This window comes from Anabrus simplex, chromosome 2 (genome assembly GCF_040414725.1).
Source record: "Anabrus simplex isolate iqAnaSimp1 chromosome 2, ASM4041472v1, whole genome shotgun sequence".
In the NCBI taxonomy this organism is placed as follows: Eukaryota; Metazoa; Arthropoda; class Insecta; order Orthoptera; family Tettigoniidae; genus Anabrus; species Anabrus simplex.
Window position 1 is genome coordinate 372293073 of NC_090266.1, and position 144179 is coordinate 372437251.

The following is a 144179-nucleotide window of genomic DNA, read 5'->3' on the forward strand; positions in this document are numbered from 1 at the left end:
CCTGATGACGACACATATCCCAATCCCTTAAAGGGCATAACAGCAAATGAACCAGTATTAACGCTGAGAATTCGGTACATCTCCAGGGTCCGAAACCGATGACCAGGGTTGTCTGAAGCCCCTAAGACGGAAACTGAATACTGACAACTACGAAACCAGTCTGGCGAGAATGTAACGTAACAAGGCATACGCTACTGTAGTAGCCACCTTCAGCTGTTATCGTAGCTCAGTTGCTCTTAAACATAAAACCAGTTTGACAAGTATGTTACGTAACATCTCGTGCATTGCATAGGTAGCGTTCAGCTGTTGCGCGTAAACATAAACAGAAACCAGTTTGGCACGTATGGCGCGTGACTCGCCTATTCTCAAAGGGAAGCTATTCATTCACAAGAACAAGGCATACTACCTATTCTAAAAACATCGTATCTCTTTCCTCTCGAAAATAACTTCCGAGAATTACTAAAAGTTTGATATATAGTGGTTCGTCACATCGTTCTCTATTGCTAGAAGAAATATCTGCAGGTATACACCTAACATCCTGTATATAAGAAAACATAAAGGTCCGATAACACTGCCCTGAGGAACTCCCCTCTCAACTATTACAGGGTCAGACAAAGCTTCACCTACTCTAACTCTCTGAGATCTATTTTCTAGAAATATAGCAACCCATTCAGTCACTCTTTTGTCTAGTCCAATTGCACTCATTTTTGCCAGTAGTCTCCCATGATCCACCCTATCAAATGCTTTAGACATGTCAATCGCGATACAGTCCATTTGACCTCGTGAATCCAAGATATCTGCTATATCTTGCTGGAATCCTACAAGTTGAGCTTCAGTGGAATAACCTTTCCTAAAACCGAATTGCCTTCTATCGAACCAGTTATTAATTTCACAAACATGTCTAATATAATCAGAAAGAATGCCTTCCCAAAGCTTACATACAATGCATGTCAAACTTACTGGCCTGTAATTTTCAGCTTTATGTCTATCACCCTTTCCTTTATACACAGGGGCTACTATAGCAACTCTCCATTCATCTGGTATAGCTCCTTCGGCCAAACAATAATCAAATAAGTACTTCAGATATGGTACTATATCCCAACCCATTGTCTTTAGTATATCCCCAGAAATCTGATCAATTCCAGTCACTTTTCTAGTTTTCAACTTTTGTATCTTATTGTAAATGTCATTGTTATCATACGTAAATTTTATTACTTCTTTGGCCTTAGTCTCTTCCTCTATCTCGACATTATCCTTGTAACCAACAATCTTTACATACTGCTGACTGAATACTTCTGCCTTTTGAAGATCCTCACATACACACTCCCCTTGTTCATTAATTGTTCCTGGAATGTCCTTCTTGGAACCTGTTTCTGCCTTAAAATACCTATACATACCCTTCCATTTTTCACTAAAATTTGTATGACTGCCAATTATGCTTGCCATCATGTTATCCTTAGCTGCCTTCTTTGCTAGATTCAATTTTCTAGTAAGTTCCTTCAATTTCTCCTTACTTCCACAGCCATTTCTAACTCTATTTCTTTCCAGTCTGCACCTCCTTCTTAGTCTCTTTATTTCTCTATTATAATAAGGTGGGTCTTTACCATTCCTTACCACCCTTAATGGTACAAACCTGTTTTCGCATTCCTCAACAATTTCTTTAAACCCATCCCAGAGTCTGTTTACATTTTTATTTTCCACCGATCATAGTTACTTTTTAGAAACTGCCTCATGCCTGCTTTATCAGCCATATGGTACTGCCTAACAGTCCTACTTTTAAGACCTTCCTTTCTATCACATTTATTTTTAACTACCACAAAAACAGCTTCATGATCACTAATGCCATCTATTACTTCAGTTTCCCTATAGAGCTCATCTGGTTTTATCAGCACCACATCCAAAATATTTTTCCCTCTGGCTGGTTCCATCACTTTCTGAATCAGCTGTCCTTCCCATATTAACTTATTTGCCATTTGTTGGTCATGCTTCCTGTCGTTCGCATTTCCTTCCCAATTGACATCTGGCAAATTCAGATCTCCCGCTACAATCACATTTCTTTCCATGTCGTTTCCCACATAGCTGACTATCCTATCAAATAATTCCGAATCCGCATCAGTGCTACCCTTTCCCGATCTGTACACTCCAAATATATCAAGTTGCCTATTATCTTTAGAAATGAGCCTTACACCTAGAATTTCATGTGTCTCATCTTTAACTTTTTCGTAGCTTACAAATTCTTCTTTCACCAGAATGAAAACTCCCCCTCCCACCTTTCGTATCCTATCTCTACGATACACACTCCAGTGCCGTGAGAAAATTTCTGCATCCATTATATCATTTCTCAGCCATGATTCAACTCCCATTACAATATCTGGTAAATATATATCTATTAAATTACTTAATTCTATTCCTTTCTTTACAATACTTCTACAGTTCAACACTAACAATTTTATGTCATCCCTACTTGATTTCCAGTTCCCTGTTCCCTTATCACCGCTCCCTAGGCCATCCCGTTTCCCTCAATGTACCTCCCTATTACCCTTCCAAACAAATTTCCTAACTTATACGTACCACTGCGGTTTAAATGAAGGCCATCCGAGCGCAGATCCCTTTCTCCTACCCACCCATTAGGATCTAGAAATTTCACTCCCAGTTTCCCACATACCCACTCCATAGTCTCATTTAAATCCCCAATCACCCTCCAGTCAGTATCCCTCCTACACAGTATTCCACTAATAACAATCTCCGCTTTCTTAAACTTCACCCGTGCTGCATTTACCAGATCCCACACATCTCCAACTATGTTGGTACTTATATCAGCTTGCCTTACGTTGTTGGTACCAACGTGAAACACTACCACCTTCTCCTTCCCCTCCTCCCTCTCTTCTACTTTCCTCAACATCTGCCTCAACATAATTCCTGGATAACATTCTACCCTGGTTCCCTTTCCTCCACACACTTTCCCCACGTGTCTAACGATGGAATCCCCCATGACCAGAGCCTCAACCCTACCCACCTCATTTGATCCCCTCCCCTCCTGGTCAGCCCTATCTTTCCTGATAGCTGCAGAAGCTACTTCCTCCTCCCTTTTCTCCTTCCCATGAGCCTGTTCCACCTGTCTTTTCCTATCCTCTACTCTACATTTCCCTTTCCTACCTTTTCCCTTCCTCCTACTTCCACGCATCTCAGCAACAGTTCCCTGTCCCTCATCTTCCCTCTGTTGTTCTACCTGGAGTGACTCGTACCGATTTCGCACAGACACCCGTCCTGAATTCTGATCCTGAATAGACCCCTTGGCCTGCAATCTCCTTCCCCTTAGAACATTAGACCACCTGTCTTCTACAACTCCTCCCTCTCCTTCCCCTCCCTCTTGTACACCTACTGTAACCTGTACACTTTTCTGCATATGTTAATACAATACAGCACATGCAAACTATAGCACGATGTCGAGACATCTGGCGGCGGTACTGTGAACCTGATTAGGGACGGTTTTTATGCTCAGAACTAGCGCACACTTCCCGGCCTTGTATATCTCGTAGGCAACGCTTCCATACAGTCACAGATAAGCCAAATACAGTAGAGACGATACGCGACACTGAGCGAGATATCGAGGGACAGCTATTGGAGCTCTCTCTAGCGAGTAGACCTGAAAACTACTGGTTTTGTCATAAGAACACGTGTATTTGTGTGTGAAGTTTTTGGTGTTATTCATACGTTTTCAGTGAGTTGACATAATTAAATGGTAGCGTGTGTCATTCCTTGATATCTCCTCTCAACATGAGGGGAAAGGTATGTGCTGTGTTTGGCTGGAGTAACTATGGAGTAGAGAAGAATGCGCTGTCTTTCTTTCGCTACCCTCGTGACAAGAAAATGTAAGTAATATTGTGTTTGTATATATATATTCTTCCGGTGACAAAGAGATTTTTAGTACTTCATAATCTTCTGACCTGCTCGACCCATATTTTAACTGGCTTAAAATATAATACGCATATTTTGTTGTAAAGTGCAGCAGTTAACCTTCAATACCGATGTGTTGTTGTAGGTGTGATCTGTGGGTTTTGAAATGTCACAGAAGTGATTTGGATAAGGTGTACGAGAAAGAAGGGACTTTACACTTATATAAGAATTATAAGATCTGTTCAGATCATTTCCAGGCCAGCGACTTTAAAAATCCTTGACTATACAGCCAAGAGTATGTTACATTTTTACTCTAATTGTACATAAATATTTCTCAAAGCATCACTAACGACAACATTTTCATACTTTTCTTTCTTTCTTTTATCCCTCTTCTCAGATTAAAGCCGGGATTTTATAGATTTTCTTTCTGTTAGTAGGCTTTATGTTAAGAGGAAAATTGTCCAGCTTTTAAATGTTAATTCATTGCATCATGTGTGTAAGGAATGACCCGATATTTTTATTGACAAGTGTCTTAATATGATGATACAATGTTTCTTAAATGAGAAAAAAGACAAATCTAACCGTAAATGATCAGGCAGGAATGCTAAAGCAAAAAAGTAATGCATGAATGAAAGATCAACCCATTTCACAGCAGTCCATTTCACATGTTGTTTATATGTCTAATTTCAGTCTTTAAATAATAACCTTTTAAATAATTCTTCATTCATTTATCCAGAATTGCTTTAGCAACTTCGAAGTTTCTTTCTTTCTAGACGTAATTTTTATCCATTTTCGTATATGCATTTCCATTGATATTTGAATTTAGCGCAACTTTTCAGGTCAAGTCACTGGGAGCGCCACCGTCGAATTGTATCCCATTTTATCAAGGCTAAATCCGTAAGTGTCGCGTATTGTCTCTACTGTATTTGGATAGGCCTAACGTACATCACCACTAACCACAGTTACTACACAACGAGAAATGACAAAGAAGCGCGCGGCAGATGAGTGTAATTTTATGCCCTGAACTGTCCTTGTAGCAGGAACTTTGTTAGGAGGAGATGCGCTACGCTGGATCGTCCAAAGTGCGCATGCGCGACCAGACGTCTTCCTAGCTGACCTGATCTCTATATATCCATGTGAATCAATATTTGTGTGTAGTGACTGGGCGAAAGTTATCCCCTCCCCCTCTCTCTCTTAATAAGAAGAATAAGAAGAATAACGGGGGTTACATACTGTAACCACCTGATACTTATTTGTTCTTCTTCACGGGCAGACGGTGACATTTGAAACCACCTTCCACATAGTTTGAAATAGAATGCAGAGATGGCAGCAGCAATCAGGTGCACTCTGTATAGCCACTGCCTTCGTAATATACAGGCCGTACTGTAAAAAGCGCGCCAAGCCCATCAGCTGATCGATTGAGGCGAGCTAAGCGAATGTTACAAATTGTACCTGTGAATGTAATTCATAAGGCTTGGGGGGATTCTTTGGATAACTGTGCCTGTTGAAAGACAGAAATGTACATATAAGTATATTGCATGTTTGTTCTTTAAAGTCATCACATGAGGATTTACGTAAACAGCTTTATTTAAGATAATGAGACCTCACAGTTTAGGTTAGGTGTGGTATCTTCACGTGGTGAGTAATATAAATTCAAGGGACGTAATACTTCTTGTGGAATTTATTCATTTAATTGTTACAGTATAACAGGTTTCTGTAGAAATATAATGTGTTGCAAATTTAAATGCAGTGCGTGGAAGTTCGCAGTTGCCACAATGCTAAGAACTTATGAATACCACGGCGAAAATATAACTATACAAATAAATGGTACATTACCGGTACCTTTATGAAAAACGAAAATCCTGACCATAAAACATACCTGTTACGAAGAATAAACGAGTGTGTTTCACTCATTTTCCACAGCTGATGATGAGTTGTGGTTTTGACTTTCTTGTTACACAGATTTACAGCAGGGCGTTTTATTCTTGATACAGAACAAGCATAAAAGTGGACAGTAACCAGTAGAACCTATACATGGTTATATCTTGGGTTAGTAATGTTGAGTACGCGCTGCCTTTTCTCCCCAAAAATAATGCGTGTAAAAACAATTCCTTGGCAGTTTCCGTGAATGTGGAAAGTAACTACAGTAACAGATTTTGCTGGTCACTGCATTAATATTTGGGAAAACATGGGCTATTCCTAAACAAAAATGATACAAATGTTTGTGGGGAGGAAAGGGTCTCGATAAAGTCTTCGAAGGATAGTGCCAGAAGTGTCAAGAAGAAAAATCAAGAAAGCTACTATATTTATGTTCATCTAAAGGTATGGAGGTAAAGTCTATTATTATTATTATTATTATTATTATTATTATTATTATTGTCATCGTACGTTTGTTGTCTACATATTGGAAATGAAAACCTACAACCTGTTTTCCAGTCATTGACCGGGTCAGGGATGTAATGAATGAAGCCGATATAGGCTGTTAGTACGATGGGGTCGCCACTCCCAAAGTGATTTATTAATGAATGATAAGATGCTATGAAATGAGAATGGAGAGTGTTGCTGGAATGAAAGATGACAGGGAAAACCGGAGTACCCGGAGAAAAACCTGTCCCGCCTCCGCTTTGTCCAGCACAAATCTCACATGGAGGGACCGGGATTTGAACCACGGTACCCAGCGGTGAGAGGCCGACGCGCTGCCGTCTGAGCCACGGAGGCTTTGTCTACATATTAATGCATAATAATTATTTGTAGGGTACCGTACATTGATGAGTAAAACACTCAAGCTTTGACCGCGTAGATCCCACCTAAAACCTACTTCTCCTAAAATTATATAGACCTGACTTACGAGTTACGATGCGATTACAGGTGTTAGTGATCTTGCCTGTAATATTAATACAATATTTGTGAATATTTCAAACTTGCAAGGTATAGACGTATCATGTCCTTGCATTACACTGATAGGACGTAGGAAACAGTTCGCCTCTTCGCGTCACGTCATCTGAGCTACAGTACGGGCTGTACATCACGAAGGCAGTGGTATAGCTCAATGCTTTTCAAACCACTTGTGAAAGACAACAACAACTATGCTCAAGCTGGTGGTAGGCCTACTTCCGTCTTACTTTTATATAACAAAAGCGAACTGTAGCTAAATTTATCAGTTTTAATAATAATAAGTGAAATGCGCACAAATGTGCAAAGAGTTTGTCTTTACTGTATTCGTTGATTGACTTTGGTCTTTTTTTGCACTAAAGTATATTGTAGCAATCACACACTTCCTCACATAGAGAGCACACACACCGAATAGCACCCAGGCCTTTGGTTCAGAGTAGCCGGGTTCAAATCCTGGGCCTGGGATTTTAGCTCTGTTTAGTTTAATTGTCCGTAGAAAACTGTAAAGGTGACTTTAAAAAATATCAGTTTTAGAACATCAATAGTAAGTATATACATGATATAAAGTGAATTTTAATTCTAACGTTCTCGTTAATAATACGGCTTCTCTGCTTGGTGGTTACAGTGTTGTGGATCATTTGAAATTGAGTAGAGACTCATGTTGTGTACGATCGTCAACTGTTAACATCTTGGATTCCAATTGCAACATAACCTCAACTAGATCAGGTTTAGCTTGTATTGTACGCGCAACTTGTAGCGATAGCCGGTGTTACGGGGTTGAGTAATAAGGAAGAAGCATTCCCGGTTCCGGTAATACTGCCAACTGAATGGAAGTGAAATATGAATTTAATCGATAGTATGATCGATCGATATGATTTTTCTAAACCTTCATTATTTTCAGCCAGCAACTGTGTCATACACACATTATATAACATTATATAACATTATATAATATTTCCGATGCGAACCTTGTTCCTGGCATGAATTCTATAGTTTAGCTTTGCTGTGTAAACAACAACAGTACTAGTACTTAAAGTGTACGCCAGTTGTCTCACGGCGATGCATAAACGATTCATAGTTTATGTTTCAAAGGTTGCCGATACGAATCTCGAAGATAACCGAGGTCCACCGATTCAGCACTAGGATGTCCATGCATCACTAAAAGTTGCGCGTACTGTAGTTTGTAATGATCGTTCACGTCAATATGGAATGTATTCCTCCGTTAACATTTGCAAATATTTTGCGGGAACATGCGGTACCTTTTAGTAATTTCCAACTGCCGGCGGATCGGGTGGGGAAAATCCGAATCGTTGGAAGCAATTCAAACAAAATTGCAAGCAATGGGTGGCAAGAAAGTTGAGACCTGCACTGTTACAAAAAAAAAAAAAAAAAAAAAAAAAAAAAAAAAAAAAAAAAAAAAAAAAAAAAAAAAAGAGAGCCAAACAAAAGTGCGATGTAAACCAAACGAGGAATAAAAGGATAGTGCTGAAGGACACTGGGAGAGCATTATCCACTAGCTGTTGGATGGGAATAGTAATCAACATTGACACGAATTCCAGGTACGTCTACGTCCCTAAAGTATATTCACGATTTATTTTCTTGAACAGGTTTATAGAGGTTGTAGAAAATATTTTGTGTGCCAATACTACAAACTTTAAGGATACGATATTTCTATTTATTGCTTTATAAGAACCGAATAGCACCCAGGCCTTTGGTTCAGAGTAACCGGGTTCAAATCCTTGGCCTGTGATTTTAGCTCCCATTAATTTTATTGTCCGTTGAAAACTATAAAGGTGACTTAAAATGTGTTTTAGTTTTTTCGTAGGAGCAACTGCGGTTGGAGTAGGTCTTCCTGAAGTTCAGCCAGAACACATTCCTCCACCTGTAGTGGAATTTGTAATATTGAAAGAGGGAGAAGGAGGGAGTCCTACAAAAATCACAAATTCACCAACTGTAGCCACCACTAAGCGAAAAAGAATTGCTTTTGATGACTACGAAAATGATGAAACTAGAACTCTGTACAATACAGAAATGCAGCTCTTGGTGCTGTTAAAGCAGTTAAGAGTTTTGGAACTCACAGAAAAAAAAATTAAAATCCGAGATTAAAGAATGATAGTCAAGTATATATTTTTAAAAGTAAATTGTTTTGCATACATTTTTTACCTTTTTAGTGGACATTGAACAGAGTGACATTGGTACTTGCTCCAACTCAAACACTTCCATTTTGCCTAGCTTCACCATTCCACCTGATATTTGCAGCAGCTGCCATGTCATCCTCAAATCCATCTTCTAATCTCAGGTGGTTCAGGTCCTCATCTTGTAAGTACTTAGCAATATTGTGCAACACACAGCAAGAAATGATAAGTTTGGCACTTTATTTAAAGATAGGCATATGTTGTGCTGAAGAATTGGGAAACATTATTTTCGGTGCCCAAAACAACGTTCTATCACAACTCGTTCTTTGGTAATGCAGCTATTAGAAGCAGTTTCTTAAGGTGTTTGTGGATTTCTAAACAGTATCATAAGCTATGGTGCAATACCATAACCACTATCCGCTAACAGCAATGCATTTACCCTATTTAGACTTAATCTTGTCTGGACAGCTGAATTTCTCCAGACTCTTGAATCGTGCACAGATCCAGGCCATGATGCATCGACACTGGTGAAAACTTCCTTGGCATTGCATGTTGCCTGTACAGTAATACTTGCATACCCTTTCTTGTTTAAATATTCATCACCATAATTTGGAGGTTTATTAATTCTAACATGAGTGCAGTCAAGAGCACCTATTACTGCTGGAAAATATTACTTTTTCTGCCACTCTTGTTTTGCAACACCAAATTCCATTTCTGTTTCAGCAAATTTTATCCACACTGCAGCTTTAGCCATGATGTGGTCCATAACCTCCACAAGATTTTGGACATATTTGTTTGATGAATGCCTACTCCGATGCCACACTGAAATCCAGGGTCACCTACCAATCTTAAAAATGCTTTTATGTGTTCTTAATAGCACCTCCCTTTGTTTCCATTTTTCCTGGTCCAAATATGTAGGCTATTGATTTAACCAGTCCACATTCACTTTTGAAACACGATACAGATTTTAAAAGTAATTGCAGTTCACATGTTCACTTCTCTCCTGTCCGCCTCCGTAGCGTAACGGTTAGTGTTATTAGCTGCCGTCCTCGGGGGCCCGGGTTCGATTCCTGGTACTGCCAGAAATTTAAGAATGGCAGGAGGGCTGGTATGTGGTTGAAATGGTACATGCAGCTCACCTCCAATGGGGGTGTGCATGAAAAGAGCTGCACTACCTCACGATGAGGACACGAGTTTACTACTTCTCTCCTTGTAAAATTTTCCACGAGGCACCACATTATTGATAAACTCAGCCATGTTCTTGACATCTCTCCATCGCAAAAAAAAAAAAAAAAAAAAAAAAAAAAAAAAAAAAAACCACTATATACTCAAGTTCGAGGCAACTACCAGCCATACTCAAAACAAAGTCTGAGAAAGTACACAAGAACCTCGTTTATCCGGATTAGGTGGGACCGGAACTGATCCGGATGATCGAAAATACGGAAAATCTGGAAAAACATAAAATTCCAATACAGTACATGAGGAGCATCGTTTCAAATCGTATTAAGTGCACAGATTATACTTTTACAGGAAGTTAAAAAAAAACTTTTTACTTCCTAACCAAATAAGACATGTCAAAATTCTAAACGGCAAAATCTAGGTATTGAGGTTATGTTCCTGAATCATTCATGATTCAAATCATTTCCCAGTACATGAAGGCGTCATTTTAATTATACAATTTTACTTAATACGTTTTGAACCAATTCACTGAACAAAATACGTTTTGATACAACCTTTTATTCACATAATACGATTTGAACCGTTCATTTGATTCCAAAGATTTTTATTGACTTTATTGTTAGCTACGGCGCATCATGTACAGTAAATTAAGTTATTATTAACACATTGTTAATGCTATATAGATGTTTACAGTCGTTCAAGTAATTCTCAATAATAATAATAATAATAATAATAATAATAATAATAATAATAATAATAATAATAATAATAATAATAATAAAGACTCCGTGGCTCAGACGGCAGCGCGTCGGCCTCTCACCGCTGGATACCGTGGTTCAAATCCTGGTCACTCCAAGTGAGATTTGTGCTGGACAAAGCGGAGGCAGGACAGGTTTTTCTCCGGGTACTCTGGTTTTCCCTGTCATCTCTCATTCCAGCAACACTCTCCATTATCATTTCATAGCATGTATCACTCATTAATAAATCACCTTGGGAGTGGCGACCCCATTGTAATAACAGCCTATATATGTTTCATTCATTACAACCCTGACCCGGTCACTGACTGGAAAACAGGTTGTAGGATTTCATTTTCATTTTCAATAATAATAATAATAATAATAATAATAATAATAATGTTATTTGCTTTACGTCGCACTAACTACTCTTTTATGGATTTCGGAGACCCGAGGTGCCAGAATTTAGTCCCTCAGGAGTTCTTTTACGTGCCAGTAAATCTACCGACATGAGGCTGACGTATTTGAGCACCTTCAAATACCACCGGACTGAGCCAGGATCGAACCTGCCAAGTTGGGGTCAGAAGGCCAGCGCCTCAACCATCTGAGCCACTCAGACCGGCAAGTAATTCTCCTTCCTCATGCAAACAGTCACAGTCGTCATCATGAGTCAGACTAGCAGTATCTGATATTGAACCGATGTTTAGTGCTTAAACATAAAACTGTAAACTGTGGAACTCCTTCCAGTTGTCTCCAAATGTGGCTCTCAGCAGGTTCTCATCATCCAGTTTTTTAGCGTCAGGTAATGCTCTCGGTTTATCGATTACGGGAGGTTCATGTACCTGACCCAGCCTTATGCCTCGTTTCAGAAGGGTTACGAATTGCTTTGAGGGGTCATCAAACCTGTACATCGGTTCCAACTTTACTGTAACGTGGTACTGACCACTTTTCTTGCTTTTCTTCAGAATCACCGTCTTCATTTCTTTAATCCCATCCAATTTCTTAAAATGCTTGGCGAGGATCGTGTAGTCCCTTATAACCCATTCTTTTCCTAGATGTTTTACAGTCCCCACAGACTGATAGATCTCTCGGTATTCCTCGGGAGTAACGATGTCAGAGCACTTACGAAGAAACTTTTCTACAACACCAAAAACCTTTTTCTGCAGGTAAAAGTGAATGTCCTCTGACAGGAAAGATGACAACAATCATGGAAATGTTAGTGAGTGCTTTGGTTTGTAGCCAGTAAACTAGAGCATGGATAATGTGCATGTTCTTGTTTTGGCCTCCACATACGTCTGCGAACAGCCTGATACAGGTGACCGATTTATCGAAATGTACCTCATCTAAAAACGAAGTAACGGCTGATGACACATCGTTGGGCCCACTTCCAGCCTCGGTCTCAGTCCATACATAAAATTTTGGATTCTGAATACTGACATAGCTAACGCACAGTGCGTAAAATGACATCTGGTGCGAATAGAACGCTTCGCCAATTGATAATTTAGAAAGCGGTTGTGCTTGTTGCAAATCAAAGCAGAAGGACATTGTGTCAGCAGGTCATTCCCTAATAAGTTTGTGAAAATCCTGTGAGTGAATTTTATCTGCTCCCATATCAGGTAGTAAACTGTTCTTTTTATCACTATCTTTTTCAGATTTAATCTGAAAGAGCATTCAAGCGCAGTATCTACAAGCATCCGTGGATGGTGTCCCAAACCCAATGTTGAACTGTGTACAGAAAATATTCTGGAAGAACTACTTTTTCACATTCAGGTCTGCGGAAACACTCTCCTACGGGTAAGTAGCCCTCCATGGTGATGGAAAGTGAACGGGCATGCAAGCAATACCACATTGTCAAGTACGATTATAAAAATAGCGGGAACAGCCAACAAAAGAGCGGGATAAATGCAGGCTGGGAAACATTATTGTGAACAGAATACGTTCTGAACCGTTCGCCGTGGTGCACATAATACGATTTGTTCCGAATCATGTTTTCCAGCACTGAATTCCTATGGGGAAAGAATACGAAATGACCCAATCTAAATCAACAGCGTTAAAGAGAATGTCCTAATTGGCGGGAAACCGCATCAAAACATATTCTGACCTCGACTGCATTTAATACGTTTTGAAACGATGCTCCTCACATGTTATATTATATATTAACGTAAGTAGTACAGTATTACCTTTTTTAATTGTACAAAAAAATATAAGAACTTAGGTTTTCGTGGCTCATTGTATTAACATAAAGAAATAAAGGAACTGGATTAAAGGCACTATATATATATATATATATTTAATAATAAAGCCAAGCTTTCAGCCAAATTGCATTGGCCTTCATCAGGGCATGTGAAGTTTTGCCTCCGACAGTGAACAAAGAAATTCTCTGAAGGAACGTGGAAGTCATGCCCGTACTATCCACGGCCTACCCCACTAACTGGACTCAAGGATCGTGGCGCTGTTCTGTGGTGGTTAGGAGGGAAGTTACTGATTCACCGCCCTCTGTCGACAGTTAGAGTGCGTCCCGCTGTGCCATGGTGGGGTTATGCATGTATTTCTGCAGTACAGGTCTCCATGTATTTGATAACTTGAAGCCGTCTTCCCTGTTGATGTTATTTGGGTGCAGCTCTATCTCTGTTTTACCAACTATTACCCACATTTTTACGTACTGCCTTAAAAACGGAACCTTTCCTTCACTATGGAAACTAGCTAATGTTATCCCTGTGCCTAAGAAACCTGACCCCTCCCTACCATCCAACTACAGACTAATTTCTATCTTACCAGCGATTTCCAAAGCACTTGAGCGTCTGGTTCATGAGCAGGTGTTGGAATACTTAAACAACCATTCTCTCCTAGACCCATTGCAATCTGGCTTCAAGAAGGGACACAGCACAGCAACTGCCCTGCTCAAAGTGACTGATGACATACGGCACGCAATGGACCAAAGACTGGTGACAATACTTACTCTCCTCGATTTCAGTAGCGCATTTGACACTATAAACATCCAGACTCTATTAAACAAGATGTAATCTTACTACTTTGATCAACGAACTATTAATTTGTTTTCATCGTATCTCAAAAATTGAGCGCAACGAATTATAACCCTTGATCAAACCTCTCACTGGCTAACCAGGAAGGAAGGCACACCGCAGGGTAGTGTTTTAGGCCCATTGCTCTTTATCTTTTACATAAACGACATTTCATCTAATTTAAAGAATTGTAGCTACCATCTTTATGCGGACGACTTACAAATTTACTGTCACTGTAAGACCTCTGATTTGCCTTATGCCATAACGGGTATCAACGCTGACCTTCAGCGACTTAATGCTTACTCCATAAAAAATTCCCTCCTTCTTAACCCCTCGAAGATACAAGCAATCATTATTGGCTCTCAAAAATTGTTGGCCACACTAAGATATGAAACTATTCCTCCAGTTATACTGAATGGTAGAGTTATTCCATTCAGCCAAACTGTGAGAAATCTTGCAGTGACAATGAACGAAACTTTAAATTGGTCTGAATATATTAAGAATGTGTGTAGAAAAATATTTTCGAGACTTCATTCGGTTAAAAGAAACAGCAATATTTTACCTTGTAATGTGAGAGTCAAACTCATACAAACGCTAGTGCTTCCCATCCTCGACTACTGTGACGTCATTCTGGTAGACGCAACAAAAGAGCAGACTTCGAAACTTCAGCAAGCGCTTAATTGTTGCCTTAGATTTATATACAGTCTGAGTTATGATACACATGTCACCCCATACTATCACACTATTTCATGGCTGAAACCTGACAAACGACGAAAGCATCACATACTGATACAGATATACAGACTGCTCTCTGAAGACAGACCACTATACATTTCATCCCAGCTTAAGTATTTGTCCTCCTTTCACAGCAGTAATACCCGCTCTGGCTCCTCCCTTTCTATTCCTGTTCACCGATCCTCTATGTACAACAATTCCTTTGTTGTGGCGGGTTCTAGACTTTGGAATTCCCTACCTGTCAGTGTCAGAAGTTCCACCTCATTACTTAAATTTAAGACTGCTTGCCGAGACTACTTGCTGAATGCAGCTGACTAACTTGTATGACTGGAAGATCAAATGAATGTGAGTTAGAAAAGTGTAATGTATTTTTGTGTAGATTATTATTTACTATATAATATTATGTACTCAAACTCTGCTCTCAATGATGTATCACTGCAGTGGTTAAGTGTAAGAGAGGGCCAAGAGCCCTAACTTCACCACCTACAAAGGCATAATAAATAAATAATTGTAGGCCATAATTCTTTGAAGAAACTTTTGTAACCAGTTCTATACATTCAACACAATTGCATGCATGCTGACAATGGTTATGTTTTTAATCAGCAGCGGACAGAACATATGAAGAACTAGCCAGTGTTTTTTTAACGTGTGCATTTTAATGTATCCTTATTTTATAATTTATATACATTGTCTTATGATTATGGCTATAAATGTCCCAATTGAATGAAACATGTTCCATTTTTCTCCTCCAAGGGCTTTGTTTCATATGAGGGATATTTTCCTCTGCAGATTCAATTTCATCATTGTTTACATCCTGGGCTGTAGTGACAGCATGATCTGCAATCATTTCATCAACATTGTGGGTTTCTGACATCATGTCAATTGATACAAAATCCCCTAAATTAACATCTACCAATTTTTTAATGACAGAGGTTCTTTTGAGTGTTAAATTCCTTTCATGGAAAGGAAAATATGAGTACCACTAAGGCATTAAGTACACCCCTTCCCAAATTGTGCTGGCCGGAGGGTTTTTTGGGTTGAGGGTGAAATTTCTTTTATACACTCAAGGTTCAATGACTGCACAGCAACTATTTATTTACCATCCTTACAAGTTTCACAATGTATACAGAATTTTTACTCAGGATTTGGGAGTGTTATAAGAAGGTAATATTATGCAGAATTATATATGAAATGTCCAAGGACAATATAAAAAGAGTGTAATGAATGAGGTGGCCTTAAAAATGGGAGTGCATTAATGAGATTTTCCTATAAATGTAGTATATGTTGGAGTGAAGGTCGGGGTTATATTATACTGAACTTTCCAAACTCAACATGACTATTTAATGACTATTCATCCAACATCACTAAAATTCAACTAAAGTGTGGATTTATATGCATCATGTAAACATTTCAGAGTATGGAACTAATTCTCCAGCAGATTATTTTGTATATTTCACAGCCACACAAGATCCCTCATCCTCAGCATGGTCCTAATTAATATTGAGCAAAATTACAGACTACATTCCTTATTCTTCATCAGCATTAAAATACACTAACTAGTAGCTCTGCTTGGTATTACTTGGTGGTCATATTGGTTGAAGTAAGTGTAGTAATTTTGAACCAGTCATAATGAAGAAGGTACTGTATATCCATTTGAGATAAGAGGTGGTTAGTTTGAGCATTTGTCTGTTAATACTTTTCTCAAAAATGACTATACCAAATAATACGAATACAAGAGTGATCTTTTCTAATGTTTTGTCTCATCACAGAACAATTTCTTACACAAGTAACAACGTCCCAGACTACCAAGTATCCATCAGGGATATTTTAGAATTTTAAATTTTGGTTTATATTCCAATGCTGAATTTATTAATACAAAGAACATTGTTTTTCATCTGACAATAATATAATATACAAATTTTGCAATTGAGCATTGCAGCACGCCATAAACTTTTATTTGCGACTCATGTTGATTGTATTTATTTAAAGTTTTTGATTTGCCATTGAATAGAATTGTGACTTCTTAACAAAGATAATCAATGCTCTTTTTTTAGAGGTTGTTCCTCACTGAATGGTACAAATCATATCTATTAAAGCATATAAATCCACCTTGTAATTACAGTGTTCAAGTGTTATGTATTATCACATCTTACATCTCATTAAAAAACACAGGTTGCAATGTATGACAGAACATTTTTTAAGCCAATAGTCAAACCACAGAAACATATTGTTATCACCGTAATGTTCCTAGACACAGTATCCATCTATGTTCACATTTAAATATACCACTGTTCTATGGGCCAGGAACAAAATCTAGCTGAAAAACAGTAGTTTTTGGAAGTTCATACAAACTGTATTTAGAATTCACTAACCCAGTGTCAACATGACTCTCAGTGAATATGGTGAACTTTATACTGAACTTTAATGAATGTAATATATTTTGAGGAAGAAATATGAGTATACTTTCAACAATAACATTTTGAAAGAAACCTGCTAGGGATGCTGTCTTTCCTACATGCCACATACCAGTAAATGAACTCAAAGTTCTAGCTACATTAACCACTTTTGGGTTTATAGTTTACTCAGAACTGTCTGTATATTAACAAAGGACCCAATTAGTTTTATCCTTGTGTTATACTCTTGTTTATTTTTACTGAGAATATCAGCAGCCTTTTTGACCTATAAAATAAAAGGTACTAACAGAACATAAATATAAATATTCTCAGAGGACATTAAAAAATATTTGCACTATTCTGTCTTTTCCTGGGCTCGTTGTATAGACTATGTCATGTTCTTTTGTGTACGGTGTCAGATATTGTGACTTTTTGGTCAATATATGTTACTTTTTACAAATGCAGCTCTGCAGGTGCTGTATTTTGTTATGGGAAGACAAGAGGTTTCAAGGGAAGTGTTGCATAATAAAAGCATTATATGAATGCGTAGAATGTTAACCAACACACATTTGATCTATTTCCCTTGGAAGCATAAATATGATTTTTATGTGTTGTACATATTGCCAACCATCCTGATGAAAACTTGTAGATACAATAAGGCTTCTATGACGAAGCAGCAGCCAGTGCAAGAATTTTGTTTTCAAGAAGGTCTAATCATCAATCAGATTAACTGTAAAGCAGTAGGCCCTCCATTGATGGTATGCAAGCCAAAGAACCTTTCATGATTAAGTTAGTCTGTTGAAATTACTGGAAACTGGCAGTTCTATTCTTGTGAATTATTTTTATAGATTACTAAGGAAAGTACAAGTTTGTATCTTCAGTTTTTTATGTAGTATATCATTTGTTTACCATTTAGAAGTTTCTTATGAACAAAGGGAAATTTTTTGAATCTGCCATCTTACATAGAAAAGCATCCCAGACACAAAATTGAAGATATATACTATTCTGGTTGATTAATAACTAGTACTCTTTAATTTCTTTAAATAGAAAGGTAGTGTAACAGCTGCTAAAGGCAGAGATATATGTTGAAGATGAGGACCATAACTATGATCAAACCTCTGACAGTAAGAAAGGCATTTAGGTACAGACACTTAAATTGGTCAACATCTGAAGCTCTCTTGCAGTTTGTTAAAAATTTCCATTTATAAAACCAAACCAAAACCAAACCTCATAGCGCAACAGCCCCGAAGGGCCATGGCCTACCAAGCGACCGCTGCTCAGCCCGATGTCCTGCAGATTATGAAGTGTCGTGTGGTCAGCATGATGAATCCTCTCAGCTGTTATTCTTGGCTTTCTAGACCGGGGCCGTTATCTCGCCATCAGATAGCTCCTCATAGGCCGAGTTGACCTCGAACCAGCCCTCAGATCGAGGTAAAAACCCTGGCCTGACCGGGAATCAAACCTGAGGCCTCCGGGTGAGAGGCAGGCACGCTACCCCTACACCACAGAGCCGGCAATTTTCATTTATAAGCCGTCTAAAACTCAGATACTGAACTTTAATGAATGTAATATATTTTGAGGAAGAAATAGGAGTACACTTTCAACAATCAAATTTTGAAAGAAACCTGCTACGGTTGCTGTCTTTCCTACATGCCGCATGCCGGTAAATGAGAGAACAGTCACCATTGCCTGTAGGAAACCCATGTACCTTGATGATTGGATAATCAGATTGAAAAAGCAATAAAACTTACCCTATTACAGTGATGCCGCGTGCACACAGAGCGTGCATCGCATAGCGTGTTGCGTGCAACATGAAGTGCTATACATAGCGCAAGTCGAGCTTCCTGTTCACACCAAATTTTCTATGCCATGCAGTCAGTTTCATTTGGTGCGAGGCATTTTAGGGTGGTCACACACTAAAATATGCCATTAAGTTCGCTAGAAAAATTTTGTTGATGGATTATAGTTAATTAAAATTGAAAATTAGAAAGAAGAATCATAAATGGATTCATGAATTTATTGAAGAACTAAATACTTTCGGGGAATTCTACTATTTGTACAGGGACAAGACTTCATACTGATAAATTTTATGATTACTTAAGAATGACAAAAAATACCTTTGTCATGCTCTTGGGGATGTTGGAAAAAGCATCTTGGAGGACCTGGTACTAACTACAGACAGAAGATATCACCTGAACAGCAGCTAATTTTAACAGTGTGGTACATAAAATAATAATAATAGAAAGTGGAGTCACAGCATAAATTTTTTTAAACAGATTATATTTTTATTGTTATTATTGAAGGTGATACAAAATATACAGAAATAATCCACAGCACTTAACATTTTACTTAAGCAAATAGCAAAGTAGCACAGAAAAAATAAAGCTTTAAGGCAAAGAATCTTGATGAATAAATAATGAGAATGTGGGCTGATTAGCTGCTTCAGGTGATACCATAAAATTCATTTCAACTGAAGTATTCTGTCTTTCATTATCTTCACTCTCACTGACAACTAGTTCATGTATCTTAAGTCTCAAACGACGTTTTCGCCATAGAGGCAGTGTACTGATGTCCGGCAACAAACTCTTAAGGAAGAGCAAATCAGCATCTTCTTCCCGTTCTGCTTCTTTCAATAACAAATCCAATTTTATTTTTTCAACAGCCAATATTTTATCTTCTTGTGTTTTCTTTTTTTTTTTTTTTAACACGTGATGACGAAGAGTTGTTTTGTGGCATGGACTCTTCACTTTGTGGTAATGGTGACTGTATTATTTCATGTTCAGTGGAATCTTTAGGTATTCTTTCCTGGCTTTTGTCAGGTTTAAATCCTTCTTGTAGACTTTATTTGACTTTGTCAGAAGTTGAAACATCTTTAATGAAGAGCATTGCGTCATAATATTGCCACAATGACCCCTTCGGTGCATCATCGGCTCCTGCTCCAGATCTCGAATGATTCAGTTTCTTGCACTCACGTTGGAAGTAATCTCTTAAGATATTCCATTTGGCTTTCACAGTTTTAACTGAAATGTAAACAAAGAATAGACTTGAATGAGAAAATAAGTGGTTTGTACTGACTTTTCAAATTATACAATATTTATGAAAGAATGTGACTTACAGATTTAACTAACTTTCTTATTTATTACAAAGATTCTACACAACTATTTATAATTTGCTATTTCTTTCAGATATCTTGCCACTGGAGAGTAATTTCATTCCTTGGCACTTCTCTTTTGCCACAAACCTACTACGCTGGCGTAGCAGGGGGAGAGGTGATACTCCCACGTGGCGCGTCCCAAGTGGCGGATAGGGGGGTCCTAACCGACTTGCCGGCGTACTTGAGGGAAATAAAATACCTCTCGCGGACCAAACACACTACCTCCTGCGGGTGGGGGACGCACATTTAGAATACACCCACGGTATCCCCTGCCTGTCGTAAGAGGCGACTACAAGGGGCGACCAAGGGATGACTGAATTAGAACCATGAAACTACTCTTGATTCGTACCATCATACGGGGAACACCATGGGTTGCATGTACTTGCGAGTAGTATCACTAAATTGGTACGAAATAGGTTTGTGATTAGTTGCAGTAAAAAGCCTGGCCTGGTGGATTTCAGTACCCGTGCGTTGTACCCATGTGGGCAACACCGCGGGTCTGGGCGTAGCCTGTGAGTTGTACCGCTATATGAGCGGCACCGTGGGTCAGCATTGCCTGTGATTGGTACCCACTATGTGAGGAACACCACGGGAATACCGGGCCCCGTGACTAGTACACCTAGGTGAGGAACCTTACTGGTTTGCATTGGCTATGAGTGGCGCCATTGTGTGAGAAACACCATAGGTCTGCGTTCCCTGTACGAATTGCAATACTTGTGAGTAGTACCATCTTGTGTGGACCACCGTGAGTCTTCGCTACTTTTGATCAGTACCCCAAAATGACAAATACCATGGTTCTACTTTACTCGCGGCATGTACCATTCTGTGGGGCCTTAGACATGAATTTAGCACCCCTTCAGACATCAAGCATCATTGTGCTTTATAAATGGTCCCTTGGTCAATAATACTCTAATTCACTACCTTCTTTTTTAGTCTGATCCACTGTTTTTTTTTTTTTTTTTTTGTGGGGTTCATGTCCATCCATTCTTCATGACATTTCTTATTTTATTTTAGTCAGTGGATGAATTTGAATTTTTTGTTATTTCATTTCGTACCATTAGGGGCCGATGACCTTGATGTTAGGCCCCTTTAAACAACAAGCATCATCATCACACTTCTCTTTTGATTGGGCATGTCAACAATTTCTTAAATTATTAAACGGACTTGTGTAGTAATATGGAATGTTTTACAGGTGACATACCTTCCAACCCCTACAACTGAAATGTGATGACAAGTAGTAGAAAAGTATTGGAAAAAATGGAATTTTTCAAATTGTCTAGGAGCGTTGGACAGCAAACACAATGATATTAAGTGTCCAGCACAGGAACTCCCACAGACTCAGGATATCGCTCCTTTTGTCATTATTGGTGATGAAGCATACCCTGTTTTGCAGTACTTGATGAGGCCATACCCCAAAAGAATTTTAGACAATTGGAAACGTATTTATAATTATCAACTTTCAAGGGCAAGAAGAAGTGTAGAATGTGCCTTTGGTATTATGTGTAGTAAGTGTCGGGTTTTACTGAAAGCAAACTGATGTTTCCAATGCAAGTAATACTGTGAAAGCTATTTGTATCCTTCACAATTTCGTTTTAGTCGACGAACTTTTCCAGACGGAAAATGATGAGTACTGATTGCTCAGCTTGGTAATTCATTATGGACTAACACACCAACCCAGTGTCGTTTCTCGGACAGAGCTAAAAACATCCGTGGTACTTTCTGCGATTTCTTTAATGGCACTGGATCTGTAACATGGCAGAATAATTACATTTAGCATATACATTTTACTACCGTAACGAAAGTGGAATAAATTTATGACAAATATAATCTTTCATAAATACAAATATTTACTTCCAAGCCCACTGCTAGCCTGCAGAGCAGTATAATTCTTCATGTTACCACCTTCCGTTGGTAAAAGTATAAACTGATATAACAGAGCCTGCGACATTCTATGCACTGTTGTCACAAAGTTTCCCATCCTGTCACAATGTTAATCCCAGTTTATAGTGTCAGAATAGAAGTAATATCATTGTATATGTTTACAGTAGGAATGCAATAAAACTTACCATCTTTGCTAAATGTTGTAGATAATTCAGTCCACTTCTTTTGCAAAACAGTTACCTTTTTATAGTTTTTGTGTCTTGGGTTCCATATTTTTTCTCTTTGAAACACTGCATGAATAATTTCTTCTTCCATAGCTTCAGGAAAAGTGACGTAATGCTAAGCAATTAACCAACACTGCTTATTACCTGGCGCTTCGCTTAGCTGGAAGGTAGGTGTACTGCGCAATAGAGCACGCATGGTGTGAACCCCTGGCTTAGGAATAAAGCACTCGTGCTTAGCGTGGCGCTTAACGTTGAGCAACATGCGACACTATGCAAAGCACGCTCGATGTGCACGTGGCCTTAGTGAAGGAAATGCTCTGTAGCATTGGAGCATGTGATGATATTCCAGTTCACTCTCGGCAATTCGTCATGACTCTTCAAATTAAAAATAATTTTGTGTGGCTATTTCTAGTGGAGTGCAGCCCTTGTAAGGCAGACCCTCCAATGAGGGTAGGCGGTATCTGCCACGTGTAAGTAACTGCGTGTTATTGTGGTGGAGGATAGTGTTATGTGTGGTGTGTGAGTTGCAGGGATGTTGGGGACAGCACAGACACCCAGCCCTGAGCCACTGGAATTAACCAATGAAGGTTAAAATCCCCAACCTGGCCAGGAATCAAACCCAGGACCCTGTGAACCGAAGGCCAGTGCGCTGACCATTCAGCCAATGAGTCTGACAAAATGTTGGTGCGAATTGCATTTTTCAGTTCTCCTATGGGACACTGTTGACACGCTTTCTTTCAAACTACCCCATAAATATAATTCACTAATGTATTAAATCGAGAGAGTGAGCTGGCCATAAACCTGCACTAATTATTCTGCCCCCAAAAACATCTGACACTGCATTCTTTGAATTACAAGGTGAAATATCTGAGCTGCCTTTGTTGTTCAGTCAGTTGAGGAAAAACTTGCTCAGTATTAATTTTGTTTTGCAAGTTGCTTTATGTTACACCGACACAGACAGGTCTTATGGCGACGATGGGACAGGAAGAAGTTAGAAGTGGGAAGGAAGTGGTTGTGGCCTTAAATAAGGTACAGCCTCAGCATTTGCCTGGTGTGAAAATGGGAAACCACGGAAACCATCCTCAGGGCTTCCGATAGTGGGGTTCGAACCCACTATCTCCTGAGTACTGGATACTGGCCACAATTAAGCGACTGCAGCTATCAAACTCGGTAGTATTAATTCAATGTATTGGTCAGAATTAATGGTGTCGTTAAAAACAATTGGCCCTACAATTATTTCAGCAATAATATCGCACCAAACTCCTATTTCAAGGTCACGAAGTGGAGTTTCATGAATTATTACTGGATTCTCAGGGACCAGTACCGTTACAAGATATTAGAATCATTCCGTGACGGTTTTCACTTTACAAAGGTGAAAAAATGAGTGTATCCTCCTAATTCAATACATCATATATTCCATCATTAGACGGAGTAAACAAATTCAAACATGTTTTGGCTTGTTTGGGCCATCTTCAGTGAAAAATGAGGGGGAGGTGTTGAAATAATTTATATAATACAAGTTAAAAAATGCCCAAAAAACATAATGAAGGAACAAATGAAAAAACAAAAGACAGCCTAGACGGAAACAAAATTAGCACAATATACAATATTTACATCATTATGTGGAGCAAAAGACAGCTCACTGCAACAAAATTCAGTGAAACAGGTGTTGATACAAAACAATAATTGAAACTGAAAACTGTGTTAACGTAAGAAGAAAAGAAATGAAAACAAATGATACAGATGGAAATGAACAATAAGTGCACATAGTGAGACTGCGGACCTTTCATTTCTTTTCTTCTTAGGTTAACACAGTTTTCAGTTTCAATTATTCTTTTGTATCAACACCTGTTTCACTGAATTTTGTCGCAGTGAGTTGTCTTTTGCTCCACATAATGATGTAAATATTGTATATTGTGCTCATTTTGTTTCCGTCTAGGCTCTCTTTTGTTCCTTCATTATGTTTTTTTGGCATTTTTAACTTGTATTATGTAAATTATTTCAACCCCACCTCCTCATTTTTCACTGAAGATGGCTGAAACGAACCGAAACATGTTTGAATTCGTTTACTCCGTCTAATGATGGAATATATGATGTATTGAATTAGGAGGATACACTCATTTTTTCACCTTTGTAAAGTGACCAGTACTGGTTATTTTGTGAATTTATGCATCCGTGCAAATAAAACCATGCCTCATTAGAAATCAGCACTAATTCATGATTCAATTCATCACTGTTGACAGACTGAAGAAAGCAATTGAAATAATGTTTTCTTGTGACTGGATCTCTTGGGCTTAAACTTTTGACTTCTGTGACTTTGTAAGGCTTAAATTTCTGGTTTCTTGCTGCCTGCTGGGCAGAAGAATATGAAACCTCACTTAGCTCAACCAATTTCCTTTGAAATTTTTGGAGGTATTGCTCAAGTCTTTCACAAATATCCAGAATGTTTTTGTCAGTTAAGACAGTCGCTTGCTTAACTTGCTTGCCGAACCCACAGTTTTGAATTTATTCACAATTTTCTTAATTCTGTAATGCGTTGCATTAATGCTCCAGGAAATTGTCAGTGGAATTCTTTTCTCACTCTCCCAGCAGATTCAAGCTTTAAAAATCTACAGCACATGAAAATACGATGTTCAACACTTCATTCAGAATTCATGAAATGCATTAAACTGATCAACTACTGCTGTATAAGAAACAGTTATGCTGTACAAAACTTACTGCAGACTAGCTGAGATCATGGTATCACTAGGTGAGCTATATGGGTCAGGGAGCTATTGCATTGTCCACTCGCCCAGACATGGCACAGGGGATGGCTGGCAACTCGACTGAGACCTGCACTGTACATTCATTATTTCATTATTTCTCAGTAAATTTGTTTCCTGGTTCATAGTGCACTAAAGTAATCCACAATTTAATTAATGAACAGTTTCCAAACATATTTATATGTTGATATTTAAATATTCTGCTTAAGACTGATATTGTAATGAATTAATGGGCTGTTATGTAACATTGATAACATTTTAATATTCCACTGATGTGACCCATTTTATAATAATGACAGTAATTTCTGCAACATTGTTAACATTTAAATATTTCAATATTATAATATTGACAGTAATTTCTGTAACATTGATAACATTTTAATATTCCACTGATGAGACACATTTTATAATTGGTGGTCTCTTCTGTAACATTATTAACATTTGAATATTCCACTGACAAGACCCATATTGTAATTGGTCTACTCTGTAACATTGTTAACATTTAATGTTCTACTTACAAGACCTACGTCATTATCAGTGAATAGTTCTGTAACATTGATCTGTATTTAAATATTTACATATACTGCTGATGAGACCCATAGAGAGTTGCATAACATTGTACCCATATGTTAGCATTTAAATATTTCAAAGTTGAGAACCACATTATAATCAATGAATAGTTCTGTAATATTGCAGGTATATGTTAACTTTAAGTTCTTTACATGGTAGTTTACATGTCATTTATAAATGCATTTACATACATGGAAGTGCTTCAGATACAATAAACACATAATAGAATACACTGGACTGATTTGCAGAATAATTTGGTGAAGAACTGACACATGATGGAACTAACATACAGAAATGAATAGCAGGTTACAACTAGAAATTTCCTCTCATCCATAATTTAATATAAACAATATACAGCTTTAACAACTCCTTACTTTAAAAAAAAACATGGATTCTAAAATTTCCAAACATAGAGAAATAATTAAGTCTGAGGAACTCTCATACATCCAGTAATGATAAGTATACAGTATTTTGATATTCATGGTTATAAAAGGAATGTCAGAACAGATATTTTGATAACCAAGGATTACACATATGACATAATATGAATTTCTTCACTGTAAGCCCGTGCCCTATATAAAATGTAGCCTTCATTCTGCATTCTCAGATGGATCTTCTCATCATAGCACTACTAACACAAATACAGTCCTCCAGTGTAAGAGCCACATCCCTTCTACCAGGATTTTTCTTCCCTTTGCTGTTGAACAGTGTCTTCTATGCATAAATTTTACCTCAGTAAAATATATTCTGGCCCATTTTCTGACATATCCTCACACCATGGTTCATCCTTTAAGCTTTCAGCTCAATTGGTGGAAGGATGTTCAAGCAGGAAGCAAGTCAAAGTCATCACTTACATGCACCATTGGTACATGGGAGTCATCAATCACAGGCTTTGCTTTAAATTCACAGATACCCAGCTCCTTCATTTTCCACTCCCAATCCATACCTTGTACAGCATGCAGGGACTCAGCTTCAATATGATGACGAACTAACATTGCCTCCTGAAACAGAAAAGACAAAAGAAATTAATATAAACTTTGCAGAGTGTGTAGAGAAAAGAAATCAAAATCGTATTAAGATGCAGCAGCAGCACCACCACCCAAATGCCATCCTGTGAGAAGTTTGATATAACTTTCCAAATGTTCTCCTATAGCTCTTCTGATGTGCGAGGGTTGTTGGTGTACACTTTTCTGTTCAACATCCTCAAGAACAAGACTTTAAACTGGGGCCCCTAGCAGTCCATATTATCCTCAAAAAGTCCCTCTTCACTACCCCAGACCAATCAGCAGTAATTTTGACTTTGGGTTTACTTTATCCCAGTGAACACACCATTGCCGATTTTAAGAAGAAAGATCTAATGACGAGTTTGCCCCCCTCTGCACCTACCTACCTTTCCTATTATCTTACTTCAACTGCGATATCTGCAAAGCAGTCTGCAGAAATCATTACTGTGAAGAAAGTGTGTGATGATGAACAAATCTGAATAAAGTTTGTACTGCAGTAATGGCCTATTTCAAATACTTCACGTATTAATGACAACTTCACCAAAACTGCAATGACCTAACACACAACAAAATAGAGTAGAATTACATTAGTCTGGCATCCAGCAGTCCGGAACGCCCGATGGTCCGGCATCATTCCAGGAATTTTTAATGATTTTTTTAAACGTTTGTGACAGTTAAAGCACACGGCACAGTTTAAAACCACCTGGAAGTGTTCACTACGCATCTGATATTGTTAGACACAATCGGCATTGTTGGCTGTCACCACACACAGATTCAGTTCATTGTTTTGATGTGAGCATTTTCGCTACAGTATTTTTTCTTACGATCTAGGATCCATATTACAGTAGTGCAGTAGTGTAGTGAACATGCATATTACAGTGCCCTGTGGAAGTTTTCTTGGTATTTAAGCAGTGACAATGTTCTTGAAACCGAAACCTTCTTCAAGTTCCAAATCAGGAGAGAAATGTAAGCACGTAACTCTGACCATCAACCAGAACCTGGAAATCATCAAATGCCTGGAGAAAGGTGAGAATAGAAATATGTTGTTGAATAAATTTAATATTGGCTCGTCAACCATTTACGACATTAAAAAAAACATAAAGATGAACTAATGAAATTTGCTTCTCAATCGGTAACAACTGAAAAAATTGGCTTCCAGACAAACATAAAACAAAAAAAACTGGAACAATTAGATAGTTTATTGTACAAATAGTTCAGTGCTGTACACTCCAAAGGAAAGCCAGTATTGGGGCCAATGGTTTTTGAAAAAGCAAAGAAATTTGGACAAGACTTAAGTGTTGCAGAAAGTGAATGCAATTTTTCTGATGGTTGGCTCAGAAACTTTAAGTTTCATCATGGAATTCGAAGACTTGATGTAACCGGAGAGACACTTTCAGCAAACCAAGATTCAGCAGAAAAATACAAAGATGAGTTTGAAGAAATAATCGCAGTTAATAATCTAACAGCTGATCAGATTTACAATGCTGATGAAACAGGCCTACTATGGCAGTGCTTACCAACATCTACTCTAGCTGTGGGAGGTGAAAAGGCAGCTAAAGGGTTAAAAAACAAAAACAAAGACAGATTGACCGTTTTGCTTGGTGCTAATGCATCTGGAAACCACCGAATAACTCCTTTTGTAACTGGTAAATCTAGAAAACCTCGGTCATTTAAAAATGTTGCGAACTTGCCTGTTCATTATGACGCATGGCTAGTGCATACTATGGAGGCCACTACGTAGGCTATTTGGAGCCACCGGCAGTGCCAAGGCACTATAAGAGACTGTCTCATTACCAAAAATTGATGCCTGCTTGGCCATCAGATGATATAGATGTTGATTCCCATAGGGAACCTGAAATATTTGTCCTGAATGAGTAAATTTATAATACCAATATAAATGGTCCATTATTAGACATTATAAATTTTCCAGCTAACTCACGGTATGGCTCCACGGTATGCAGTAGCCATGCGTCTTGGTGGGTTTGCTATGTACCAACTGATGAGCCCAATTTATCACACGGGGGCAAAACACTGGCAACCAGGAATGAGTTAGCTGGAAAATTTGTAATGTCCAATAATGGACCATTTATATTGGTATTATAAATTTACTCATTTGGGACAAATATTTCAGGTTCCCTATGGGAATCAACATCTATATCATCTGAAGAAGAACTTGTGGAGTGGATTCAAATGGATAACAATGAACCTACCGAGCAGGAGCTAACCGATGAGGACATTATCCAAAGTGTATTAAACCCTCAACCTATACACAATCTTGAAGAGAGTGACTCAGATGAGGAAACCGAAGAAAAAGAGAGAATCAGATGGGCAAAATCTGCAGAATCCCTAAATAAATTCATCACTTTTGCTGAGTGTAATACTAATTATAATGCCACTTAACTTATTGATTTACATATCATCAGAAATAACTTTTATGCCATGCGACAATGATCTCGAAAACAAAAAGATATACAAGATTGTTTTAAGTCACACTAAAATATTGAACAGTACATATATGTAAAACTGAATGTGTTGAATGAAAATTTAGTGCTGCCCTAATTTTGAGCTAAATGATTCTGCTGATCAACATTTTACTGCAAAATGCAATGTTACAGCTGTTTTTGCTGTACACCTTAACCTATATCATAGTAAGAGGTACCGCCCGATAGTCCGGTATTTTTGGTAATCCAGCACCGGGCCAGTCCCGAACATGCCAGACTATCCGACTTCTACTGTAGTTAATATTCCAATACTCATGCTTTCACAATTGTGTATGACTAATATACACAGTATGAATATTATTCCATAAATAATCATGCCATGTACCACAAAATGAAACTTACACTGCAAACATCAGTACGTTCCATTCACCATTCCCTCAAACCAGCCTACTTGGGGTTAGGCCACCGTTGACCTGATAGCTTCAAGTAGCTATAGTTTGTAAGGGGCTGCCTGGCTGAGACAGTAAAGATACGCTCGGTTCACCCAGAAGGACGGTGGATTCGACTCCCCGTTAGGAGGTTGAAAAATTTAAGGAACGAGGTTTCCACTTCTAGAGATGCTCATGGTCCCGAGTTTCATTCAACCTACAGAAAAAATGAGCGGGGTCAAAGGCGGCCGGGCGTAGAGCTAACTACTCTGTCCCAACATGTGCTGAGTTCAGGGAGCCTTTGTGGCCTGTACGGAGATCATTTTGCTTTGCTTTAAGCTATAGTTTGTATGTTAGGTACCATCCTGGCATTCCTCATGAAGAAAATGTGAAGCCAAGTAGAAATCCTGCTATGATCGCTGAGAGGAGAATTTTAACTCATTTCTCATCATAGTTGTCCTCGTGAGCCAGAAAATATAGAGAGAAATTCTGTGGATGGTGAGGTGTGAGGCATTTCATTTTTACTTTTCCTCAATGGGTCAGAAAGTGCTATTGTAGTGCCGTACCTATGCGGCATCCGTAAGCAGCGATAGTGTCCTGAATGCTATTACTCATTAACACTTCACCAACTTCCATATTGATATTGGTGCTTGTTGTTTAAAGGGGCCTAACATCTAGGTCATCGGCGCAACTTCCATATTCTCACTGCCATGAATGAGCCCTTTATTTTCCAAGTGGTGTAAGTCCAAAATTGTCAATTTTGAACTGACACCACAAATCAATTCTTTAGCCCTATCCACTCGAATTATTCGCAAGTCCTGATTTCTCCCAACTCGTATTTATTTCTGTCAGCATTCTTCATATTTTAAAACCTGGTATTAAGTACTGGTTGTATCAATATATACAGGAAGGAACTACAAAATTAATGTATGGTATTTACATGACACAAAATATTTTTCACTTTTTTAACGGTATATCTTGAGTGTGTGGAAGCATTCAAAGCAAATGCCTGGATGGAGCCCTGGTTGCTTCTCTCAGGTGTTACAGAAGTGGACTGTCTCTCGCCTCCCTCCTACAACTTTCCTGTCACTGCAAATCTTGCAATCCTTAGTTTTTCCTTCGGGATGGGGGTACAGCAGGTGCAGCTTGCCATTCAGCCTCACTTCTTCATCTGTTGAGGAAGGTCTTCCCCTTTTCCTGTTCTGTTTATTCTGCACATTTCCTACAAGTTGCCTTATCAAGTTTTTCCTGAACTTCAGATGGTTCATTCCATTGTTACCTTCTTTGACGAGTAAGAAGGCATTCACTATTGTGATCTCCAGCAGCCAGAAGAACATTTTTCTCCACCACTTCACTGACTTACGTGTGAATGGGTATGAGCTAGCATGGTGGTCAGAAAGATCAATGCCCCCCATGTTTTGATTATCTATCTATCTATATATATAAAATAACTTGTCCTGACTGACTGACTGACTGACTGACAGATTCATCATCGCAGAGCCAAAACTACTTTACGTAAAGAAATGAAATTTTGGGGATATATTCATATTAATATGTAGGTGCTCGCTAAGAGAGGATTTTTGGATATTCCTTCGCTAAGGGGGTGAAAAGAGGGGTGAAATTTTAAAATGAGTGTGTCTATATCTCGAAAGTTTAAAAGTTTACAGATGTAAAAATTGGTATTTAGAATCTTCTTTAAAAATAAGGAAACACGTATTTTTTTGTTTTCAGAAAATCCCAATAGGAGGGGTGAAAAGGGGTGAAAATGGGGAAAATGGGTTGAATGCCCTTAATCAGGATACCAGTACTTATATCTCAGAAACTGAAGATATTACAGACCTGAAAATTGGTATTTTTGATGTCTTTTAAAAATAAAGAAACACGTATTTTTTTGTTTTTGGAAAATATAATTAATGGGAGGGTGAAAAGGGGGTGAATTTTTAAAATGAGTGAATCTATATCTCCAAACTTTAAAAGTTTGCAGATGTAAAAATTGGTATTTAGAATCTTCATTAAACATAAAGAAACAAGTATTTTTTTGTTTTCCGAAAATCCCAATAGGAAGGGTGTAAAAGGGTGAATAATGGGTTGAATGCCTTTAATGAGGCTACTTATATTTCAGAACCTGAAGATATTACAGACCTGAAAATTGGTATTTGGGATCTACTTTAAATATAAAGAAACACGTATTTTTTCGGTTTTGGAAAATCCAAATATTGAGGGGTGAAAAGGGGGGGTGAATTTTTTAAAATGAATGTGTCTACATATTAAAAATTTAAAATTTACAGATGTAAAAATTGGTAGTTAGAGTCTCCTCTAAAATTAAAGGAACACGTATTTTTTTGTTTCCTGTAAATCCCAATAGGAGGGGTGTAAAAGGGTGAAAAATGGGTTGAATGCCTTTAATGAGGATACATATATCTCAGAAACGGAAGATATTACAGAACTGAAAATTTGTATATGGGATCTCCTTTAAAAATAAAGAAACACGTATTTTTTTTAGTTTTTGGAAAATCCTATTAATGGCGGTTAAACAGTAGTGACAAATTGGGGTGAATTTTTTGAAAGATTATCTTGGAAACATAAAATGTTACAGACGTAAAAAGTGGGTGTTTGGAATCTCCTGTAAATGTAAAGAAACATAGGTGATTTGTTTTTGGAAACTCCATTTAAGGGGAACCCAAAAAGGGTGAAATTTTAAAATGAGAATTTTTACAGTATATCTAAAAAACTTAACATGTTACAGAAGTGAAAAATGGTATTTTTGTCTCTATTAAACCTAAAGAAACGTGTATTTTCAATTTTCGGAAATACCACTTGGGTGGAGAGGGGTGAAAGTGACTGAACATGGTGTTGAATTCTTTTAATTAGGCTACTGATATCTTAAAAATGAAGATGTTACGGACGTGAAATTTGATATTTGCAATCTGCTTTAAAAGTAAAGAAACACGTATTCTCGAAAAATCCAATGAAGCGGGGGAGGGGGGTGAAAGAATTGAAAAATTAATTGAGTTTAATTGGATGAGAATATATACATCTAATAAAAACTAAAGTTGTTACAGACGTGAAAATTCGTATTTGGATCTTCTTTAAAAACGAAGAAAAACGCGTTTTGGGGGGCAACCATCTTGGGGGGGGGGGAGTGTAAAGGAGTTGAATTCCTTTCATGAGGACACATAAATCAAAAAGTGAAGAAGTTAGAGTCGTGATAATTGGTATTTAGAAGATCCTTCACTATTAAAGAAACAAGTAATTTTTGCGGGAAAATTCACTTAGGGGGGGAGAGTAGTTTGAAATGAAGTGACAAAAGTAAATTATATTTATGGGGATACTTATATCTCAAAACTGAAGGTAATAGACGTGAACATTGGTGTTTGGAATCTCCCTTAAACATAAGGAAACACGCGTTCTTTTAATTTGGCGGGGGGGGGGGGGGGGGTTGGCAGTAAAAACTAACGGCGGTGGGGTGTAAAAGGAGGTGAGACCAATTGATTTTACTGTTCTTAATGTACTTATAAGGATCCTCCGTTGCTCAGGCGGCAGCGCGCCGGCCTCTCACAGCTGGGTTCCGTTGTTCAAATCCCGGTCACTCCATGTGACATTCGTGCTGGACAAAACGGAGGCGGGACAGGTTTTTCTCCGGATACTCCGGTTTTCCCTGTCATCATTCATCCCAGCAACACATAATAATAATAATAATAATAATAATAATAATAGGAAGAAGAATAACATTGACAATAATAATAATAATAATAATAATAATAATAATAATAATAATAATAATAATAATAATAATAATAATGTTCCGGACCGTCGTAAAATGTGCGGACCGCGCTGGAAACAGCTCCTGGAGGGGTAATGACTAAGAATGCAGTCCGGCCGCGGGTTCAGTGCCGCCAAGGCACCCAATATGACACCACGCCGGATCTCCTGAAGGATTTTATCCAGATTAAAAATGATTATAGGAAAATACGGTCTTGCAAAGATTTACGGACCCAACTAACCGGGAAGAATACCTGAGCCTAGCCCGGGAAGTACGAAATCGATTGCTGGAAAGGAAGATTGAAAAATGGGAGGAAACGTGGCGTAATCTAATAGAAAACGAGTCAGATCGGGAATATTGGTGGATTCTCGCTGAAAACGTGTCAGATCGCGAATTTGGGCGGATTATATATCTAAAACAATAAGCATTCAATTACAAATTTCATTATAATACCGTAGCGAAGCACGGGTACCTTGCTAGTCTATATATATAAAGTAGCTTGTCCTGACTGACTGACTGACTGACTGACTGATTCATCATCGCCGAGCCAAAACTACTGGACATAAAGAAATGAAATTTTGGAGATATATGCATATTAAGATGTAGGTGCTCGCTAAGAGAGGATTTTTGGATATTCCGTCGCTAAGGGGGTGAAAAGGGGGGTGAAATTTTAAAATGAGTGTGTCTATATCTCAAAACTTTAAAAGTTTACAGATGTGAAAATTGGTATTTAGAATCTTCTTTAAAAATAAGGAAACACGTATTTTTTTGTTTTGAGACAATCCCAATAGGAGGGGCACAAAAGGGTGAAAAAGGGGTTGAATGCCTTTAATCGGGATACCGGTACTTATATCTCAGAAACTGAAGATATTACAGACATGAAAAGTGGTACTTTTGATCTCTTTTAAAAATAAAGAAACACGTATTTTTTTGTTTGGGGGAAATCCAATTAATGGGAGGGTGAAAAGGGGGTGAATTTTTAAAATGGGTGCATCTATATCTCAAAACTCTTAAAGTTATCAGATGTAAAAATTGGTACTTAGAATCTTCATTAAAAACAAAGAAACACGTATTTTTTTGTTTTCGGAAAATCCCAATAGGAGGGGTGAAAAGGGGTGAAAACGTGGTTGAATGACTTTCATGAGGATACTTATATCTCAGAAACTGAAGATATTACAGACCTGAAAATTGGTGTTTAGGATCTCCTTTAAAAATAAAGAAATACATATTTTTTGTTTTTGGAAAATCCAATTAATGGGGGGTGTGAAAAGGGGGTGAATTTTTAAAATGAGTCTATATATATCTCAAAACTTTTAAAGTTTAAAGATGTAAAAATTGGCATTTAGAATCTCATTTAAAAATAAAGAAACACGTATTTTTTTGTTTTCGGAAAATCCCAATTGGAAGGGTGGAAAAGGGTGAAAAAGCGGTTGAATGCCTTTAATGAGGCTACTTATATTTCAGAACCTGAAGATGTTACAGACCTGAAAATTGGTATTTGGGATTTACTTTAAAAATAAAGAAACAGGTATTTTTTTGATTTTGGAAAATCCAAATAATGGAGGGTGAAAAGGGGGGTGAATTTTTAAAATGAGTGTGTCTACATCTTAAAACTTTAAAAGTTTACAGATGTAAAAAAATGGTATTTAGAATCTTCTTTAAAAATACAAGAACACGTATTTTTTGCTTTCTTTAAATCCCAATAGGAAGTGTGTAAATGGGTGAATAATGGGATGAATGCCTTTAATGAGGATACATATATCTCAGAAACTGAAAATATTACGGAACTGAAAATTTGTATATGGGAGCTCCTTTAAAAATAAGGAAACACGTATTTTTTTGTTTTTGGAAAATCCAATTAATGGGGGTTAAACAGGAGTGACAAACTGGGGTGAATTTTTTGAAAGACTATATCTACAGAATATCTGAGAAACGTAAAATGTTATAGACGTAAAAAGTGGGTATTTGGAATCTCCTGTAAATGTAAAGAAAGATAGGTGATTTGTTTTCGGAAACTCCACGTAAGGGGAAATAAAAAGGGGTGAAATTTAAAAAAGCGAATTTCTACAGTATATCTCAAAAACTTAACATGTTACAGAAGTGAAAAATGGTATTTTTATCTCTATTAAAAATAAAGAAACGTGTATTTTCAGCTTTCGGTAATACCACTTGGGTGGAAGGGGGGGGGGGGTAAAAGTGACTGAAAATGGTGTTGAATTCTTTTAATTAGGCTACTGATATCTCAAAAATGAAGATATTACAGACGTGAAATCTGCTTTGGAATCTGCTTTAAAAGTAAAGAAACACGTATTCTCGGAAAATCCAATGAAGGGGGTGGGGGTGGGGGGTGAAAGAATTGAAAACTTAATTGAATTAATTGTATGAGAATACATACATCTAATAGAAACTAAAGTTGTTACGGACGTGAAAATTGGTATTTGAATCTCCTTAAACAAAGAAAAACGCGTTTGGGGGGCGGGAGTGAAAAGGAGTTGAATTTCTTTCATGAAGACACATAAATCAAAAAATTAAGAAGTTAGAGTCGTGATAATTACTATTTAGAAGATCCTTTACTATTAAGGAAACAAGTATATTTTGCCGGAAAATTCACTTACGGGGGGGGGGGAGGGGAGTGTGAAGGGAAGTGAAAATAAAGTGAATTATTTTTATGGGGATACTTATATCTCAAAACTGAATGTAACAGAAGTGAACATTGGTGTTTGGAATATCTTTTAAACATAAAGAAACACGTCTTCTATTTTTTTTTGGGGGGGGGGGGGGGTAAATAAACTTAACGGCGGTGGGGTGTAAAAGGAGGTGAGATCAATTGATTTTACTGTTCATAATGTACTTAAGGAGCCTCCGTTGCTCAGGCGGCAGCGCGCCGGCCTCTCGCAGCTGGGTTCCGTGGTTCAAATCCCGGTCACTCCATGTGACATTCGTGCTGGACAAAACGGAGGCGGGACAGGTTTTTCTCCGGATACTTCGATTTTCTCTCTCATCATTCATTCCAGCAACACTGTCCAATATTTCATTTCATTTGTCATTCAACGAGCATTGCCGCAGAGGTGTGCTTCGGCAGCCGGCACAATTCCTATTGTCGCTGCTAGATGGGGCTTTATTCATTCCATTCCTGACCCTGTCGAATGACTGGAAATAGGCTATATAGTTTCGATGTACTTATTCTGATCATAAACCGATCATTTTTAATCTTTCCTGGGCTGGTTTTCAACTGCCATCTTCTCCTTCGGAGAACGTTCTTAGATTACAGTAGATCCTCCTGGCATGTAAATAAAAATTTAAACACATTTGAAATAAACGATAGGAATGAGATGGACCGTCAAATTGTTCACCTCTATAATAAGGTCAACAATGCACGGAAGTATGTCATTGGTATCGCCAGAAATCCCGCACACTTGCCTACGCGCGACGATGGTGCTGGTCACATTGTAACAATGACACTGGCAGCAGATGTAATTTACGGCCAAGTAGCGATCTTGCAGCTTGCTGTGGGGTTCAGAACATCTTTTAATAATAATAATAATAATAATAATAATAATAATAATAATAGTAATGTTCTGGACCGTTGTCAAATGTGCGGACCCCCTGGAAAATGGTCCTGGACGGGTAATGACTAAGAATGCAGTCCGGCCGCGGGTTCAGTACCGCCAAGGCACCTAAGACGACACCACGCCGGATCTCCTGAAGGATTAGATCCATATTAAAAACGCTTATAGGAAAAGATGGCAAAGATTTAGGGACCCAACTGACGGGCTGGAATATCTGGACCTAGCCCGCGAAGTACGAAATCGATTGCTGGAAAGAAAGATTGAAAAATGTGAGGAAACATACCGTAATCTATTAGAAAACGAGTCAGATCGCGAATTTTGGCGGATTCTCGCAGAAAACGAGTCAGCCGCGAATTTCGGCGGATTATATATCTAAAACAATTAGCATTCAATTATAAATTTCAGTATAATACCGTAGCGAAGCACGGGTATCTTGCTAGTATATATATAAAATAACTTGTCCTGACTGACTGACTGATTCATCATCGCCGAGCCAAAACTGCTGGACATAAAGAAATGAAATTGTGTAGATACTTTCGTATTAAGATGTAGGTGCTCGCTAAGACAGGATTTTTGGATATTCCTTTGCTAAAGGGGTGAAAAGGGGGTTGAAATTTTAAAATGAGTGTATCTATATCTCAAAACTATGAAAGTTTACAGATGTAAAAATTGGTATTTAGAATCTCCTTTAAAAATAAGGAAATACATATTTTTTTGTTTTCCGAAAATCCCAATAGGAGGGGTGAAAAACGGTGAAAAGGGGGTTGAATGCCTTTAATCAGAATACCGGTAGTTATATCTCAGAAACTGAAGATATTACAGACCTGAAAATTGGTACTTTTGATCCCTTTTAAAAATAAAGAAACACGTATTTTTTTGTTTTTGGAAAATCCAATTAATGGCAGGGTGAAAGGGGGGTGAATTTTTAAAAACAGTGCATCTATATCTCAAAACTTATAAAGTTTACAGATGTAAAAGTAGGTATTTAGAATCTTCATTAAAAATAAGGAAACACGTATTTTTTGGTTTTCGGAAAATCCCAATAGGACGGGTGAAAAGGGGTGAAAAATGGATTGAATGCCTTTAATGAGGATACTTATATCTCAGAAACTAAAGATATTACAGACCTGAAAATTGGTACTTTTGATCTCTTTTAAAAATACAGAAAAACGTATTTTTTTGTTTCTGGAAAATCCAATTAATGGGGGGGGGGGGTGAAAAGAGGGTGAATTTTTAAAATGTGTATATCTATATCTCCAAACTTTTAAAGTTTATAGATGTAAAAATTGGTATTTAGAATCTCCTTAAAAAATAAAGAAACACATATTTTTTTTGTTTTCGGAAAATCTCAATAGGAGGGGTGAAAAAGGGGTTGAATACCTTTAATGAGGATACTTATATCTCAGAAACTGAAGATATTTCAGACCTGAAAATAGGTATTTGGGATCTCTTTAAAAATAAAGAAACATTTTTTTGCTTTTGGAAAATCCACATTGTGGGGGTGAAAAGGGGGTGGAATTTTAATATGACTGTATGTACATCTCAAAACTTTAAAAGTTTGCACATGTCAAAATTGATATTTAGAATCACCTTTAAAAATAAAGGAACACACATTTTTCTGTTTTCTGTAAATCCCAATAGGAGGGGTGTAATAGGGTGAATAATGGGTTGAATGCCTTTAATGAGGATACTTATATCTCAGAAACTGAAGATATTACATACCTGAAAATATTTATTTGGGACCTCTTTTAAAAATAAAGAAACAATTATTTTGCTTTTGGAAAATCCAATTATGTGGGGGGTGAAAAGGGGGTGAATTTTTAAAGTGAGTGTATCTATATCTCAAAACTTTTAAAGTTTATAGATGTAAAAATTGGTATTTAGAATCTCCTTAAAAAATAAAGAAACACGTTTTTTTTTCGGAAAATCCCAATGGGAAGGGTGGAAAAGGGGGAAAAAGGGGTCGAATGCCTTTAATGAGGCTACTTATATTTCAGAACCTGAAGATATTACAGACCTGAAAATTGGTATTTGGGATATACTTTTAAAATAAAGAAGCAGGTATTTTTTCGTTTTTGGAAAATCCAAATAATGGGGGTTGAAAAGGGGGGTGAATTTTTAAAATGAGTGTGTCTACATCTTAAAACTTTAAAAGTTTAAACATGTAAAAATTGGTGTTTAGAATCTCCTTTAAAAATAAAGGAACACGTATTTTTTGTTTTCCGTAAAACCCAATAGGAGGGGTGTAAAAGGGTTGAATCCCTTTATGAGGATACATATATCTCAGAAAACGAAGATATTACAGAACTGAAAATTTGTATATGGGATATCCTTTAAAAGTAAAGAAACACGTATTTTTTGTTTTTGGAAAATCCAATTAATGGCGGTTAAACTGGAGTGACAAATTGGGGTGAATTTTTTGAAAGACTATATCTACAGAATATCTGAGAAAGGTAAAATGTTACAGACGTAAAAAGTGGGTATTTGTAATTTCCTGTAAATGTAAAGAAACATAGGTGATTTGTTTTTGGAAACTCCCCTTAAGGGGAAATAAAAAGGGGTGAAATTTTAAAATGAGAATTTCTACAGTATATATAAAAAAACTGAACATGTTACAGAAGTGAAAATGGTATTTTTATCTCTATTAAAAACAAAGAAACGTGTATTTTTAGTTTTCGGAAATACCACTTGGGTGGAAGGGGGGTGTGTGTAAAAGTAACTGAAAATGGTGTCGATTTATTTTAATTAGGCTACTGATATCTCGAAAATGAAGATGTTACAGACGTGAAATTTGATATTTGGAATCTGCTTTAAAGGTAAAGAAACACGTACTTTCGGAAAATCCAATGAGGGGAGGGGTGAAAGAATTGAAAAATTAATTGGTTTAATTGTATGAGAATACATATCTCTAATAAAAACTAAAGTTGTTACAGTCGTGAAAATTGGTATTTGCCTCTCCTTTAAAAACAAAGAAAAACGCGTTTTGAAGGGGAAACCATCTTGGGCGGCGGGAGTGAAAAGGAGTTGAATTCCCTTCATGAGGACACACAAATCAAAAACTGAAGAAATCAGAATCATGATAATTGGTATTTAGAAGAGCCTTTACACTTAAAGAAACATGTATTTTTTGCCGGAAAATTCACTTAGGGGGGATGTGTGTGAAAGGAAGTGAAAAAGAAGTGAATTATTTTTATGGGGATACTTATATCTCAAACCTGAAGGTAACAGACGTGAACATTGGTGTTTGGAATCTCCTTTAAACATAAAGAAACACGCCTTCTTTTAATTTTTTTGGGGGGGTGGGTGTAAATAAATTTAACGGAGGTGGGTGTAAAAGGAGGTGAGACCTATTGATTTTACTGTTCATAATGTACTTATAAGGAACCTCCGTTGCTCAGGCGAAAGCGCGCCGGCCTCTCACAGGTGGTTCAAATCCCGGTCACTCCACGTGACATTCGTGCTGGACAAAACGGAGGCGGGACAGGTTTTTCTCCGGATACTCCAGTTTTCCCAGTCATCATTTATTCCAGCAACACTGGCCAATACCATTTCATTTCATTTGTCATTCATTAATCATTGCCCCAGGGGAGTGCGACAGGCTTTGGCAGCCAGCACAATTCCTATTGTCGCCGCTAGATGGGAGCTTTATTCATTCAATTCCTCACCCTGTCGAATGACTTGAAACAGGCCGTAGAATTTCTATGTACTTATTCTGATCATGAAACGATCATTTTTAATCTTTCCCGGGTTCGTTTTCAACAGCCATCTTTTCCTTCGGAGAACGTTCTTAGATTACAGTAGATTCTCCTGGTATATAAATAAAAATTAAAACACATTTGAAATAAACGATAGGAATTTGACCGTCCAATCGTTCACCTCTATAATAAGGTCAATAATGCACGGAAGTATGTCATTCGTATCGCCAGAAATCCCGCCCACTTGCCTACGCGCGACAATGGTGCTGGTCACATTGTCAATAATGACAATGGCATCAGATGTAATTTACCACCAAGTAGCTGTCTTGCATCTTGCTGTGGGGTCCAGAACATCTATAATAATAATAATAATAATAATAATAATAATAATAATAATAATAATAATAATAATAATAATAATAATAATAATAATAATAATAATAATAATAATAATGTTCTGGACCGTCGTCAGATGTGCGGACCGCGCTGGAAACGGGTCCTGGACGGGTAATGACTAAGAATGCAGTCCGGCCGCGGGTTCAGTACCGCCAAGCCATCCAAGACGACACCTCGCCGGATTTCCTCAAGGATTTGATTCAAATTAAAAATGCCTATAGGAAAAGATGGCAAAGATTTAGGGACCCAACTGACCGGGTGGAATACCTGGACCTAGCGCGGGAAGTACGAAAACGATTGCTGGAAAGAAAGATTGCAAAAAAGGGAGGAAACGTGCCGTAATCTATTAGAAAACGAGTCAGATCGCGAATTTTGGCGGATTCTCGCAGAAAACGAGTCAGATCGCTAATTTCGGCGGATTATATATATAAAACAATAAGGATTCAATTATAAATTTCAGTAGCGGTATAATACCGTAGCGAAGCACGGGTATCTTGCTAGTCTATATATATAAAGTAGCTTGTCCTGACTGACTGACTGACTGACTGACTGATTCATCATCGCCGAGCCAAAACTACTGGACATAAAGAAATGAAATTTTGGGGATATATTCATATTAAGATGTAGGTGCTCGCTAAGAGAGGATTTTTGGATATTCCGTCGCTAAGGGGGTGAAAAGGGGGGTGAAATTTTAAAATGAGTGTGTCTATATCTCAAAACTTTAAAAGTTTACAGATGTGAAAATTGGTATTTAGAATCTTCTTTAAAAATAAGGAAACACGTATTTTTTTGTTTTCAGACAATCCCAATAGGCGGGGTGAAAAAGGGTGAAAAAGGGGTTGAATGCCTTTAATCAGGATACCGCTACTTATATCTCAGAAACTGAAGATATTACAGACCTCAAAATTGGTACCTTTGATCGCTGTCAAAAATAAAGAAACACATATTTTTTTGTTTTTGGAAAATCCAATTAATGGGAGGGTGAAAAGGGGGTGAATTTTTTAAATGAGTGAATCTATATCTCCAAACTTTTAAAGTTTGCAGATGTAAAAATTGGTATTTAGAATCTTCATAAAAAATAAAGAAACACGTATTTATTTTGTTTCCGGAAAATCGCAATAGGAGGAGTGAAAAGGGGTAAAAAAGGGGTCGAATGCCTTTAATGAGGCTACTTATATCTCAGAAACTAAAGATATTACAGACCTGAAAATTGGTGTTTGGGATCTCCTTTAAAAATAAAGAAACACGTGTTTTTTGTTTCTGGAAAATCCAATTAAGGGGGGGGGGTGAAAAGGGGGTAATATTTTAAAATGAGTGTATCTATATCTCAAAACTTTTAAAGGTTATAGATGTGAAAATTGGTATTTAGAATCTTCTTTAAAAATAAGGAAACACGTATTTTTTTGTTTTGAGACAATCCCAATAGGAGGGGCACAAAAGGGTGAAAAAGGGGTTGAATGCCTTTAATCGGGATACCGGTACTTATATCTCAGAAACTGAAGATATTACAGACATGAAAATTGGTACTTTTGATCTCTTTTAAAAATAAAGAAACACGTATTTTTTTGTTTGGGGGAAATCCAATTAATGGGAGGGTGAAAAAGGGGTGAATTTTTAAAATGGGTGCATCTATATCTCAAAACTCTTAAAGTTTACAGATGTAAAAATTGGTACTTAGAATCTTCATTAAAAACAAAGAAACACGTATTTTTTTGTTTTCGGAAAATCCCAATATTAGGGGTGAAAAGGGGTGAAAACGTGGTTGAATGACTTTCATGAGGATACTTATATCTCAGAAACTGAAGATATTACAGACCTGAAAATTGGTGTTTAGGATCTCCTTAAAAAATAAAGAAATACATATTTTTTGTTTTTGGAAAATCCAATTAATGGGGGGTGTGAAAAGGGGGTGAATTTTTAAAATGAGTCAATCTATATCTCAAAACTTTTAAAGTTTAAAGATGTAAAAATTGGCATTTAGAATCTCCTTTAAAAATAAAGAAACACGTATTTTTTTGTTTTCGGAAAATCCCAATTGGAAGGGTGGAAAAGGGTGAAAAAGCGGTTGAATGCCTTTAATGAGCCTACTTATATTTCAGAACCTGAAGATATTACAGACCTGAAAATTGGTATTTGGGATTTACTTTAAAAATAAAGAAACAGGTATTTTTTTGATTTTGGAAAATCCAAATAATGGAGGGTGAAAAGGGGGGTGAATTTTTAAAATGAGTGTGTCTACATCTTAAAACTTTAAAAGTTTACAGATGTAAAAAAATGGTATTTAGAATCTTCTTTAAAAATACAAGAACACGTACTTTTTGCTTTCTTTAAATCCCAATAGGAGGGGTGTAAATGGGTGAATAATGGGATGAATGCCTTTAATGAGGATACATATATCTCAGAAACTGAAAATATTACGGAACTGAAAATTTGTATATGGGAGCTCCTTTAAAAATAAGGAAACACGTATTTTTTTGTTTTTGGAAAATCCAATTAATGGGGGTTAAACAGGAGTGACAAACTGGGGTGAATTTTTTGAAAGACTATATCTACAGAATATCTGAGAAACGTAAAATGTTATAGACGTAAAAAGTGGGTATTTCGAATCTCCTGTAAATGTAAAGAAAAATAGGTGATTTGTTTTCGGAAACTCCACGTAAGGGGAAATAAAAAGGGGTGAAATTTTAAAAAGCGAATTTCTACAGTATATCTCAAAAACTTAACATGTTACAGAAGTGAAAAATGGTATTTTTATCTCTATTAAAAATAAAGAAACGTGTATTTTCAGCTTTCGGAAATACCACTTGGGTGGAAGGGGGGGGGGGAAGTGACTGAAAATGGTGTTGAATTCTTTTAATTAGGCTACTGATATCTCAAAAATGAAGATATTACAGACGTGAAATCTGCTTTGGAATCTGCTTTAAAAGTAAAGAAACACGTATTCTCGGAAAATCCAATGAAGGGGGGGGGGGTGAAAGAATTGAAAAAGTAATTGAATTAATTGTATGAGAATACATACATCTAATAGAAACTAAAGTTGTTACGGACGTGAAAATTGGTATTTGAATCTCCTTAAACAAAGAAAAACGCGTTTGGGGGGCGGGAGTGAAAAGGAGTTGAATTCCTTTCATGAAGACACATAAATCAAAAACTGAAGAAGTTAGAGTCGTGATAATTACTATTTAGAAGATCCTTTACTATTAAGGAAACAAGTATATTTTGCCGGAAAATTCACTTACGGGGTGGGGGGGAGGGGAGTGTGAAAGGAAGTGAAAATAAAGTGAATTATTTTTATGGGGATACTTATATCTCAAAACTGAATGTAACAGATGTGAACATTGGTGTTTGGAATATCTTTTAAACATAAAGAAACACGTCTTCTATCTTTTGGGGGGGGGGGGGTTTGTAAATAAACTTAACAGCGGTGGGGTGTAAAAGGAGGTGAGATCAATTGATTTTACTGTCATAATGTACTTAAGGAGCCTCCGTTGCTCAGGCGGCAGCGCGCCGGCCTCTCGCAGCTGGGTTCGGTGGTTCAAATCCCGGTCACTCCATGTGACATTCGTGCTGGACAAAACGGAGGCGGGACAGGTTTTTCTCCGGATACTTCGATTTTCTCTCTCATCATTCATTCCAGCAACACTGTCCAATATTTCATTTCATTTGTCATTCAACGATCATTGCCCCAGAGGTGTGCTTCGGCAGCCGGCACAATTCCTATTGTCGCTGCTAGATGGGGCTTTATTCATTCCATTCCTGACCCTGTCGAATGACTGGAAACAGGCTATATAGTTTCGATGTACTTATTCTGATCATAAACCGATCATTTTTAATCTTTCCTGGGCTGGTTTTCAACAGCCATATTTTCCTTCGGAGAACGTTCTTAGATTACAGTAGATCCTCCTGGCATGTAAATAAAAATTTAAACACATTTGAAATAAACGATAGGAATGAGATGGACCGTCAAATTGTTCACCTCTATAATAAGGTCAACAATGCACGGAAGTATGTCATTGGTATCGCCAGAAATCCCGCACACTTGCCTACGCGCGACGGTGGTGCTGGTCACATTGTAACAATGACACTGGCAGCAGATGTAATTTACCGCCAAGTAGCGATCTTGCAGCTTGCTGTGGGGTTCAGAACATCTTTTAATAATAATAATAATAATAATAATAATAATAATGTTCTGGACCGTTGTCAAATGTGCGGACCCCCCTGGAAAATGGTCCTGGACGGGTAATGACTAAGAATGCAGTCCGGCCGCGGGTTCAGTACCGCCAAGGCACCTAAGACGACACCACGCCGGATCTCCTGAAGGATTTGATCCGTTTAAAAACGCTTAGAGGAAAAGATGGCAAAGATTTAGGGACCCAACTGACGGGGTGGAATATCTGGACCTAGCCCGGGAAGTACGAAATCGATTGCTGGAAAGAAAGATTGAAAAATGTGAGGAAACATACCGTAATCTATTAGAAAACGAGTCAGATCGCGAATTTTGGCGGATTCTCGCAGAAAACGAGTCAGATCGCGAATTTCGGCGGATTATATATCTAAAACAATTAGCATTCAATTATAAATTTCAGTATAATACCGTAGCGAAGCACGGGTATCTTGCTAGTATATATATAAAATAGCTTGTCCTGACTGACTGACTGACTGATTCATCATCGCCGAGCCAAAACTATTGGACATAAAGAAATGAAATTTTGAGGATATATTCATATTAAGATGTAGGTGCTCGCTAAGAGAGGGTTTTTGGATATTCCGTCGCTAAGGGGGTGAAAAGAGGGGTTAAATTTTAAAATGAGTGTATCTATATCTCAAAACTTTAAAAGTTTACAGATGTAAAAATTGGTATTTAGAATTTTCATTAAAAATAAGGAAACACGTATTTTTTTGTTTTCAGAAAATCCCAATAGGAGGGGTGAAAAAGGGTGAAAAATTGGTTGAATGCCTTTAATCAGGATTCCGGTTCTTATATCTCAGAAACTGAAGATATTACAGACCTGAAAATTGGTACTTTTTATCTATTTTAAAAATAAAGAAACACGTATTTTTTTGTTCTTGGAAAAACCAATTAATGGGACGGTGAAAAGGGGGTGGAATTTTCAAAATGAGTGCATTTATATCTCAAAACTTTTAAAGTTTACAGATGTAAAAATTGGTATTTAGAATCATCACTAAAAATTAAGAAACACGTATTTTTTGTTTTCGGAAATTCCCAATAGGAGGGGTGAAAAGGGGTGAAGAAGGGGTTGAATGCCTTTAATGAGGATACTTATATCTCAGTAACTGAAGATATTACAGACCTGAAAATTGGTATTTGGGATCTACTTTAAAAATAAAGAAACAGAGGTATTTTTTCGTTTTTGGAAAATCCAAATAATGGGGGGTGAAAAGGGGCGTGAATTTTTAAAATGAGTGTGTCTACATAAAACTTTAAAAGTTTACAGATGTAAAAAATTGGTATTTAGAATCTCCTTTAAAAATAAAGGAACACGTATTTTTTCTCTCCGTAAATCGCAATAGGTGGGGTGTAAAAGTGTGAATAATGGGTTGAATGCCTTTAATGAGGATACATACATCTCAGAAACTGAAGAAATTACAGAACTGAAAATGTGTATATGGGATCTCCTTTACAAATAAAGAAACACCTATTTTTGTTTTAGTTTTTGGAAAATCCAATTAATGGGGGGGGGGGAAAGGGGATGAATTTTTAAAATGAGTGTATCTATATCTCAAAACTTTTAAAGTTTACAGATGTAAAAATTGTTATTTAGAATCATCATTAAAAATTAAGAAACACGTATTTTTTGTTTTCAGAAAATCCTAATAGGAAGGGTGGAAAAGGATGAAAAATGGGTTGAATGCTTTTAATGAGGCTACTTATATTTCAGAACCTGAAGATATTACAGACCTGAAAATTGGTATTTGGGATCTACTTTAAAAATAAAGAAACAGAGGTATTTTTTCGTTATTGGAAAATCCAAATAATGGAGGGTGAAAAGGGGGGGTGAATTTTTAAAATGAGTGTGTCTACATCTTAAAACTTTAAAAGTTTACAGATGTAAAAAATTGGTATTTAGAATCTCCTTTAAAAATAAAGGAACACGTATTTTTTCTCTCCGTAAATCGCAATAGGTGGGGTGTAAAAGTGTGAATAATGGGTTGAATGCCTTTAATGAGGATACATACATCTCAGAAACTGAAGAAATTACAGAACTGAAAATGTGTATATGGGATCTCCTTTACAAATAAAGAAACACCTATTTTTGTTTAAGTTTTTGGAAAATCCAATTAATGGGGGGGGGGTGAAAAGGGGGGTGAATTTTTAAAATGAGTGTATCTATATCTCAAAACTTTTAAAGTTTACAGATGTAAAAATTGTTATTTAGAATCATCATTAAAAATTAAGAAACATGTATTTTTTGTTTTCAGAAAATCCTAATAGGAAGGGTGGAAAAGGATGAAAAATGGGTTGAATGCTTTTAATGAGGCTACTTATATTTCAGATCCTGAAGATATTACAGACCTGAAAATTGGTATTTGGGATCTACTTTAAAAATGAAGAAACAGAGGTATTTTTTCGTTTTTGGAAAATCCAAATAATGGGGGGTGAAAAGGGGGGTGAATTTTTAAAATGAGTGTGTCTACATCTTAAAACTTTAAAAGTTTACAGATGTAAAAAATTGGTATTTAGAATCTCCTTTAAAAATAAAGAAACACAGGTTTTTTGTTTTTGGAAAATCCAATTAGTGGCGGTTAAACAGGAGTGACAAATTGGGGCGAATTTTTTGAAAGACTGTATCTACAGAATATCTGAGAAACGTAAAATGTTACAGATGTAAAAAGTGTGTATTTGGAATCTCCTGTAAATGTAAAGAAACATAGGAGAGTTGTTTTTGGAAACTCCACTTAAGGGGAACTAAAAAGGGGTGAAATTTTAAAATGAGAATTTCTACAGTATCTCAAAAAACTCAACATGTTACAGAAGTAAAAAATGGTATTTTTTAATCTCTATTAAATATAAAGAAACGTATATTTTTAGTTTTCGGAAATAACACTTGAGTTAGAGTGGGAGGGTACAAGTGACTGAAAATGGTGTTGAATTCTTTTAATTAGGCTATTGATATCTCAAAAATGAAAATGTTTCAGACGTGAAATTTGATATTTGGAATCTGGTTTAAAAGTAAAAAAACACGTATTCTCAGAAAATCCAATGAAGGGGGGGGGGGGGGGGATGAAAGAATTGAAAAATTAACTGACTTAATTGTATGAGAATACATACATCTAATAAAAACTAAAGTTGTTACAGACGTGACCATTGGTATTTGGATCTCCTTTAAAAACAAAGAAAAACGCGTTTTGGGGGGAACACATCTTGGGGGGGCGGGAGTGAAAAGGAGTTGAATTCCTTTCATGAGGACACATAAATCAAAAACTGAAGAAGTCAGAGTCGTGATAATTGGTATTTAGAATATCCTTTACTATTAAAGAACCAGTATTTTTTGCCGGATAATTCACTTGGTGGGGGGAGTGTGAAAGGAAGTGAAAGAAAGTGAATTATTTTTATGGGGATACTTATATCTCAAAACTGAAGGTAATAGACGTGAACATTGGTGTTTGGAATCTCCTTTAAACATAAAGAAATACGCCTTCTTTTAATTTTTTTTGGGGGGGGTCTTAATAAACTTAACGGCGGTGGGGTGTAAAAGGAGGTGAGACCAATTGATTTTACTGTTCATAATGTACTTATGAGGAGCCTCCGTTGCTCAGGCGGCAGCGCGCCGGCCTCTCACAGCTGGGTTCCGTGGTTCAAACCCCGGTCATTCCCTGTAACATTCGTGCTGGACAAAGCGGAGGTGAGACAGGTTTTTCTCCGTTTACTCCGATTTTTCCTGTCATAATTCATTCCAGCAACACTGTCCAATATTTCATTTCATTTGTCATTCATCGATCATTGGCCCAGAAGTGTGCTTCGGCAGCCGGCACAATTCCTATTGTCGCCGCTAGATGGGGCTTTATTCATTCCATTCCTGACCCTGTCGAATGACTGGAAACAGGCTGTAGATTTTCGATGTACTTATTCTGATCATTAATCGATCATTTTTAATCTTTCCTGGGTTCGTTTTCAACAGCCATCTTTTCCTTCGGAGAACGTTCTTAGATTTCAGTAGATTCTCCTGGCATATAAATAAAAATTTAAACACATCTGAAATAAACGATAGGAATGCGATTGACCGTCAAATTGTTCACCTCTATAATAAGGTCAATAATGCACGGAAGTCAGTCATTCGTATCGTCAGAAACCTGCACACTTGCCTACCCGCGACAATGGTGCTGGTCACATTGTCAACAATGACAATGGCAGCAGATGTAATTTACCGCCAAGTAGCAGTCTTGCATCTTGCTGTGGGGTCCAGAACATCTAATACTAATAATAATACTAATACTAATAATAATAATAATAATAATAATAATAATAATAATAATAATAATAATAATAATAATAATAATAATAATAATAATAATGTTCTGGACCGTCGTCATATGTGCGGACAGCGCTGGAAACAGGTCTTGGACGGGTAATGACTAAGAATGCAGTCCGGCGGCGGGTTCAGTACCGCCAAGACACCAAGCCGGATCTCCTGAAGGATTTGATCCATATTAAAAATGCTTATAGGAAAAGATGGCAAAGATTTAGGGACCCAACTGACCGGGTTGAATACCTAGACCTACCCCGGGAAGTACGAAATCGATTGCTGGAAAGAAAGATTGAAAAATGGGAGGAAACTTGCCGTAATCTATTAGAAAACGAGTCAGATCGCGAATTTTGGCGGATTCTTGCAGAAAATGAGTCGGATCGCGAATTTCGGCGGATTATATATCTAAAACAATAAGCATTCAATGATAAATTTCAGTGTAATACCGTAGCGAAGCACGGGTATCTTGCTAGTAAGGACATATGGCAGTAGGTTTCTCTAAAATTTCCTCAGCACCTTGATGTCTTATTCTTTGCACAGGCTGAGTGAAATTGTCATAAAAAGTGGACAGCATAGCAATAATCTTCTTGTCCTTCCAAACCAAGCATGAAGTGTTATCTGTTCGGAGTGCAATAATGTCATGTTTCATTCTCTTTGTTGTGGCTTTTCTCACTTGTAATGGCAGACCTCTCCTATTTACCATTACGGTGCCTGTAATATGGACCTTTAGTTTCAGTAGCTCAGCTGCAAAGTCGTAACTAGTATAGAATCGGTCCGTAAAGACATGGAATCCAGTTTCCTTGGTGGCCTGCAAAACTTTCGTAACCAAATGAATACCTATTCTGCAAGTGTGAAGGGTAAATCGGGCGATAGTGTGATTATTGAACCATGATACGGAGTTTCCACTTTATTGGTTTCTGCTTACTGTAACACTTGAACACGACATGACCCTTGAAGCCTACAGTGCTTTCATCAACACTCAGATTCTTTCCTGAAATGAAGTGTTCCCTGAATTTCATGTCCAGGTACGATGCTATATTTCTGAGCTTCATACCTCTAGATTGTAGGCCTGCCTTATCAGCATCAGGGGAAGAAAGATGGAGATTCCAGAATGTCTGTAGAAATCTGTTTCTAGAGAACACATCTTTGTAGAACACCTGCTTATCCAACCAGTTTTCACTAAAATAACCCTGCATTTCTGCCTTACTGTTCATCCCCATGTTGTTAATTACACCTATAAATGCCTTCAGCTCTTCTAAAGTCACAGCTTTCCAAGAAAAGCAGATTGATCTCTTTTGAAGTGGAGTATTTTGCTGTATTTTCATTTCGGCAAATTTGTTTGTCTCGTGGACAATAGAGGTTAGCAACTGATCAGTAAAAAATAGCTACCAATACTCTAATTCTATTTTAGGTCTATTGCTACAACTTATGAATCCACTGACTGACCTGTAAGGAAATTTGGGTAATCCTGCATCACCCGTTCTCCACGATCTCCAAGGTATGTTTGAAATCAGCACTGTATAACTGGGACCGGGATGAGTCATAATATTATCCTCCTCCATGATTACTTGCGACGCTGATATCAATATTGTCACTTGAATCACTCATGGATATATCACTTTCATTGTCAGATTACCGGGCGAGTTGGCCGTGTGGTTAGGGGCGTGCAGCTGTGAGCTTACATCCGGGAGATAGTGGGTTCGAACCCCACTGTCGGCAGCCCTGAAGATGGTTTTCCGTGGTTTCCGAATTTCACACAAGGCAAATGCTGGGGCTGTACCTTAATTAAGGCCATGGCCGCTTCCTTCCCAATCCTAAGCTTTCCTATCCCATCGTCGCCATAAGACCTATCTGTGTCGATGCGACGTAAAGGAAATAGCACCGTCAGATTCAAAATTTTCATCACTTTCATGGTCACTATCATCAACACCAACCAAAATAGACGCAAGAATCTCAGCTTCTGTCAGACTGTGCACCGCCATGTTGCTTCACCACGACTGCTTTCCGTTGTCAAGGAAACAAAGCAATTTTCCAGAACAAAAAGAAACTAAAACACTCCTATTTGGTTTCTTTTCGTTTCCAGAAGGGACCAGCACTTACCAAACGAAGTACAAAAGCCCTGGCATGTCAGGTAACCTAGCAACGAGCAGTGAAACATTGCGTCAACTCAGGGTCGACACACGACCTATAACGCTAAGTGACTGCTGTCGACCTCAGGTCGACACATGAGTGGAAAGGGTTAAGGGGTCGTTTATATACAGACAAAGTGATGTATTTCATAGTTTGAGAGCAGCATGAAGTGGACATGATGAATGACTTCAGGGCCTTGCGGTGTACATCCAGTGTACGTGGTCCTTATCCTTACTTGCTATTTTAGAATATCAGAGAGACTTTCTTTCTTTTTATATTCCTAAAAAGGCCTAGTTAGCTCTGTGTTCTTTTTTTTCTATAAGAATAAATTCAGTAGATTTTTTGTAATTTTATTAAAGATTACTCTTGTAAGCACACTGAAAATTTGTCTGATGAAAGTCAAATGTTATGAAAAGGGAAGAAATATTAAAACATGATTTCAAAAATATTTAGTCATTGATCTGGAGCAGAAAAGTAACAAAATATTGGCTTAAAAATGTTATCCATATTATCCATTGCAGATAAATTATCAATATTTTTCATTGACCAGGCAAGTTGGCCATGTGGTTAGGGGCACGCAGCTGTGAGCTTGCATCTGGGAGATAGCGGGTTTGAACCCCACTGTTGGCAGCCCTGAAGATGGTTTCCCATTTTCACACCAAGCTGTACCTTAATTAAGACCTCGACCATTTCCTTTTCACTCCTAGGCCTTTCCTATCCCATTGTCGCCATAAGACCTTTCAGTATCGGTACGACGTAAAGCAAATTCTAAAAAAAAAATTATTTTTCATTAGACCTGAAAATTTGTCAAATTTTGTGCCCAATAGCATTATTATCTGGATATGTCTATGTGCTTCCTAGAATTTACTGTGAAATCAAACACAAACCTTTAAATAACTCAAAACTGCAAATATGGACTTATACCATGTGGGAAATAAATGGCTCAAATGAGACTGTAACACAAGTGCGAGGTACAATTTATCTAACTTAGTGGACAAATACAAAAACAATACATTCACCACCATCATACGTTATTAAAAATGCCCATGGCAGTGGTAGAATTTAGCCTGGGCCATCTGATTTGAAAGATAATATGCTAATCCCTCGAATACAATTAGTGCTTATAAATAGGGCTCAGATGATTGAGACCTAAAAATTGACTAGGTATGGCCCATTTTAAACTAAAAATTACTAGTGCAAAATTTGGTATCTTAAAATTTTGCATAATTCTTCTTCTTTCTTCGAATGGGCCAACTAAAGACCACGATGTTCAACTTTTCTGCTTGGAGAGGGACTTGAAGTGAAATGAAATGAAATGTCGTATGGCTTTTAGTGCCGGGATATCCCAGGACGGGTTCGGCTTGCCAGGTGCAGTTCTTTCTATTTGACACCCGTAGGTGACCTGCGCGTCGTGATGAGGATGAAATGATGATGAAGACAGCACATACACCCAGCCCCCGTGCCATTGGAATTAACCAATTAAGGTTAAAATCCCCGACCCGGCCGGGAATCGAACCCGGGGCCCTCTGAACCGAAGGCCAGTACGCTGACTGTTCAGCCAACGAGTCGGACGGAGAGGGACTTAATATTTGCCCAATACTCGCGCATTCTCTGGTTATGTCTCTCCCTTCTTTCCTTTGTCCAAAGGGCATTTTTTTTTTTTTTTTTTTTTTTTTTTACATTATGATCTGTCCTGAAACCTCTTTTGTTTGAATATTCTTCTGAGAGGTGCTCGGTTTCTGATGTCGTTTTGAGTTACTTCCAGTTCCTGCATGTCTTTCTTCAGTTTTATTGGCCATGGTGTCCCTGTCTTTCTGTTTGCCCAGTAGTTGAGAAGCCAGTAGGTCATCCTATCATTGTAATGATATACATAAGTCATACATTTTCATTATAGACTGTTATAAAGATTGGCCGAAAAATCATTACAAATTGCCTGGGTTTTGCTGACGATTTAGCGTTACTAGCAGTGGATATAAACGAAGCAAAAACCCAGATATCAGAACTTCAAAACATTGCAAATAAAATTGGCCTCAAAATATCATTTGAAAAAACAGAAATTATGCCCCAAAAACCAACACAGCTAAAAGAAGTCACCATAAATGGTAATAAAATCAAAATAGTAACTCAGTTTAAATATCTTGGAGAAGTAATAACACATCTCAATCCAAGTAAGAACAAATAGATTAGCTAAAGCACAAAAATTAACATGGGATATCTACAAAAAGAAATGTCTGTCAATAAATACAAAAATAAAACACTACAACACAGTTATAAAACCGGAAGCTACATATGCAGCAGAAACACTCTTTTACCTGAATAAACAATCAAAGACTGACAGACTTCAGAAAATTGAAAGGAGGATTGGAAGAACCTGCATCAACAAAAAATACCAGAAAGATGGACAGTGGCGGTTAATACCTAACAAAGTCGTGTACAAAGAGCTAGAACCCATTACAGATACTATGCAAAAGAGGAGACTGGGATTCTTTGGACATATCATGAGGATGCAGGACTCGAGACTTCTGAAACAACTAGTACAACACAATCTCGTCTCAAAAAATACCACAACAGGATGTAAATGGATCAGAGAAGTAAGAGAGGATCTAAAGGAAATAGGCCTTACAACAGAAGACACCACAAATGAGATAAAATTGAATACAAAACTCAAGAATACAAACCTCCGCTTTACCCTTACACAAAACAAACCAACAACACGCACATTTTCAACTGAGGAAAGGGCACGAAGATTGGAGCGTCTGAAGAAGTACTGGGAGGACCGCAAAGCCCGAACAATCCCTTCAAAGAGACCTGAACGACGGACTGACTAAAGTGATCCTATGTGGTCATAAAAGAAGAAGAAGAAGACTGTTATGTCTTTCAGCGTTCTGTCTGCAAGCCTCTGTGAATTTACTAACTGCCGCCACAATCCTCCAGTTATAACTAGTTCTGTGGCCTTGTTTAGTTCTAAAATCATTATAAAGTAAGTCTAACCATCATCATCTTGGTCTCCCTCTATTTCTCTTAGCCTCCATACCAGAGTTCATTATTCTCCTGGGTAACCTATCCTCCTCCATTTGCCTCACATGACCCAGCACTGAAGCTGGTTTATGCGTACAGCTTCATTTATCAACTTCATTCCTAACTTGTATCTCCTCATTCTGAGTACCTTCCTACCATTGTTCCCACCTTTCTGTACCAGCGATCATTCTCACTATTTTCATGTATGTTACATCTAACTTATGAATATGATGTCCTGAGTCTACCCAGCTTTTACTTCTGTACAGCAAACTTGGTTTGAAAAGAGGCCAGTGGAAAGATATTTCTGCATGTGAGCTGACTTCCTTCTTACAGAATAATGTTGATCGCAACTGTGAACTCACTACATTAGCTATACTGGAACTTGATTCAATCTCAGTTACTATACTACCACCCCTGGTGAACACACATCCTAAATACTTGAAATGATCTACATGTTCCAGCTTTGTATTCCCAACCTGACATTCAGTTCTCTTAGATTTCTTACCTGCTGACATTATTTCAATCTTGGAAAGACTAATTTTCATATCATACTCATTGCACCTATTTTCAAGATCCAAGATATTAGGCTGTCTATTCCTCTCGTAGCATTTTTTCAACAATTACCTGGCATATACTGAAAATCTGATCCTGACGGCCTTCTTTGATCTGAAACCGCACTGGTTTCTATCCAGCTTACTCTCAAACACTGATCGCACCCCCCCTTCCGAGATGCCAGTGAACACCTTACCTGGTATACTGATCAGTGCAATACGTCGATAGTTGTTGCCATCCTTCATGTTCCCTTGCTTATGGAGAAGTGCAGTTATTGCTTTCGTCCAATCAGAAGGTACATCTTAATAATATTCCATGCTAATCTTAATACTCTAGAAGCAATTTCATCCCTGCCTTCCCACTTTATTTCACCATTTCAGGTCTGATTTCATCTATTCCTGTTGCTGTATGATACTGGAGTTTATTTACCATCCTTTCTACTTCCTCAAGGGTAATTTCACCAACATCATTGTCCCTCTTCCCCATGAGTTCCGTTGTTTGCGACGTCACCAGGAATATTTTCGTATACGTAGAGAAGATTTTCAAAATATTCCTTCCACCTGTCTAGTGATTCCCTGGCATTGATTATAAGTTTATGTAATTTACCCAAAACACTATTCATTTCCTTTTCTCTCCCTTTCTAAGATTCTTTATTACTGTCCAGAAGGGTTTCCCTGCTGCTTGACCTAGCCTTTCCAAGTTATTACCAAAATCTTCCCACAACATCAGTTCATAAGACCTGCATGAGGCCTCTGTGGAGGCCATCCCAAAAAAAAAAAAAAATTCCTATCTGGCCTCTGAATGACACATTTAAATACAGTCCATAATCACTGACTCACCTATCAAACAAATTAGTATCTGAGACTGCATATGGTAGGCCTTTTTTTAAAGTAAGTTTGGTGAGAAAACTAGGCTATGTAGCATTTGAAAAGTCAAAATCATAGGGTGTAACGATGAGGTACGGGCAAACTTTCAGGACACATTGCTCACATATATAAGAAAATACGTTATATGGACTTGGGTCTGAATGTGCATCGACCTGCCATCACATTCCATCCCAGATGTACTGCTGTATCCCTTTGCATGAATCAATATTTGGCCAGCCAGATATTGTTGTTAAAATTAAGCAGGGAAGAATTCGGTGGGCTGGTCATGTTCAGAGAATGGCAGAAACCAGTACTGCCAAAAAGTCTTTATAGGAAAATCAAATGGAAGAAGGAGGAGAGGAAGGCCCAGGAAGAGATGGATTGATGATGTCGAGGACAACCTTTGAAAGATGGGAGTTAAATGTTGCAGAAGGAAAGCCGAGGACCAAGATGAATGGAGGCAGGTGATTAAAGAGGCCAAGGTCCTACACGGACTGTAGCATCGACCAGTAAGTAATGCTAACAGAGGCTATTCTGAACATTTTGTGTAGAAAGAGTTTCGTGTGATATGCTGGTATTTTCTGTTCCTGTGTGTTTCCTATGATTAATGTACTAAGCTATATAGTGTTGTAGAAAGTGAGTTCTAATACGGATATAAAGTGTTTCCAGATCCATGTCCACATAACATATTTTCTTTTGCTATGTGTGAGAAACGTGTCCTGAAAGTTTAGCCGTACCTTATTGTATTTACATATAATGTTGGAAATTGATATAGAGGAAAAATAGGATGCAAGAAAAATAGAAATCAATCCATATTTAAAGATTTAGAATGATATAGTCAGGGTTTTATTTTAAGGGGGAACACAGAGTATGCGTATTGTTTACACATTTGAAGACTGTACTGTATATGAGAAAACATAGGTACATTTCTATAGTTTTGTAATTGCTGCCAAATTATTAAGATTGGAAGAAGTTTTACTTGAACAGGTATGTTGGCTATACAGTTCTTTCCTTTTCTTTTTTTTTTACAAGTTGTACCAACACAGATAGGTCTTATGGCAACGATGAGAGAGGAAAGGGCTAGGAGTGACAAAGAATCAGCCATGGCCTTAATTAAGGTACAGCCTCAAAATTTGCCTGGTGTGAAAATGGGAAACCACAGAAAACCATCTTCAGGGCTGCCGACAGTGGGGTTCGAACCCACTATCTCCCGAATGCAAGCTCACAGCTGCGTGTGCCCGTAACCCCACGGCCAACTCTCTCGGTACTGTTAATATAACTAGGCTATAATTGCTGGCTGTTTTCTGACATCATGTTAGTGCCTTTAACTGCACTTGGATGTGTGGTTTATTGTTCTGTGATTGGTGTTGTAAACCAATGTGTCTTTCATAGGTAGATTTTAAAACTGTTGACGACGTAGCTTTAGAGAAAATATTAACTTGTGCTGGGAAGCTGAACACCTGAACAGAAGTGATGTGATGGCCAAACCTGGCATTTATACATGAACAGTGGTTGAAAAAGAAGTCCTGTATCCTTTAATTGCTCTTATATGCATGTGGTGTTTTGTAGCGTGTGAGGTTATTATTTTGTAAATGTGGTTAGTTTTCAAGATAAGAAAATTATGAAACTATTTTACATCTGTCCAGGCATCAAAAAATGCTACAAGTAAATTATACAGGCATAAACAATGATGATGAAATGCCAACAGTGAGAGATAAAGTAGGAAATCACAACAATGAACTAACAACCACACGTAACGGTGGGATAGAGGACATTCACAAATGCTGGGATCTGGACAAAAAATGCAGGAATTTTGCAATAAGTTTGAGTGGCTGGTGGTAAACACTCAAAAAAATTGTCTGGCAAACTTGTAAGGAAGTCATTTTGGAAACTGAAAGCACGAGAGATCAACATCCCACAGCAGTGTGTTTCATTTTCTATTTGTGCAACAAGTAAAACTGAAAATAAACCTCAGCAAATTATTTCTCACTGCAAGAAAATATTTAAACATAAAGAGGAGTTCAGTTCATTAGACTGCAGTTAATTAAAATATTAAAACCAGCAAAACTGAAAGCTTTGGAAACTGCATACACAAAGGCTTTCAAAAAAGGAAAGGAATTTTTTTTTGGCATTAAAATTTTGTTTTAGCAATATTATGTTGCTTTTGCATTGAGATTTGTGTACGTGCTTCCTAGAATTTACTGTGAAATCAAACACAAACCTTTCAAATTCTCAAAACTTGGCAAATATGGACTTGCACCACTTGGGAAATAAATGGTTCAAATGAGATTGTGACATGAGTGAAAGGTATAATTTGTCTAAATTATTTGACAAATACAAAAACAATACATTCATCAAGAGATGACAACCATTATAGGTTATTGAAATGCCCATGGCAGTGGTAGAATTCTATGATAAACACACCAGTCCCATAAAGAAAGTTTTGCATCCATAATATCACTTCTCAGCCATGATTCATCTCCTATTACAATACTGTATCTGGTAAATATTATGTGTGCAATTTCTTAATTCTTTTCTTTACAACATTTCTTCATTTTAACACTAACATTTTTATGTCATCCTTACTGACTTCCAGGTCCCTGTATACTCTTATCACTGCTGCCTAGTCCACCCTGTTCCCCTGAAGGTACCACTCTATTTACCATTCTTACCAAACCTTCTAACTTATATGCAGTTCAAGTGAAGGCCATCTGAGCACAGATCCTTATCTCTTACCTACCCATTAGGATCTACAGATCTCACTCCCAGTTTCCCACATACCCACTCCATAGTCTCATTTACTTTGGGTTTGAATTCTCCTGTCAGCCACCCTAGCAATGATTTTCCAATTCATCTCAAAGTACATGCTGGGGTGATGCTGTTCTGAAGGGCTACGCCATTTTCTTCCCAATCCTCAATCCCCTGTCACACAATAAAACAGGCAAGACAGATTTCAGTCATGAAGTAGGTTCATACAGTTGATGATTACAATATCCCATACCTGAAAGTGAAGGATGTAGGACTACTTCAAACTTGGCACCTTCATATGAGACATAAGCAAAACTGCAATGTACTTTAGAGACATTTTGTTTCTAGTGTACTCTGTACCATTCAGGCAGTATGTGGGTACATTGTAGGATACTTAATGTAATGACTGCATATCTGGAGGAAAGGGACAGTAGAAGGTATTATAGTTTTACAGGAATATCCCTAAGTGGTAGTGAATAATGGCTCCCTCCTAGTTTCATATGATTATTTATATTTTGCATTGCACAAAATATGTGGTTCCTTTTCCACAGCTACCAGATGCATATAACAGAACTATCAATCCATAGCTGATCACAGATCATTACAGAGAAACTGTGCATATAAAATATTTAATACTGTACCTTTATTTTCTCCCACTTGTCATCAACATCTTGCAACCAACTTAAAAACAGACGGCCATTATAACGTGAACGAGCATTGCGATCCTTCTCTTCTTGTTCAGGTGATATAACATTATAGATTTCTTCATCTTTCAAAATAGTACAAACCGAGAATGGCAAAGACTGATTTGCTAAGGCTCTTGCAGCACGGCCATGAACTCGAAGTATCTCTTGTTCAACTGCAAGTACCAGTTTCTCCTTCTCCACAATATGCTGGAAAAAGAAATTGTTTAGTCTTAAAAGATATACCTAAAATAAGCAGCGTATTTAAGGACACTTTAACTCAGCAGAAGGGGAAGGAAGAGAATCTCGATATTTACTATAGGAAGCACAATTTCCCTTGATTTAGAAACAGGAAATCAATGACTGGTGAAATATTTTTCCCAGAAGGAGAATATTTGAGGGGTCTAAAGCACAAGGGGTATAAGTGCAATTATTAAAAATGCAGATTGAACATAGGAGAGTGAAGCTAAAATGCCCTTTTGTTGGGAGCACAAAGGTTATTTGGGTGTTACTCAAGCAAGTGCTGCGTTCTACTGCTGTAAAGAAAAGCTACTTCACCAGCCAGCTGTTTGGTTTGGAGCACAACAGATATATTGCAATTATATTTTTTTTACATTTATTTACATTTTAAACATTTTTATTCAGGGTCAATATCATACATTATACCAGAAATACTGTTTTAAGTTAGAGTCCCCGATGTGTGAAGTTATGTTGCCCGCCGACCAAGCTCGCCCAGCAGCCTGCAATCATGACAGCTTAGAGCGACGAGGAGTTGCTACATCACGAACTGTGGAACGCGGTCAAGGTCACGTTGCGTCAGCCGATAGAATGTTCGATTCTTTCCATCGTTAATATCTTTCGAGTGGATTAAGGTACGAAGAGATGAACTACGTCATCAACACATCAACAAGTTTTGATGATTAATGGGGTCTTGGTGATCACAATTTGCAGTCTTCTTTTATAAATTCAGCAATAACACTCAATAATCCAGAGAGGAAAATAGAGCAGTCAGTTTGAAAAAATCAGTCACTTCCACTTATGACCTTGCAGGTCACAGAGTTTGCAAGGTTTTTTTAAACAACTCTTGATGAAACACCAAAACAAATTTAAAACGTTATCAATAAGAAGAATACATTAGGAAGTGGAATATCTCCCAAGGATAATAAGGGTCACAAAGTACCAGGAATAAAATTCCAGAGATACCTGTGCAATTGGCAAAAGAACACATTTAGTCCTTTCCCCGTTACACAAGCCACTATTCATGTGAACAAGCACCAAATAGAAAATATTTAAACCCTGGTCTAAATTTGAGGAAACTTTATTTCCTTTATGAATATTTTTGCCAGGAAATGAATGTGGAACCTGTAAAAGAGCTTTAATAGACATATTTTTAATACTTCATGTAATCTGAGTTTCCATAGACCACTCACGGATACTTGCATTACATGTGACAAATTACAGGTTATTATAAACACGGCAATGTCAAAGTTCAAAAGGAACCATATATTTGAAAGTCAGAAGCGGAGCAGACAGCCAAATGTCTTGCTGGTGAGATTGCTAAAGAAGATTCCAGTCACGTTGCAGTGTGTTTCCATTTACAAAAGATGCTCCTGACACCAGTTTTGAGTTGTTCTAGAACTTAATATGCTGAACAGTTATGGACTTATGATTTTTGTGTCCACAATCTTAAAGATGGAAATGCAGTTATGTTTATGTGGGATGAGAATCAAGCAACAAGAGGGTGCTATGCGATTGCTTCCTACATGCTAAAATTCATTTTGTCCTTGCCGTTTGACGGCACAGCATTTAGTGACAATGCAGGGGGACAAAATAAGAGCCAATTTATTGTCAAATTCTGGTTTTATGTTATCCGTAACACCAATATTCAAACTGGGGATCACAAATTCCTAGTTTCTGGTCACTCATTTATGGAATGTGACCAGAATTTTGGTATAATAGAGAATGCTAAGAAGGAAAGTGACCTGGGGTGGGGTGTTTGTTCCAGAACATTGAGAAACTATTGTAGCCAAAGCTAATAAAAAGTTCATGGTGGTGATGATGACTCAGGAAGACTTCATCACTCTAGATTCTCGTAAGTGCTTTCTCAAGGACACAGTGCCAGATATCCCTAAAATGAAGTGGCTTCACTTCAAAAAGAATGAACCGTGGATCCTTTTCTACAAAGAAAACTTAGGTGACATTGCAGAGTTTTCTACAACAAACTTCAAGACACGCCAAGCTGGAAGAGATGTACTAAGATTTCCTGAGCTGAGGGTCAATGAAAGATGCTTGTTGTTTTAAGGGGCCTAACATCGAAGGTCATCAGCCCGAGGGTCAATGAAGAAAGACTGAAGATCAAATACGTGATGTTCAAAAACCTGCAGGATCTTATACCATTTGTGCCACCAGTGCACCATGACTTCTTCAGTATCAAATTCCAACAGACCAACGAAGAAAACTTGTGCAAAAGAGCATGTGACAGAATAAAATAATTAGGATGACTTAGAACTGGATGACTCTGACTGTGTGTTTGAATCTGATTCTGATTAAAATTCAAAATGTCACATTCCCAATCTGTGTATTCCAAAGACTTGTATAACTATTTCATAAAATTGTTTATTATTTATATTGTTTTATTTAATTTACATATTCAATTTTTATCATTTACTGTGCATTCTTATTTAATCAGCAAAATAGTTCAGAACACAAGAGATATAAGTACATTATCTCATTGTCAAATGGTTAATTCTATTATCATAAAATATATATTTTTGTCAAAATTGGTGTAAGCTACTTTACATGACCATAACTCAATCTGTAAGCACAAAACAGATATTGCAGAGTGTACGTAAAATTTTCTATTGTCACTTAAATTTAAACCCATTTATCTCCATTTGCAGTTCATGTCATTTGTGCTTTAGGCCCCTCATTTCAAATACTATACAATTATCTGCAAGTATTATTGTTTCATAGGAGCGGCAGATGATTAGCTCAGTAGCTTAACTGCTGGCTAAGGTTGAGGTTTGAACCCTGGTCAGTGCATGGGTTGAGATTTTCATCCCAAAAATCATATTGCATCAGGAAAGGCATCCGGCCTTAAATCCCGGCCAAAACCAAAATGAGCCTGTGTGGCTCCAGTGACCCCAGAAATAACTGGGATAAACTGAAGAAAGTTTGTTATCCTTTCATCACACTGAGTAAACTATTTTTATTATATTTTAAGGAGAAATAGCAATGATTGAAAATATTTTCCAATTCATTGGAGTTAAAACCGTAATGAATGAACTACAACTAAACTACAACTAAAGACAAAACACAACAAAAAATTTGTTTTTAATTATCAAACTATTCAGTCCTCTAGCTTTCACAATGAATGCACTTTGTACAGTGATTACAAACCCCATGGCACTACAGTCCGTGAAGGGTCTCGACCTACCAAGCGACCACTGCTCAGCCCGAAGGCCTGCAGATTACGAGGTGTCATGTGGTCAGCATAACGAATCCTCTCGGCCGTTATTCTTGGCTTTCTAGACCGGAAAAATCCCTGGCCTGGCCGGTAATCGAACCCGGGGCTTCCGGGTAAGAGGCAGGCACGCTACCCCTACACCACGGGGCCAGCTGTACAGTGATTAAGGAGACTTAAAATTCATGGCTCTGGAAATCACATCAGATAGTCACAAAGCGTGTTACACATAATAACTGATTAAAGTCACTTATGGCCATTCAGTTGAGGAAATTTTTGTAACTATATGAGGAAAATGTACAGATATTGATGTACTAGAGAGTTCTGATTACAAGGAATAAATATTTAAGGTGCGTGAATGTCTCTGGAGTTATGGGAGCCCATTCTTCCTGAAGAACTGTAGCTAGAACACTTCAAGGTGTGGATCATTGGTATCTGGAGCAAAGTGAGCATTCAGGGGGTTCAGATCAGGTTTCTGAGCTGGCCACTCCATTTACGGAACCTTACAGTCCAGAAACCACTCTTGCACTCACCCTGCATTATGGCAACAAGTATTGTCATTAGGCCCACACTGTAATGCCACCTCCTTCAGATTTCACTGGACTGAGCTCAATAGCTGCAGTCGCTTAAGTGCGGCCAGTATCCAGTATTCGGAGATAGTGGGTTCGAACCCCACTGTCGGCAGCCCTGAAGATGGTTTTCCGTGGTTTCCCATTTTCACACCAGGCAAATGCTGGGGCTGTACCTTAATTAAGGCCACGGCTGCTTCCTTCCCACTCCTAGCTCTTTCCTATCCCATAGTCACCATAAGACCTATCTGTGTCGGTGCGACGCAAAGCAACTTGAAAAAAAAAAAAAAAAATTCACTGGTGGCATTACACTTGCTGGCAGGCATTGCTCTCCAGACATTCACCACACCCAAACCCTCCCTCCGACCAGTTAATGAAGGCCCATGGAGAAGTACAAGGAAAAGACTTTCACTATCTATAAATTCAGCGTAAGTGGGATGAAGTGGTCAGCCCAATATCCAGCTACTTTTGTCTCCAGAGATTAATCTATTTCTCATTTCTATTGCAGGCTAAGTAAATCCCATAGCCATATGCCTCTCCCAAAATGAAAATCTTGACTTCCTGATGGGAAATTGAATCCACATCCCTCCGGGTAAAAATAAGCACTCAGTTACTCCCTTGAATAAGCAGCCCTCTGTTCCACTGCCACGAGGTACTGGAAATTGCAGATTTCCTCTGTCCAGTTGCACTGCTCTTTACTTATCATTCAGTTCAATTTGGTGCAATGTTTGCTGTAATCTTTAGGGCATCTTTCCATTCAGTACAAGGGGAGTTTGATGACTGTTTATTGTTGCTTGTGAATGAGGGGTGTGACCAGAAGCAAGTTTTAAAAAATTACTTAATCGTCTAGTACGGGAAACAAACATATCCATGGAGTCAGCCCACATAGTGACCAGACTGCTGAAATTTCGACCATATAAAATAAGGTTTGTGTAGGAACTTCACTTATTAGATATTTTAAAAAGTGATAAAGTGAAGAAGAGAAATATGTGCCTACCATTGGATATTACAAGGACAGCAACTTAGAAGATATTGATATCACAGAGCTCATGTTGGGAGCGAGGGAAACTGTTCCCGAACTGCTGGTCACAACAGTGAGATGTTTCTCTGGACAGAATGAAACAATCATCAGCTTGGGCATCCGCACATTGAAAGCCTCGATAGAAATCCTACAATACCAATTCTATTCCACCAAATAGACTTTTCAGCAGTATTCGCTCTCTTTTCAAGCATTAGCTGTGTACTCGTATACCTTTGGAGCACTATCACAAAGAACTTGATTGGTATTCTTTGTCATCTTTGGCCACCTCTAGTGTTTGAGGAAGAGTAATCAAATTTTAAAACATTAAAAATACAGACAGAATACTTTTAATAGAGGAAAGGAACAAGGAACAGGCAGATATGAAGTTCTAAAATTATCGATGTGGTAGTACCTGTACCGAGATAGATTCAATGATAAAGCTCGGCTCCATTCCAGCTTACCTATCATAAATTTGCTCCTGAAAATTCTGAAATCTATTAATGCTAATAAATTATGATTATGTGCAATGTTTTAATGACTCTGAATTTAAATACCTTAGTCTGTCAATAAAAGAGGGACATTACCTGCACTCTCAGTCTGTATCGATCTCTTTCTTGCAGTGTGAAGAGATCTTTCATGGGCACTTGTAAATTAGCAGGAGGTGTTGCTGAAGGAATTGAAGACATTCGAGATGATGCATTACCAGCCAACAGGTATGTGCAGCGATTCATTAAATAATCCTTGAAACCCTGAGGTGGCTTTGGCTGTACTGGAAACAGTCCCTTTCTACGCCGGTCTACCTATAAGAACATATTTTTATCGTTTATTAAATTCATGTTTGCAATCAAATGCATAATTTCATAAATCAGATAATATGTTAACCCTGTCAGTCATACATTATGGTTTAATTTTTTACAAGAGGCTATATTAACCCTGACAATTACACCATACGATTTTCTGACGTGTCCTGCGAATGAATGCCATCTAGTCCTCATAAGGAGGGGAAAGTTATCCCCTCCACCACCTCTATTCCTTGTTCATTCCGTCTGGTAACTTTAAATAATAGGCTTTGAGAGGCACGTCTTTGAGACGTGTGGTGTAACTAAAGCGATATTTATAGACGTGTTACTGTCAGGGTTAATCTCTGTATTTAAATCAGTACAGTCAGTACCAAGCAAAGTGGCTATGCAATACAGGTCATATTTGAGAGATAGCGGGTTTGATCATCACTGCGGGCAGCCTTGAAGAAGGTTTTCTGAGGATTCACACTTTCGCACGAGGCATATTCCTGTGCTATACCTTATTTAAGACCATGACCATTACTTACCAAATCCTTTCTCATCTCTGTGTCACCGGGGAAGAAACAACAGTATGTTTCTATATTTCTTACACTGTCTTAGGAAATGAATGACTTATATAAAATGAAGCAAGTCGAAGTAAGTAAAATGGTAAAATAGCGGTTCGAGGATGATAAGTCTATTGTTTATAAATCCCTTTTCTTTGTAGTCCATAGAAAATTATGACCACTGACACTTTTTGTTCACATATGTTTTGTCCACCTCAAATGTTGTCCACAGACACTATGTCTACAAAAATGTACGTTCATTAATATGCATATCCATTAACGGTAGCGGTGATTGGGAATTAGAAGTGGGGGCAAAGAAATGTATGGACAACAAAAGGACTCAGGTTTATGGGATATAACAGGGGGAAAAAAAGCGACAAAATAGTAAGTTTTTTATGCTCTCTGAGCAAATTTTGACAAAGAGGTAAAGGTTGACAGTCTACCAACTTAAGTCGGTAAATTTTTTTAAAGAATTTGATTCAATTCTCTACGATAAAACTTTGACCAAAGGAACAATATTATACATGCATTACAATTAAGTAGAAGTGTGGTGTGATTATACAATTAAAAACATTTTAGCATTTGACTTCACACTAAGAAACTAACAGACATTAAAGAGACTGCCAGTCTGACAAATGCGCGCGGCAAGCGAGTGAATCGTACCTCAGTGTCCACAACCTTGGGAAAAGATGTACAGTACCCCTGCTACCGTTCCTCGCAGAACATGCAAAGTGACCACTACTTGGTGTGGCGCTTTACAAATTGGTTAGCCGCGACAAATGACATCTTGTATGTATTTCCGCTAATAAGTTTGTTAATAATTAAAGGAAATATTTAGCTGATAAGACAGCAAGGCTTGCACAAATGGGTTGTTTTAATAATTCCTAGTTTCAGCCAGATAAAATGGAATAAAAATGTAATGTTTTCTCCCAGAACAATTCTCCCCCAATCTCTTAACAAAGAAAATCCATGAAAATATACATCTACAAATATGCACATGTGCACTATTTAATCATATTTTTAGTAAAGTTTCTATGGAATTAAACATATTGTTAAATAGGTGTCTATAGGAATAGACATTTTACATAAGATTTTACATTTTATATACCTGGAACATATGTTATTTTGTCTAAAAAAGTAAAGTAAATTCTCATTCATGAAACCCATATGTACCACTATCACTTTAAAAGCCAGAATTGAAAAAGACACTATTGGAGGTGGTCAAAGTGAGATATTTGTAATTAATGCACAATGGATTAGAAAATGCAAACTTTAATGAAGGAATAGTTGTTCATATAGTTAATCATTACGAGCATGTATCGAGTCCTGCTGAGGTTTGGGTTTAGAGGGCTGTTCAAGGAATAAAACGAAGGGCTTAAGAACATCTCAAAGAGCCACATATGGTGACTGTTTGTAATGAACTCTCTAATCGAAGTCCTACTCCTAGAGGGGCAAGCATTTCTGCGAATGGTAAACAGGTGATAAAACAAAAACTGACCAGTAATACCTAGAACTTGGCAGGAATATATAATTGTAGAACCATATGACAAGATGATATTTGGTGAGTAGTTTATGCACTGTGTTTCTGGCATTAATGATAAAAATAGGATTTTGGTGTTTAAAAATAATGGGGCACTATTCCACCTTCGTAGAAGCAATGTACTTTTGGCTGATGGAACCTTTAAGACCATACCCCATATATTTTATTGAATGTATACAATACATGGTATTATCAGTAATTCATTTTTTCCTTTACTATACTGTTTATTATTACGTAAAGATGAACAGATTTATGGGAGAACGTACCAGAAAATTAAAAATCTACGTGCTATATCTAGCACTGAGCTACTGTAGTTCCCTAAATCATAACAACTAATTTCAAAATTAGTGCAATGAACGTAGCAATACAACATTTTCCAGATGCCCAAATTCCCAAATACAAGGATGCCTTTTTCATTCTTGCCAATCCATCTAGCAGCAGGTTGTACAAATGGGATTAAAAGCTGCATACAATGGAGAACAGACCACAAGAAATAACATAAGGAAGATAATGGGTATGTCCTTTGTTCTTGAAGACCCTTTGCAAAAATTATTTGACACAGTTATTGATACTGTCACGAGCCTGTCTAAGAACTCGCAAAACACATAGCTAGAACATTCCTTAGAGGAATACCTGCAAGAGATAAAAGAAGAGCTGTTACACATCATTTCCCACTGCCTGTATGGAACGTGTACAGTCTTGTTCTGAATGGTTTTCAGCAAAGAATTAATTCTGTTGATGGCTAGCATGGCAGATTTTAAAGGGCTATGGTCACTCATTATGCCAACATATGGAAATTCAGAGTGTTCTTAAGAAAAATTAAAAATGACAATGCGTCTCTAATAAACCAACTGCATGTAGTTCATGTGACCATTTGTTATCCAATCAAGAAATCCTATTCTTTAAATCTTCGGCATAGAGCAAATGGTTGAATAATATAGTGACTAATGGGGGGGGGGGGGGGAATGTTGTTGACCTAAAATAAAAAATCACTGAAAATGATCAATGAAATGCCCTTAAATTTATGGAAAAATACTATATGTAAAAAAATGACGTTAAAATATCGGACCAAACTCAATTCTGGTGACTGCATAACAATGGTTTTACAAGGAATATATCCCTGTTCTATTCACTGCACAGCTCTTGTTTTTACAGAAATAATTATCTCCCAATTTACTTGGAAGTGTATATAATATGGACATAATGTTTTGCTGGATGTAAATTTGGAAACTCTTGCTGTTCTTCACACTTGTGACAGATTTTGGATGTTTGTCTTGTTTAATGTGCTGCTGTACAATAAACTTCCTTTCTGCGCTCCCTTTAACACTACACAATTTACACGCCCATCTCCCATAAACACATATTTTCCAAGTTCATTCACTAACTGATTCAAAATTATACTTTGTGATGGTTTCATTTTTGGCATTTTTCTGTACCAAAGCCATAAGTTAATTGTTTTTTCCAATCCCTTCTCTTTTCCATTTGTTCTTGGCATTTTAGGTATGCAGGTGGAATGGTGCTTGAGACACGTTAGGAAATACTTTCTCCTAATTATCAGAGTTCTGTATTGTGTTTCTGCACATATCATGGATATATAAGACTCACGGTAATGTAAATCCTTTCCTTACCCTTTCTTAGTTACCAACATCTACTGATCAGTTTGACTGGCCATGAGAGATGTTTGGCAAATTTAACCATGTATAAGAAAAAGTATAATTGTTTTACATTGTCACTTACGGAATTTTATCACTCTCACAATACAGAATAACCAAACCAAACCCCATGGAGCAACAGCTCCGAAGGGCCAAGGCCTACCAGGCGACCGCTGCTCAGCCCGAAGGTCTGCAGATTACGAGATGTCGTGTGGTCAGCACGACGAATCCTCTTGGCCATTATTCTTGGCTTTCTAGGCTGGGGACGCTATCTCACTGTCAGATAGCTCCTCAATTGTAATCACGTAGGCTGAGTGGACCTCATACCAGCCCTCAGATCGAGATCCCTGACCTGGCTTGAAATCTAATCTGGGGCCTCTGGGTAAGAGGTAGGCACGTTTACCCTACACCGTGGGTCAAATCACGATACAGAATATATGCTTAAATTAAAAAAGAACACATTTAAAATGATCTAAGAATTCTTCAAAATTCTCTATACTGACCTAAAACCTTTCTGAAATATGAAATAACGACCAGTCCTTAATAAATTGAAAAAATGCAAAGGAATGCAAAATAAAAATGCATCATTATACTTCATGATAACACAGAATTAATTGCTGTACTGCTGAACAACTATCTAATGTAAAGGGAAAACAGATGACATTTCAACAACATCTGCCCCCTAATAACGACTATAGGGAAAGAGGAGATCTTCAAATTTACCCTATGAAACATCGTAATGAAAACAAAAGCATGTAAAATACAGTCATTAATTCTATTATTCTCAAGTACCTCAAATTTCTAAGGCATTGAACATTAATACCGTAACTTTGAAAAAAGTCATTCTTTATTAACAATAATTTATTTTATTTTTATCATTCATGGACCTATGAAAGCATCCCTTTATAAACATAGATTATCAAAGTCCAATACTCAAGGAGGAAAGTAATCACTTATCTGCAACATCTCAAATAACTAAGAGGTTGTGAAATGATGCACTTATTACATATATTGAAAAGCAAATGACTGCCATTGCAGTAGCAATATGCAGGCAGCTACAGAGAGAGATAGAGAGAGAATATAGTCAAAATTTGCCACAAGCTTAGAACTTCATAATATGAATTAGTGAACAATCACAGTTCCTCAGTTCTGCCTCTTAAAGTTTAAATGGAATTCAGTATTATTAGTCTCCGTATTTTCCTCCACATACCTGACTACAGTGCTTTCACTTTTCAAGGAAGCTTCGTAAAATTCTGCCGCTGACCGACCTCCAGCTTTCTCACCTGCAACGTAGGAAGCCACGTGACAGGTGACAAAATGTCCCAGCAGTTAGCTGCTTCTGAGAATTGTATTAGAGTGCGTGTGTGCGACTGTTGCTTGTGAATTATTGTGTATATTGCTTGTGTATTAAGTAATCGAATGAGAAAGTGGCGTGCAACAGGTTCAGTTTGTGATGTACAGAGGAAGTGGAAAAACACATTTTAAATGAAGATAACATCGGAATATTTGGGTATGGTCAGAAGGAAGTTCCAGAAAATCATTTAGTCCTAATCGTCTAGTGCGGAAAAGGAACATATCCACGGGGTCAGCCCACAGAGTGACCAGACTGCTGAAATTTCGACTATATAAAATAAGGTTTGTGTAGAAGCTTCACCAGACAGATTTCACTGCAAAAATAAGGTTCTGTAATTGGTTTCGTGGAAGTGATTACAATGGAAATTCGGAACCACAGCTATTGCATATGTCTGACGAGGCATGGTTGGATCTTTCTGGACGTATAACTTCTCAAAATGTGCTATTGTGCAGTACTGAGAACCTGTATGTTGTGCAGGAAGTGTCACTACACCCGATTAAAATAGGGGTATGATGTGCGGTAAGTGTGCAGTGTTTAATTGGGCTTATATTTTCAATGACAGCGTGAATTAGTATGTGACAATAATTTTGTGTCCATTTCTTAATGAGCTAACACTGGAAGAAAAGGATTATGAACATTTTCAACAGGATGGTGCCACAGCTCATATCACTCTTAATTCTATAGACACTTTATGTCCAGTTTTTGATGACCGGATAATTACTATGGTACGGGTTTATGGCCTCCTAGATCAGCTAACTCAGCTTACTGCGATTGTTATATTTGGGGAATCCTAAAGAGCAAAGTTTACCAAAATAACAACTGAAGGCCAAAATAAAATTCAGTACAGTCTATTAATGAAGAGAAATTACAGAAAGTGTTAAATAATTTCCACACGACACCTCGTAACCTGCAGGCCTTCGGGCTGAGCAGCGGTCGCTTGGTAGGCCAAAGCCCTTCAAGGGCTGTAGTGCCGGGGGGGGGTTAAATAATTTACTTGAAAAATGTGAGGCATGCGTTACTGCAGAAGGAGATCATTTTCAACTGTACCTGAACTAAATGGTGAGTAATAAACCTGTGTACTTGTTCAGGGTAAGTGTTAGGTGGGTTCCATTGTAATTTAGTGTCCTCACTTAATTGCTTGTCCCACACTGCAGGTGAGAGAGCCGGAAGTTGGCCAGCGGCAGAATGATCCTAAGTTTCCTCGTAAACTGAGTGCACTATACAAGAAATCCATGAAGTAGCATAAAGAATCCTAGATGACATACCTGCTTTCGTATATCAAGATACATTTGGTAACCATTAGGAACGGGCTGGTCAATAGGTGGAGGTTCAGTTGATGCACTGCTGGTTTCGGCAGCCTCAGCAGAAGATGTTGAAGATACAACTGGTGTGGACCCTAGTTGACTCTCCTTGTTCTGCTTCATCTTTCTTTTCCTAGGATGAAGTTCAACAGCAGGTTGTTGTTGTTGTTGTTGTTGTTGCTGCTGCTGTTGCTGCTGTTGTGGTGGTAGTGGTTGTGATGTTTGCTGCTGTGGCTGTTGTTGTTGTGGTGGTTGCTGCTGTTGCTGTGCTTGTTGCTGTTGTTGTTGTTGCTGCTGCTGCTGCTGCTGTTGCTGCTGCTGCTGCTGCTGCTGTTGCTGCTGAGGTGGTTGTTGTTGCTGTGCTTGCTGAGATACAAAGGACTGCTGTTGTTGCTGCTGGTGCTGCTGATTTGGTAATTCTGGTGATTCAGTACATTTTTCTTCTTTTAGAGGAGAAACTACCGATGTAGTAAGCAAGGGCTTAGTTGAACTTACGCCAGAAGAATCCGTTACAGGAACTGATAAAGCTGACTCCACAGATGTTGGAGACAGATTTCCGTTCTGTGGAGGAGAAGAACTAGTTGAACACCTATCAGGTGTTGCACTGTTGTTTACCGTAGAAGCAGAAGGAGATGCAGCTGAGTTTCCAGATACCCCACTGCTAGACACTGATAAGCTGCTAGAAGATGAGAGACCGGCCACCGCTGCTACATTAACAGAACTACTTGCTGAATTTCCATTGCCAGATCGATGAGAGCTACGCAGAACTCTTTGATGATTCAGTCTTTGATCTTCTGCTAGAGCCAATGCTGAAATGGAGTCCTTCTTGTCATCCGGTTTTCCTGCATTACTAATCGTATCTGATAGATTTGGTCCACCACTAGCTGATAATGCTGGTCCAGTTTCTTTCTCTGCACAATCACTACTGCTAGAAGCTACAACATATGGCAAAGCTTGATGATGCCGCATATTACCATTTTTACCATTGCGATTCCCTTGTTCTTGTTCCAGAGATGAAGACTGTTGAGGAATTACTATTTTCAATGGAGGAACTTTGGGTCCTCCAGACCACGCATTATTTGAAGGCGTGGTTTCGGAATTACTTACACTACTAATACTGCTTTTTACACTCCGTACCTCCTCGCCATCACATTCGCTGTCTGTTCCTGGACAAAGACTTTTTCCTGAACTTCCTACTAATGAACCTGTAGAACCAGAAACTTTAGGGCTACTTCCAGTAGCTGTGGTTGATGTACGTTCACTGTTACTATTAATATAGGAACATTTCCCTCCTGAAATGCTCACTTGCTTAGAATCTGAATTTTTCAGGCATTTTCCACTACCATTTGAATTTCTACCTCCAAAGAACCTGCCAGAGGTACCACTGCCATTCCTTCCACTTTCTTTTGTTCCTTCGCTGTCTTTACGCTTCTTTCGTCTGATTTCATCCTCTCCATCGTCTGCACCTTCGTTGATGTCGGTGAAGCTCCGTTTCTGGACTTGTTCGTGTGAAACTTCCTGCCGCATAGGGCTGTCACGGGAATCCAAAACATTGCTGCTTACTTCTCCAGGCATTTCACTGTCGGAAGTGGTACTAGAAATGGCTTCTTTTGTTTTAAATTCATACACATCATCTGATGGCTTGCCCTCCATATTGGCACTGAACTGAGCCCTGCAAATAAAAATGCAATGCTTTATCATAAAGAATACCCATTTAAATGTAATATTAAAATAAAATTTATGTTTGGTGCCAAAATTATGAATATTCAAAGCCTGTATCTTCTACTGTTCCATATGCTTTTATGACCTGTACAGATTTCAACCTTAACAACATTACAATATCAAACACCAAGAACATTATTTATTAATTTATATCTCTATCGCTACAATCTTCTTTTTTTCTTCAAACTATTGTACCTTGTCTTTAATTTTCTTTTTAATAAAACTAAGAAAACCCAATAATGTACAGATTCAAATGGAAAAAATCAAAAGCATAAATAGTGCAGATGTTCTATGCTTATATGAGCTTTTTGGTAGGGCTCATGAGTTATGTATGTTCTCCATTGTGATCTCACACAGCTTAATCCACACCAGTCAGTCAAACAGAAAATAGAGAAGAAAAAATCATTCCAGCTTAACTCACACTTACAAAACATTCACAATACATATATTGTTACAAGAAATAATTAGTAGGATCAAGTGCCCATAACTCATCATCTTATGATGAATTCTGAAAAGAAATATGGGGAATAAAGAAATGTATATTTTCTGGGGTGACTGCAAGACCCTGAGCTTCTTTCTACTTATTTGAATGAACAGACTCTAAATATGAAATTTGGTCAAGGTATAATCAATAGTTTAAGTGAAAACTGAAAAGAACTCTTCTGGTCTTCCTATAAACCCCCAGTCTGTTCAATTAATTTTAAATGATATACGTATCGAAACCTGCTCCTGGATGAGTACTCTAAATATGAAATTTGGTCGTGACATAATCAATAGTGAAAGAGAAAGCTGAAAAAAAAACTCTTCTGGTCTCCCTATAAAACCCAGTCTATTCAATGAATTTAACACGTTGACTACCATCTCCTCAGCAGGTGATTTAAACGTTCAGCCCAGCGTTTTTAAATCCCCTCATCTCTATAGTGCACTATTTTACATTAACTGTACGAAAACAATTGTAGGTACAATGTTGAAAATTTCAGCATGCCTTGAGGATGATTACTAGTAGTGCTTGAGGCTGTGGTACCGGGTTTGACATTTTTCTGGATGGAGAGGCACACCACACTTTCCACAGAACCACCTGGTTTCACTCTGGACGTTGCTTTTCGCGCACACTCTGTACCGTCTTGTTGGGAAATTGTCCGATTTCATGCCTGGGACTTTATGAAGCACATGCTCTTTTATATTCCCATCAAGTTGAAATGGTGGATAATTAGCCAGAGTTCGCTTAGGGGGCTGCACTGGTGGACTATACGTAGATGCTGATGAGCCTACTGAAGACTGATATGGGACCGGTGACACACAAATGTTTGCAGCTTCTAGGGAGAACACTGGAAGTATTTTACCATAAATTATATTTTCATAATTGTTTGTTCTTGTCTTATTATACACTGACTGACAGAGCAAATGCAACACCAAGAAGGAGTGGTCAGAACTTTATGCCAATTGCAGGGTAGACTGACTTCACTGAGGTATGCTCATGATGTGAAATGCGCCGCTGTGCTGCGCACCTAGCGAACGATAAATGGGACACGGTGTTGGCGAATGGCCCACTTCGTACCGTGATTTCTCAGCCGACAGTCATTGTAGAACGTGTTGTCGTGTGCCATAGGACACGTGTATAGCTAAGAATGCCAGGCCGCCGTCAACGGAGGCATTTCCAGCAGACAGACGACTTTACGAGGGGTATGGTGATCGGGCTAAGAAGGGCAGGTTGGTCGCTTTGTCAAATCGCAGCCGATACCCATAGGGATGTGTCCACGGTGCAGCGCCTGTGGCGAAGATGGTTGGCGCAGGGACATGTGGCACGTGCGAGGGGTCCAGGCGCAGCCCGAGTGACGTCAGCACGCGAGGATCGGCGCATCCGCCGCCAAGCGGTGGCAGCCCCGCACGCCACGTCAACCGCCATTCTTCAGCATGTGCAAGACACCCTGGCTGTTCCAATATCGACCAGAACAGTTTCCCGTCGATTGGTTGAAGGAGGCCAGCACTCCCGGGGTCCGCTCAGAAGACTACCATTGACTTCACAGCATAGACGTGCACGCCTGACATGGTGCCGGGCTAGAGCGACTTGGATGAGGGAATGGCGGAACGTCGTGTTCTCCGATGAGTCACGCTTCTGTTCTGTCAGTGATAGTCACCGCAGACGAGTGTGGCGTCGGCGTGGAGAAAGGTCAAATCCGGCAGTAACTGTGGAGCGCCCTACCGCTAGACAACGCGGCATCATGGTTTGGGGCGCTATTGCGTGTGATTCCACGTCACCTCTAGTGCGTATTCAAGGCACGTTAAATGCCCACCGCTACGTGCAGCATGTGCTGCGGCCGGTGGCACTCCCGTACCTTCAGGGGCTGCCCAATGCTCTGTTTCAGCAGGATAATGCCCGCCCACACACTGCTCGCATCTCCCAACAGGCTCTACGAGGTGTACAGATGCTTCCGTGACCAGCGTACTCTCCGGATCTCTCACCAATCGAACACGTGTGGGATCTCATTGGACGCCGTTTGCAAACTCTGCCCCAGCCTCGTACGGACGACCAACTGTGGTAAATGGTTGACAGAGAATGGAGAACCATCCCTCAGGACACCATCCGCACTCTTATTGACTCTGTACCTCGACGTGTTTCTGCGTGCATCGCCGCTCGCGGTGGTCCTACATCCTACTGAGTCGATGCCGTGCGCATTGTGTAACCTGCATATCGGTTTGAAATAAACATCAATTATTCGTCCGTGCCGTCTCTGTTTTTTCCCCAACTTTCATCCCTTTCGAACCACTCCTCCTTGGTGTTGCATTTGCTCTGTCAGTCAGTGTACAATTAAAATTGAAACTTACTTAAAAGGAATATACTAGAACTGAAAGTGTACTTAAGGCTCAATTGCATGTTAGGAGTGCACAGTGTTTACACCCCATGCATATGGAATATTTACCACGATTTAGCAGTGCTTTCAAACATAACAATGATCATCGTGCTGCAGTAAAATGAAGTAAGTCTTTTAACTGTACCTCAACCAATTCATAATCATAATAGACATCATACTTCAAGAAAATAAAACACTTGTCAACGAGTCCTCTTCTTGAAATATGGATTTAGCCCAGTTATACAGCCGGATCCCTTTTCTAATGCCAACCCTACGTGCAGGGATGTATTCACTATTGCACATTTCTATGGTGGTTGGTAGTGTGATATGTTTCATGTAATTGAAGATGTGTATTAAGGTGAACACAAATACCCAGTCCCCAAGCTAGAGGAATTAACCATGCGAAGCTAAAATTCCCGACCCGGCTGGAAGTTGAATCCAGAGCTCTCTGTACTGAAGGCCAGTACACTGACCATTCAGCCAAGGAGCCGGACGATGCTTGCCGATGAATGAAGCATGGCTCTTTGTCCTACTGGGGCATTAAACATAATTTGACAATGGCACTGGATAAAGAACCAACCACATCTGATTATGGTTGGATTTTGACAGTTGACTACAGTTCCCATGCATGTTCTTGATACAGTAATCAGTTATTGTCTGAAATGTCTTGCCATTGCAAGGTTTCAAGTCCAGCTAATATCCAGCCATAAAAGTGTGCATTCTCAAATCTGTGGCAGATTACCCATCAGTTATTTACCTAGTCTTATCGTAAATGATTTCAAAGAAGTTGGAAATTTATCGAAAATGGTAAATTATTCTAATGCCCAATTCTCTTCCTACAAATGCATTTGCCCCAATTCGTCCTCTTGAATTCCAACTATGAATTATGATTTTTCCTACTTTTATAAACTCCATTCAGACTTGTTCATCTCCTAATTTCATTCCACACCATCTCTCCTTAACAGCTCGTAACATGCTTAGTTGAGCAGCTTGTCTCCGTACTCCCGAGTCTTCTTCAAGTATTAATTTATATACACAGAACATCTAATCATTAATAATTCAATAGTAAATGGGAACTGGTAAAAGTTGATCCTGTACTTGAAATATTCTCAATGATGAGCATACTCAAGAAGTTAGAACCTAGTTTATTTTTAAATTTAATCATAACTTCATCCCAGTTTTTTAATGTCAATTTGTATATATTGTTTCATTTGTTTTATGTCAGTTGTGTGCATGTACATTTGTTTAGTTATTAGATGTTTTACATAAAGGTTGAAGATGGCCAGCCCCAGCCGAAACTAGTCCCTAATTAATTAATGTAATTTAGAATATTACATATCGTCCCTGCTCTGGCAAACTAGCGAAAGTGACAAACTAAGGAATCTGTAGTTCTGAAGTTCTGGCCTACATTTTGTTATTTATATATTGTCTACCCTCTGACAAAGTCTCACATCTGCAGCTCATTCTGTATGCCTAACACATAAAACTAATAATTAAATATAAAAATTGATTTGACATGAGTAATCACAACTTCTTTCAGCTCTCCTAACCTTTTGACAATTTTCAGATTCGTTAGTTTGCCAGAGCAGGGACGATATTATAGTATTAAAAGGTGGACCATCACTACATTAAATTAATAATTATATTGTACTTACAATTCAATACGGATCAGAACCATGAAGATTATAACCTATTATCCCATTGGTGTTGGTGCAACGCAAAGCAAGTTGTTAAGAAAATCTAGTTAAATTTTCGATATGTATGGATCACGACATGTAGGTCCTGTTCCTGTCTTCTTAGCATGTTTGTTGATTGTGTGTTAGTCGGAGAAGTCCATGCTTTGTCCCTGTGGTTTATCATAACATAAAATGGATAAAAAATACTTATCAGGTTCATGACAGGAAGGCGTGTTAAACAAATTTGTAAAGAGAACACTAGATGACAATGTGGCTGTGGTGCCTGTGAATGAGCAATATGATACGAGTACAGGAAATACAGCAAACAAGTGTAGAATAATATAGTCCCAACAACTAAGTGTTTAAATAAGAACAGTGTTCTGTACAATTAAAAAATAGTGCAGGAAATTCAACACGCATTATTGTAGTAAACTGTAGTAAAATTTAGTAGATCCAAATCAGTGCTGTGGAATGAAAATGACTTCAGCCAATTTTCAACTCCACGGAAAGGAAGACCATCAGAAGTACAAGACTTTTAGTATGTTTCGATTCAAGCGATCCAGGAAATTGGCCAGAAGTTGTAGAAAGAAAAATTAGAATAAAGTTAGTTATGGAGGGCCCTACAGATATCTGTGCTAAGAATATGATATTTACTACAGACAAAGAAACTAGATGTTGTTTTGATGTATACCACTCCTTTCACTGGTATCGAAATGATGAAAAGGTAAAGCGTAATTGGCTTAAAAATACTTAAAAGGAAAAGATGTAGTTTTTGAAACTAAGTTAATACTGGCAAGTTATATAATAATCTGAAAATTCAAAACTGTGAATAGGTTCGGTTAGATTGACCTGAGGTAAACAGATGGGGTCCACAAAATAATGCATTGCGGGGTGCCCCAAAATTCCTTCAACAACACGGATTGCATGCACACAAGTTACAGCCTGCTTTCTGATTCCACACTGACCTGTCGTGTTTATCCTATTATGTGTTACTTTTCACTTTCTTATCTCTCCATATGTGACTTGATTTGACACTTGTTTGTTCCTTTCATTACTTAAATTTTTAGATTTTTCAGAAGCTTTAAATCATTAAAGAATGTACGGTATGCAATGAAAGTGTAAGTTGAGTCTTACCTACTGTTTACCTCGTAGGATGTTACCTCAGCTGCGGCAGCAGAAGCAGCAGCTTTGGAGTTTCTTTTTTCATCCTTTCCTTTCACCTGATGTAACCTCAAGGTTACTCTCGGAGAATTTCCTTTCTCACCTGTAAATGTAAACTGCTATTAAAGGATACCTGAAAGACAAGTAGGCCTACATGCAAATATTTCTCATACTAGGGATCAAGTGACAACAAAACCAGTGAATTATAACTGAGGAACAGAAGCAACCTGGCTTACTTATCCTGATTAACTCCAACCAATAGTTGAGGATCAGATACATAAAGTGGTAGTTTTTTTTATTTTTTGCAAGTTGCTTTATGTTGCACTGACACAAATAGGTCTTGTGGTGACAATGGGACAGGAAAGGGCTAGGAGTGGAAAGGAAGCAGCCATTTGCCTGGTGTAAAAATGGGAAACCACAGAAAACAATCTTCAGGGCTGCCGACAGTGGGGTTCGAACCCATTATCTCCTGAATACTGGATACTGGCCACACTTAAGTGACTGCAACTATCGAGCTAACTACAGTGGTAGTAACAGGTCAAAGGGCAACAGTCTTTTCTGACTACACTTTCTACTAACGTATGTATGTATATCCCCTAGTCCCCTTTCCTGATATGAGGTCGGGGATGTGGTGAGATGAAGTTATATGGCATGTTTTTACAACTGGATGCACTTCAGGTCACCATCCCCAATTGAGGAGCTAATTGTCAATGAAATTGGTAAGGAGGTGGAAAGAATTGGCTGCAGCCTATGAATAGGAATTGTCCCGGTATTTGCAGGACAGCGAACGGTGGGGTTCGAACCCACTTGTCTCCTGAATGTAAAGCTTGGTCCATAACTCTAGAGTGTTATCACGCAAAGCCACTCCGCTCGGTAATTTCTACTAATGCATATTGCGTAAATTTAATATAATGAAGTTATAAAACATTTCTAAAAGCAGAATACTTACCTCATTTTTTTACAACTGACTTTATGTCGTACTGACACTGATAGTCCTTAATGGTTACAATGGGGTAGGAAATGGCTAGGAGTGGGAAGGAAGTGGCTGTGGCCTTAATTAAAGTACAGTCCCAGCAATTGCCTGGTGTGAAAATGGGAGACCATGAAAAAAACATCTTCAGGGCTGCCAACAGTGGGGTTCCAGGGTACAGATCTCTGCACATGGTTATGAGAGTATTTAGGGGTTGTAGTAAGGATGTAAAGGAGAGAGCTTATTTGTCTCTGGTGAGACCCCAACTAGAGTATGGTTCCAGTGTATGGGACGCTTACCAGGATTACTTGATTCAGGAACTGGAAAAAAATCCAAAGAAAAGCAGCTCGATTTGTTCTGGGCGATTTCCGACAAAAGAGTAGCGTTACAAAAATGTTGCAAAGTTCGGGCTGGGAAGACTTAAGAGAAAGGAGACGAGCTGCTCAACTAAGTGGTATGTTCCGAGCTGTCAGAGGAGAGATGGCGTGGGAGGACATCAGTAGAAGAATAAGTTAGAGTGGTGTCTTTAAAAGTAGGAAAGATCACAATATGAAGATAAAGTTGGAATTCAAGAGGACAAATTGGGGCAAATATTCGTTTATAGGAAGGGGAGTTAGGGATTGGAATAACTTACCAAGGGAGATATTCAATAAATTTCCAATTTCTTTGCAATCATTTAAGAAAAGGCTAGGAAAACAACAGTAGGAAATTTGCCACCTGGGCGACTGCCCTAAATGCAGATCAGTAGTGATTGATTGATTGATTGATTGATTGATTGATTGATTGATTGATTGATTGATTGATTGATTGATTGATTGATTGATTGATTGATTGATTGATTGATTGATTGATTGATTGATTGATTGAACCCACTATCTCCCAAATGAATGCTGGCAGCTAAGTGATCCATACCACTTAGCTACTCACCCGGTAAATTAGTGTCTGATATCCTGGCATTCTATTATTTTATCCAAACACCCATCACAAAATAATAACACAAAACAAAATTATTTTTCCTTGTAATTCATGAGCAAACAAATAAAGAAGTAAAAAGGAATCCTGCCTCCTTTAGTGAGGTTTTGAAAACTAGGGATCACTTCCAATAGATCACGAACCATCATCGAGAGTGCATAAATAAGTGGAATGCTCATAGAACATATTGATCACTCCTAAACCCTAGTAGAGTAAAAATAAACAAATCAACATTCGTCTAGAATTCAGTTTCTTTACGCTAACCTAGAAATGGAGAGGTTTACATATAGTACACAACCTTGATGGAGTTTGTTGATTAAGTTGTAATATTTGGTGTCATTTTTGTTTCTACTGGTTCGCACTAACACATCAAAGGTTTTTGGCCACAGAAAGATGGGAAATGACTTGTACTGCTGGACTTAAGTAAAGCTGTTCGATGCTGTAGACTTCAACAAATTACGGTGTACGTAATATTCTCTCCACTTTACAGACAGCGCCTTATTGTGGATATATTCTTACCTTCATGACCAATGACAGTGTAGTTCTGATGGTCAGAATATATCACCATTGAGTCTCTGAAGAGTGGTGTACCACAGGGTTTGGTGCTGGGTCCCCTTCTATTCTCTTTGTATGTTAATATCTCTGACAGTTTGAAGTATTGCAAACACTGCTGATGACCTACATATTTATATAAATGTGGCTCCAAATGGCTGTCATTTAGCTGTAGATCATCTAAATGAAGACCTCTTTTCCATAGCATCAAGGTCTTCATTGTGCAGTATTAAAATTAACCCTGCTAAATCTCAAGCAATACTTCTGGGATATCCCAATCTTTTGTCAAAAATTAACCAAGTGGATCTTCCTCCCATTATTATTTGTGGCAGTAGAACACCTCTTACATCCACAGTGAAATACCTTGGCATTACCTGTCCAGAACTGCTCATGTTTAAAACATAATGAAATGAACAGTTCCTTCTCTTCACTTTCTAAACTGGCTAAAATATATTTTCCTGGAGAAACTAAAAAGAACAATGGTCAAAGCACTCATATTACCGTATTTTTATTACAGTGACATTGTTTACATGGTTGCAGGTGTGATCCTACAAAATCGCCTACAAGGAGGACTCGACCATGTATCAGCATCATTTACACACTCATCTTATCCATGTCTAAATGTGTGGTGTACTTACCACATCGTAAGCATTCTTCATGAAATACTAACCTCCTCAGAACCCATCCACCTGAGAAATTCCTTCAAGTACCTCTCCCCACATTATGAGAGAAATACCCGAGCACATAACACCATCCTTTTTGCATTGCCAACCTACAGAACTATCATGTACACCAACTCCTTCACAGTTTTCGCATCTCTTGAATGGAACAAAATTCCTGAGAACATTAGGTTTATATAAAGTGGAAATGCTTTCAGAGCAGCAGTTTGGGAGTTCTTGTGTAACTGAATTGCTAATTACTATTCATACCAATTAAAGTATTTCTCTCTTTTATCCTCCAAATGTAACTCGCAGACTCTTTTTTTTAAATTCATATATATGGTAATCATGATTCATAGGTTTATTTTTGTTATACTGTTAGTTTAGTAAGTTATAAATAATGTATTAATTAATTATTCAGTTACTTATTTTATGTTACTTCTTAATTACTCTTTTACAGTATGCATAATATTTTTTAATGTTTAGCAGACAAAACTTAAATCTTGTCCATTTAAGTGTATATATTCTTTTATAATACCTAATTTGAGTTATCATGTGATCTTAATTTAGGTATAGGCCTATATATATATATATATATATATATATGTTGCAAACAACTTCCTGTAAATAGTGTATTAAACTGGTTAGATTTAATGGAATACCACCTGGCCTTAATCTAGCCAGGATAAGTAAATCAATCAATCAATCAATCAATCAATCAATCAATCAATCAATCAATCAATAAAAAACTCAACCATTAGTAGAAGAGTTGGCTGAACATCAGTTGATCGAACTTTGAAGCTCAAATCTGAGGAAAAGCTGGTTCAGTTCAGGATTGTAGGAAAAACGAAGTTCTCTTTGCTGTCCGGCTCCTTGGATGAGTCAGTGTAGTGGTTTTCGGTTCAGAGGATCCGGGGTTCGATTCGCGGCTAGGTTGGGGATTTTAGCTGCGTCTGGTTAATTCCCCTGGCTTGGGGACTGGGTGTTTGTGATCGTCCACATCTTCATTTATATACATTACATCACAACACAGAAACGTGCTACAATGAACACATCCCTCCACATAAGGCTGGTGTCAGGAAGGGCATCCGGGCGTAAAAGGTGGCGTAATCCACGTCTTTTGCCGATCTCAAGTACTTGGGAATAGGTCAGGACGAAAAGAAAAGAGTTCTCAGAGTTGTCAGAACATTATATTTCTCTGCTACTACAGTTTTCAACAACATACCCATGCGAATAGGGATTTTCGACACTGATCAATCAATCAATCAATCAATCAATCAATCAATCAATACTGATCTGCATTTAGGGCAGTCGCCCAGGTGGCAGATTCCCTATCTGTTGTTTTCCTAGCCTTTTCCTAAATGATTTCAAAGAAATTTGAAATTTATTGAACATCTCCCTTGGTAAGTTATTCCAATCCCTAACTCCCCTTCCTATAAATGAATATTTGCCCCAGTTTGTCCTCTTGAATTCCAACTTTATCTTCATATTGTGATCTTTCCTACTTTTATAAACGCCACTCAAACTTATTTGTCTACTAATGTCATTCCACGCCATCTCTCCTCTGACAGCTAGGAACATACCACTTAGTCGAGCAGCTCTCCTTCTTTCTCTCAATTCTACCCAGTCCAAACTTTGCAACATTTTTGTAACGCTACTCTTTTGTCGGAAATCACCCAGAACAATCACTGATCAGTGATCAGCATTAAAAATAAGGAATGTGAGTGACACTTTTTTATAGTCCAAGCATTATAGACATGTTTGAGTGCAATTCTGCCCTATATTGAACAGCTGAGCAGAAGTAAACAAGCCCGGATTTCCCACCGAATTGCAACAGTAGTGTAATCATTGGCAGAACATTCTTAATTTTAAAATTTGTATTACAATTTTGCTGTTCTTTAAGGTTCATAAAGGGGCTGCCTGGCCGAGGCGGTAAAGGCGTGCTCAGTTCGCCCGGAAGGACGTGGGTTCGAGTCCCCGTCAGGAAGTCGTAAAATTTAAGACACGAGATTTCCACTTCCGGAGGTTCACTCAGCCTACACCAAAAATGAGTACCAGGTTAATTCCTGGGGGCAAAGGCGGCCGGGCGTAGAGCTAACCACTCGACCCCATCACGTGCCGCGGTTAACAATGGTGGAAGCCTTTACCTTCCACTCCTCCAAGGGCCGTCATGGCCTGTACGGAGGTGACTTTGCTTTGCTTTGCTTAAGGTTCATAAATAACATTACTAAAGTATTTAATACACATGCCTGTTTTTTGTGTGTTCGTATTTTCTCGATGAATTGTTTTTTCGCGGCACAGCCATACAATTTCGGGACACACTAGTGTGCCGCGGCACGTCCTCTGAGAACCTCACATCGCCAGACAGGTCTTATAGCGTAGACAGGATAGGATAGAGCTAGGACTGGAGAGGAAACCTGCGTGGCCTTAATTAAGATACAGCCTGGTGTGAAAATGCGAAACCATGGAAAACCAGGGTTGCCGGCATTGAGGTTCGAACCCACTATCTCCCGAATACAATCTCCATAGCTACGTGATCCCAACCACATAACCACTCGCTCGGCAGAACACTTAGACTGATATAGACAGTTCCGAACTGATACAATGTTCCCGCCGAATATTTCAAGACCCCCTCCCCCCACCCCTCTCCCCCCCCAAAAAAGAAAGGCGGATGGGGCTAGTAGGGTGACCAGATTACTAGCATGAAAATACGGGACACTTCGACTGCCGTTGATTTTATGCCTTTGCTGTTGAGACCTAGTGTTTACAGTGCACTATGTCTTCTGGTACGGGCTAGAACCATTTTGTTACTTTCATTGACCTGTCTTAGTCTCATCCTTGGTTTTGACAATAATGAAAGTGACTGAGGTATGAGCGATGTTAGTAATTATATTCCTTATGCAGCCAATCCCTGCTATGAATGGTGTGAAAACGTTGCTCATAGGGTCGGATGGTGCATGCATTTCAGTGGGCTTGGCAGACTGATATGTAATGGCAACTTCTGGCTCGATGAGGAAAGTAACGGGAAACTAACTCATTTCCCTAGTACGCCTTTTCAGTGATGCCTAGGCCATTTATGAGCTAATGGTGGAGCTGTTGAGATTCCAACTAGCCTTCGGGCTGAGGACTGAACATACAACATAAATACATTTAAGATTAGAATTTTTAACACGAGCCTCAGGCCTCAAAAAAGAGTACCATTTACTTATAGAAAACAAGTACTGATTATTATGATTATGATGATGATGATTATTATTATTATTATTATTATTATCATCATCATCAACATTATTAGTACCTATCATTATTGTACCTACCAGAGGTATACCTTCCCCGGCTATTTAAACCGCGCGCCTTCTCTAAGGCCATCTATGCCAACGGACTTGAACTTGTAAGCTTCCAAATATTTTTTCTTCTGCCGTTAGATGGCTAGACCATCGGTTTGAAACTTCTTGATAGAGTACTGTTTATTTTGTATTTGATAAATCTGGTTCTGAGGATTGTTTTTTAATCTACCGAAGTTGTCAACACTTCAGCTGGTTCCTCCTCGATTGTAATCTACCTTGCAGATGCTTGGAAATATGTTCTCTAGCCAATTAAAACTGGGTGTGTGTACAGGAATCCAGTACTTGAGAGTGCGACTTGACCTAGGAGGCAGGGGCGAGGCCTGCGTGAGGAAGATCCAGCGGCACAAGGTAATGGCAGAATTTACCTAGACAAGTGATAGCTCCTGCGGGTAGTTTTTTTCTTTTAATGTAATCTTGTAAACTGGTGGTTTCAGTGTAGAATTTTCGGCGAAGTCTGAGGACTCTGGTTCTATTCCCTACTGGGAAATATGTAACGTAAGGGAACAAAGAGCGATGACCCTCTGTTGTTTCCCAATCAATCTTGCATTGGGTAACTAAAGTTTTTAAAAATTCGAAATTTCGTAAATCTTATCTCGGCCTTAAATGTTCCTCCTTTAGGCACACCTTTAGTATAGAATTATGCCTTTGCTGGCAGGACCTAGTGTTTACAGTGAACTATGTCTTCTGGTATAGGCTAGAGCAATTTTGTTACTTTTATAGATCTGTCTCTGTCTTATCCTTGGCTTTGACAATATGAAAGTGACTGAGGTATGAGCGATGCTAGTAATGCCAATCCTTACGCAGTCAATCCCCGCTATGAATGGTGTGAAAATGTTGCTCATAGGGTCGGTTGGTGTATGCATTTCAGTGGGCTTGGCGGACTGATATGTAACAGCAACTCTGGCTCGGTGAAGAAAGCAACGGGAAACGACCTCACTCTTCATTTCCCTAGTATGCCTCTTCAGTGATGCCTAGGCCATCTATGACAGCTGATGGCAGAGCTGTTGAGGATTCCACCAGCGGCATTGCTGACGGACTGAACATACATACATTAGTATAGAATTAGCCTCTGTATCATTAGGCCATAAGCCCACTTAGGGTTATAACAATTTCTATAAGGAGTGCAGGTGTTTCGCCCCCTTGCCTTTTGTTCATGGCCGGTAATGTGCAGCCTTTGGGCTAAAAGTCAGGTTGTGAGTTTCACAAATAGGAAAAGTCCTCTCAGTTTTAATTACTGCGTTGATGGGTTGAAAGTTCCTTTTGGGGATAATTGTAAGTATCTAGGTGTTAATATAAGGAAATACCTTCATTGGGGTAATCACATAAATGGGATTGTAAATAAAGGGTACCGATCTCTACACATGGTTATGAGGGTGTTTAGGGGTTGTAGTAAGGATGTAAAGGAGAGGGCATATAAGTCTCTGGTAAGACCCCAACTAGAGTATGGTTCCAGTGTATGGGACCCTCACCAGGATTACCTAATTCAAGAACTGGAAAAAATCCAAAGAAAAGCAGCTCGATTTGTTCTGGGTGATTTCCGACAAAAGAGTAGCGTTACAAAAATGTTGCAATGTTTGGGTTGGGAAGAATTGAGAGAAAGAAGAAGAGCTGCTCGACTAAGTGGTATGTTCCGAGCTGTCAGTGGAGAGATGGCGTGGAATGACATTAGTAGACGAATAATGAGTGGCGTTTATAAAAGTAGGAAAGATCACAATATGAAGATAAAGTTGGAATTCAAGAGGACAAACTAGGGCAAATATTCGTTTATAGGAAGGGGAGTTAGGGATTGGAATAACTTACCAAGGGAGATGTTCAATAAATTTCCAATTTCTTTGAAATCATTTAAGAAAAGGCTAGGAAAGCAACAGATAGGGAATCTGCCACCTGGGCGACTGCCCTAAATGCAGATCAGTATTGATTGATTGATTGATTGATTGATTTTCTTTATTACTGAGGCCACGTACTATGAGCAATGCTGCCCCTGTTACTAGGTGTTATTCTAAGGGTATCTGTTTCTCAGTTTCGATTTCCTTTTGGGAACGGTTATCAATCTTAGTGTGAAACAATGGATAAGCCCACAACGGGGCTACTGTGTATGAATACTTTAATGTGAGGACAACCGATAGGTTGTCTAGTGGAATTTTAGTGCGCCATGAGAAACGGATGCCTTTGCGAGGCTAGACCATGGTAGGCCTATATTGGGAGAGCAGACACCTATGCAGTGTAACGGATCGGAGCAAATCCTGCTCTTGTAAAAACTATTGTACCTGTCAGGAGCAGTAATGCTACTCGCCATGTAAACTATTTGTTAAACTATCTTAAAATGTTGTACCTGATGTTCGGACATCTAAGTCCCCGATATTGTTAGAACCGACGAGCTAATTAATAACTTGTTCTATTATTCGTTATTCATTCAGATTTTCTGTCAAAAAAAGGGAAAGAAATAAAATTTTCAAATTTGTTAAGTTATATATAAAGTTGCTGTAAGTAATTGCCCAGCCATTCAACCCAGACGCTTCCTAATCTTCTGTTAGCCACGAAAACCCCGTAACTACTACTACTACTACTACTACTACTACTACTATTATTATTATTATTATTATTATTATTATTATTATTATTATTATTATTATTAAAAATGGAAAAGGCCCAATTCCTGTGCATAAAGTCTTGCAAAAAGAAACTTTTCCATTTACGAAAAGCAAATGTTAATGAAAATGTTTTTCAATAAATGATACTCAAATATTGATAAGGAACGATTTATTTGCATCATTTCACAGAGCACAGCGCCTATGGTAACGACTAGTGTGACGTCACTTGCGTCACACCCGTTACATAAATTTTCAGATGACCCCTGTCCATAAGATTATAAGTAGCCATTTGTACATTTTATATACGTCTGTCTCACTGGTTTGTTACATTTAGTGCCAAGCAAATAAACTGTAATTACTTTGCACAATTAGAAATAGGCTATACATCAGAGCTTTGTGATAAATGAGGTTTAAACACGATATTTTAAAATATACGGGACGGTTCACGAGAAACGGGACGATATGCGTCCCGTATATTTTTTGCTGGGACAACGGGACACTATAGAGAGATAAGGGACGTCTGGTCACCCTAGGCTAGTCTGGTCGCAGAGGTTTTGTTGGTTTGATTTACAGTCAATGAAACATGCAATGACTTCAGTTCTTATTAACAGTACGTCTGCTAATAGCAGTGCAGACACTTCCGTTTTACTCTAATAGATGGCAGAGTAAACTGGACCCCCCCCCCCCCCGTGATCTACGGCAGAGTTTTAATTTTGTCGAGTAAACACCAAATGTGTTACCAGAAACTTTTACACGCCGACATTGTACGACACAGAAAGTCGAATGGACGTTTTTCTGCCCTTCAAAACGCCGACTACCTCTGCCGGGTTTGGAGTGAACCCGCGATATTGGGCGCCTAAGGTCGACAATCTACCACTGATCCGCAGAGGGAGCTGTAGCAACTAAAAACAGAAGAGGAGCCGTCTATTGATAGGGTAACATAAAACCTGACCTCTGTTTTACAGACAAACTATCGAATACAACAATGTAGGGTAAAATATACTTCATTGTTGTGTAAGTGGAAGGCACTCAATAAACATCGGTTCACCGGGCGAGTTGGCCGTGCGCGTAGAGGCGCGCGGCTGTGAGCTTGCATCCGGGAGATAGTAGGTTCGAATCCCACTATCGGCAGCCCTGAAGATGGTTTTCCGTGGTTTCCCATTTTCACACCAGGCAAATGCTGGGGCTGTCCCTTAATTAAGGCCACGGCCGCTTCCTTCCAACTCCTAGGCCTTTCCTATCCCATCGTCGCCATAAGACCTATCTGTGTCGGTGCGACGTAAAGCCCCTAGCAAAAAAAAACATCGGTTCAATAATAACGTCTCATAGTTTTGTTATGCGCCAGCAACCTCCACTATTTGTTTAACGACCATGCCGTTTTAAGAGACACTGCTTCAAATGCTACCGTCCTCAACCGGAATCGAACCCGCTACACTGGGAACAGAAGGACGACTAACCGACTGTGCCACCGAAGAAACTTCTCCTAATACATGACATTTGTTTAACCGACGATTGGAGAGTTTCATTCAATACGTTAACATTATATTGTAATTTACGGCAACAGAAGTCAATGAAGCAAAGAAGAAACACATGGAGGTAACTTTCTTTAACCTTTATCAATTGGCTATTTTTTTCTTTATACCATATTTTTCTACAGTAAATTTAAATGCCAAAATATCATATGCATATCATTTATTTATTTATTACCGGGCGAGTTGGCCGTGCGGTTAGGAGCGCGCAGCTGTGAGCTCGCATCCGGGAGATAGTGGGTTCGAACCCCACTGTCGGCAGCCCTGAAGATCGTTTTCCGTGGTTTCGCATTTTCACATCAGTTCACGCGCGTCGCCTACGGGAGTCAAATCAAAAGACCTGCACCAGGCCTCTCCGGAGGCCACACGCCATTATACCTCTCCAGTACTTCCAAAGACTTATCCTACAATATCCTCCACAGCTAGGGATGGTCTTAATTAATTAATTAATTAATTAATAATTTATTTATATTACAATTTGTTTCACGTCGCACTGCGTCACGGCGACGATTGTATAGGAAAGACCTTGGAGTGGGAAGGAAGCGGCCGTGGCCTTATTTAAAGTACAGCCCAGCATTTGCCTGGTGTGAAAATGAGAAACCAAGGAAAACCATCTTCAGGGCTGCCGACAGGGGGTTCGAAACTACTATCTTTCGGATGCAAGCTCACAGCTGCGCGCCCCTAAACGCACGGCCAACTCGCCCCGGTGGTCTTAAAATTAAACACAGGTATTCTTTCAAGTGCCCCTGTAGAGCATGTTTTCGTCAAAGGCAAAGATGTACTTCCCCCAAGAGCTCGAGGCTTAGTGACGAGAATTCTAAGAACCATTTATTTTGTAAAGTACCTTCTTAAATTGGTACATTATTCGGAACGCTAGGAGTAAAATAAAATAAAAACTATGGGAAAAAATAATGTTTGAACATTCCAAGGTATTATGTTTAGTCTAAATTAGTGATGATAACCACTTATTGTGTGTATGCTATAAGAAACGAAAACAAAACAAAGTACAATCTTTTTTCTTGCGATTTTTAGTGCCGGGAGTGTCCGAGGACAAGTTCGGCTCGCCAGATGCAGGTCTTCCTATTTGACACCCGTAGGTGACCTGCACGTCGTGATGAGGATGAAATGATGATGAAGACGACACATACACCCAGCCCCCGTGCCAGCGAAATTAACCAATTAAGGTTAAATTTCCCGACCCTGTCGGGAATCGAACCCGGGACCCCTGTGACCAAAGGCCAGCACGCTAACCATTTAGCCATGGAGCCGGGCATTCTAGGCCCATGCGAAAAGTATATCAGTGATTTCCTTAAGGTTAATATCCTCTGCAGTTATTGCAATTGTACTTTTACTGATTACTTGTTGGAAAAGTTATTTTGTAACTGTAATTCAGCGCAATTACATTTCCCATTACTGATTATAATACACTGACGTTCGTACTGTACAGGAATGGCATTCAATTCTAAGACACATAGGCCCAACCGTACTTTAATATTGTACTTTTACTGATTACTTGTTGGAAAAGTTATTTTGTAACTGTAATTCAGCGCAGTTACATTTCCCATTGCTGATCATAATACACTGACGTTCGTATTGTACAGGAATGGCATTCAATTCTAATACACACGGGCCCTACCGTACTTTAATATTTCCCCTACAGTGTGAAACACAACCCACCAAGTGAGTTGGCCTCGCAGCCGTGAGCTTGCATTCGGGAGACGGTGTGTTGGAACCAACCATCGGCAGCCTTGAAGATTTTTTCGTAGTTTCCCATTTTCACACCAGACATTTAGATCACGTTCGCTACCTTCCCAATCCTAGTCTTTTCCCATCCTTGTGTCGCCGAAAACCTGTGTGTTAGTGCGATGTTAAACCACTAGCAAAAATCAAACATTTCCTACGTTTGGGGGAGGATCACCTCGGTGCACATACCTTTGAGACAATACTGCAACTCGCTCGGTTTCGCTACACTTCATATTAGCTCACGAGGAGGGTGCAGTTGCAAGATATTCATTATCCTTCGCGAAGACATGTAAGAAATTCCTATTCATTGTGAAGTATTTTAAGCAAAGGAAGCTAACTTGTAGGTATGCGCGACTATTTATCTTGCAATCATATGCTACGGAACCTATAGTTCTACGAGAAATCTGGATCACATGAACGAGATTTTTATTATTTTAAATTTCACGTGTACTGACTGGATTGCCATTGTTGGATGCGCTAGCGAGTGGTTGGCTGTTACAAGAGCTCTGTATTAGGCCTATCTTAGGGATAAAGTAGTTAATAGTTGTAAAGATTTAGCATATTTTGTGCATATTTAGTTCCACAAATATTGGTGTTTAGTGTTTGTTTGTAGTAACTGAGATTAGTGGTATTTATTTACAATTTTAACACTGAGTAGTTCCGTAGGCGTTCGCTAGATTAAAAGCTGTAATTTGGGACTGCGTGAAAGAAGGAATATCTTTTTAAAAATATTATTATTAAAATATCAGTAGGGTTGTTGATGAAATACTTACAAAGACGGGATATTAAAAAGAGTCGTAACTTCAGCAGTGGTTATATTAGTGCAGGCAACTGACAGGGTATTTCAAATAGCAGTTCAACTGTCCCACCTATCACGAAGGTAATAACTTCTTTAAATAACGCGATACTGTTGTAAATTTTGTTTTAAGAAAGGATTTCAACAGAATATACAGTATTTCACTGGCGAAATAGTTAACTGTCATTGTATTGTTATTGATTATTGTCGCTCTTCATATTCAGATATTGCATTGTTGGCTACAGTCGTGAACAATGGGTGTAGTGTAGTCAAGTAAATATAAATAAAAATCAGCTGATGTTGTATTCCGATCATTTGTAGTTCTGAGTAGGTAGTTAAAGTATCCGTAATTTATATTTCGCACCCTCGATCATTCAGTATTTATGGGCGGTTAGCTAATAATAAGTTCCTATATCCCAATAATTGCAGTTCAAGACCCTGGAGTAGTAGGGGTAGTTTTGACAAATATTTTTGAGGAATTATTGTAGACAACCTCGTATTTTTCAGCAATTAAGGGCACTTTTATTCTCCGTCCCGTGGAGTAGGGAAAATATTAGTAATCCACCAGCTGTAATAATCACATAACCACATTTCAGTTGAGAACTGTAGTGAAGATACGGTATATTATATACCAGGTGGCTCTCGAACGCCGTACTTTCTACTTATAAATGTCCCGCATACACAAATGATGAATGGGGTGTCTACCAACTGATTTTCACAGGGGCACTACTGCCAGCTTGTAGGTTACGTCAGAATATGAAGAGATAAGAACCAGCCTGTCGCTCGCAATATGTTAGTCAGCGGTACCGGTCTAATGCACCCCTTGCAATAATAAACATCGTTTTCCACCGCATATTTCTAGGCTGGTGTATGGTACAGCCACACTATATTTGCTGTCAGCATATCGGCAATGGATAGTGTGTTCAGCAGCGACAAATACACAGACATTATTTTAATCTGGACAACGTGGTCGGAATGCAGCGGAAGCTCCAAATAGACGTAGGCCAATGCCCCCTACACACGTATTTCACGAACAGTATTAGTTTTTGTTTCATACAAGCAACTCTATTATCGAGTGGAATTTCTACACGTTTATAAATTAATAAGTTATTAAATTTCCTTTTCTGCATCTTTGGCTGTTTACAAACAGTAGCGGTGATTAAGAGGGTGGGGCGAGGAGGGACAGTGGCACCCTCCCCCAACTTTTTGGAGTAAACATTACATTTTTTCCATTTTAGCCAGCTGGAACTAGGAATTATTTAAAAAGAACCTATTTGTACAAGCCTTGTTGTCCTATCTTCTAATTATTTCCTTTATTTTCTTTAATTACTAACATAATTATTGGTAGAAATACGCACAAAATGCCATTCGTCGCGGCTAACCGATTTGTATAGCGCTGCGGCAAGTAGTGGAGACTTTGCATGTGCCGTGAGGAAGGGTAGTAGGGGTATATATTTTTTTGACAAGGTCGTGGACACTGAGTTATAATTCACACCCGCTTGCCGCGCGCATCCGTCAGTCTGGCACTCTCTTTTAGTGCCAATTAGTTTCTTAGTGTGTATTCAAACACTAAATGATTTTTAATTGCATAATCATGCTGTACTTCTATTTAATTGTACCGGGCGAGCTGGCCGTGTGGTTAGGGGCGCGCAACTGTGAGCTTGCACCCGGGAGATAGTGGTTTCGAATCCTACTGTCGGCAGGCCTGAAGATAGTTTTCTGTGGTTTCCCATTTTCACACCAGGCAAGTGCTAGGGCTGTACCTTAATTAAGGCCACGGCCTCTTCCTTTCCACACGTAGCCCTTCCCTGTCTCATCGTCGCCATAAGTCGTATCTGTGTCGGTGCGACGTAAAGCCAATTCTTCTTCTTCTTAATCTGCTTACCCTCCAGGGTTGATTTTTCCTGAGACTCAGCGATGAATCCCACCTCTACTGCCTGAAGGTCAGTGGCCTGGAGAGTGAGACATTGCGTCGGTATACAAGTGGGGAGGATGACCAGTACCTCGCCCAGGTGGCCTTACCTGCTATGCTGAACAGTGGCCTTGGTGGGGGGGGGGGGGATGGGAAGTTTGAAAGGGTTAGACAACTAAGAGTGAAGGAAGCGGCCGTGGCCTTAAGTTAGGGACCATCCCGGCGTTTGCCTGGAGGAGAAGTGGGAAACCACGGAAAAACACTTCGAGGTGGGCTGAGGTGGCAATCGAACCCACCTCTACCCAGTCGACCGAGGCTGAGTAGACCCCGTTCCAGCCCTCGTACCACTTTTCAAAACATCGTGGCAGAGTCGGGAATCGAACCCGGGCCTCCGGGAGTGGCAGCTAATCACACTAACCACTACATCACAGAGGCGGACGTAAAGCCAATTGTAAAATAAATTCAATTGTAATTGTAATTTCAACGGGAGATAACACCAACGTTCCTTTCACTGGGCTAAATTATTTGTTTTGTGTTATGTTATTTATTAAGTAAATCTATTTAACCTGCCACGGGGTTTGTTTGTGAGACCTGGAGAAATGTTTAGTATAAAGCATTTAATCACAATCTCAAGAAAGTATTATTACAAATAAACCACGGGGCAGGTTAATTACATTTACATAATAAATAACATAACACAAACGAAATAATTTAGTCCGGTGAAAGTAAAGTTGGTATTATCTCCCGTTGAAATTACAATTAAATTTTTTTTTTTACAATTGACTTTACGTCGTAGCGACACAGATAGGACTTATGACAACGATGAAACAGGAAAGGGCTACGCGTGGGAAGGAAGATGCCGTGGCCTTAATTGAGGTACAGCCCCAACACTTGCCTGGTGTGAAAATGGGAGACCACGGAAATCCATCTTCAGGGCTGCCGACAGTGGGATTCGAAACCACTATCTCCCGATTGCAAGCTCACATTTGCGCGCCCCTAACTACACGGCCAGCTCGCCCGGTACAATTAAATAGAAGTACAGCATGATTATGCAATTAAAATAATTTAATATTTGAATACACACTAAGAAACTAATTGGCACTAAAAGAGAGTGCCAGACTGATGGATGCGCGCGGCATGCGGGTGAATTATAACTCAGTGTCCACGACCTTGTCAAAAATATATGTACCCCTACTACCTTTCCTCACAGCACATGCAAAGTCTCCACTACCTGCCGTAGTGCTATACAAATCGTTTAGCCGCGACGAATGGCATTTTGTGCGTATTTCCGCCAACAATTATGTTAATAATTTAAAAAATAAAGCAAAGAATTAGCAGATAAGACAACACGGCTTGTACTAATAGCTTTTTTTAAATAATTCCGAGTTCCAGCTGGCTAAAGTGGAAAAATGTAATGTTTACTCCAAAAAGTGGGGGGAGGTGGAGGGTGCCACTGTTCCTTTTCGCCCCACCCCCTGATCGCCGCCACTGTTTGTAAACACGTCAAATATGCAGAAAAAGAAATTTAATTTGTTAATTTATACATGTGTACACATTTCACTCGATAAAGGAGTTGCTTGTATGAAACAAAAACGATACTGTTCGGTGAAATACTTGTGTAAAAGGCATACGTCTGTTTGGAGCTTCGGCTGCATTCCGACCGGGTTGTCCAGATTAACATAATGTTGGTGCATTCGTCGCTGCTGAACACTCTAGCCATTGTCGATATGCAGACAGCAAATACAGTGCGGCTGTACCATACACCAGCCTAGAAATATACGGTTGGAAAACGAGGCTTACTAATGCAAGGGGTACATTTGACCAGTAGCGCCGAGTAACATGCTGCGAGCGACAATCTAGTTCTTATCTCTTCATATTTTGACGTAAACTGCCCGCTGGCAACTAGTACGCCTGTGAAAATCAGTTGGTAGACACCCCACTCATCACTTGTGCATGCGGGACATTTATGAGTAGAAAGTACGGCGTTTCTGAGCCACCTGGTAGTATCTTGCCTGTTACATTCATGTTTTTCTTTCTGTACGGTAACCCTTTCGATACTTAAACATTTAACCAAACGCAAGGTTTCATTTCTATTAGAGCATAGTAGGATAATATAGTACTAATAATAATCTTCTGTCAACGCGTTTAACTTTGTTGGTAATCCTTGAGTAGTTCTTACGAATTTCAAACTGTAGGCCTAATTGCAATTTTCATTTCTATTTGTGCTTAGTAATAACCTATTGTAATTAGGATACGTCTGAACGTAGTTTAAAAACTATTGTAGTGTATTGTAGCAACTTATTAGAAATTAGAGTGCTTATTCTATGTTTTTGAGTAGTCTTGCGAATATCAAACTTTAATTGTGATTTCCATTTCTGATTGTGCTTAGTAATAACCTGTTGTAATTAGGATACGTCTGAACGTAGATTAAAATTATTGTTGTGTGTTATAGTATCTTATTAGAAATTAGTGTGTTTATTCTATTACTGTGAAATATTTGCGTAGTATAGTACCGGTATCTGTAGTATCTGTGGTATCTGTATTAACTCTCTTACTAGAATTCTGTTGTAGTAATTAGGGTAGACTTAACTGCAGTTTAGATTTGTGTAGGCCTAATTCTTGTGTATTACTTTCGGTTTTCAGTAATTAACAGCAATTTTCATTCTGTTAGGGTGTTGTAGGAAAAAATCGTACAACTAAGTAGTATTGTAGTGTAGTAGTAGCTTATATTAATTACTTTGTTGTTGGGTGATCTTTGTGAACTATCCTAGACAATATTTATTTCCTTTCATTTTTATAGACAATATTTCTTTCCTTTCATTTTTATTTTGCACAGAATGTTATTTTATTTTTCCTTTTCTTCTCATTATTCGGTAAAGAATGACTAAGGAGTGCAAGTGTAGGAACTGTGGGTGTGGCCAGGCATTAAGGAGTATGAGAGAAGAGTTGGAGAGTTTGAGGGAGATAATTAGGATTCTCTCAGAGGACAGGAAGGAAAGTAGGCCTCTCTCAAAAAATGTACAGGGTACAGGAGTTGTAAAAGGGGGATGGAAAGGAAAGGGGGAATTGTAGAAGACAGGTGGTCTAATGTTTTAAGGGGAAGGAGATTGCAGGCTAAGGGATCTATTCAGAATCAGAATTCAGGACAGGTGTCAGTGAGAAATCGGTACGAGTTACTGCAGGTAAGAACAACCGATGGAAGATGAGGAACAGGGAACTGTTGCTGGGAAGTGTGGAAGTAGGAGGAAGGGAAAAGGAAGGAAAGGTAAATGTGAAGTAGTGGATAGGAAAAGACAGGTGGAACAGGGTCATGGGAGGGAGAAAATGGAGGAGGAAGTAGCTTCTGCAGCAGTGAGAAAAGATAGGGCTGACCAGGAGGGGACGGGATCAAATGAGGTGGGTAGGGTTGAGGCTCTGGTCACGGGGGATTCCATCGTTAGACACGTGGGGAAAGTGTATGGAGGAAAGGGAACCAGGGTAGAATGTTATCCAGGAATTAGGTTGAGGCAGATGTTGAGGAAAGTAGAAGAGAAGGAAGAGGGAAAGGAGAAGGTGCTAGTGTTTCACGTTGGTACTAACGACGTAAGACAAGCAGGTATAAGTACCAACAGATTTGGGGATGTGTGGGATCTGGAAAAATGCAGCACGGGTGAAGTTTAAGGAAGGGGAGATTGTTATCAGTGGAATGCTGTGTAGGAGGGATACTGACTGTAAGGTGATTGGGGATTTAAGTTAGACTATGGAGTGGGTATGTGGGAAACTGGAAGTGAGATTTCTAGATCCTAATGGGTGGGTAGGTGATAGGGATCTGCGCTCAGATGGCCTTCACTTAAACCACAGTGGTACATATATGTTAGGAAATTTGTTTAGAAGGGTTATAGATAGGTACATTCAGGGAAACGGGGTGGCCTAGGGAGCGGTGATAAGGGTACAGGAAAATGAAAGTCAAGTAGGGATGACATAAAAATGTTAGTGCTCAACTGTAGAAGTATTGTAAAAAAAGAAATTGAATTAAGTAATTTAATATATATACACCTACCAGATATTGTAATAGGAGTGAATCATGGCTGGGAAATGATATAATGGATGCAGAAATATTCTCATAGAACTGGAGTGTGTATCGTAGAGACAGGATAGGAATGATAGGAGGGGGAGTATTCATTCTGGTGAAAGAAGAATTTGTAAGCTACGAAAAAGTTAAAGATGAGACACATGAAATTCTAGGTGTAAGGCTCATCCCTAAAAATAATAGGCAACTTGATGTCTTTGAATAGACCAGGAAAGGGTAGCGCTGATGCTGATTCAGAAATATTTGATAAAATAATCAGTATGTTTGAAACGATAAGGTAAGGAACGTGATTGTAGCGGGTGATCTCAATTTACCAAATGTCAATTGGGAAGGTAATGTGAACGACAGGAAGCATGACCAACAAATGGCAAATAAGTTATATGGTTAGGACAGCTGATTCAGAAAGTGATGGAGGCAACTAGAGGGAAGAATATCCTGGATGTGGTTCTGGTAAAACCAGATGAGCTAAATAGAGAAATCAAAGTAATAGATGGTATTAGTGATTACGAAGCTATTTTTGTCGTAGTTAAAAATAGATATGAAAGAAAGGAAGGTATTAAAATTAGGATTATTAGGCAGTACTATATGGCTGATAAAACAGGCATTGGGGAATTTTTTGAAAAGTAATTATGATCGGTGGAAAACGGTAAATAAAAATGTAAACAGACTCTGGGATGGGTTTAAAGCAATTGCTGAGGAAGGTGAAAATAGGTTTGTACCTTTAAAGGTGGTAATGAATGGTAAAGATCCACTATATTATAACAGAGAAGTACAGTAAAGAGACTAAGAAGGAGGTGCAGGTTGGAAAGAAATAGAGTTAAGAATGGCTGTGGAAGTAAGGAGAAATTGAAGGAACTTACTAAGAAATTGAATCTAGCAAAGAAGTTAGCTAAAGATGACATGATGTCAACCATAATTGGTGGTCATACAGATTTTAGTGAAAAATGGAAGGGTATGTATAGGCACTTCAAGGCAGAAACAGGTGCCAAGAAGGACATTCCAGGAATCATTAATGAACAAGGGGAGTGTGTTTGCGAGGATCTTCAAAAGGCAGAAGTATTCAGTCAGCTGAGGTGGCCGAGTGGTTAAGGCGTCGGACTGCTATGTAAAGATTGTTGATTACAACGATAATGTCCAGATAGAGGAGGTGACTAATACTAAAGATGTGTTAAAATTTACCTATGATAACAATGACATTCACTGTAAGATACAAAAGTTGAAAACTCGAAACGCGGCTGAAATTATAATAATAATGTTAATTGCTTTACGTCCCACTAACTAATTTTACTGTTTTCAGGGACGCCGAGGTGCGGGAATTTAGTCCCGCGGGAGTTCTTTTACGTGCCAGTAAATCTACCGACACGAGGCTGACGTATTTGGGCACCTTCAAATACCATCGGACTGAGCCAGGATCGAACCTGCCAAGTTGGGGTCAGAAGGCCAGTGCCTCAACCGTCTGAGCCACTCAGCCCGGCGCGGCTGAAATTGATGATTTTTGGGGATATACTGAAGGCAATGAATTGGGATATAGTACCATATCGAAGTACATATTTGATTATTGTTTGCATGAAGGAACTATGCCAAATGAGTTGAGGGTTGCTATAGTAGCCCCTGTGTATAGAGGAAAGGGTGATAGACATAAAGCTGAAAATTACAGGCCAGTCAGTTTGACATGCATTGTATGTAAACTATGGGAAAGCATTCTTTCTGATTATATTAGACATGTTTGCGAAATTAATAACTGGTTTAACAGAATGGAGTTTGAGTTTAGGAAAGGTTATTCCACTGAAATGAAATGGCGTAGGCCCTATGGCTTTTAGTGCCGGGAGTGTTCGAGGACAAGTTCGGCTCGCCAGATGCCGGTCTTTTCATTTGACTCCCGTAGGCGACCTGCGCGTCGTGATGAGAATGAAATGATGATGAAGACAACACATACACCCAGTCCCCGTGTCACGACCCCGCCGAGAATCGAACCCGGGACTCCTGTGACCAAAAGCCAGCACGCTAACCATTTAGCCATGGAGCCGGACGGTTATTCCACTGAAGCTCAACTTGTAGGATTTCAGCAAGATATAGCAGATATCCTGGATTCAGGAGGTCAAATGGACTGTATTGTGATTGACCTATCTAAGGCATTTGATAGGGTAGATTTTGGGAGACTACTGGCCAAAATGAGTGCAGTTGGACTAGAAAAAAGAGTGACTGAATGGGTGGCTATATTTCTAGAAAATAGAACTCAGAGAATTATAGTTAGTGAAGCTTTATCTGACCCCTTAATAATAATTAAGAGGGGAATTCCTCAAGGCAGTATTATTGGACCTTTATGTTTTCTTATATATATCAACGATACGTGTAAATGAGTGGAATCAGAGATAACGCTGTTTGCAGATGATGTTATTATCTATAGAGTAATAAATAAGTTACAAGTTAGTGAGCTACTGCAAAATGACTTCAATAATGTGAGATGGACAGTAGGCAATGGTATGATGATAAACGGAGTTAAAAGTCAGGTTGTGAATTTCACATATAGGAAAAGTTCTCTCAGTTTTAATTACTGCGTTGATGGGGTGAAAGTTCCTTCTGGGGATAACTGTAAATACCTAAGTATTATATAAGGAAATATCTTCATTGGGGTGATCACATAAAAATGATTGTTAATAAAGGGTACAGATCTCTGCACATGGTTATGAGGGTATTTAGGGGTTGTAGTAAGGATGTAAAGGAGAGGGCATATAAGCCTCTGGTAAGACCCCAACTAGAGTATGCTTCCGGTGTATGGGACCCTCGCCAGGATTACTTGATTCAAGAACTGGAATAAATCCAAAGAAAAGCAGGTCTGTTTGTTCTGGCTGATAACCGACAAAAGATTAGCGTTGCAAAAATGTTGCAAAGTTTGGGCTGGGAAAACTTGGGAGAAAGATGACGAGCTGCTGGACTAAGTGGTATGTTCCGAGCTGTCAGTGGAGGGTAGACGAATATGTTTGAGTGATGTCTTTAAAAGTAGGAAAGATCACAATATGAAGATAAAGCTGGAATTCAAGAGGACAAATTGGGGCAATTATTCGTTTATAGGAAGGGGAGTTAGGGATTGGAATAACTTACCAAGGGAGATGTTCAATAAATTTCCAATTTCTTTGCGATCATTTAAGAAAAGGCTAGGAGTACAACAGATAGGGAATCTGCCACCTGGGCGACTGCCCTAAATGCAGATCAGTAGTGATTTATTGATTGTTTTATTGATTGAAATCGAACAGCAGCTGCCCTGGTGAAAGCTAGCGACGATGTCACTGAGCTATCACGCCACTACATGCAATTATCTCGAGAATTTTCCAGGTGCGAAGATTCCCAATGCTAGAACCGAACGTACCTATTTACATTACTAATGTTTACTTCTATGAGAAATTTACTCTCTAGGTCATGGATTTTTTCCGGCTTGTAGGCTACTTCTTTGAACCTGACGTATCGTATCGGTTGACGCAAGAGAATAGTGCAAACACTCTAATTAGTACACTACTTTACTCCTGCCATTTTACACTCCGTCTCTGTGACGTTCAACACAAAAGTTGGATGATGCTCACAGCAAGACAAGGTACTTTATTTTAAACACCATAACACGTGCACATTTTGCTGTTCACGAATAATTTTTTTTTATTGATTAGCACCTAATCCTGTACTAGACTGTTTCTAAACTTTTTTCCCCACAATATTTAGCAAGAGAAGGAAATTAAATTTGCAATTTCAGAATTAACTACACCGCAGCCCAAGCAAAGCTCCCGTGGTATCCTGATTGCTACTAGGCCTAACTCCTGGGTCAACTGCTTAGACTATATCCCTTGAAAACACATACTCTCTGATTATTCCAGCAAAATCCAATTGCTTTCAAATTGTGTTTTAAATCAGCATTTTAAAAGTCAACACATATTTACTTTTTCCTTTTCATCTATAATTCATTTTATTGAATAACGCCTAATTGTGTACTTGACTCTGTAATAATCTCGCTCCCTATTTGATATTCCTACAGTAAGCATCACTCTGAACAGATATTAGGTACGTTACTCGATAGTTCGAAACCCACTGTCGGCAGCCCTGAAGATGGTTTACGTGGTTTCCCATTTTCACACCAGACAAAAGCTGGGGCTGTACCTTAATTAAGGCCACGGCCACTTCCTTTCCAATCCTAGGCCGTTCCTATCCCATCGTCGCCATAAGACCTATCTGTGTCGGTGCGACGTAAAGCAAAAAAAAACCTTACTCGATAAAAGTCATTCTTATCTGACGAGATCTGAAATAGTACGAATAGGCCACAATTAGCAGTCACTCTTTACTACCGACACACACTATTAAGGACTATGACATACGAAATCCAAAATTACCATCAAACCTCTCTAGGTGGGAATATGGAAAATTTGTGCCTATATTGGGTATGACAACTTGCAGTAGTTCAAGAATGTGCTCACTTTCAATTGTATCTTATTTTATGGGGAGTAGGCCTAAGCCGTGCTCTTCGTCCCGTTTCTGTTCACCGACCTCGATAGCTGCAGTCGCTTAAGTGCGGCCAGTGTCCAGTATTCGGGAGACAGTAGGTTCGAACTCCACTATCGGCAGCCCTGAAAGTGGTTTTCCGTGGTTTCCCATTTTCACACCAGGCAAATGCTGGGGCTATACCTTAATTAAGGCCATGGCCGCTTCCTTCCCACTCCTAGCCATTTCCTGTCCCATCGTCACCATAAGACCTATCTGTGTCGGTGCGACGCAAGAAAAAAAAAAGCGTTTCTGTTCGGCTCCGTGGCTAAATGGCCAGCGTGCTGACCTTTGGTCCACGGGGTCCTGGATCCGATTCCTGGTCGTGTCGGGGTTTTTAACATTAATTAGTTAATCCCGATGGTGCGCGTGGCGACTTGAACACTAAAATTCGTCACAGATAGGGCCCCATCCTCACAGATGTGCAGGTAGCCTACAGGTGTCAACTCAAAAGACCTGCACGAGGTCTGTCCGTAGGCCATACAGCAAAAAAACAAAAACCTTCCGTATCTGAATAGCATAGCGAAAAATGTTTCTGCTGTAACCATCCTAATAAGAGTGAATTCAAGAAGGTCGAGGATCCAAGAGGGGTTAATTAATTCAATTTCTCCTATCCTTTGTGACACTTCTATTCAGCACGTTGGAAAACCTTTGGCAATGTATTAAATTTCAACTTAACGTTTTGGGAAAGAGAAGTATCATTTCTGAGAAAATATCAAGCAGGAAGTATAGGCCTCCAGATGATTAACCTAATACGTTATCATCATCATCATCATCATCTGTTTACCCTCCAGGTTCGGCTGTTCCCTCGGACTCAGCGAGGGATCCCACCTCTACCGCCTCAAGGGCAGAGTCCTGGAGCTTCAGACTCTTGGTCGGGGGATACAACTGGGGAGAATGACCAGTACCTCGCCCAGGCGGCCTCACCTGCTATGCTGAACAGGGGCCTTGTGGAGGGATGGGAAGATTGGAAGGGATAGACAAGGAAGAGGGAAGGAAGCGGCCGTGGCCTTAAGTTAGGTACCATCCCGGCATTCGCCTGGAGGAGAAGTGGGAAACCACGGAAAACCACTGCGAGGATGGCTGAGGTGGGAATCGAACCCACCTCTACTCAGTTGACCTCCCGAGGCTGAGTGGACCCCGTTCCAGCCCTCGTACCACTTTTCAAATTTTCGTGGCAGAGCCGGGAATCGAACCCGGACCTCCGGGGGTGGCAGCTAATCACGCTAACCACTACACCACAGAGGCGGGCAATACGTTATCAATCTAGTGTAACCTTCTGGTTAGCTTTGGCAATACATTTTAATAAATTCCAACTTGACAACTAACCTGTTCATCATAAGAACAATATTAATAGAGGCCTATAAGCTTGACAGCACTGTTATATTGCACGAGCTTCTTTCGCATCTGTTTTATTATAGCCTACAGAGTGATTCAAAAGGTTGTGCAGAAACTGAAGTAATAAAGGGGTCGAACAGGAACGTATAGTCTTGGACGAAACACGTCGTCATTGCAAGCCTGCATTGAATGTGCTGGGCGACATTCAGTATTCAGTGTCTGCCTTCACTGTATGCACAAACGACTATCATCTAAGCCAGACAGCTCGGCTAAAAAGAAGAAGAAATGTATATATACGATCAGGCTAGCTCAAGTAGGTCACTCTTCACCAACCTGCATTTCATTGGAAGTAGCTTATACCTTAACGAAGGACGTGAAAACACACTCACTCTTACAGTGACTATTAGTTATTTTAAGAGAGAGAATTAGAAACTACAGAATTACTCACCTACCGCAAAGAAACGATTGGCCTATGCAGTAGGTATCGGTACTGAAAGTGTGCGCAGCCCCCAGAATCCGTACATTTACCACATTTGCGAATGACATTTCAATCTTCTTACTTTTATTATTCTCTATTATTATTGATTATTCTTTCCGGCTTTCTCTCAATTTATTGGGGTCGGAACTGTGGCCAGTTTTACGGCCGGATGCCCTTCTTGACTCCAACCCCATGTGGAGGGAAGTATTCACTATTGAGTGTGGTGTGTTATGTGTATATGAAGAGAAATGTATTAGGACGAACACAAATATCCAGTCCCCAAGCCAGAGGAATTAACCATAGGCAGGTCAAATCTCTGACCCGGCCGAAAATCGCACCACGAGCCTTCTGAACCCAAGGCCAGTATGCTGACCATTTAGCCAAGGACGCTGGACGCGAAAGATATAATAATAATAATAATAATAATAATAATAATAATAATAATAATAATAATAATAATAATAATAATAATAATGTTGTTTCGCGTCTCCTAAATTGGTATAGGCCTAAATGTTAAGACATGAGAATGTTATGTTTTCCCTCAGGAGTTAGTTAATGTGCCGGAAGCCTACGGCACGTAGATGTCGCATTTAAATATCAAATAATACCACTGACCTCAGCCAGAATCGAGCCCGTTATCTTGGGAGCAGAACAACCTCATCTTTCTTTTAGTCTTACGTGAGTTTCCTTGTCTCTCTCCTAAAAGCGGGGATTTTCTTCCAGACTTTGGCATTGATGACTACCACAAGACAAAATAAGAGCATGAGAATTTCGGGAAACGATGTGATCACGGATTTGTCGAATGATGTTATCTATTTCAATACTATTTTGCCTATTTTGGCAGTGTGCACTGGACCTACTCCTATCAGCTGTACAAACTTACGAGCGAATTTTCTAAGTAACAGGCTATATAAAGTCGTTTAGGGTTTCTTCAGTCGAAAGACAACACCGTCTTCAAGATATTTTGTCTTTCAGACTTCTAGCCGCCCCCTATTCCTTCCAAACCATACACTATGGACAGACGACGAATTTTCACTCGTAGATATTTCTCAGCATAGAGTCAGAGAGAGCATACGCATCATAAATAAACACACGTTCTTCTATAGTAAATTGGAAAGCATCTATCTCAGTAACAATAAAAATACATTGCACAGCTGTTGTGGCTTCCGGCAGGGCGAGTATGTTTGTTACGTTACTGCTGCTATGACACAACTTCAAGCGAATACGTTGGACTCAATCCAAATGCAAAACCAGTAGCTGGCTATGAAGTCATAAATATAGCAAATTTGCGCGATCGGTAGCGTATCTAATTGAGGAGCGTTTTTCAAATGTCGATAATTGCATGAAAAGTAATTTCGAGGTATGTGTGCCTTTTTTCCTTTTTTTATGTACAGCAGAAAGGCATGATTTTTTTTTCAGTGGCGTTTCTGCATTTCAGTTGCTAGACTGAACATTTGTCTTACATACTTTGGCATTTATGACTACCCGAAGACGAAAACTAGGAAAGGGCCAATTCAGGAAACGATGTGACCACGGATTTGTCCAATTATGTCATCTATTTCATACTGTTTTGGCAGTGTATACAAAACATTTGAAATGGAGAAACGCCACTGAAAAGAAATCATACCTTCTAGGTGTAGGAACACAAATATTTATATATATTTCTCGTGACTTCTTTTCATACAGTTATCGGCTTAAAAACACTCCTCAATTGGGCATCCTATGATAATGGTGAAAGTAGGACTATTTCTTGTGAGAAGTCGACATGTGTCCTTTTCAAATAAAAATATGAAAAGCCTGGTGAATAGGCCTACATCTCAATATTAGATCCAAAGATCCATAGATCACAGGCTACGCAGTAACACAGGTCATTGCAATTAAAAAACACACACATACACACAAAAATAATCCAAGCCTCTAATAGGAATCAACAACAATAAATTTTGAAATATCCAACAGCTACTTCCAGTGAAGATAGAGGAATCAACAACTATCCAGTGGACAAAAATGTTGGCAGTAAGTTGTCTAAAACTTAAGGGCGATGCGATAATTTCTAGGACATGGCAATTACGGTACAAAAATATTTTAGATGGGATAAAATTATTTCTTCATCCTTTAATGGAAGAAACTTATGTTCAGTGAAAGAGGTCAAGTGATTAAGAACATTATTTTGTATCTACAGTGTTTATAGATTAAAACTTCTCTAATGCCACCATCATCTTTTACATAAAGTGATAAAACTGAAGTACACACGGTATTTAACAGATACAAGATATTCATGATCATTTGGACTACCGTATTATAGCCTAATATTTAGACGTCCAATGAATGTAACTGTTCGGTCCTACTATTTGGACAGAAAGAACTGCCTGAATTAGGCCTATTCTTATTAAAGAGGATGTCTGTCGACTACATTATTGGCATCATGTCAGTTTCCACATTATTTAGTTCTATACTGTTACTCATACGTCCGCATGGATTTCACTACCGGTAATTACTTATAAGCTTGACAGCACTATTATATTACATGAGCTTATTTCGCATATGATTTATTATATAGAGTGATTCAAAAGGTTGTGCAGAAACTGAAACTGAAGTCATACTTCGAGCATGACTTATTTTCAAATACACGTTTGTAAATTATTGAAGTGCACGGAATTAATACATTACAAGTAGGTTCAGTATTTGGTATTTTCTTTGAGAAATATTGTTTCAGCACTTTATGATAAAATAAGGAAGAAAAAGTCCAGTGATGAAAAAAAAAAGAACACAGGAGAGTAGGTTTGCATTTATACACCACCTTAATTCTGACTTCGGTTATAAACTCGAAGGAAATCAAACACCTCACTTCTTCAGCTCTTACCTTTGTTTTGTGGTGGTGTCCTCCGCATCTCACAGGGGGCACCACAGGTTGTAGAATCAGTCACTCGGGCCGCAGTTCCAACGGCAGCCGCTATGCAATTCAGATCCTCTTGCCCACCGTCCACCGAGTTATTGCAGTAGGTACTATGATCCGCAGATCTATTCTGAAATCATGTAAACGGAACGTGGAGCCTTAACTTATACAAATATCTGTGTATTCTCACTGGCAAATAATATTCCCTTTCATAACTAAGAATAACGGATCGAAATTTAATAGTACGATGTTCAGCAATTCGAATTTTATCGAAAATGTACTTGCAGTATATTAAAATCTGTATCTTTCCAATTTTTAAATGTTTACATCTACCTAACAATAGAGACTTGACACTATATTCACTAGTCTTTCGCAACAAGAACACAAAATTTTGATGATTACGTATCACATTTTGTTTTCTATCTCGTCTATCCTTGACAGTTAATTAACTCGTAAGTAATTAATTCTCGTCACAACTTCCATTCAATCGGCTCCTCTCTGTATCGCATACCATACCAGCCTTTCCTTCCATTTTTTTATTACGATGGGAGAAAAGCAACACAGCCATCTTTCTTTCCCTGCAACTAGAACTGGACAATGGCGACATCTACCGGCAATGTTCGGAAACACTCACAAGTAGTTAGGGTGGTGAACCGGCAGGACATTCCTTCTCTGTGTGACGACCTGCTCTGTAGAGAATCGTTGAATGTTCTGCCGCCATCTTGGTTGCTCCCAACGTTGGTTGCGTGCAAAGTGGAATTACGACCCCGCCTCCAGACAGCCTCCTCCTTCCCTGTTATGCTCCGCCTACCCGCCAAACATCACACAAGCTCCCCGTACCTTCCCTTAACCCCTCACTGGTTATGGAATGTTTATTGGAATGAATGCATTAGTTGCGTGCAAAAATCGTAATTCAATAAATGAACATTGAAATATAAAATCCTGATCCTAAATACATTCATAATGACTACACGAAGAAACAGTAAATGAATAGAAAATGAACATTGATAAGAGTTGCGTCTAAGACGGGCGTGTTCAGTTGTAAATCCAACCAATAGGAGTGCACTAATGACGTACACGAGAACCAATCCACGATTGTCGCTTGCAGACACATTATGAAACTTAACAAATAAATTTAAAAAAATCCTGAAAACAAGTTCAATGGTTGGGGTAACAGTTATGCCGTCTCATGTGTTATTCGTCCAAGTATTCTGAAGACGTATCGATTTGTTTTAGAGTTTGTTTTACCTAGTAATATATGAAATATATCTACAGTAATGATTACAGTGAGTAGAGTGATTTTAGTGTCGTTTTGCTTTTCGTTTCGGTACAGAAATGTTCTTCGAAAGTGAATTTGTTTATCGTTTCTGGTTTATCTTTTCCTGTTTGATTAAAGAACAGAAATAAGAGCAGTTATTGACAGTTTCAAATTTTGGGAAGAATGAACAATCTTTTCCAAATATATTTTTTTTCGTTCCTAATAAATTCTGAAACTCTACGTAGAGCGAACTAAATTCCTATTCGTTTCCAGAATCCTAATTGCGTGATTTGTGAAACATTTTTGAGTGTCAATAAAATAAGTTTCATGACTAAATTCTTCACATTAGACTAAATAGGGTTGAATGAAAGGGAAGCAATCGGATATGAATATTTTAAACATATTATGCTATATGTAATACAGTACAAAGTACTTGAATGGTAGCAACACTTGTTTAATTTACTACGTACCTTGTAGTGGCGTAAGTTTGTAAAAAATATAGATTTTATCAACAAAGTATTCCATCAGCTGAACAGTACTGGAACATGTTGTTGTAGCCGATTGTTCGTGTTAGGGACTTGGGAAGGTGATGAAAGTGATTGCTTTCAGACGCAAAACAGCAGGGTTATCAGCTCCCAGGACTTGGGACACTGCTGGTCTGTGATACTATGTGTTTTTTTTTTGCAGTTACGGCGATTAGGGAGTGGGGGGTGAGATGGGCAGTTGCTCCATTTTAGTAGCTGAAACTAGGAATTATATGAATTATTAAAAAAGCAATTTGTACAAGCCCTGTTGTCCTGTCAAGTGATTCTTCTGTTCAATTTATTTAATTAGTAACAAAATTATTAGCGGAAATATGCACAAAATATCGTTCGCGGCTAACTGATCTCCATAGCACCATAGCAAGTAACGGAGACTCGTGCAGCAGCGTATAACATGTGCCCTGAGGAAGGGAAGCAGGGGTATTTTTTTGCCATGGGGTGGTGTAATTCACCCGCTTGCCGCGCGCATTCGTCAGTCTGGCAGTCTCTTTAGAACCTGTTAGTTTCTTAGTGTGTAGTCAAATACTAAATTATTTTTAATTGAATAAACAGTCCGTACCGGACGAGTTGGCCGTGCGGTTAGGGGCGCGCGGCTGTGAGCTCGCATCCGGGAGATAGTGGGTTCAAATCCCACTGTCGGCAGCCCTGAAGATGGTTTTCCGTGGTTTCCCTTTTTCACACCACGCAAATGCTGGGGCAGTACCTAAATTAAGGCCACGGCCGCTTCCTTCCCACTTCTAGGCCTTTCTTATCCCATCATCGCGATAAGACTATCTGTGTTGGTGCGACGTAAAGCCACTAGCAAAAAAAAGTTGGCCTTTATCTCTCTGTCGAAATTCGCTCATAGAGAATCCGAAAACTTACAATTTTGTAGCTTTTTTTAAAAGTTTTATGTATACTTCCACCCCGGCAAACCCGGATACATTTTGTTGTCTGTAAATGTTTTGCCCCCCCCCCCTCCCCCGTCTCCCCACACACACACGTTCTAATTCCAAATCGCCACTACTGTGTTTTGGGCCGTAAATTGGTAAAGTTGCTTTGGAACTGGGGTTGGCTAAATAGCACTGGTTCTTACTGTAAGCTTACAATCGGGAGATAGTTTTGAACCTGTCTGCAGCCCCGAAGATAGTTTTCTGTTTTCCCATTTTCACATCTGGCAAATACCAACGCTGCACCGTAATTAAGACCACGGCCACTACCTTCCCATCGTCGTCGAAAACTAACATGAGTTAGTGTGACGTTAAACACAGAGCGAATATAAAAATAGAAATAGGTTGTCCAGTTGGTGCATATTACTAGCTTATAGATCAGTGTGTGCTGACACGCTAACTACGGCGCACAAGATAGATGGATAGATAGATAGATGGATAGATAGATAGATAGATAGATAATGACTTTATTGGTGACGAAGTTAGAGCTAAAGGCCCTCTCTTACACTTAACCACTAGAAGAGTATACATTTACATAACTTATAATTACGAATACAAATAAAACAAATACCAACGCAATAGCAATAACAATAGTAATGATAATGAGAACTTATACATTAATACATGGGTTGGTTTCTAAAACGTCAGGTGCCAGAATACACAAAGTGTTCTGATATTTCAATTCATATTAAGCCTTAAAATCGATGACCTATTAATTTGAATAGTTTTATTACATAAGCAGTCATGATAATAGTCATTAATAAATTAGTCAAAGATTATAGAATCTGAAATGGAGATTACTTTTACCTAAAAGAAAGCTGTGAGCTTGCATCCGGGAGATAGTAGGTTCGAATCCCACTATCGGCAGCCCTGAAGATGGTTTTCCGTGGTTTCCCATTTTCACACCAGGCTGTACCTTAATTAAGGCCACGGCCGCTTCCTTCCAACTCCTAGGCCTTTCCTATCCCATCGTCGCCATAAGACCTATCTATGTCGGTGCGACGTAAAGCCCCTGGCAAAAAAAAAGAAAGAAAAAGAAAGCTGTAGGCTAGCTGCATTATTGAAAGATTAGGTTAAATCCCTGAATATCCATTTTTTAAATGTTCGCAAAGTTCATCATCATGTTCAATGTTTCTGGAGCTATCCTTACTTTTATTGCACAAGGCCGAAGAGCATCTAGAACAGGTACGGCAAACCTTTTCCGACTAGCGTGTCAGTTATGATTATGTTTATTACGTTTTAATATCTAGTGTACCACCAGTTATTTTCCTTTATAATCTTCATGAAAACACCTCTTTTTAAATTGCATTAGCCTACATATGAAACGTCGTATGGCTTTTAGTGCCGGGATATCCCAGGACGGGTTCGGCTCGCCAGGTGCAGGCCTTTCTATTTGACACCCGAGCCTACATATAAATCCATTCGAATGAATATTTCATGCTTTTATTTTGGAAACATCACTTAAAGTTACATTTTTAAAAAACAGTAAATGTTAAGAATTATATATATATATTTGCTTTAACCTAATTAAATTTGGTCATAGAATTAATTGTGGCATACTTCTTCATATTGGTAGATTTTCGACCTATGTATTACATGTTAAAAACATTAAAATATCTTAGTATGTTGTGTGACGTGCCACATAAGTCGTGTTCGCGTGTCACGTAGCGGTACGCGTGTTATAGGCTCGCCATCCGTGTTCTAGAAAGTAGCCTCGAATCCACGAACTATGATGGGCTGAATAGATGAAAAGGAAATTATTGATTTTTATACATAAAAGACTGGATGCTTTTCTTTTGTGTGTAAAGATGTTCTCAACGTTGTTACAATTAAATTCATCTGCACGGAACACCTCTTGGATTCCTTCGAAGATGTAGTTACGGATTCGATTCTTTTTTTTTTTTCGTTAATTCTACAACACTGTCAGGAAAATGTCTCACAATATACTGTACGATAGTTATTTCCGGAAGCTCCCAAGAGTTTGAAGTTGACAGCCAACTTAATTCCCTTTTCTATCATAGTCATTTGAAAATTGTTAGACTACAGTTTCATCTCAATCATTTTTATTTTATTAATAAGATCGAGTGCTTGTTCTCTGAATAATCACTTATGAATAGGTTCGTAAGTGCTTCATAGAATTTCTCAGGATCTAGAGGACTGTCATTGTGTTCCTCACTTTATGAAGAAATAGGCCTACTCAAAAAGTTATTATTGTTCTCCTTCTAGGTCATGGTACGGTATAATTATTAGTAACTGGCACTGCTTTTCTGCTAGTAAACGGTGAAACTATTATTTCCAGTTTTTCATTGATAAAGCCTAGGTTAATATTTCGATGCTGTTAGCTCATCTCATATAATTCCTGCAATTATTCGAAGTTCCAACATGAAATATGCCATACAGCTGAGTCAGATCTGATATCAATACAACTCGTCATGTAGGCTACTCAATACTTCTTCAACTTCCAATTGTTCCACCTGTAGCAAATTTGCACAAATTTGTAATTCCCAGTTTTTTTGGTGGAAGTGTAGAATCAAACGTACGACGTAGTGATAACAACTTTAAACCTGTCAAATCCTAAAACTGAACTTCACTATGTCGGAAGGTCATATTTGCAATAAGTGATTAACGCAATCAATCAATCAATCAATCAATCAATCAATCAATCAATCAATCAATCAATCAATCAATCAATCAATCAATCAATCAATCAATCAATCAATCAATCAATCAATCAATCAATCAATCAATCAATCAATCAATCAATCAATCAGTCAATCAATCAATCACCAGTGGTCTTTATTTAGGGCAATTTCCCAGGTGGCAAATTCCCTATCTGTTGTTTGCCTGGGCTTTTCTTAAATAATTGCAAAGAATTTGGAAATGTATTGAACATCTGCCTTGGTAAATTATTTCAATCCGTAACTCCGCTTCCTATAAACGAATATTTGCCCCAGTTTGTCCTCTTGAGCACCACTTTATCTTCATATTGTGATCTTTCCTACTTTTAAAAACACCATTCAAACTTATCGTCTGCTAATGCCATTCCACGCCGTCTCTCCACTGACAGCTCGGAACATATCACTTAGTCGAACATTTCGTCTCCTTCTTCCAAGTCTTCCCAGTCCAAACATTGCAACATTTTCATAACGCTACTCTTTTGTCTGAAATCACCCAGAACAAATCGAGCTGCTATTCGTTGGATTTTTTCCGGTTCTCGAATCAAGTTTTTTTTTTTTTTACAACTTGCTTTACATCGCACCGACATAGACATGCTTTATGGCGACGGTGGGAGAGGAAAGGGCTAGGAATGGGAAGGAAGTGACCGTGGCCTTAATTAAGGTACAGCCCCAGAATTTGCCTGGTGTGGAAATGCGAAACCACGGAAAACCATCTACAGGGCTGCCGACAGTGGTGTTCGAACCCACTATCTCTCGGATGCAACCGCTTGGTCAAGTCGTCCGGGCGAATTAGGCAATCCTGGTGAGGGTCTCATACACTGGAATCATACTCTAGTTGGAGTCTTGCCAGAGACTTATATGCCTTCTCATTTACATCCTTATTACAACGCCTGAATACCCCCATAACCATGTACAGAGATCTGTACCCTTTATTTACAATCCCGTTTACATGATTACCCCAATGAAGATCCTTCCTCATATTAACACCTAGGTAAGCTACTTACAGTGATCCCCATAAGGAACTCTCGCCCCATCAACGCAGTAATTAAAACTGAGAGGACCGAGCTCGATAGCTGCAGTCGCTTAAGTGCGGCCAGTATCAAGCATTCGGGAGATAGTAGGTTCGAACCCCACTGTCGGCAGCCCTGAAAATGGTTTTCCGTGGTTTCCCATTTTCACACCAGGCAAATGCTGGGGCTGTACCTTAATTAAGGCCACGGACGCTTCCTTCCCACTCCTAGCCCTTTCCTGCCCCATCGTCGCCATAAGACCTATCTGTGTCGGTGCGACGTAAAGCAACTAGCAAACAAAAAACTGAGAGGATTTCCCCTATTAGTGAAACTCACAACCTGACTTCTAATCCCGTGTATCATCATACCTTGACATGCTGTCCATCTCACAACATTATCGAGGTCATTTTGCAGTTGCTCACAATCCTGTAACTTATTTATTACTCTATATAGAATAACATCATCTGCAAAAAGCCTTATCTCTAATTCTACTTCTTTAATCATATAATTTATACATATAAGAAAACATAAATTCCAATAATACTGCCTTGATGGATTCCCGTCCTATTTATTACAGTGTCAGATAAAGCTTCGCCTACTCTAATTCTCTGAGATCTATTTTCTAGAAATATAGCAAACCCATTCAGTCACTCTTTTGTCTAGTCCAATTGCACTCATTTTCTCCAGTAGTCTCCCATGATCTACCCTCGGTGCTGAACTATGAGTGACTTATGTACTGAACCATCACCCTTCATTTCTGTTTTTCAGTCACAAGTGCTGTACCATCACACGTTAAGTGTGTTATCGCCTTTCCTTAAAAGTGAAGACGGTCGATTACCTATAATTAAAAAAAACGCTCTTCTTCTTCTTCTTCTTCTTCTGATTTTCCCACTCCCTGGTGGGATTGCAAGTGCGAACTGTGTCGCATATGTAGACTTGGCACTGTTTTACGGCCCGATGCCCTTACGGACGCCAAACCTATATGAAGGGATGTAGGCTATTCCCTATTGCGTGTTTGCGTGGTGGTTGGTAGTGCAGTATGCACACATCTATATAAAGAGGTATTGAGACCAACCCAGTCAGTCAGGTAGAGTAATTAACCTAACGTGACTAAAATCCTCGACCTGTTTGTGAATCGAACCCAGGACCCACTCGACCGAAGGCTACTACATTGACCATTCAACTAAGGAGTCGGGCGGGGAAGATATTTCAGTAATAATAATAATAATAATAATAATAATAATAATAATAATAATAATAATAATAATACTGTTTCACATCTGTTCACTTCCTATAAATTTTAAGAGACATGAGAATATCGGATGTTTCCCCTGGAGAGTTATTCAATGTTCCAGAAGCGTACGATACGCAGATGTCGCATTTGAACATCAGTAGTGGTTTTTAGATGGTTCTGGTACCACCTCCAACTCCGGCCCTCGGGAGAGGCCTCCACCTCATTGACTATGCTGTCTAAGACTGGATGCTTAACCTCACAGACGCCATCTTGGACGGGCTTAACCTTACTTTTACGCGCAAGAGAGCAAGCCTAACCTCAGAGCCACCATCTTGGAGGGGCCTAACCTCACTTTTACGGCGGGATGCCCTTCCCGTCGCCATCTTCCCAGATGGCCTTCTCGACGCGGATTTTGCATAAGAGAACATGCCTAACCTTACAGTCGCCATATTGGAGGGACCGAACTCGATAGCTGCAGTCGCCCAAGTGCGGCCAGTATCCAGTAATCGGGAGATAGTGGGTTCGAACCCCACTGTCGGCAGCCCTGAATATGGTTTTCCGTAGTTTCCCATTTTCACACCAGGAAAATGCTGGGGCTGTACCTTAATTAAGGCCACGACCGCTTCATTCCAATTCCTTGGCCTTTCCTATACCATCGTCGCCACAAGACATATCTGTGTCGGTGCGACATAAAGCAAAATAGCAAAAAAGTAGCACCTTGAAGGGGCCAAACCTCACCTTTGATATCCGGGCTAACTGCAGGTCCAACGTTACGCTGACCATGTGTTAAACTCTCAAGACTTGGAGTTGAACTTGGAACAAGATGGCGGCTATACATAGGCTCTTGTGTATAAAGCTGACCCAAGAGGGAGGACTTAAGATGACGGCCTAGGGGCGATTGCGCAAGATTGTGGTTATACATACACTCTTATGGAGAAAGCTGGCACAGGAGAGACTTAGGACTTAAGATGATGGCCTAGGGGCGATTGCGCAAGATGGAGGCTATAACGGGCTCTTATGGAGAAACCTGGCGCACGGGCTACTGCGCAAGATAGCGGGTATACATAGGCTCTCAGGGAGAAAACTGACCCAGGAGAGACATAGGACTTAAGGAGATGGCCCAAGGGTGATTGCACAAGATGGCCGCTATACACGGGCTCTTATGGAGAAACCTGGCCCAGGGGCTACTGCGCAAGATTGTGGCTAAACATAAGCTCTTATGGGGAAAGCTGACCAAGGAGAGTCTTAGGTATTAAGATGACGGCCTAGGGCGATTGCGCAAGATGGCGACTATACACGGGCTCTTACGGAGAAACGAGGTCCAGGGGCTACTACGCATGATGGCGGTTGTACATACACTGATGAAGAAAGTTGGCTCGGGAGAGACACAGGATTTAAGGATTAGGCCAAGGGCGATTGTGCAAGATGGCGGCTGCGTACAACTTCCTAGTGCTAGGGCCCCCGGAGGCAAGATGGTTGCTATACATTGGTTATGTGAGACTAACTTTAAGGAGATAGAGCAGGAGCTAATGGCGATACATTGTTCTTATAGGCCTAACTGTACAGAGCTGCCTCAGGGGCTTACAACTTGTGACTTATGATCTATTAGTTTGATCAGCTTGACATTTGAGAAATGAGGCAAGGGCTACCATGCAAGATGACTGCTATACTCTATTCGTATAAACCTTAACTAGAGGGTCGCCTCAGGGGCTCACAACTTGTAACTTATAACCTATTTGTTTTATCAGCCTGAAATTCGAGAAATGAGGCAAGGGTTACTATGCAAGATAACTGCTATACTCTATTCATATAGATCTTAATTAGAGGGTCGCCTCAGGGGTTCACAACTTGTAACTTACAACCTATTAGTTCGATCAGCTTAACATTCGAGAACTTAGGCAAAGGCTGCTATGCAAGATAGCTGCTATACTCTATTCATATAGACCTAACTAGGGAGCTACCTCAAGGGCTCACAACTTGTAACTTATAACCGATTTGTTTTATCAGCCGGACATTTGAGAACTGAGGCAAGGGTTACTATGCAAGATAACTGCTATACTCTATTCGTATAGACCTTAACTAGAGAGCTGCCTCAGGGGCTTACAAGTTGTTACTTATAACCTATTAATTTGATCGGCTTGACATTCGAGAACTGAGTCAAGGTCTACTATGCAAGATGGCTGCTATACTGTATTCGTTTAGACTTAACTAGTGGGCTGCCTCAGGGACTCAACTTTTAACTTATAACCTATTAGTTTTATCAGCCTGATACTCGACAACTGAGGCAAGGGCTGCTATGCAAGATAGCTGATATACTCTATTCGTATATCAGAATACGTGTTTTTGCAGTAGCGTTTGGAGGTACAAACTTAACTTGTTTCGATAGCAAAGAAGCGTTGAAATCTTCTACTTCATCTTGCATCTCTTCTTGAGAAGTTTGCACGGCGACAGAACTTGTAGTAGGCTTAGAAAATGAAGTAAAATCATAAAGCTCTAACGGCAAAAGAAACATTGAGATCTTTTTCTTCTTCATATCTTTTTCCTTTATTATCACTATTATTATCAGCATCCTGATTCTCCTCCTCATCATCATCTTGCTTCTCTTTATCTCGAAATGTGTGCTTAGTAACAGAACTTGTAGCAGGCCTAGACAACAAGGGGGAATTTAATATCTCTCGCAGAGGTGTACTTTTAAAGAAGAATCTGTTAGCAGAAGATAAAGATAAAGGGTTAAGGGGCTAATGGGCTAAATTGTTAAGGGTCTAATGGGCTAAACGGCAAAAGGGCTAAAAGGCTAAAGGGCTAATGGACAAAAGGGCTTACGATTTTGTAGTATTTACGTACCTCTGCTCTCTTATCCGGGCTTGAGAACGACTGTACATCTAGAGCCGGAGTTAACACCCTAAGGAAGGGAGAATATTGGAAAACGGTACGTACCAATATAGCTACTCGATCCACTACATGCTACAGAAGGATGACTTAGGTGAGGCTGAGGACTGGGAATACAGGAAGGTTTTAAAGCTGCTGTAACTGTCGAGAGAGGGAGAGCTTACAGGTATGGTCTTTACTTTGAAGAGCTGTTACTCAATAATGCCCACACGACGTAAGATTTGCTCTATTTCAAAAATATCTGCTTTATACTCTGTGTAACCAGCATCTTGATAGACTCTTAGCAGTTGCAAACGTTTTACGAGTACGTTGGGGTCTTTACAGTATCTTACGTGTACATGGGGTAACAAAGTCTTGTTATGAACTCTGAGCCTATATGTAAACAGTTGATGTGTAAGGACTTGTTTTGATGTAATACGTGTTTTTGCAGTAGCGTTTGGAGGTACAAACTTAACTTGTTTCGATAGCAAAGAAGCGTTGAAATCTTCTACTTCGTCTTGCATCTCTTCTTGAGAAGTTTGCACGGCGACAGAACTTGTAGTAGGCTTAGAAAATGAAGTAAAATCATAAAGCTCTAACGGCAAAAGAAACATTGAGATCTTTTTCTTCTTCATATCTTTTTCCTTTATTATCACTATTATTATCAGCATCCTGATTCTCCTCCTCATCATCATCTTGCTTCTCTTTATCTCGAAATGTGTGCTTAGTAACAGAACTTGTAGCAGGCCTAGACAACAAGGGGGAATTTAATATCTCTCGCAGAGGTGTACTTTTAAAGAAGAATCTGTTAGCAGAAGATAAAGTCCCTCATGGGACAACCCATTTCTAGCTATATTTGCAAAGAGTGTGGAAAAATATTTCCGCGAGGCTATCACAATAGACGTCATCATAAGATATCTTGTAGGACAAATTTTGAATGCAAACATTGTAGAAGAGAGTTCAAGAACGCTTATAACGCTCAACCTCACGAAGCCGCTTGTAATGTAGCTTCATCGAGAAGAAAATACAAAGAGCTCAACCGTATTCAAACAAACACTGATTTATTTTTATAAAGTATACCTCTGCGAGAGATTTTTAATTCCCCCTTGTTGTCTAGGCCTGCTACAAGTTCCGTTACTAAGCACACAGTTCGAGATAAAGAGAAGCAAGATGATGATTATCAGGATGCTGATAATAATAGTGATAATAAAGGAAAAGGATAAGAAGAATAAAAGATTTCAATGTTTCTTTGCGGTTAGGGCTTTATGATTTCACTTAATTTTCTAAGCCTACGAAAAGTTCTGTCGCCGTGCAAACATCTCAAGAAGAGATGCAAGATGAAGTAGAAGAAGATTTCAACTCTTCTTTGCTATCGAAGCAAGTTAAGTTTGTACGTGTAAACGATACTGCAGAAGCATGCAAACGCTACTGCAGAAGCACGTATTACATCAAAACAAGTCCCTACACATCAACTGTCTGCATATAGGCTCAGAGTTCACAACAAGCCTCCGTTACCCAATGTAGACGTAAGATACTGTAAAGACCTCAACGTACTCGTAAAACGTTTGCAACTGCTAAGAGCCTATCAAGATGCTGGTTACACAGAGTATAAAGCAGATATTTTTTAAATAGAGCAAGAATTACGTCGTATGGGTATTATTGAGTAATAGCTCTTCAAAGTAAAGACCATACCTGTAAGCTCTCCCTCTCTCGACAGTTACAGCAGCTTTAAAACCTTCCTATATTCCCAGTCCTCAGCCTCACCTAAGTCATCCTTATGTAGCATATAGTGGATCGAGTAGCTATATTGGTACGTACCGTTTTCCAATATTCTCCCTTCCTTAGGGTATTAACTCTGCCTCTAGATGTACAGCCGTTCTCAAGCCCGGATAAGAGGTACCGTAAATACTACAAAAATGTAAGCCCGTTTGCCCTTTATCCCTTTTGCCCATTAGCCCTCTAGCCCATTAGCCCTTTAGCCCTTTTGCCCTTTAGCCCATTAGGCCTTCTGCCCTTTAACCCATTAGCCCTTTAGCCAATTAGCCCTTTATTCCTAGGGGGAGAAGGAGGAGGAGGAGGGCGACGTGAAGAGGAGGAGGAGTCCTTTCGTCCTTTTGCCTTTCTGATAAGACGTGACCACTTGGTTCTATTCCCTATCATGTGTGTAGCACGATTTTTTTCGGTTCAGTATTTTGCAATCCTACACTGAATGAACTTTATCGCTTGTAACATTTTACAAAGTCAGGTTATAAGAACATTCTATGCTTATCTAAATCTCATCATTCTGATTATGCTTTTTTGCTTTAAGCGACTATCCTTCATCGAGAGCCCTAGTGCAGCTCTCCCCAAGTTAGTCCCATAAAGTTCATGTATCACCACTAGCTCCTGTGCTGGACTAACGTTATAAAGGGCAGCTGGTAAGAAGGATTTGCGATACCCCAGCTCCTTAAAGTTAGTCAAATATAACCCATGTACCGCGGCTATCTTGCCTAGTAGCCCCTGCCTCAGTTCCCAAAAGTTAGGTGACAAAACTAATCGGTCGTGAGTTACAAGTTGTGAGACCCCTGATGTAGCTGTCTAGAGTTCGGTTCGTGAGAATACAGTATAGCAGCCATCTTGCGTAGTAGCAATTGCGTCAGTTTCCGAAAGTTAGGCTAGTCAAACTAAAGGGCCATAAGTTACAAGTTGTGAGCCCCTGAGACAGCTCTCTACTTAGGTCCATACGAAAGGGTGATAAAACTAATAGGTTATAAGTTAGAAGTTGAGTCCCTGAGGCAGCCCACTAGTTGAGTCTAAACGAATACAGTATAGCAGCCATGTTGCATACCGGTGATAGTCCTTGACTCATTTCTCGAATGTCAAGCCAATCAAACTAATAGGTTATAAGTAACAAGTTTTAAGCCCCGAGGCCGCCCTCTAGTTAAGGTCTATACGAATAGAGTATAGCAGTTATCTTGCATGGTAACCCTTGCCCCATTTCTCGAATTTCAGGCTGATAAATCTAATAGGTTATAAGTTACCAGTTGTGAGCCCCTGAGGCGAACCTCTAGTTAAGGTCTATACGAAGAGAGTATAGCAACCATCTTGCATGGTAGCTCTTGCCTTAGTTCTCGAATGTTAGACTGATAAAACTAATAGGTCATAAGTTACAAATTGTGAGCCCCTGAGGCGACAGTAGAGGAACAATGGGGGTACTGGACCATAGCGTCAGCATTCTTCTGCACTCGAGATCAATGACCCCTTGTAGTAAACCTAGGCGGGTTCTGAACCCATGGTCATTGACCCGAGTTCATTGAACCCTTGTATAGTTGTATGGCTAAGCCGATTCGCGGATTTTGCATAGGAGGGCAAGCCTAACCTCACAGACGTAGTCTTGGACGGCCTATCCTTAGTTTTACGGCAAGTTTCCCTTCCCGACGTGGATTTTACATTAGAGCATGCCTAACCTCAGAGCCGCCATCGTGGAGGGGCCTAACCTCAGTTTTACTGTGAGATGCCCTTCCCGACGTGGACAGTCGCTATCTTGGAAGGGCTAACCTCAGTTTTACGGGCAGATGCTCTTCTCGACGTGGGCAGTCGCCATATTATATGGGGCTAACCTCTGTTTTACGGCCAGATGCCATTCCCGACGCCATCTTAAGTAGTAGGCCAATGGCGATTCTCGCGACGCCATCTTAAGTAGTAGGGCAATGGGGATTCACATAAGAGAGCACACCTAACCACATGGAGTAGCCTAACTGCACAGGTCGCTAGTTTTATGGCCAGATGCCCTTCCCGGCCTCAAATTCAAAATATGGCCGCTATACACAGGCTCTTATGACACTAACTTCTTGAACCTTTGTCAGGGGTTACTGTGCAAGATGGCGGCTATACATATGCTGTTATGAGACGACCTAGGGGCGATTGCGGAAGATGGCGGCTATACACAGGTCTTATGAAAAAGCAGGCCCAAGGGCTACTGCGCAAGTTGGCGGCTATACGTAGACTGTTATGGAGAAAGCTGGTCTAGAGGAGGCATAGTATTTAAGGTGACGGCCTAAGAGCGCTTGCGCAAGATAAATGAAATGGCGTATGACTTATAGTGCCGTGAGAGCCCAAGGACACGTTTGGCTCGCCAGATGCAGCTCTTTTTGATTTGACGCCCCAGGTGACCCGCGCGTCCTGATGAGGATGAAATGATGATGAGGACAACACATACACCCAGCCCCAGTGCCAGCAGAATTAACCAATTTTTGTTTAAATTCCCGACTCGGCCGGGAATCGAACCCGGGACACCTGTGGCCAAAGTCCAGCACGCTAACCATTTAGCCATGGAGCAGGACTTGTGCAAGATTGCGGCTATACACAGGCTCTTCTGGAGAAAGCTAGCCTAGTGGCTACTGTGCAAGATGGCGGCTATATATAGACTCTTATGGAGAAATCTGGTCTAGAGGAGCCATAGGATTTAAGAAGACGGGCTAAGGGCGCTTGGCAAGATGGTGGCTATACACAGGCTCTTATGGAGAATGCTAGCCTAGAGGCCACTGTGCAAAATGGCGGCCATACATAGGCTCTTATGGAGAAAGATGGCCCAGGGGAGACATAGGACTTAAGGAGACGCCCTGGGGACGCTAGTGCAAGATGGCGGCTATACACGGGCTCCTATGGAGAAAGCTGGTCCAGATGCTACTGCGCAAGATGGCGGCTAAACATAGGCTGTTATGGCCTCCTCCTCCTCCGACGGGGCAGAGCCGCGCTCCTCCTCCGACGGCGCATATGAGGTCAGATCATGGCTTTATGATTCCATCCGACAAGTCTAAACATGCATAACTATCGACGCAATCTTATGCTTTAGGCTTTATGCATCACAGGAGTGGGCATGTGCAGTTATTCTGTTTTTAACATGCAGCGATGACGTCATAATGGTTTTGCATGTTTAGACTTGTTCGTTATCAAGGTCACTCACTCAAGCTTTTATAGATGGAATGAGTGCGAATATGTTTGATAGGTATAAGGAGGCAATGGAATGCAGTGAGTAGAACATTTTGAATTCAATGAAATATTTATTGTGTAATTATTTACAAAATTAAATAAACTACTATCGTTTATACATCAGTTTTGGTTATGTTGTCGTCTAGGTTGCTGTACTCCTTAACAGCTTACTGCGAAGAGGTAGCATGCTTCTAAAATTGTAATGCCCCCTGCAACATTCAAATTAAATAATACAGTTATTGTTTATGATATGGATTATACTATGTATGTTATGCTTTAAAACGAAGATAATGCAGTTCTTACCTTTTCATTATTCATGTGTTGTGTTAAAGGGAAAATGTTCATACACTGTACAGTTTTCAATCTTCGGATTAGGTCCATCCCAGTCGTCATCACCATTTTCACCTCGATGCTTGTAATGACGTTGACAGGTTCTGCATAAAGCTACATCGATTGACATCTTACTGTGGAGAGGAAGGATGTCCCAAAAAGCATTTACGGAAGGAGCAGCGTACGTAGATAAAAATCCTGGTGGTAAACATTGAATCAGATGTTTTGGCATCTGATATAAGGTTCTATGTTTATAGAACATCTTAATAGCCTTACTTACTTGTGTGAGATAAATAAGATTTTGCGTATTAGCATGCGAACAGCATGCACATTGACAGTTTTCTTTGTTATCAAGACGATTGTTTGTAACCGTGTAGTGTTTTTCTTCTTTCTGTTCCATAGCGATGATGACGAAGCACATCGTACCCTACAAGTACTAATGTTCATGATAAAGGGCTATCCTTATTTATAGTCTTGTAACAATATTCGTTAGCGGATGGTAAGTAACATCACTCATATGAATAATAAGACTGTTGTGTTAGCAGGAATTATTTCACATGTTTCAAATTGTAAACGAATATCGACAGGAGATTCTTTTATAGATTCTTCATGATAAGAGCAGTCTATAACTACAACCGGTGCTTTATTTTTAAATTCTTCAGGCGAACATTGCGGACGATTTTCTTTCTGATAATACGATGATTGTAATTTACAAAACATCTCATAGAGCATCCCACATTTATTTTTCTCAAAATTAATGTCCATGTTTTCGTAGGGATACGTAATTCCGTTGAGATGTAGTCTAATATTTCTTAATTTAAAGTGATCAAACTGTGACCTATCTTTTTCTTGATTGAATTTACGATGGGTTTGAAATCCAGAAATAATTTGCAAGGGCTTCGAAGTAAAACGTTTTAACAGCCCAGCTGTGCTTGATTGTAGGTGGTAACACAGGATATTCACGCAGATCCCAACTTCGAAAACGTATAGGTAATGGTGTATTATTTTCTACAATCTTGAGCAATCGAAGTTTTTCTCGGTCAGTTAATGTTACACAATATACGAGGAAGTGTAATTTTTGAGTCTACTGTTGTTTCTGATGCTTTAAGAGAATTGTAATCACTTCGATCACGGATAAGAATTTGCTCTTGTTTTGCGTTGATTATAATACGTCTAAAGTCTTCTGCGAAGCCAATAATATGTTTCAATGGTAACATACCTGTAAAAGTTCCGTCCTGATTAATCATCCAGTTGTTAGTAGTTTTTGGACACCATCCTGCGATCCGTAAAAGATTACTTTCTTCATCACAAAAAGAAGAGTAAAGTTTCATAGCACTTGTAATACCAAAATTCTTTCCAGAGATTAAGGTTAGAGATCACTGCCGCTTTACTGGGAAATATCGCAGACCTGCGCATCAATCATGCAACCTTTTATATCGTGTTCCTAAATTTATTCCTTGCTTTTTCATAACCTGTCAGGCTAAGACAGTCACTTCATTGTTCGTGAGTCTGCACAATTAAATTGCACAAAATTCGCTGTAATTGCACAAAATCATGAGCGCTTCATTTCATTCAGTTATCGTGTAGGCGATATTAGCATTCGCTTTCTAGATTCTTATAAATTTATGAGCATTTCACTTGATACACTTGTAAATGATCTTTCAAGCGACGACTTGAAATACATTCGTGAGTATTCTCCAGATCCTGAGCAATTTAAACTTTGTATAAGGAAAGGCATTCTACCCCATGACTATATTCAAAGCTTTCAAACATTAGAAGAAACAAAATCACCTCCTCAGTCTGCATTTACAATTGTATTAAGTGAATGTAGTACCCCATCCCTAAGCTCATCCTCATACGATCAGCATACAGTATCTATTTCAGATTAAGACTATTTGCATGCGTGCAAGGTTTGGTCAACATTTCATATACAGACATTAGGTGAATATGTTGACTTGTATTTGAAGATCAAGAAATTCATAGGGCTTATGAAAGATGAATGTACACTGACTGACAGAGCAAATGCAACACCAAGAAGGAGTGGTCAGAACTTTACGCCAATTGCAGGGTAGACTGACGTCACTGAGGTATGCTCATGATGTGAAATGCGCCGCTGTGCTGCGCACGTAGCGAACGATAAATGGGACACGGCGTTGGCGAATGGCCCACTTCGTACCGTGATTTCTCAGCCGACAGTCATTGTAGAACGTGTTGTCGTGTGCCACAGGACACGTGTATAGCTAAGAATGCCAGGCCGCCGTCAACGGAGGCATTTCCAGCAGACAGACGACTTTACGAGGGGTATGGTGATCGGGCTGAGAAGGGCAGGTTGGTCGCTTCGTCAAATCGCAGCCGATACCCATAGGGATGTGTCCACGGTGCAGCGCCTGTGGCGAAGGTGGTTGGCGCAGGGACATGTGGCATGTGCGAGGGGTCCAGGCGCAGCCCGAGTGACGTCAGCACGCGAGGATTGGCGCATCCGCCGCCAAGCGGTGGCAGCCCCGCACGCCACGTCAACCGCCATTCTTCAGCATGTGCAAGACACCCTGGCTGTTCCAATATCGACCGGAACAATTTCCCGTCGATTGGTTGAAGGAGGCCTGCACTCCCGGCGTCCGCTCAGAAGACTACCATTGACTCCACAGCATAGACGTGCACGCCTGGCATGGTGCCGGGCTAGAGCGACTTGGATGAGGGAATGGCGGAACGTCGTGTTCTCCGATGAGTCACGCTTCTGTTCTGTCAGTGATAGTCACCGCAGACGAGTGTGGCGTCGGCGTGGAGAAAGGTCAAATCCGGCAGTAACTGTGGAGCGCCCTACCGCTAGACAACGCGGCATCATGGTTTGGGGCGCTATTGCGTATGATTCCACGTCGCCTCTAGTGCGTATTCAAGGCACGTTAAATGCCCACCGCTACGTGCAGCATGTGCTGCGGCCGGTGGCACTCCCGTACCTTCAGGGGCTGCCCAATGCTCTGTTTCAGCAGGATAATGCCCGCCCACACACTGCTCGCATCTCCCAACAGTCTCTACGAGGTGTACAGATGCTTCCGTGGCCAGCGTACTCTCCGGATCTCTCACCAATCGAACACGTGTGGGATCTCATTGGACGCCGTTTGCAAACTCTGCCCCAGCCTCGTACGGACGACCAACTGTGGCAAATGGTTGACAGAGAATGGAGAACCATCCCTCAGGACACCATCCGCACTCTTATTGACTCTGTACGTCGACGTGTTTCTGCGTGCATCGCCGCTCGCGGTGGTCCTACATCCTAATGAGTCGATGCCGTGCGCATTGTGTAACCTGCATATCGGTTTGAAATAAACATCAATTATTCATCCGTGCCGTCTCTGTTTTTTCCCCAACTTTCATCCCTTTCGAACCACTCCTCCTTGGTGTTGCATTGTCACTGTCAGTCAGTGTATATGAATATTTTGACAGAGTTTATTGATTTAGCACCAAAAATGTATGCCTATGAGACTCAAAATTCACAATCTCTTAAAAAAGCAAAAGGCGTACGTTCAAGCGTAGTTAGCCATTCACACGTTCAACACTATCGTAATGTACTATAAAGTAAAATGCCGCTTTTTGTACGCAGAAAAGTATCCACTCACTCAGATATCATGTTTTTATCATTGAGCAAAATAAATGCTCATCTGCATTTGATGATAAACGTGTATGGAATACTAATTCCCTTACGAGTGTACCATGGGGGTACGACAAGATATAGTTGTGCCATGTGTAAATAGTGTACATTATCATTGAAGATGTAAAATATGCACAAAATTACTAATGCAGATTGTTATAATAAACTTGTAAATATCAGTAAAGATGATGAGATGTTTTGTTATGCCATGTGTAATTATCTGTAAGGAGGGGAAATTACATTATCATTCAAGATGTAAATTATGCATGAAATCAATGTAGAATGCTATAATTAACTTGTAAATATCGGTAATGATGATAAAAAATGCAAAAAATTGTAATATTGTTTTATTTTAGATTATCATCACACTTCCTTTGTCCATCTGTGTACAATGTATTGAACCCATAATTCTACGATGAGAAAAATATTTTTTATTTTCTCAATATTTATTTCAAATCAACCAGCTACTTTTATTTTTGAAGGCAGCCATGTTGCGCTCCTAAGAGACTCGATGTCGCGTGGGAAGGATCTCACCCGCGGCAGGCTCGTGAAGTACTGTGATACCTCGGCGGACTTCGAGTGCCCGATAATTCTTTAAATTCACGGAATTCTGCGTAACGAGGGATTTTGGCAATACAGTAAATAAAGAAATAAACAATCTAAATTATTCTTAAACCCTACGTGAAGACAGAGCCTCCAGGGTAAATTATAAATGCAGTTAAGCCTAAGTACAAGTCAGCGTCAGATCAGTGAACTAGCTCCACGTGCCAAGGTCAATGGATGAAGAAAACGCGCGAAACGTCCGGGCAGAAATAATTTATTTCACCTGTTGTGAGTGTGGTAAAATTATGAGATTAACATCTAAAATAATTACAAGTCTGTCCGGAAGTCTGGGACAAGTCTCATAAAAATCGGTCTATTGGACGCGAAATTAGCAGATTACGCAATCAAGCATAGTAGTGTGTGTAGCGTCCGTCCTAAGACTATAAGAGGAACCCCCTTTGCATATTTTTCAGTGTCGATCTGGTTTTTGAAGCGGCGGTAGCTTACGCCCGTCGTCAGCAGAAAATTGTACCAGATTGATCTACAAACAACGTAATACATGTTAGTGGCTGAGGTCCACATATTCGGTTAGAAAGGGAAGGTGACTGAAATTTTCTGAACTTTTGCCGACAAACTGTGAAAGTATAGGCGTCTGTTAAAGTACACAGCAGATTTTATTATATCACCTCATGTGCGTTTGAAAGTGGTAAGAGAATTGGGAAGCTAGTCAGAGTAGTTCTGATTTCGTTATCTGTTGGACACCTGGTGTGTTGTGGGAGACAGAGAGAGACAACTCTGGGAAGAAAGCAGACAGTCGCAGTTGACTGCAGAACAAGGGAGGTTCGTGGTACAAATGATAACGAGGAAAGTGCGTGATTTGTGTCGTAATTTAATATCGTGTGAAAAAGGCAGTGTTTGTAAGATTGATATGTTGAAGAAGATGATGTTATTTGTACCAATGTACGGCTAAAGGCACGAGGTCATCTGGCGACAATGTAGCCAGAATACTGAGGATGACTCCATTTTGCAGGTCTGTCTATATTTGTATTATGTGGTAGTTAGATTTTATTGTTCTGTCCCAACAAATTTTTCAAGATGATTGTCGGGTTGATATTTGTAATTAACAGGCGAAAAGTGTTATAATTTTGGTCAGCGTGTGAAAATTTTAGTTTGTAAATTTCACGTCAAGAAACTGTAAAAATGTGACGTTTAAATCTGGTGTTAATGTTCTATGAGATATTGTCCAAAGCGAGTAAATTTAGGAAAGCTATAATTGTAAAATAGTCGTGGCGAATGTCTTAATTTCAAATATCAGTTGAATTCAGAAATGTTTGTCGATAATAATAATAATAATAATAATAATAATAATAATAATGTCTACCGCGGGAAAAATAAATTTTTCTATGTTAAAAGTGTATTTAACCTGTATATTTTACAAGGATCACAGGCTCTTAGAATATTTCAGTGAAATTCGATAGAGTTATATTTATTCATGTGAAGTAAAAATTTTGGGACATCGTGCATATCAATGATACGGAAAATCGCGGTGTGTTCTTGGATTCTCGAGGTCCGAAAGTCGTAGTAATAGTAAAATAAAGAGGTGTATTTTATAACGGTTATTGTTTTCACTAGAGGATTGAAAAATGAAAAGGGTCTTGGAAATATAAGAAAAATGGATTGAGAGCGAAGAATTTATATATGTGGAGATGAGAGGGATAGGAATATTGAAGATGAAATGAAGCCTGGATTTTAAGTGATACCGCTGGGATTAGGCGAGGAGAATGAGTTTTGAGACAGGCTATGTTTGCCGAGGAAGTATTTGTGAAACAGACTGTATTGTGACAGGCTGTAGAGTATTCCGCTAGCAATCATAAATTTGAGACGACTACTGTGTGAAGCACCGTAGATTTCTAGTAAGATCCCAAGTGAAAACGACTCTAGTAAAGGTTAAAAATCTTGGTAGTAAAAGTCAAGTGACTAGTTACGTAAAGCCCGTATGAATATTAAGATAATTTGACCTCAAGGATAAAAGAGCATTTAGAATACATGGTTGGTGTTGTATTGAATTTCGTTTCACTGGATATGTCATTGATATAAATATTTGGAATTGACGGTAGGAGATTTGAGAGTTTCTAATGCGGTAATGATGATTATTATTTTGAATACATCCACTAAATGGTAGACGTGTGCTGGGAATTATCATTGCTTCCCTAAAACTTCATGGCACAGGCCGAGATTGTGTTTGAGTTGGAGAATTGTTCGTCACGTATATTTATTTTCGAGTTCACGTATTGTAACGAGATGGAGACTTACTGCATTTTTCGACTTGCATTCGTTTAACAGTAAGAGACGTGGTTCCATGGGTATTGAAATGTCAGAGTTGATATGAAATTGTTAGTTCGCCTGATATGCTAAGGGATGCGTAGTACGACCCATTTTTACGCCCGACCATAGAATTAGGATGTCACATGTTATCCTTGGAGTTACGGATGATGACCTTTCCTAGTTCACGCCCGACGATAGAATTTGGAAGGTATCGTGTACATAGAGATTAGTGTTAGGATGTACAGATTTTAAGTGAGCCCGACGATAGGTCTGGGATGGCAGCTGTACATACTCAAGTCTCAGATTAGATGTTTCTTTTGTTTTTGCGAAGTGACCTGGGCGAAGGTAGCATCTGCAGTAAAATATGAAATATGAAGAGGGTTAGATCGACAATAATGAGGCCAACTAGTGCGTAACTCCAACAGCTGAAGGGTGTTCCTTAAGGTAACGGGGCCGCTATCGGTGAATGAGGGTTGCCCAAATATTGGATATCGACCTGATGGAGATTAAATATTTTTACTGTAATTCTCCATGCGTGTTGAGTTTTAATGACTTCGATATGTTATTTTATTTTACGGACTTAATTGTTTTGTCGTTCTGGCGTCCGTTTCGTTTTGATAGTGTGCATATTGACACTCAGTGTATTAGTGTGAGACTTGAGTTGCGAATGCGGTTTCGATTCGTCAGCCCGTAACATTATTTTATTTTCAATCTTTGTCGTACTTTCATTTTATTCGTAGTTGAATTCGATTAAGTAATCATTTTATAGGTAGTGTGTTGGGACAGACAATAAGTAGATGGATCTGTAATGGTAGTCATTGTTTTTCAAAGGAAAGAATTCCTTAAAGTTGTAGTATTTTTCAATGTGGACTGGTAATTTTATTAAGCGTAACAAAACCATTTCTAACCTGAAAATCGGTTTGATAATAATACTTTTCAAGTGATTTACCACTTTTTAATTAACTTCCGTGTTTTGGCGTTTCTCCTAAATGCGTGATGAATAAGTGTTTCCTGCATTTCGCAGTTTTGTTCCTTTAGAACGACGTAACGTAAGATCCTCGCGGATCATGTTGTTGTTGGTTCCTTCCGAACAGCTGTTTGGGTGATGCTCTTTTAGCATCGGGATTACCTTAACACTTAAGGGTGTCATGAATGACAAATACATGGTGGAATTTTATTTCAATTGTGAATGATGCTGTTAACTCGTAGTGAACACCATGCTTTCCCATAATATTTCGCAACCTATCCAAAGCAACTGATAGTCAATTTGGTTCGATTAAGGGTCCATTCGGCGGGTGTTCCGTATCCGTAGAGGGTATTCGACTGGTGGATAACCTTAATTGAGAGGAAATCAGGCGTTCTACTTGTTGAAAGTCAGATTTTCCACGGATCGTGTGGATTAATTCTCAGTTCTCGTTTGGAGTAATAGGTGCCCTGTTTTCAGGTCTTTCCTTTTTCAGTTTTTCAGTTTCGCTGTCCACTAATGTACTAATTTCTCCGAAGCAACTCTTCGATATTGTGAGAAATCAATCAACGCTATGCAATGTGACTGCGTTTGAAACATTCAATAGTAAATAATTTATAATTTTTTTATTTCAAGGATTTATATTAAAATAACAATGTTGTCGTGTCATTTCGATTTTAATAAAAGTTATTAAGCACATATTCGCTCCTCATTTCAAGTAGTTAGGCTCTCTTCTGAACCCCATCGTTTGGTTAAGATCGTGACCGAATTTATTCCCGCAACGACCCATGATTTAAGAGTTCTATATTGTTCTACTGTAGCAGCCGTGGCTGACCAACGATGGAATGGTAATTTCAAGGGTTCAGTATTACCTTTTCCTTACCACACCCTCCTCCTCCTACCGTTTCCTATCATCACCAAAACGTACGCGTTACGAGAAGACAGCGGTACACCATGCTGTTTAATAGCGTAAGTATATCTGGTAAAAGGTTTCCTTAAATTCTGCGTCTGCACAGTTTAATAGCGTAAGTATATCTGGTAAAATGTTTCCTTAAATTCTGCGTCTGCACATCGGATGCGTAGCCAATTCACTCGGTGTTGCAATGGCATTAACACATAACGCTACTTTACAGTATAAAAATATGATTATTATGACTACAGCTACGCTAAGGTACAGCCGCAGCATTTACCTGCTGAAGAAATGAGAAACCATGGAAACCTTTTGATGACAGTGGGGTTCGACCCCCCGCTATCCCCGAGCTATGTGACCCAAACCGCGCACCCAGCGACCGCTGCTTAGCGGGGGTCTTAGATATGTAATAATACCCCCAACAATATTAATTATACACTTAAATCGTATTTTTATACATACAATATACTTACCTGTATTCTCTAATACGTGAGTGATAGACTGCATTCAGTAAATTAATGTGAATATTCTGCCTACATGTCGATACCATAACCTGATGTAAGCCACGTATCGATGTCAGCATGTTTACTGCACTGCAAGATTCTGCCCAAAGTTCAATATCTGTCAGCAATTTTTACTACACTGCGAGATTTTCCCTGCACGTCGCTAGCATACGAAGCACTGTAACAAAAATATTCCATTCTTTTACTGAATGCAGTCTATCACTTACGTATTAGAGATTACATGTAAGTATGTAAAAAAATGATTCAAGTGAGGTATAGCCCCTAGCATTTGTCCTTGTTAAAGAACTCCTGCAGGAACAAAATTCCGTTACTACGAAGGTAGTGGGGCCGTAGCCATAGTTAAGGTACATTCCAGCATTTGCCTGGTGTAATAATACGCACATAACCTCGTCATCTGCAAGCCTTTAGATGGGGTGCTATATTGCGCAATCGCCCCTAGGCCGTCAGATACCTTTATGAATATGTCGAGTTTTAGTCATAACGTTGTGGTAACAGAATTTTATTATGTAAATAAATATTCCTCTGTAAGGCACGACAAACAGTCAGTGCCTGTACACACACAGTGAGCGTTGCTGCATCCACATTAATGTAACACTCGTTTCCGGTTGCAATATGCGTGCCAGCCAGCTCGCCACAAGCAAATGATCACTTAGTATGTACTGCGTGTTAACCCTAGAATGGTAGACATAATCACCCACCTATTATTAGTAGACATACGTAAAAATGACGTGTCAAAGGAATTTTTGGTAAATGAGCAAGTAAATCCACGTGCAAGTTATCTATATTTACAAAAACAAATAATTTCACTTTGTTGTCCACTGAAATTCATTTCGTCCAGTCATTGTGAGTTTATCACTCTGAACTAGAGGATTAGAAACACTTCCACTGGGAGCTCCACGCTGAGTAGATGTTCTGGAGGTCTCCTTTTGCCGTTTCTTGCTGCTATTTCCTATATTCTGTAATATTTTCTTCCTTTTACCTCCACTTGAGACGGGATCCTTCTTTCCGGAGTTGCTATGTTCTTCCACCTCTACGTCACGTATTACTTCACTCAGTTCTTCATATATGATATCATCTTCAATTGGCACATAGTCTTCATCAATGTCAGAATTATATTCCTCAGAATCAGAGCACACTTCCACATTGTCTTCTTCACCTTCCGACTCATCTGACAGCTCTCCTAAAACGCTGCTATCGCCTCGTCATTATCCAGATACTTCGCCATTCTGCAATTAGAAATAATTATTATTAATTAAACACTTATTGTACATAAATGTGTGTGTGTACTTTCATATTATATGTGTTTATTATATATATCATATACGTTGTGTAGGTGAAGAAAAGATCCATTATTGGTAGACATACGTCAAACAGACGTGCAAAAAATTTACGTGCATTGGTAGAGTACGTCATACTTACGTGTAGAGTTTCAGTGGACGAGAGCTACAGACAAACTGGCGGGAGCACGGGTGCCATTCGTAGCCACTTCTGTTTCACAACTGATTAGCGGATGCACTTCCGGCCGGACAAGCGATAACGTTGAGTGGGGGAAAGGAGGGATGCGCCTGTTCATAATAGACACGTCATTTTTACGTAGTCTACCATTCTAGGGTTTGCAGTTCTCTTCTTATTTACTAATTTTCCCTTTCAATATTAAGTGTTGTTAATCTCAGGTAAGCGTATGCGTGCGTGTGTAATTTTATTATCTAAGTTTGTACAGTGCAGTGTGATGGTAGTGGTGATTATTGATTTTACCGAACACCGCAACGTGTTCGATAACAGAGTGCATCTATAACCTCTTATCTTAGAAGCACTTGTGTATGCGTCTGTGTAATTACAATATCTATGTGCGACTGTTCTAAACTTGGAGGGCCGAGAAGTTCAAGCAGATGTACATTACACTCTGTTCAGCATGTTGCAGATAGATTAAACATTGAGTGTTCTAAACAACTGTGCGTGTGATAATGCGGTCTCTTTTCCGTGGTTTCTCATTTTACACCAGGCAAATGCTGCGGCTGTACCTTAGCGTAGCTGTAGAGTCATAATAATAGTATTTTTATTGCAACACCAAGTGAATTGGCTACGCGGTTAGGGCATGCGTTGAAAGTAAGAGAGGCGGAAGAACCTATGTCGTCATCCATTATTTATGTATTATGTGGTTCGTCAGATAGATTTACGTGGTTTCCTATTTTTACCTAGTAATAATATTACAGTAGACAATTGTCTCTAGTATTCAGTTCTATAAGATTAAAATGTTACAATAAAAATTCAGTGTTCTAAACACAAAACACCTGTTGTAAGTGGCGACTAAAAAGGGTGTCACCTAAGTAGCCGTCCGAGCTATTCTGCGTAACAGATTATTTTTTTATGTTCGACTTGTAGCTAGATTAGACTGTGGTATCGCGTTTAAGTAGTGACTAAAATCATTTTATAAACAAGGTAAGTTAACAATACACTTCCACAGCTGACGTAAAATCACTTTTATCTACATAGTGACTGTTGATTTAAAGCAGCTGATTATTTTTGCATCTTTTTGAATGGGATTATAACTTTAGACTGTGGGATTGGCGACTACAGTGCGCTTAGCTGAGTCCCACGATTTGCCTCTTAAAACAATAATAACCACCACTGCCGAATACAGGTATTATACCTGCCTCTGTAGAGTGTTAGCCTCCGGATGGCAAGGTAGTCGGTTCATACTGTAATGTTATTGCTAGTAATGGTGGTGATTATTGTTTTAAGAGAAATGTAACGTTTAATTCTGTATTTCGTAGATCGCTTTTAAACAGTCAGTGTTCTAAACACCTGTTGTTATAAGTGTCGACTAAAGCCTCCGGATCGCGAGATAGTCGGTTCAAACTGTAATGTTATTGGTAGTAGTGGTGGTGATTATTGTTTTAAGAGAAATGTAACGCTTAATTCTGTATTTCGTAGATCGATTTTAAACATTCAGTGTTCTAAACACCTGTTGTAAGTGTCGACTAAAAGACATCCAGTCGATACAGTCCTACTATTTGCCTGGTATGCGAGTTAGTTTATGAGGCTGGCGTTCGATTCCTAGTGGTGCGCGCTAATCACATCAATAGTAGTAGTGGTAATTATTGTTTCAAGAGGAAGTACATCTATCCTCTATTAATACTGCAGGTCTATCGTTCCGCTGACTACGCGTTTACCTTGGAGTTACCCTCCTGTCAATGATTACAGCGTTGTGGTTGCACAACTAAGTAAGATTGTATTCACGTGTTCGATTCCCGGGATTACAATATTCGTTAGAAGATGGTAAGTTTAGCCTGTTGTGTTATATTGTGAATTCTAATATGAATATCGACAGAAGATACAGTCGCAGAAAATCGTATTGTCTTGCGTTAGAAGAATGAAAGTATCATCATCCTGAAGGTCAGCGCCGTTCAACTCATTCAGCGTAAGAATATATCATGTGTAAAAATCCTCTCTGCAGCGAAAGGACGCTGTTATTTGTTTGTCGGATGGGAACATAAAGCCTTATGATAACCTCACAATGCTAATCGAAAGAAGTGACTCATATGTGTGTGTGTTTGCGCGTAGTGATATGTGAAAGGGGCTACCTCGCAGCATTTGCTTGTCATATTTTTTCGTTGCATGCGTCAGTGTTTCTAATAGAAAGGGATCAAAGTTCGAATCCCATAACTTTTTTACTATTGTGTTTGCGTAAAGAGAACAGGGATTGAATCTATGATTTTTTGTAACTAAATCAGAGAACGAAATCTATACAGATTTTTCTGTTGCATGTGTCAGTGTTCGAAATCCATCTCGTTAACACAATATAGATAGGGCAAGGATTTTTCATTGGTATCCTCTGCTAAGTAGTAAAAATTATTTTATCAGTGATTAAGAGGAAGTAAACTTTAAAATCCCATCAATCAACAAGCTACCGCGCGTCCACCTCCTCCTATCATACAATCAAGGTAAGTTTTTTCTGTTAAGAAAATGTATGTTGTCTATTCAAAGATAACAAATGTCCTCTGTAACAGGATGGAACCTGTCAACATGTTTAGTCTTGTCGAATGGAGACATACAGCATTTGCTTGTGATATTTATTTTTTCTGTTGCATGCGTCAGTGTTTCTAATAGAAATGGATCAAAGTTCGAATCCCATAATTTTTTTACTATTGTGTTTGAGTAAAGAGAACAGGGATTGAATCCATGATTTTTGTAACTAAATCAGAGAACGAAATCTATACAGATTTTTCTGTTGCATGTGTTAGTGTTCAAAATCCATCTCCTTAACGCAATATAGGTAGGACAAAGATTTGTCATTGGTATCCCATGCTAAGTAATAAAAATTATTTTATCAGTGATTAAAGGGAAGTGCACATTAAAATCTCATCAATCAATAAGATACCGCGCGGCCACCTCCTGCTATCATACAATCAAGGTAAGTTTTTCTGTTCAGAAAATGTATGTTGTCTATTCAAAGGTAACAACTGTCCTCTGTAACGGATTGAACCTGTCAACACGTTTTGTCTTGTCGAATGGAGACATACAGCATTTGCTTGTTCTACAATCAAACTATATTTTTGCATGTGTGCTAATTGCATTCTGTAACTGGATTGAACCTCTACACGTGTTTTGTTTTGTCGGTTGGAGACATACAGCATTTGCTTATCCTACTTTCAATTCTATATCTTTGTGTGGCTGCAATCGAAAAAGGAAAATGTATTACCTTCTCCTTACCGCATCCTCCTCCTACCGCTCCCTCCTGAATCGAAAAGTGTAAAAACTTATGCGATGAGGCAAAAAGAACAAGAGGACAATGCTACACCAATCTTTCCGGTTTCGAGAGGGGTAGCTTGCACGTAAATTTACTCGTTATACCCCTCCAAGATAGTAACGGGAAGGGGCATATCGAGAAGGGCAGCCAGCCTGATGTTAGACCCCCTAGCTTTAGGATCGTTAAAAAAATTCCGTAGCGTGGCTAAGTCCTGTTACGATAATTTAAATTCCACGCTCCCTACATATTTAAAATTGAAGAGTACACGGGAAAAAGGGGACTGTCAATGTAAAACAAAAATGAATTATCACTACCCATATATACTTTATGGTCAGGAGAATAGTTTAAGACAATATACAACCAAGTAAAGGGATTTGTTACGGAAATATAACAAGTTTAAGAATACATGTACAATTGATGAAAGGGGAATGTCACCACAGAACAAGAAACAAAGAGGGAATGTCAGTTTGGTATGTGGCAATAGCGATGGATTTCCAAAAGAATTTATGCATACCTAATTTATCCACTAACGACGTGATTACCGTAGACAGCTGTCACTGTTCTCCTTCAATATACATGTCTTGTCTAGTGGATACTCGGTATTCTATACATACCCAGAGACAGTTGCAAATAAAGCAGCAGATGAAGTGTGTTCTGTGTTACATCATTTTATATTTTGTGAACTTGGGGACGAGATAAAACACTTGACAATCTTCTGTGATTCTGCATGTGGACAGAACAAGAACTGGACTGTTTTTAGATTTCTCCACTTTATAGTACATCATGCCAAACGCCTCGAGTCTGTAAAAATAGTATTTCCAATTCGCGGGCACTCGTACTTAAAGTGCGATAGAAACATGGCACTAATTAATCAGAAATGTGCAGCCGAAACGCTAGAAGACTAGGCGGATCATTTTAGAAGTGCCAGAAATAAGCCCTTCCCTTTCCATGTAATCGAAGATGATCAACCAATGATTCGTCTGTGGACCAAGTTTTTTTTATTCCCTTGTACAGAAAAATTTACCCTTTTAAAACAAGACCTATAAGGGAACTTGTCATCTCCATTGAGCATCCACGATTCATGGAATACAGAGACAGTTACAATGGCCATTGGGAACGACCTGTTGTAAATGCTCCAAAATCAACTCCACACTTCCCAGAAACACCATTTAGTGAGTCTGTTCTTCCAGAGGTATCTTATGAACGTAAGTGCAAGAGTTAGTGTACATGAAGTTGCTCTACATTCGCAAACATGCTGGCAAGATTAAGATTTTAAATACGTAATTTATTTCTATTTCGGGTTTACATCCAATCTCTACAGCAAAATCTTCTGATCTGCGCGTCCTTAGTTCATTTTGTGGACCAGAGGGAAGATCATTCATTGTCACACTTCCTCACTATTAATTCACAGGTTATTTGTTAGGTTTTGTTAAAAGTGACATTCCCCTTTGTTTCCGTGATAATGTGTTCATAAGACTGACATTCCCCTTTATTTTCGTGACAAATGTGTATTTACTTCATTTTCCATTTCTTTTCAATTATGGAACTTAATTCTATATTTTCATTATTATCTATTTACAATACCAATACATTAGGCTAATGTTACATAATATCATACTTTATCTACATGTATTATTGTAGACAGTATTAAAGGATGAAACCTTCAAATTTAATTATCTCATTTTGTAGAAGATATGACATTCCCCCTATTTCCCGTGTACCCTTCAATTGTAGCTGTGAGGTTTGGCGCTGTCAAGATGTTAGCACTGAGGTCAGCCGCGTTCAAAACAAGTTCACATGCTCAAAGGACCTGACAGCTGTCAAAAAGAATATGGATTTTAAATTCCGCGCCCCCCTTACATGCGTAAGGTGGCAGCAGTGAGGTTTGGGTCTGTTAAGATGGCAGCAGTGAGGTTAGACATGTTCACTTTTTTAAACTTCTCAGCAAAACAAGTGCACGTGGTTAGGACCTGACAGCTGTCAAAAAGCTCGTGGATTTTAAATTCCGTGCCCTCCACGTGGTTAAGATGGCAACTGTGAGGTTAGGCGCTGTTAAGATGGCAGCATTGAGGTTAGTCACGTTTACTTGCTTAAAATCCATGCCCACTTAGTTAGCACCTGTCAGCTGTCAAAAGCATGTGGATTTTAAATTCCGCGCCCCTACATGCATAAGGTGGCATCAATGAGGTTTCACCCTGTTGAGATGGTAGCACTGACGTTAGCCACTTTTACTTGTTAAAAATCCCGCACCCACGTGGTTTGGACCTGACAGCTGTCAAAAGCACGTGGATTTTTAATTCCACACCCCTACATACATATGGTGGCATCAATGGTGTTTCACACTGTTAAGATGGTAGTACTGAGGTTAGCGATGTTTACTTGTTAAAAATCCCGCGCCCACGTTGTTATGACCTGTCACCTTGACAGCTGTCAAAAGCACGTGGATTTTAAATTACCCGCCACCACGTGCATAAGGTGGCAGGAATGAGGTTTAGCCCAGTCAAGACGGCAGCAGTGAGGTTAGCGATGTTCTGTTGTCCTGAAAAGTGAGGTTAGACTTCGTTTGATAGCTGTAAAAGAGCACGTGGTTTTTAAATTCAATGCCACCACGTGCATAAGGTGGCAACAATTAGGTTTAGCCCCTTCAAGAGAGTAGCAGTGAGGTTAGCGATGTTCTGTTGTCCTTAAAAGTGAGGTTAGGGTCCGTCAAGATGACAGCTGTCACCTTGACAGCTGTCGAAAAGCACATGGCCAAGCACGTGGCTTTGTTTACATTGTGACATCACGGTCACGTGGTCACGATTTCATGGAGTCAATGACCTCGGGTGCTGACTCAGCAGAAAAATGCTGACGCTAGTGTCCAGAACTGTCACAGCTCCTCTACTGGCGACCCTCTAGTTAAGGTCTATACGAATAGAGTATAGCAGTCATCTTGCATGGTAGCCCTTGCCTCAGTTCTCTAATGTCAGGCTGATCAAACTAATAGGTCATAAGAAGTTACAATGTGTAAGCCCCTGACGCAGCTCTGTAGAGTTAGGCCTATAAGAACAATGTATCGCCATTAGCTCCTGGTCCATCTCCTTAAAGTTAGTCTCATATAACCAATGTATAGCAACCATCTTGCCTCGGGGGTCCCTAGCACTAGGAAGTTGTACGCAGCAGCCATCTTGCGCAATCGTCCCTAGGCCGTCTCATTAAATCCTATGTCTCTCCCGAGCCAACTTTCTCCATAATAGTGTATGTATAACCGCCATCTTGCGCCGTAGCCCCTGGGGCAGGGTTCTCTATAAGAGCCCGTGTATAGCCGCCATCTTGTGCAATCGCCCTAGGCCGTCTCTTTAAGTCCGATGTCTCTCCTGGGTCAACTTTCTCCATAAGAGTCTATGTATAACCGCCATCTTGCGCAATAGCCCCTGGGCCAGGTTTCTCCATAAGAGCCCGTGTATCGCGGCCATCTTGCGCAATCGCCCCTAGGCCGTCATCTTAAGTCCTAAGTCTCTCCTGGGCCAGCTTTCTCCATAAGAGCCTTGTATAGCCGCCGTCTTGCGCAATCGCCCCCAGGATGTCATCATAAGTCCTAAGTCTCTCCTGTGTCAGCTTTCTCCATAAGAGCCTATGTATAGCCGCGATCTTGTTCCAGGTTCAACTCCGTCTTGAGAGGTGAACGCGTGGTCAGCGTAACGTTAGACCTGCAGTTAGCCCGGGTATCAAAGGTGGTGTTTGGCCCCTCCAAGATGGCGACTGTGAGGTTAGGCATGCTCTGTTATGCAAAATCCTTGTCGGGAAGGGCATCTGGCAAGTTGGCGTCGGGAAGGGTATCCCGCCGTAAAAGTGAGGTTATGCCCTCCAAGATGGCTGCTCTGAGGCTAGGCTTGCTCTCTTGCGCTAAAACGTAAGGTTAATCTCGTCCAAGAATGCGTCTGTGAGGTTAAGCATGCAGTCTTAGCATAGTCAATGAGGTGGAGGCCACACCCGAGGGCTGGAGGTGGAGGTGGTACCATAACCATCCAAAAACCACTACTAACATCATCAGAAAATACCACCTACTTCAGCCAAATTCGAACCCGTTATCTTGGGAACAGAGGGACAGCGACTAACCGACTACGTCGCTGAGTTTGGCGAAAGATACACACATTATAAAAACAGTTTTGCAGCACCTCGGATCCAAGAGTTCCTGACTCTTTACAAAAAATTGAGAGACATAGGGAGGTACCATGTTAGCGTTATTTATTGCACAAACAAGAGCCTCCGTGGCTCAGGCGGCAGCGCACCGGGCTCTCATCGCTGGAATCCGTTGTTCAAATCCCGGTCACTCCATGTGAGAGGCGGAGGCGGGACAGGTTTTTCTCCGGGTAATGCGGTTTTCCCTGTCGTATTTCATTTCAGCAACACTCTCCAATATCATTTCATTTCATCTGTCATTCATTAATCATTGCCCCAGAGGAGTGCGACAGGCACAATTCCTATCTCGCCGCTAGATGGAGGCTTCATTCATTCCATTCCTGACCCGGTCGAATGACTGGAAACAGGCTGTGGATTATCATTGCACAACAAGTGAGAGCCTCTACAACAATACAACTTTGCTTTCTCAGTCCGAGTTACCGGTGCCGAATACAACACACATTTAATGCCGGGTAACGCGTCACTTTGCATTGATGCATGCCTCAATTCATCTTGGCATAACTTGCTGTCCACTAGTTCTTCAAGAGAATGTTGGTTCTAATTTTCCCACTCCTCAATGGTGATTCAGCGTAAATCTCACAGAGTGGTTGGTGGGTCGTGACGTTCATAAACAGCCTTCTTTAATTTACCCCATGCATGTTCGATAAAGTTCATATCCGGGTAACACGGCACCCACTCTATTCCAGTGATATCGTGATGACGAAGGAAGTCATTAACGAGAGCCGCACGATGGATGCGCGCATTATCGTCCGTGAGGACAAATTCTCCTCCAAACTTTTGGCAATACGGTGTCACTGTGGATCGGAGGATGTTGCCCTGTATCATACAGCCGTGACATGGCCCTGCCCTGCATGACTATCAACTTGTTCCACGTACTGGATAGTGTGTCTGAGACGCAAAGCCTCACCAGTGACATGGCCTGGGATTTTCCTGGGTGTTGCCGGTTCAACCTCATACCATCGAGGTGAGGTTGAAGTTCCTTCGAGCGTTCTACTAACGTTTTACGGGAAAGTGCAATATCCAACATATTATACGAAGAATATAGTTATAAGAATAGTAATAGTTAGGGAAAGGATTTTACGGTGGAAAGTATGGTCAGAAAAGGGAAGAAAAAGTTATGAAAATACATACAAAAAGTGCAATGAACGGTGTTGATGAAATCATTTTATTCAGCTTTGAACCAGTTACACGAACTTTCCTTATCCCATTTACTGGGTTCTAATGATTAATAAACTTGTTATATTGGATTGCACACAGCATGTCAATGTTTTTGACAGTAAGTCGCTGGCGCTTTGAGCTCTGTAGACTCTTATATAGTGAGACCAATGAAGAATATTTTTGCAGCACTCGTAAAGGGAGTTCAGTCAAAGTTGCAAAGGTTTCCACATCTGGATTGTTCTTCAAATTTAATTCGAATTTGTCTTTAGCAAATCCATCAAGGTTTTCCTAATACTCATCAACTTCTTCCAAACTCCGAATCACATCAGGAAAATACTGGTAGCTATGCACTGCAAAAATTTCCAAATCTAGGTCGTTGTTGTCGAGTAATTGTTGGGCCTGCTTGATAGCTTATGCGTTCGTTGAGTCTAGGGCACATGTGAAGCACTTTATCTTATCAAAATTTTCGCCCAAGAAAATCTGTTGAAGCAGAGAGAAAATACCCTGTATAATCATTTAAAACGCAGAAAACGTGGGGAAAAGTGCTTATGCATAAAATAGAAGGGATAAGGTGCAACACGTAGTTATCTCAGTTGTAATCCAACGAGCGAGGTTGGACGGACGTGTACTGCTGACTGTGTATCTAGAGTGCGTAATCGGAAGAATGGGAGTGTCGACCGAGCAATACAGGTGTGCTATAGGGAGGTGTCATTCTAGGATGAAAGTAATATCCATTCACCATGTCAACAGTATCTGTTGATGGACCATAACAAGGAACAGCAAGACATAAAGACTGATTTAAAAACGGAACTAAGTGAGATCAAGGAGTGTCTGGTACAAAATAACTTTGAGTTGGAGGAAATTAAGAATACATTTCTGGACTTAGAGGTAAGGGTAAGGAAGCTTGAGATGGAGGAATTAATGCTAGAAAGGGAAGATATTATGGTCTGGCTGATTCGGATAGGGAAAATTTTAACGACGTGTTGGACAAAGTAATTGCCTTCGTACGCGAAAAAGTCAAAGTGGAGTGTAGTGAGAGTGACGTTGCAAAAATACGGGAAGAAGGCCAATTAAAGTATATATGGTGTCAAGTCTATAACCTCGAAAGATTTTGGAGAACGTGAAACACCTGAAAGGATCAAAAATTTGGGTTAGGGAAGAACTGGATGCGAAGGAAATGAAAAATATGAAAGTACTACGCTTCCATTTATTTCAAGCAAGGAAGTCAGGTCTAAAAGCATTTATCACCGGGAACAGGCTTGTGGTGGTAGGCGATTTTGGTCGAGGAAATGGTCTGCCCAGCAATTGCAGGAGGGGATGCAACGACCAGGAAGCAGCAGTTGTAGCGGAAGGAGAAGTGTTATCGGACCTACAGGCTCAGCGCACTGCAAGGTCGGGAAAAATAAGTGAACAAACAGCTGTACCAGCAGAAGCCGTGGACGTCGGTCTAGCGGACTACCGGTTCGAGTCACGTGAAAGGTCCAGCAGAGGGAAAGAAGATAGGAGGAGAGAAACAATGGCTAAAGGTAAAGGTTTAAGTCTAAAGGACTTAAGGTCCAAAAAGTGCGAGCCACATGAGGATACAATGGAGAAGGAAATTATTACTTCATTAGAAGGCGGCATTTTAGAAGTAGAGAAATCGAGGGTAACAAGAAGCAAGACAACCAACCTGACAGAAGGTGAAAATAAGAAATAACTAGAATGGAGACTAGGATGTGTGAATATAGGGGAATTTTTAAATAAGGTAGGAAACGAAGAGGTGAAACAATTAATGACCGAAATTAATGATCTTTGTTGAGAGTTGGATTGCACGGGGATACGAAGTCCATGTGGACGGTTTTAAAATATATAACAAGGCAAGAGATAGGAGAATTCGAATGGCCAGGTATCCTGGTGGAATACTAACCCTGATAAGGAATGATATACAGGAGAAAATTGAGCTTGTGGAAACAGAAATGGAAGAAGTTTTT

The 144179-nt window shown here is 39.3% G+C and overlaps 1 protein-coding gene and 1 pseudogene across 4 annotated transcripts; both read right to left on the minus strand.

Moving 5' to 3' along the window:
• Positions 1–15683: 15683 nt before the first annotated feature.
• Positions 15684–22687, minus strand: LOC136862841 (uncharacterized; annotated as a pseudogene).
• Positions 22688–25246: 2559 nt separating this feature from the next.
• Positions 25247–108363, minus strand: LOC136864146 (homeotic protein female sterile). Of its 4 annotated transcripts, none has more exons than XM_067140783.2 (7): positions 108022–108363; positions 107355–107517; positions 78988–79117; positions 71568–73275; positions 64996–65211; positions 59317–59568; positions 25247–26580 (listed from the first exon to the last, which is right to left on the minus strand). In XM_067140783.2, exons 2-7 carry the CDS (start codon positions 107380–107382, stop codon positions 26401–26403), a joined length of 2514 nt encoding a protein of 837 aa, XP_066996884.2. In that variant the 5' UTR covers positions 107383–107517; positions 108022–108363; the 3' UTR covers positions 25247–26400. The 4 variants fall into 4 exon arrangements, with proteins under 4 accessions (XP_066996884.2, XP_066996885.2, XP_066996883.2 ...); XM_067140784.2 differs by having other exon boundaries at positions 107904–108363; XM_067140782.2 differs by having other exon boundaries at positions 107721–108363.
• Between the last annotated feature and the right edge of the window lie 35816 nt (positions 108364–144179).

What these genes read in the sequence shown, in the direction of transcription:
- LOC136864146 (XM_067140783.2), bottom strand. Translation starts at nt 107,382, where the DNA reads ATGCGGAGGACACCACCACAAAACAAAG. An exon ending in GACACCACCACAAAACAAAG is followed by an intron (nt 79,118 to 107,354) that starts GTAAGAGCTGAA and finishes TTACATTTACAG; the next exon opens with GTGAGAAAGGAAATTCTCCG. An exon ending in GATACAGACTGAGAGTGCAG is followed by an intron (nt 59,569 to 64,995) that starts GTAATGTCCCTC and finishes TTCTTTTTCCAG; the next exon opens with CATATTGTGGAGAAGGAGAA.